The following is a 144,179-nucleotide window of genomic DNA, read 5'->3' as shown; positions in this document are numbered from 1 at the left end:
TATATGTTCTTCATAGTCATTGCTTGTCAGATTTTAACATCTGTCTTCTTGCCTACATTGTGCTATTTAATATCCTTATTTGTCACAATCATCAAATCGATTTTGGGGAGTGTTTTCACAGTTGAAATGAAACTCTGCTCTGCTACTAGTCTTTCAGGTATGGTCACTATGGCAACAATGCTTCTTGGGTATAATTTGTACTGCTCAGTCGTTGATATTATAAAATCAAACATGCAGATTGCTCTTGCAGTCGATATTCAACTATCCTCCGTTATTTGTATGATAATTTTGCCAGCTATGTTCACCATAGCAACAACGTCCGAGCTCTTCGGGTATTGTCTACTCTGTTCATGGTTTAATAATGTAAAACCATGCCTGGAAATTAATTCCGGAGTTGATGTTCAACTCTTTTATGTTACATCAAAGATTGTAACTGGTGTGTCAACTATCACCGTAGCAGCAATGTTTGTACTCTGTGGCAATTTTTTACATTGCTCATTGCTTAATACTATATACACAGTTTTTGGTTTCACAGCTGACTTTCAACTATTCTATGTTACACCTGAGTGTGTAACGAGTGTACAAGCTATTGTCACCATGACAGCAACGTCGTTATCTGGGCTGTGTCTATATCACGCATCGTTTAATATTTTAAAATCAAAATTGAAACTGGTTCTCATAGTTGAATTTCAACTCTCCTATGTTACACCCGAGTGTGTAACAAGTGTACAAACCATGTTCACCATGGCAACAACGTCGTTATCTGGGCTGTGTCTATCTCACGCATCTTTTAATATTTTAAAATCAAAATTGAAACTGGTTCTCATAGTTGGGTTTCAACTATTCTATGTTACACCTGAGTGTGTAACAAGTGTACAAACCATGTTCACCATGGCAACAACGTCGTTATCTGGGCTGTGTCTATATAACGTATTTTTTAATATTTTAAAATCAAACTTGAAACTGGTTCTCATAGTTGGGTTTCAACTATTCCATGTTACACCTGAATGTGTAACAAGTGTACAAGCTATTGTCACCATGACAACAACGTCGTTATCTGTGTTTTTCCTATATCAGGCACTGTTTAATATTTTAAAATCAAACTTGAAACTGGTTCTCATAGTTGGGTTTCAACTATTCCATGTTACACCTGAATGTGTAACAAGTGTACAAACCATGTTCACCATGGCAACAACGTCGTTATCTGGGCTATGTCTATATAACGTATCTTTTAATATTTTAAAATCAAACTTGAAACTGGTTCTCATAGTTGGGTTTCAACCACTCCATGTTACACCTGAATGTGTAACAAGTGTACAAGCTATTGTCACCATGACAACAACGTCGTTATCTGTGTTTTTCCTATATCAGGCATTGTTTAATATTTTAAAATCAAACTTGAAACTGGTTCTCATAGTTGGGTTTCAACTATTCTATGTTATGCCTGAGTGTGTAACAAGTGTACAAGATATTGAATTGGTTTTTCCTGGTCTTGTTCTCTGTTTCGTACATGGCTGATGTATCTGCGCTGACATGGAACGTCCATGGATGTCGTGACGCATTTAAACGATACCAACTTTTCGAGTTTCTCAAAATTAATCATCCTAGTTCATTTTATTTTCTACAAGAAACACACACCATCCAATCCGATGAATCTACTTGGCAAGTTGTCTGGAGAGGACCGATTATTTTTAGTCACGAAAACACACACTCAGCTGGGGTGGCAATATTATTAAACCCAAACAGAAATTTCACTATTTTAAATGTTGACAATGTGATCACAGGACGACTATTGCATGTTCATGTTGATATCAACGGTCTCCCGGTTCATTTAATAAATGTTTATGCACCCACCAATGGCCCAGAACGTGTAGAATTTTTTCAACACGTAAAAAGTCTCATTAATAGATTGAATAATGACCCCATTATAATGGGAGGGGACTTTAACTGTACTCTCAATGCTAATGTAGACAGAGCTGACAGCTCTGAACCACATGCTCACTCTTCAACATCTTTGCAACACATTATCCGTCGTTTCAAGCTCGCAGACGCATGGCGTACTCTTCATGCTACCGCTAAACAATTCACGTGGTCAAGGCATGAGAGTAAATCGCGGATTGATACATTTTATATCTCGAAATCTATTGTATCAAGAGTCAAATCATCATCAATTCAACCACACTGTAATATGTCTGATCACTGTCCTGTTAAAATACTTGTATCTTTTAATCACACGAGTACTCGGAATCCTGTATGGCATCTCAATCTCAGCCTCCTCCAGGATCAAGAATACTGTAATATAATAAATGAGTACTGGTTAAAATGGCGTCGAGAAAAAGCTCGCTTTGAGTCTCTATCTGTATGGTGGGACATTGGTAAACTTAAAATTCAACAGCTGACTAAACAATACTCTGCTAGACTTGCAAATACATACAAACAGAATAAAATCAAATTAAATGATGAAATTAAATCTATTGAACAGGAAATAGCTAACAATCCTGCACTTAGCAACAAGCTGGACGAAACAAAGTCACTTCTTGAAAAATTAATGATGACAGAATCTAAAGGAGCCGCTATTAGATCACGCTATAAAATGTTAAATGAAAACGACGCCCCAACATCGTTTTTCTTTGATCTTGAGAAATACAAAGGAAATAGGAAAATGATGTCGCAGCTAAAACAACCGAACGGCGAAGTTACTGAACTACAAAGTGGAATGCGAAAACTAGCATGGGACTTCTACAGCGATCTTTTCTCTCCAGACAATGTCTCACCAGAGTGCCAAAATGTAATCTTGGCGGATCTACCCCAACTGAACAGTATCAAGCGTGAAAATTGTGACGCACCTATCACTCAGGAGGAACTGACAAATGCAATGAAATTAATCTCTAGCAACAAAACTCCGGGAATAGATGGTCTGCCCGTTGAATATTACAAACACTTTTGGCCCATTTTGGGCACTGATCTTCACCAGGTATTTGAAGCTTCGATCGAGGTTAATCAGCTTCCTATTTCTTGTAGGCGAGCGGTCATAACGCTTCTACCAAAGAAAGGGAACACCAATCTTTTAAAAAATTGGCGACCAGTGAGCTTGATGTGCGCTGATTATAAGATCTTAACAAAGGCACTATCCCTCCGTTTAAAAACCGTCTTAGGTGATATTATTCATTCTGACCAAAGTTATTCCATTCCTGGTCGACAGATATACGACAATATACACCTCGTCAGAGACGTCGTTACATATGGTAATGAACTAAATATAACATTGGGTATTGTATCCCTCGATCAAGAAAAAGCTTTTGATCGGGTGCACCACGGATACCTTTTAGAAACCTTAAAAGCATTTGGGTTTGGCCCAGAGCTGATTAAGTATATACGACTTTTATACACCGACACACAAAGTCTTGTTCGCATAAATGACTCTTTGACCAGTCCCGTGCAGTTTATGCGTGGTATCCGACAGGGATGTTCACTGTCAGGACAATTGTACAGTATTGCTATCGAGCCGCTCCTGCACAAAATTCGTACCCAAAGCGGCATTCGCGGTATCATAATTGATAACATGCCTGAACAAAAAGTAAACCAAACTGCATATGCTGATGATATCAGTTTTTTCATCACCGAAAACTCCGATTTTGCCAAACTGCAGGAGTGGCTTTCAATTTACGAGAAAGCTAGCAACTCGCGCATCAACTATGGTAAATCGCAGGGCTTATGGGTTGGTGCATGGAAAACTAGAACTGACAAACCACTTAATATAGGTTGGAACAATAACGGGTTGAAAATCCTTGGTATCTATATCGGAAATAATCCCACGTTCGTGGATAAAAACTGGTCCGGTATCTTAGAAAAAGTTGAGGTAAAGCTAGGTCAGTGGAGCAAATATGCACCTGTCATGTCCTATAGAGGGCGTGCTATTGTAATTAATAACCTTGTAGTATCCAAATTGCTTCATGGGTTGATATGTCTGTGCCCGCCCACACATATTGTTGAGTCTGTCCAACGAAAGCTCCTTGACTTTTTTTGGCAAGGTAAACACTGGGTAAATGCAGAAGTTGTCTACTTACCAATAAATGAGGGTGGACAAGGACTGACGCATCTACCAACGCGCATTACTTCATACCGTCTGCAATTTATACAGCGATATCTTTACTTCAGTCCAGGTCACCCTTGTTTCATGTTTACTGACTTCTTTCTTAGAAAGTTCCAACACCTGAAATATGACAAACAATTGTTTATTACTGAATTCCCACAACATTCGTATAATATGCCTGATTTCTATCGTAACTTACTAAAAACCTGGCGGTCAGTCACATATATTCGTAAAGATACGCCATCTAATATGCATAATCTATGTCAAGAACCGTTGTTTCACAATAAACTAATCCTACACCATCTACATAAAACGCCATTGAATCTCACACACTTTATCGAGGCCGGCTTCACAAAAATTGGTGATCTCATCGATGGTAATGAATGGCGCTCAGCTGAACTGCTCCATCCTCATATTAATATGTACTCCAAACGTGTTCTTAATATCGCATTGAATGTAATACACAAAGCAATCCCAGCTCAATTTAAAGAAATATTACAAAAAACTAACAATGCGCCAAATACGAATGTCACGACTACCACATATTCTCTTGAATTAATCTATAGAGATGACGATAATGACATATTAATAAACTGTCCACTGTATAAATTAGAAAAGGGCACAATTTATAAATTTCTAATCTATACCCGAAAACTGATAAAAGATCCCACCCACCCAGGCACACTTTGGTGTGATCTGTTATCTCTTGATCCCGACAAACCAATATTTCAAGATTGCTACATTGCACCGCTAACGAAAAAAGATGGAGATTTACAGTGGCGACTTCTTCATGGGGCATACCCTACTGGAGGTTTTCTGGTTAAGTCTGGTTTACAACAAACAGATAACTGTCCATTTTGCCAGGATAAAGACGATCTCGTCCATATTTTTGTAGAGTGTACAAGACTTGAACCACTCTTCAAATTGTTCAACAGCATCATACAAAATCTATTTGACGGAGAAAGAATACCACTATCACAGTATCTACTAGGCGCCACTAGAGGCAAGAGCATAACACAGAACCATAGATTACTATGCTACATACTCGTCTCATTGAAAGCAGCTATCCACGTGACACGGGTAAAGAAAATGAAAGGACTACCGAAAACGGACGTCACTCAAGCCTTTAAGGCGAGACTAAAATGGAGAATTAACACAGAGTACAACTACCACTATCTCAACCATACCGTTGACCAGTTCAAGTATCGGTGGTGTAACAACAATGCGCTGGCATCCATTGCAGAAGATATACTCGTCTACGCGGATTATTTGAAATAACACCCTTATGAACATTATCATCATCGTATTTGTTAATAACAATGAGAGCTGTATTATTTATAACGATTAATACTTAAATAGTATCTTTACTACCTACCTGAACAATACTTACTCGTCGTATTTATTCGAATTTGATATCTTGGTTTTCATGTAAACCTATATTTTTATCTTTTTTAGTTATGTAATAACAGAAATGTAAATATCTTTTTTATACCTGCGAATAAAAATTAGAAATGTATGTATGTACATGTATGTCACTTTTTTTGTTCCACCGTTATCTCAAGAACCACTAATCAAATTTTGGTGAAACTTGCTACATAGATGCTCTGGGATAATGCGCAGAGTTGATTAGGTTTTGGTAAAAACCATGAATATTAATTACCTAATTTGCATGACAATTGACTGATTTTTAGCTGTTCAATGACTGTTCCACTGATATCTGAAGAACCACTCATTGCATTTTGATGAAACTTGGCGCATGGATGCTCTGAACTAGTGCGCAGATTTGATTAGTTTTTGGTAAAAATCTATGAATATTAATTACCCAATTTGCATAATAATTAACTGATTTTAAGCTGTTCCATGACTGTTCCACTGATATTTGAAGAACCACTCATTTGATTTTGATGAAACTTGGCACATGATACTCTGAACTAATGCGCAGATTTGATTAGTTTTGGGTAAAAACCTGTTTATATTAATAACCTAATTTGCATAATGATTAATCAATTTCCAGCTTTGAATTCCACTGATATCTTAAGTACTAATCATCACATTTCAATTAAACTTACATAGATGTCATATGACACTGCACGAACCTGATAGTTTTTAGGGTAATATCAGTACATATTAATTACCTAATTTGCATAATTAATTAATTTTCAGCTTGTGATATTTCAAGTAGTAATGATCACGTTTCAATGAAACTTGGTACATAGTTACTTGAGGACTGTACAGAGACCTAATCAGTTTTTGGGTAAATATTTGTGCATATTAATTACCTTATTAGCATAATTAGTTAATTTTCAGCTTTTCACCTGATACAAATGTATCTCAAGTACTAATCATCACATTTCAATGAGACTTGCGACATAGATCTTCTAGGACTATGCAGAGACCTGATTAATTTTGGGATAAATAATTGTGCATATTAATTACCTAATTTGCATAATTATTTAATTTTTTGCTGTTCTATGGCTGTTGCACTGATGTCTAAAAAAACACTCATTGGATTTTAATGAAACTTTTAAAGAGTACCCATCACATTTCAATGAACCTAGGACTATACACCATATTAGTTATTGGTAAATATTTATGCTTCTTAATCACCTAATTAACATAATTAATTAATACTGATATTAGTAGTATTGATCATCACATTTGAATAAAACTTGGTACATAAATGCTCTAGGACAATAGACAGCCTGATTAATTTTAGGTTAATATGTTTATATTAATTCTCTAATTAGCATAATAATTAATATTTTTTTGGTTCCAATCACATTCAATGAAACTTGTGCAGACCTTATTAGTTTTACACTTAAATCTGTTCATATTGGTTACCTTATTTGCATAATTAGTTTTCTGCGTTTCCATCTATATTTCAAGTACAAGTAATTTTGAATTAATCTTTAATGTGTCTCCAATGCTCTCAGCACACGGGAGTTCTTTCTAAGCTTTCTTTGATTTTTTTAAATGCTGAATTGCTTGTCATTTTCTTTAGAACCAATCAGCATTCATATTTAGCTTTGCTCATTAAAGGCTACTACATGTACATGAATACATGTACACAGTGCATGAATACATGTACATAGTGTATGAATACATGTACACAGTACATGAATACATGTACATAGTGTATGAATACATGTACATAGTGCATGAATACATGTACATAGTGCATGAATACATGTACATAGTGCATGAATACATGTACATAGTGCATGAATACATGTACATAGTGCATGAATACATGTACATAGTGCATGAATACATGTACATAGTGCATGAATACATGTACATAGTGCATGAATACATGTACATAGTGCATGAATACATGTACATAGTGCATGAATACATGTACATAGTGCATGAATACATGTACATAGTGCATGAATACATGTACATAGTGCATGAATACATGTACATAGTGTATGAATACATGTACATAGTGCATGAATACATGTACATAGTGTATGAATACATGTACATAGTGCATGAATACATGTACATAGTGCATGAATACATGTACATTGTGCATGAATACATGTACACAGTGCATGAATACATGTACATAGTGCATGAATACATGTACATAGTGCATGAATACATGTACATAGTGCATGAATACATGTACATAGTGCATGAATACATGTACATAGTGTATGAATACATGTACATAGTGCATGAATACATGTACATAGTGTATGAATACATGTACATAGTGCATGAATACATGTACATTGTGCATGAATACATGTACACAGTGCATGAATACATGTACATAGTGCATGAATACATGTACATAGTGCATGAATACATGTACATAGTGCATGAATACATGTACATAGTGCATGAATACATGTACATAGTGTATGAATACATGTACATAGTGCATGAATACATGTACATAGTGCATGAATACATGTACATAGTGCATGAATACATGTACATAGTGCATGAATACATGTACATAGTGCATGAATACATGTACATAGTGCATGAATACATGTACATAGTGCATGAATACATGTACATAGTGCATGAATACATGTACATAGTGCATGAATACATGTACATAGTGCATGACTACATGTACATAGTGCATGACTACATGTACATAGTGCATGAATACATGTACATAGTGTATGAATACATGTACATAGTGTATGAATACATGTACATAGTGCATGAATACATGTACACAGTGCATGACTACATGTACATAGTGCATGACTACATGTACATAGTGCATGACTACATGTACATGGGGTATGACTACATGTACATAGTGCATGACTACATGTACATAGTGCATGAATACATGTACATAGTGCATGAATACATGTACATAGTGCATGAATACATGTACATAGTGCATGACTACATGTACATGGGGTATGAATACATGTACACAGTGCATGAATACATGTACATAGTGCATGAATACATGTACATAGTGTATGAATACATGTACATAGTGCATGAATACATGTACACAGTGCATGAATACATGTACACAGTGCATGACTACATGTACATAGTGCATGACTACATGTACATGGGGTATGAATACATGTACACAGTGCATGACTACATGTACATAGTGCATGACTACATGTACATAGTGCATGAATACATGTACATAGTGCATGAATACATGTACATAGTGCATGAATACATGTACATAGTGTATGAATACATGTACATAGTGCATGAATACATGTACATAGTGCATGAATACATGTACATAGTGCATGAATACATGTACATAGTGCATGAATACATGTACATTGTGCATGAATACATGTACATAGTGAATGAATACATGTACATAGTGCATGAATACATGTACATAGTGCATGAATACATGTACATAGTGCACGAATACATGTACATAGTGCACGAGTACATGTACATAGTGCACGAGTACATGTACATAGTGCACGAATACATGTACATAGTGCACGAGTACATGTACATAGTGCACGAATACATGTACATAGTGCACGAATACATGTACATAGTGCACGAATACATGTACATAGTGCACGAATACATGTACACAGTGCATGAATACATGTACACAGTGCATGAATACATGTACATAGTGCATGAATACATGTACATAGTGCATGAATACATGTACATAGTGCATGAATACATGTACATAGTGCATGAATACATGTACACAGTGCATGAATACATGTACACAGTGCATGAATACATGTACATAGTGCATGAATACATGTACATAGTACATGAATACATGTACACAGTGCATGAATACATGTACACAGTGCATGAATACATGTACACAGCACATGACTACATGTACACAGTGCATGAATACATGTACATAGTGCATACATTTTAGAATAATTGTTTTAATGTTCTCATTCCAAGGGTATTTCACCAAAACTTGAATTCTCTTGTTCAACTGTTGTGAGAGACAGTTCAACACCTACTCTGGATGAACTCAGAGATCTGAGTGTTGAAAATTCTGATGATGACATTGTTGCTATCTCTAGAAGATCAAGACCTAGGAGAAGGAGGTATGCAATAATTTGTGTGGTAAAATGCAAACTGTGTTCAGTTATGTAATATGCCTTCCACCGTGGCATGCCATACTTACAGAACCAGGACCTCATCACTCCTTTCATCATGACATGTCATACTTACAGAACCAGGACCTCATCACTCCTTCCATCATGACATGTCATACTTACAGGACTGGAACCTGATCACTCCTTCCATCATGACATGTCATACTTACAGGACTGGAACCTGATCACTCCTTCCATCATGACATGCCATACTTACAGAACCAGGACCTCATCACTCCTTCCATCATGACATGCCATACTTACAGAACCAGGACCTCATCACTCCTTTCATCATGACATGTCATATTTACAGAACCAGGACCTCATCAATTCTTCCATCATGATATGCCATACTTACAGAATCAGGACCTCGTCACTCCTTTCATCATGACATGCTATACTTACAGAACTAGGACCTCATCACTCCTTCCATCATGACATGTCATACTTACAGGACTGGAACCTGATCACTCCTTCCATCATGACATGCCATATTTACAGAACCAGGACCTCATCACTCCTTCCATCATGACATGCCATACTTACAGAACTAGGACCTCATCACTCCTTCCATCATGACATGTCATACTTACAGAATCAGGACCTTGTCACTCCTTCCATCATGACATGCCATACTTACAGGAATGGAACCTGATCACTCCTTCCATCATGACATGCCATATTTACAGAACCAGGACCTCATCAATCCTTCCATCATGACATGCCATACTTACAGAATCAGGACCTTGTCACTCCTTCCATCATGACATGCCATACTTACAGGAATGGAACCTGATCACTCCTTCCATCATGACATGCCATATTTACAGAACCAGGACCTCATCAATCCTTCCATCATGACATGCTATACTTACAGAACCAGGACCTCATCACTCCTTTCATCATGACATGTCATACTTACAGAACCAGGACCTCATCACTCCTTCCATCATGACATGTCATACTTACAGGACTGGAACCTGATCACTCCTTCCATCATGACATGCCATACTTACAGAATCAGGACCTCGTCACTCCTTTCATCATGACATGCTATACTTACAGAACTAGGACCTCATCACTCCTTCCATTATGACATATACTTACAGGACTGGAACCTGATCACTCCTTCCATCATGACATGCCATATTTACAGAACCAGGACCTCATCACTCCTTCCATCATGACATGTCATACTTACTGAACTGGAACCTGATCACTCCTTCCATCATGACATATCATATTTACAGAACCAGGACCTGATCACTCTTTCCATCATGACATGTCATATTAACAGGACTGGAACCTGATCACTCCTTCCATCATGACATGTCATATTTACAGAACCAGGACCTCATCAATCCTTTCATCATGACATGTCATATTTACAGGACTGGAACCTGATCACTCCTTCCATCATGACATGTCATATTTACAGAACCAGGACCTGGTCACTCCTTTCATCATGACATGTCATATTTACAGGACTGGAACCTGATCACTCCTTCCATCATGTCATGTCATATTTACAGAACCAGGACCTGATCACTACTTCCATCATGACATGTCATATTAACAGGACTGGAACCTGATCACTCCTTCCATCATGACATGCCATATTTACAGAACCAGGACCTCATCACTCCTTCCATCATGACATGCCATACTTACAGAACTAGGACCTCATCACTCCTTCCATCATGACATGTCATACTTACAGAATCAGGACCTCATCAGTCCTTTCATCATGACATGCTATACTTACAGAACGAGGACCTAATCACTCCTTCCATCATGACATGTCATATTTACAGGACTGGAATCTAATCACTCCTTCCATCATGACATGTCATATTTACAGAACCAGGACCTCATCAATCCTTCCATCATGACATGCCATACTTACAGAATCAGGACCTCGTCACTCCTTCCATCATGACATGCCATACTTACAGGAATGGAACCTGATCACTCCTTCCATCATGACATGCCATATTTACAGAACCAGGACCTCATCAATCCTTCTATCATGACATGCTATACTTACAGAACCAGGACCTCATCACTCCTTTCATCATGACATGTCATACTTACAGAACCAGGACCTCATCACTCCTTCCATCATGACATGTCATACTTACAGGACTGGAACCTGATCACTCCTTCCATCATGCATGCCATACTTACAGAATCAGGACCTCGTCACTCCTTTCATCATGACATGCTATACTTACAGAACTAGGGCCTCATCACTCCTTCCATCATGACATATACTTACAGGACTGGAACCTGATCACTCTTTCCATCATGACATGTCATACTTACTGAACTGGAACCTGATCACTCCTTCCATCATGACATATCATATTTACATAACCAGGACCTGATCACTCCTTCCATCATGACCTGTCATATTAACAGGACTGGAACCTGATCACTCCTTCCATCATGACATGTCATATTTACAGAACCAGGACCTCATCAATCCTTTCATCATGACATGTCATATTTACAGGACTGGAACCTGATCACTCTTTCCATCATGACATGTCATATTTACAGGACTGGAACCTGACCACTCCTTCCATCATGTCATGTCATATTTACAGAACCAGGACCTGATCACTCCTTCCATCATGACATGTCATATTAACAGGACTGAAACCTGATCACTCCTTCCATCATGACATGTCATACTTACAGGACTGGAACCTGATCACTCCTTCCATCATGACATGTCATACTTACAGGACTGGAACCTGATCACTCCTTCCATCATGACATGTCATATTAACAGGACTTGAACCTGATCACTCCTTTCATCATGACACGTCATATTAACAGGACTGAAATCTGATCACTCCTTCCATCATGGCATGTCATACTTACAGGACTGGAACCTGATCACTCCTTCCATCATAACATGTCATATTTACAGAACCCGGACCTGATCACTCCTTTCATCATGACATGTCATATTAACAGGACTGAAACCTGATCACTCCTTCCATCATGACATGTCATATTTACAGGACTGGAACCTCATCACTCCTTCCATCATGACATGTCATACTTACAGGATCAGAACCTGGTCACTTATTCTTAACTAGTAATCCCTATCAGATTAGTTCACCTGTAATGAAAAGGCAATAAATTTCATCATGTCTGCCATTTCAGAACCTGATGTTAACCTTGCATAAATGAAGACTTTTAAATTAGTAAAATTTTGGTCACTTATATCAAATAATCAAAGGACCACAAATATCATTTTGGCGTAGTATTACATGGATTAATAATTAATTTACAGTTATTTCTTGAAATCATGTGTGAATTGAAAAATAGTCATAACAACAAAACATTTTACTGGTATGTATTGTCACCTTTATCAGAGTGAAGAGTTATGAAGATCATACTATCAGCTCCAGAGTCAAATCACCATCTCTAAAACGTCGTCAATTGTTTGATGAATGTACTCGACACCAAGCTATTGAAGACAGGCCACCATTTGTGGTAAGACGGGTAGGTTATCTATATAATGCACAAATGCTTATAATTGCTTTGTAATCTTTCTATATTCTTTCCATAATATTGTCATTGGTCAATTATAGAGCCAATAATCACTGTCTAAACCAAACACCCTTTCCAGCCATTTCCTGTGCAAAGTACCATGGGCCTGTACTCTCAACCCTTTCCAGCCTATTCCTGTACAAAATACCATGGGTCTGAACTCTCAACTCTTTCCAGCCATTTCCTGTGCTAAGTATCATGGGCCTGAACTTTCAACCCTTTCCAGCCATTTCCTGTACAAAATACCATGGGTCTGAACTCTCAACTCTTTCTAGCCATTTCCTGTGCAAAGTACCATGGGCCTGTACTCTCAACCCTTTCCAGCCATTTCCTGTACAAAATACCATGGGTCTAAACTCTCAACTTTTTCCAGCCATTTCCTGTGCTAAGTACCGGTATTATGGGCCTGAACTTTCAACCCTTTCCAGCCATTTCCTGTCCAAAGTACCATGAGCCTGAAGTCTCAACCCTTTCCAGCCATTTCCTGTCCAAAGTACCATGAGCCTGAAGTCTCAACCCTTTCCAGCCATTTCCTGTACAAAATACCATGAGTCTGAAGTCTCAACCCTTTCCAGCCATTTCCTGTACAAAATACCATGGGTCTGAACTCTCAACTCTTTCCAGCCATTTCCTGTACAAAATACCATGGGTCTGAACTCTCAACTCTTTCCAGCCATTTCCTGTACAAAATACCATGGGTCTGAAGTCTCAACCCTTTCCAGCCATTTCCTGTACAAAATACCATGGGTCTGAACTCTCAACTCTTTCCAGCCATTTCCTGTACAAAATACCATGGGTCTGAACTCTCAACTCTTTCCAGCCATTTCCTGTGCTAAGTATTATGGGCCTGAACTTTCAACCCTTTCCAGCCATTTCCTGTCCAAAGTACCATGAGCCTGAAGTCTCAACCCTTTCCAGCCATTTCCTGTCCAAAGTACCATGAGCCTGAAGTCTCAACCCTTTCCAGCCATTTCCTGTCCAAAGTACCATGAGCCTGAAGTCTCAACCCTTTCCAGCCATTTCCTGTACAAAATACCATGGGTCTGAACTTTCAACCCTTTCCAGCCATTTCCTGCGCAAATTACCATGGGCCTGTAATCTCAACCCTTTCCAACCATTTCAGAGTACAAAGTACCAGGGGCCTGAACTCCCAACCCTTTCCAGCCATTTCAGAGTACAAAGTACCAGGGTCCTGAACTCCCAACCCTTTCCAGTCATTTCAGAGTACAAAGTACCAGGGGCCTGAACTCCCAACCCTTTCCAGCCATTTAATGAGCATGAACTTTCAGTTCTTTCTAGCTATTTCTGAGTACAAAGTACCATAGACAGGCACTTTTAGTATTATGCACATTTAATGATGATCAATTTTGTTGAAGCATGGGTTTCTCAATTCCATATTCTATTTAACTACAGAAAAATTTTAAGTTCAAAATCAAATCATTTGATTTTTGCTGCAGAAGCACAGTCTGCACCTTTCACACATTATGCGAGATCCTATTATAGTGAATGAAATATCACCTACTATATGTGAGAGTTTTTCTGACATGATGTGAATGAGACTTCTTTGCTTCTCACTTAATATATACGTCTTAATGTAATTCACCATTTTAGGATATATTATCATTCTGAACTAACAAATAAGTTGAATGTGGATGTGAAATATCTGCCTGATTCTATCGCATCTAATGAACTCTCACAATTGCTGTCAGTGCTCTTTAGATTAGCTTGCGTTGCCATGACACTGATAATGTGTACCTATTCAGAACACACACAAGCATTTTTAACGGATATTGCAATGTTGTTATATTATGATACCCTATTGTGTAAAAATATCGAACAATATTATTTGCAATTTGCACATACCGCTACAAAAAATGTCAGGAGAGACAACAGTAACATTTAATGTCCGGAACTGTCGCCTGGCACAAAAAACAATTAAAAAAGCAAAAAAAAAAACACTTACAATATTGGCTCTGTGCAATATTAGGCCAGCCTCTACAAACTTCCATTTTTAGCTGTATGCAATATTAGGCCAGCCTCTGAAAACTTACAATATTGTCTGTATGCATTAATTGACCAGCCTCTGAACCTTATATGGATTTGAGATAAAGAAGAATACACACATGAATGAATGCATAGAAATGAAAAATTACAGAGAAAAGTATTACTTTAATGATAATACAATCTGTGGCTAACGTTATGTATTTGCAGCAAGACACATTCAACCATCCTGTGTCTCCCAGTAAAAGTACCTGTACATCACCATTAAGACCTCTGTCTGCTCCATTGATACGCAGCCGTTCGGCATCACCAAGACGAAGGACTGAACCACGTAAGTCAAAAAACATTCTCTTTCACTCTCTGTGTTTTTCTTTCCTCTTTTTTTTTGCTCTAATTGCTGAAGGTTGAATATGATAAATATTTAGGAGTGACACATATGGTCTGTGTGAAGACTTCTAAGTGTACACATATGGTCTGTCTGAAGACTTCCAAGTGTACACATATGGGCTGAAGACTTCTGAGTGTACACATATGGTCTGTGTGAAGACTTCTAAGTGTACACATACAGTACAGTTCTCGCGGAAGCTTTGGCTTCACTTCAGCGTCAGCTTCGCTTCAGCATCGCATCGTTATGGCATTGTTATGGCTTCAGCATCGCTTCAATGTCGCAACATTAAAAAGTTAGGCGATTATCGCTTCGCTTCATTGTGGCCTCATTATGGCGACAATGTGGCATCAGCATCGCTTCATCAAACAAAGAAGTACTGTGCTCATTTCCCCCAAACCTCTTGACCGCTTCCGCTTTTGACCGGTCAATTTCCGTTTTATTTTCGACCGTGCAAAAATTCGGACTACTAAAAATTTTCTGGTTTCCATAGATCACGGTTACTAGTTTGGTAACCGTGCATATATGTTGAATAACCGTCAAAAGTTGAAATACTTTTTGTTTTAACTATCTATAATTATATGCACGCAATCTGACCCTTTGACCTAGATTTGGCTGGGATTGAATATTTTAATTGAATTGGGGCATTTCACCCAATTACCACTTCGCCCGAACGGTTTCGCCTGATTCCTCGTATGTTTGGTATTTACGTGTAGTCAAAACAAGATAACGTAGAAGTCAAAATTTGTTTTTATAAGGTGACGAACGTGAAGTTTACAACGGGGTTGTAACGTAATTTTAATGCCGTTGCATTGCGTTTTATGCCATTTGTGTATCGGGAGGAAACAATGATTTGAGGGACAGTCACATCAGTTGCAGTGTTTGCATCGGCAAGAAAACCCCGACTAAAATGCGATCATATGGTAGATTTTATGCATTTTACCAGATGTACATTTCGAATCGAAACCCCCAGTAGGCCAACTGTGTAACATCGGTAAATCGGGCGAAAAGGAAAACTGGCGAACCGGTAATTGGGCGAAGGAGTTCGGGTGAAGTGGATTTCAGGCGAAGTGACTGTACCCCTTTTAATTTCGACAATATTTCGACGTGATGCACTGCTACAAAATGTATTTAACAGAAGTACAACATGGTTGTCTGGGTTTCTTTTCCTGATTGTGTTGAGTTTACGATTTGTATAATTATTGTTGTTTCCCCCCAAGCAGAAGGCAAGCCGAAGGACCATGAAGCTAAATAGAATTCCCACACATGGACGTGGTAGGGACGTGGTATCAGTAGGGTAAAACTAACCTGTCTCACGACGGTCTAATCCCAGCTCACGTTCCCTGTTGGTGGGTGAACAATCCAACGCTTGGCGAATTCTGTGAAAGAAAATATTTCTAAGGCTAAAATAAAAATGACCTACTATTACACCTCTTTGTGTATTTGTCAATTTTGTATATATTTGGTATGATCGTAAATACCTAGAAAAATCTCGTCTTTCGTTAATAATTTCATTTGTTTGAAATGTCTACCGACCGTAGTTTGTTTCTCGAAACGGTCCCGACGTCCGTCATTCAACACAATCAGCATTTATTTATCGCAATTCATGGGGATCATGTCCCGTAATTTGCGGGCTGTACAACCAAATAATTAAACAAGACTAGTACTATTTATTGTATTTTTGTTTTACCTCGCGAAACTACAACAGAGCGTAGAGTTGTCGCGGTTAAATAGTAGCCTTGAAATCGATGGAACTTCACTACTAGTATCCATTTCTCACCTTTAAATAAAAAAATCGAAGAGCATCGGGGGATATATTATTAACCAGTCTTACAAATCGCTAGCTTTATTTTATTCGAATTCATAAAATTCACGTGTTTTCGACATTTGTTGGCAACTTCCGCGCTAAAATGGTTGAAAATGTGGGTGTGGTTTTCTCGCAAAGTCCTGTTGATAATACGGACAAATATGGTTCTGTGACCCAGGTCGTGCTCCGATCAGGTGACTCTCAGCCAATCAATGATGTTGTAACAAAACATATTTAACGCAAATTGAAGGGTCGTCGTACCATCCAATCTCCATCGTCGTTTCACAAAGTTTTTTTTGTGCTGTGACAGGCTTTGCAATTATTCACTGAAAAACATCAGTATATTTTGACAAACAGATGGGATTTTACCTCAGTTCAAAAAAAGAAAAAAAACAGGGCTGAGATACAAATCAGTTTTGCATGTTGGGAAATAAGGTAAACCAGACTAGGGTCGATGATTTTCAGTATCGAAGGACTTATGTGTGAATCATGATTTTCAAATTGTTCATCGGCTGGTCACCAAATATTTACGGCCACTCTAAATAGACACCTTTTTTTTTCTGAAGCCCAATAAATTATTCCTGCATGTCAAGCGCTATTCGATTTTTTACAGCATGTGGCTCGTTTTCATTCGAAAATATGTTTGTTAGAATACTTTTAAAGTATGTATAGATCGAGCTCAGATCACTGATCTTGACTTAATTTTGAGTATTGGTTGTCAAATTTTACCAGACCGACGCCACCACAACCATCCAATCATATGTTGGAAATGTACGCACTTGTCTTGAAACTTTGTATTAAGATGACTGGCGACGGCGCAGATGCACCAGGCGGCGTACGTGTGTATTGCATGTTTTAGTAGTCCGGGCATGGGGTCGGACTCGGCTAAAACTAAACGAAACACAGAAAAATACCACCGAAATGAGGAATCTGAATCTGCTCTTCTAGCAGCAAATAAAATGAGCGAAAAAAGGTAAATTTTATAACAAGAACAGTTTCACTTCGTATACAGCAAATTGTGTTGTATCAGAACGACGATTGCATCGTGTGATTTGAATTTATTACGATTTTCCTTCCAGTCAATATGAAACTCGTCACCTTGCCAATTGTAATGTACTTCGCAAAGTTTTTGGTGCCCAATACTCGCAACACTAAAATAATTAAACAAGATATCTTTTTAAAATGTAATTTTACTCTTGATCATATTATTTTATTCGCCTTGAATTTCAAATCGATTACATATCGAACTTCTGTACATGTTTTTATCTACTGCCCTTCTGCATGCAAATAATGAGATCATACTCATGTCACAATAAGTTGAAGCTGATGCCATGTTGATGCCATGAGACTGCGAAGCTGAGGCCACGATGATGCCACAAAATAGCGAGGCGAACACAGCTTCAATTTTCAATGACGCGAAGCTGATGCCACAATGATGCGATGCTGAGGCGACAATGAAGCCATGCGTAGGCGACAATGATGCCACAAAAGCCAAAGCTTCCGCGAGAACTGTACTGTATGGTCTGTCTGAAGACTTCCAAGTGTACACATATGGTCTGTCTGAAGACTTCCAAGTGTACACATATGGTCTGAAGACTTCTGAGTGTACACATATGGTCTGTGTGAAGACATCTAAGTGTACACATATGGTCTGTCTGAAGACTTCCAAGTGTACACATATGGTCTGTAGATTTCTAAGTGTACACATATGGTCTGTGTGAAGACTTCTAAGTGTACACATATGGTCTGTGTGAAGACTTCTAAGTGTACACATATGGCCTGCCTGTAGACTTCGAAGTGTACACATATGGGCTGCCTGTAGACTTCGAAGTGTACACAGATGGTCTGTCTGTAGACTTCTAAGTGTACACATATGGCCTGTGTGAAGACTTCTAAGTGTACACATATGGTCTGTGTGAAGACTTCTAAGTGTACACATATGGGCTGCCTGTAGACTTTGAAGTGTACACATATGGCCTGCCTGTAGACTTCGAAGTGTACACATATGGTCTGTGTGAAGACTTTGAAGTGTACACATATGGTCTGTGTGAAGACTTCTAAGTGTACACATATGGTCTGTCTGTAGACTTCGAAGTGTACACATATGGTCTGTGTGAAGACATCTAAGTGTACACATATGGGCTGCCTGTAGACTTCTAAGTGTACACATATGGCCTGCCTGTAGACTTCGAAGTGTACACATATGGTCTGTGTGAAGACTTTGAAGTGTACACATATGGTCTGTGTGAAGACATCTAAGTGTACACATATGGGCTGCCTGTAGACTTCTAAGTGTACACATATAGTCTGTGTGAAGACTTTGAAGTGTACACATATGGTCTGTGTGAAGACATCTAAGTGTACACATATGGGTTGGCTATAGACTTTGAAGTGTACACATATGGTCTGTCTGTAGACTTCTAAGTGTACACATATGGTCTGTCTGTAGACTTCTAAGTGTACACATATGGTCTGTGTGAAGATTTTGAAGTGTACACATATGGTCTGTCTGTAGACTTCTAAGTGTACACATATGGTCTGTGTGAAGATTTTGAAGTGTACACATATGGTCTGTGTGAAGACATCTAAGTGTACACATATGGGCTGCCTGTAGATTTTGAAGTGTACACATATGGTCTGTGTGAAGACTTTGAAGTGTACACATATGGTCTGTGTGAAGACATCTAAGTGTACACATATGGACTGCCTGTAGACTTTGAAGTGTACACATATGGTCTGTCTGTAGACTTCTAAGTGTACACATATGGTCTGTCTGTAGACTTCTAAGTGTACACATATGGTCTGTGTGAAGACTTCTAAGTGTACACATATGGCCTGTCTGTAGACATCTAAGTGTACACATATGGTCTGTGTGAAGACATCTAAGTGTACACATATGGGCTGCCTGTAGACATCTAAGTGTACACATATGGTCTGTCTGTAGACTTCTAAGTGTACACATATGGCCTGCCTGTAGACATCTAAGTGTACACATATGGTCTGTGTGAAGACTTCTAAGTGTACACATATGGGCTGCCTGTAGACTTTGAAGTGTACACATATGGCCTGTCTGTAGACATCTAAGTGTACACATATGGTCTGTCTGTAGACTTCTAAGTGTACACATATGGTCTGTCTGTAGACTTCTAAGTGTACACATATGGTCTGTCTGTAGACTTCGAAGTGTACACATATGGTCTGTGTGAAGACATCTAAGTGTACACATATGGCCTGTCTGTAGACTTCGAAGTGTACACATATGGTCTGTCTGTAGACTTCTAAGTGTACACATATGGTCTGTCTGTAGACTTCTAAGTGTACACATATGGTCTGTGTGAAGACTTCTAAGTGTACACATATGGCCTGCCTGTAGACTTCGAAGTGTACACATATGGTCTGTGTGAAGACATCTAAGTGTACACATATGGCCTGTCTGTAGACATCTAAGTGTACACATATGGTCTGTCTGAAGACTTCTAAGTGTACACATATGGGCTGCCTGTAGACTTTGAAGTGTACACATATGGTCTGTCTGTAGACTTCTAAGTGTACACATATGGGCTGCCTATAGACTTCGAAGTGTACACATATGGGCTATTGGAAGGCTTATAGATATGATATGAATGCCTTTATGTGCTATGTATTTAATGCTATCACATCACAATGATTATTACTCAAGCACTTTATCTGCTGCCGTTGTATGTGTGACTTTCAGCTAGCATGATTAATCTTCAGGAAAATTGACTTTTGATTTTAGCTTGAGAATTCAAAGAGCCCCTCAGTTCTAGACCGTTTATCCATTGTTGTCTGGTTATTGCCTGCTTCATTGAGATAAAATGTAGAATGTCATGTGCTAGTGTACTGTTGACATCAGTTGCAAATATGTTCATCAAGCAGTATTATTATAACTGTACAGCATCTATTTAGTTTACACTCCTTGCTTTCTCTATCTATTAAGTCTGTCTCTTTTAACTTATGTTTATATTTTTTTTATTTCCCTGCTGACTGTATGTGTTAGGATATATTTCTGGTAAAGATTGTACAATTTGTTCATTGTATAGACGTTATGTGGGTGGCAAGTACTGGGGACATCGCTATAATTTCCACCCACACCATGGCATTACAGTCAAACCTGTCAAGGTACTCACTAGTCTAGTCAACTACACATTATCAGTCATGTCATGTATTTACAAGTCTGCATCATACATGTTTAGAGTCTATTCCCTCCTTAATGCTGCTAAATTTCCAATTGTTTTCTATTATGTTCATATTTGTCAGTGTTATCTGTTATCTGATTTAGTTATACAAAAGACACATTTTCATGCAAGTTTGTACAAATTAAGGATATCCTACCGTACCCTTAAAGTGCCTGTGCAATGCCCACCCTCACGTTTCCCATTTCAGATCTGTGTCCCACTGAAATGGGCAGTTATTGGTTTTTTTGCTGAAAATGATTACTCGTATCCAAGTAAATTTGGGATATTTCTCGTGTTGTAGCCACGCCCACCTATCCTGAAACGGCCGACTGTTTCCGGATTTCCGACTCTCGCCGTAAGTGTGCCACCAAATGACAAAAATGTGAGAGGAAATCATACCCCGAGCCGTAATAACACTGGTCATTCAGTATAGTTTTAAACGATATACATTTTTCGGTCAGCGTTTTTTTCTTTTTTTTCTGTCTATTTTTTTGTTGAGAGAGTTTTTAGATGTTGTGTTGTGGGCAGTTGCAGTGAAATGTATAGTCATAGTGTATGTATTCACACGTTTCTAATCGATCCGAAAGTGCGACATCAGTGGGCGAAAGCCACTTAACCTCAGATTCTTTTTTTGTGTGGAAAAACTGTCCTCGTCCATGAAAAAAAACAACTAGGTTTAAAGAGAAACGCAGACAACGTAAACCTGGTGCAACACTTTTGAAAGAAATAGATTTCGGACCAGCCCATGATCACCGAGGCGGATTTTAGAAGAGAGAGAGACGTCCAGCAAGTGTTTTTTTGGCGATTGTGATTATCGTTTTATAGAGACCATTTAGTCCCTGTAAAAGGTAGCAATAATTTTGACAGTGACACGAAAACGAAGCGTCGGACAAACAGGAAATTACACAGTCCTGACACACTGCTAATTGTTTTCATTTTCGAAGGCTAAAAGTTTCTGAATTGTTTGGTGATTGGTGTTGAATGTCGAATTCACACCTCTGTTCTTTTTTTACCACCATGCTTGCAGCTTGATCTGCATAATAATTTATGAAATAAGAATCCGGGCTTGGTCAATGTGTTTCCACCTAAGTTTTAATTAATATGATGTTATAATAATGACAATCACGCCATGGATCACGCTAACTCGAATCCACTCTGAATTTATCTGTATGTGTGTCGATCTCGATTATTTTTGTTATCTAATTAAACGCCGCTTTTAACGCACTTGCCCTCGTCGTGACCCGATGTGTTGACCTATTTCTGAATCAACAAAATGTCAATTTATTTCCACGCAACTGTCATTTATTTAGTAACTGTGATTTGTCGTTTTTTTAATTATTTTATAGTGATCACTATAGTCTAATGTTTAGAATGTCAAAATATGTTCTCTTTTATTTTTATTTTAAAAGTTTTACTCAGACGATCGATGAAATAAAACAGTGTAGTGACGTGCCTAGTAACCTGCTAAATAACGAGATAATTCCGACGTCAAATTCTATTTTGTTTAGCGACAGTGTACAAACGTGCGCCGGTGTCGGTGACGGTCACGGTGACCAGCTACACCAGAACGAACATATTTCGCATCTAACTCAACCCCATGCAATAAAAATTGATACTATGGTCCATTCTTCCTCGACGAACAAGTACATAAGTGACAATTTAGTCAAAGACGAGAAAACTGCACAAGAAATTTGGCTTATTTACACGTATTGGCAATGCAAGCTGGCATGCGACTTCCCCTTCTGACGTCACAAGGGGAATTTCTGTATGCAAATGAGAAGCTAATGAGGGGCCTCGTTTTAAAACACACAAAAATAAAGTTGCACATTTTTTCACTTAAAAAAATAATTCATGCTTAGAAACATAAAAATTAATAATAGTAATATGTATCAATGGATAATTTTAGGCGTGAAAATAGCAGCCATTTCACAGGCACTTTAAATTATGGAAATGTCTGGCATAGCAAATTTATCAGCATTGCATTAATTATGTAGTTCATAAAAACAATGAGACTGATTAGTATGTATGTGATACAAACACTCCATTAAAGCATAGAAGGACTTCCAGGGTTTTCAAGACATGCCCATTATTAATGTGAATTTCACTAAAAAGTTTCTTGATTTAATGGCAAAAGAAATATTCTGATCTTTTTTTTTCATAATGCTATCACATGTTTTATGATGCAGTACTGTGAATACTTGATCATATTCCAACAGACTGATAATGTTATCACAGCTCATGGAATCCATCCTGTGTCACTTGCAGTATATTACGACATCAGTTTTTTGAAATTTCTTTAAATATTTTGCTTAAAAAAGTATACTTAAAATGTTAAACATTGACTGATGTCTTTCTAACTGTATGCTTGCAAATTCAATTTAGCTAGAAGTTGAATTTGCGAAAACACAGCTTAAAAACACAAAAGTACAAATGCCATATGCAGCTGCTCTCTGTATTCAGTGCACTTTCTGATACTTGACTAACACCGATATATTACTGTGACATCAAATGAATGGACTCCATGTATATGTAGTGCATGCTATGTGTTATGTTATATATTTTATTTCACTACATAGGAAGAAGTTATTGGAGCAGTAGTACCAGACCCCATAGACACTACTTCAGTCAGGTGACTTATTTAAACTACTGAAAACACATAACCCTCTAGAAGACGCCATCTATGACCTTCTTTTTTGGGCAAAGGTCAAAGGTGATGTCTTGAGGGGAGCTGAACACATTATTCACCAAAACTCACCAGTTAATGCACAATTACCAAATCTAGGAAATCCTAATCACAACTCTATAACTGGTTTATTTGGTGTTTTTGACAAAATGAAATAAAATGGGTGACACCCATTGGTAGAGAAAATTTCTATATTTTGCACCATATATTAGTCAGTACAGATATAAAGTCATAATACAAGAATCTGAAAGTATCAACTGATGCAAATTCAAAACTTTCTGAATAATTAGAGTTTACCCAGATCTACACACAACCCAGAGATACAACACTGTACCTGTTTTCCATTCATCACATGAGTATGTGACTGCTTAAGACATGACCTAGCTCCACAGGTAGCCAAAATGAATAGAAGAAAAAAAGCGTCAGCAGGCACTGTGTAAAGACCAGCAGTATTGTTCATAATTTTATCCACAAACTAAACAACTTACCTGGGATTTAGAATTACATTTTTTTTAGTATGCATGTTTATACCATCATTTCAGGGAACTGTAATTTGTACATGTGTACCAGCATTTGCATTTATTGTGTGCAAATATTTTTTTTTATCAAGTTACTACAATACTACAATTGAACTACCCATAGATGACAATATACAGATCTCATGCTACAATTAAACTACCCATAGCTGATAATATACGGGTTTCATACTACAATCAAACTACCCATAGATGACAGTGTACAGGTCTCATATTACAATCAAACTACCCATAGATGACAGTGTACAGGTCATATACTACAATCAAGCTACTTATAGATGACAATATACAGGTTTCATACTACAATCAAACTACACATAGATGACAATATACAGGTTTCATACTACAATCCAACTACCCATAGATGACAGTGTATAGATCACATATTACAATTAAATTACCCATAGATGACAGTGTACAGGTCTCATACTACAATCAAACTACACATAGATGACAATATACAGGTTTCATACTACAATCAAACTACCAGTACCCATAGATGACAGTGTACAGGTCACATACTACAATTAAATTACCCATAGATGACGAGTGTACAGGTCATATGCTACAATCAAATTACCCATAGATGACAGTGTACAGGTCCCATACTACAATCAAACTACACATAGATGACAATATACAGGTTTCATACTACAATCAAACTACCCATAGATGACAGTGTACAGATCACATATTACAATTAAATTACCCATAGATGACAGTGTACAGGTCACATACTACAATCAAACTACACATAGATGACAATATACAGGTTTCATACTACAATCAAACTACCAGTACCCATAGATGACAGTGTACAGGTCACATACTACAATTAAATTACCCATAGATGACAGTGTACAGGTCATATGCTACAATCAAATTACCCATAGATGACAGTGTACAGGTCCCATACTACAATCAAACTACACATAGATGACAATATATAGGTTTCATACTACAATCAAACTACCCATAGATGACAGTGTACAGATCACATATTACAATTAAATTACCCATGGATGACAGTGTACAGGTCACATACTACAATCAAACTACACATAGATGACAATATACAGGTTTCATACTACAATCAAACTACCGGTACCCATAGATGACAATGTACAGATCACATATTACAATTAAATTACCCATAGATGACAGTGTACAGGTCACATACTACAATCAAACTACACATAGATGACAATATACAGGTTTCATACTACAATCCAACTACCCATAGATAACAGTGTATAGATCACATATTACAATTAAATTACCCATAGATGACAGTGTGCAGGTCTCATACTACAATCAAACTACACATAGATGACAATATACAGGTTTCATACTACAATCAAACTACCAGTACCCATAGATGACAGTGTACAGGTCACATACTACAATTAAATTACCCATAGATGACAGTGTACAGGTCATATGCTACAATCAAATTACCCATAGATGATAGTGTACAGGTCCCATACTACAATCAAACTACACATAGATGACAATATACAGGTGTCATACTACAATCAAACTACCCTTAGATGACAGTGTACAGATCACATGTTACAATTAAATTACCCATAGATGACAGTGTACAGGTCACATACTACAATCAAACTACACATAGATGACAATATACAGGTTTCATACTACAATCAAACTACCCATAGATGACAGTGTACAGATCACATATTACAATTAAATTACCCGTAGATGACAGTGTACATGTCACATACTACAATCAAACTACACATAGATGACAATATACAGGTTTCATACTACAATCAAACTACCCATAGATGACAGTGTATAGATCACATACTACAATTAAATTACCCATAGATGACAGTGTACAGGTCTCATACTACAATTAAATTACCCATAGATGACAGTGTACAGGTCTCATACTACAATCAAACTACACATAGATGACAATATACAGGTTTCATACTACAATCAAACCCATAGATGACAGTGTACAGGTCACATACTACAATTAAATTACCCATAGATGACAGTGTACAGGTCTCATACTACAATCAAACTACACATAGATGACAATATACAGGTTTCATACTACAATCAAACTACCAGTACCCATAGATGACAGTGTACAGGCCACATACTACAATTAAATTACCCATAGATGACAGTGTACAGGTCATATGCTACAATCAAATTACCCATAGATGACAGTGTACAGGTCACATACTACAATTAAATTACCCATAGATGAAAGTGTACAGGTCACATACTACAATCAAACTACACATAGATGACAATATACAGGTTTCATACTACAATCAAACCCATAGATGACAGTGTACAGGTCACATACTACAATTAAATTACCCATAGATGACAATATACAGGTCTCATACTACAATCAAACTACACATAGATGACAATATACAGGTCTCATACTACAATCAAACTACCAGTACCCATAGATGACAGTGTACAGGTCACATACTACAATTAAATTACCCATAGATGACAGTGTACAGGTCATATGCTACAATCAAATTACCCATAGATGACAGTGTACAGGTCCCATACTACAATCAAACTACACATAGATGACAATATACAGGTTTCATACTACAATCAAACTACCCATAGATGACAGTGTACAGATCACATATTACAATTAAATTACCCATCGATGACAGTGTACAGGTCACATACTACAATCAAACTACACATAGATGACAATATACAGGTTTCATACTACAATCCAACTACCCATAGATGACAGTGTATAGATCACATATTTCAATTAAATTACCCATAGATGACAGTGTACAGGTCTCATACTACAGTCAAACTACACATAGATGACAATATACAGGTTTCATACTACAATCAAACTACCAGTACCTATAGATGACAGTGTACAGGTCACATACTACAATTAAATTACCCATAGATGACAGTGTACAGGTCATATGCTACAATCAAATTACCCATAGATGACAGTGTACAGGTCCCATACTACAATCAAACTACACATAGATGACAATATACAGGTTTCATACTACAATCAAACTACCCTTAGATGACAGTGTACAGATCACATATTACAATTAAATTACCCATAGATGACAGTGTACAGGTCACATACTACAATCAAACTACACTTAGATGACAATATACAGGTTTCATACTACAATCAAACTACCCATAGATGACAGTGTACAGATCACATATTACAATTAAATTACCCGTAGATGACAGTGTACAGGTCACATACTACAATCAAACTACACATAGATGACAATATACAGATTTCATACTACAATCAAACTACCCATAGATGACAGTGTATAGATCACATATTACAATTAAATTACCCATAGATGACAGTGTACAGGTCACATACTGCAATCAAACTATACATAGATGACAATATACAGGTTTCATACTACAATCAAACTACCCATAGATGACAGTGTATAGATCACATATTACAATTAAATTACCCATAGATGACAGTGTGCAGGTCACATACTACAATCAAACTACACATAGATGACAATATACAGGTTTCATACTACAATCAAACGACCGGTACCCATAGATGACAGTGTACAGGTCACATACTACAATTAAATTACCCATAGATGACAGTGTACAGGTCACATACTACAATCAAACTACACATAGATGACAATATACAGGTTTCATACTACAATCAAACTACCGGTACCCATAGATGACAGTGTACAGATCACATATTACAATTAAATTACCCATAGATGGCAGTGTACAGGTCACATACTACAATCAATCTACCCATAGATGGCAGTTTACAGGTCACATACTACAATCAATCTACACATAGATGACAGTGTACAGGTTTCATACTACAATCAAACTACACATAGATGACAATATACAGGTTTCATACTGCAATCAAACTACCCATAGATGACAATTTTCATGTTTCATATTACAATTAAACTACCCATAGATGACTGTATACAGGTCACATACTACAATCAAACTATGCATAGATGACAGTGTACAGATCACATATTACAATTAAATTACCCATAGATGACAGTGTACAGGTCACATACTACAATCAAACTACACATAGATGACAATATACAGGTTTCATACTACAATCAAACTGCCGGTACCCATAGATGACAGTGTACAGATCACATATTACAATTAAATTACCCATAGATGGCAGTGTACAGGTCACATACTACAATCAATCTACCCATAGATGGCAGTGTACAGATCACATACTACAATCAATCTACACATAGATGACAGTGTACAGGTCACATACTACAATCAAACTACACATAGATGACAATATACTGGTCACATACTACAATCAAACTACACATAGATGACAATATACAGGTTTCATACTGCAATCAAACTACCCATAGATGACAATTTTCATGTTTCATATTACAATTAAACTACCCATAGATGACAGTGTACAGGTCACATACTGCAATCAAACTACACATAGATGACAATATACAGGTCACATACTGCAATCAAACTACACATAGATGACAATATACAGGTTTCATACTGCAATCAAACTACCCATAGATGACAATTTTCATGTTTCATATTACAATTAAACTACCCATAGATGACAGTGTACAGGTCACATACTACAATCAAACTACACATAGATGACAATATACAGGTCACATACTACAATCAAATTACACATAGATGACAATATACAGGTTTCATACTACAATCAAACTACCCATAGATGACAGTGTACAGATCACATATTACAATTAAACTACCCATAGATGACAGTGTACAGGTCACATACTACAATCAACCTATGCATAGATGACAGTGTACAGGTCACATACTCCCAGGTAAAATGTATCAACACTGACACCCAGGTAAAATGTACAAACACTGACTCCCAGGTAAAATGTACAAACACTGACTCCCAGGTAAAATGTACAAACACTGACTCCCAGGTAAAATGTACAAACACTGACTCCCAGGTAAAATGTACAAACACTGACACCCAGGTAAAATGTACAAACACTGACACCCAGGTAAAATGTACAAACACTGACTCCCAGGTAAAATGTACAAACACTGACACCCAGGTAAAATGTACAAACACTGACACCCAGGTAAAATGTACAAACACTGACTCCCAGGTAAAATGTACAAACACTGACACCCAGGTAAAATGTACAAACACTGACTCCCAGGTAAAATGTACAAACACTGACTCCCAGGTAAAATGTACAAACACTGACACCCAGGTAAAATGTACAAACACTGACACCCAGGTAAAATGTACAAACACTGACACCCAGGTAAAATGTACAAACACTGACTCCCAGGTAAAATGTACAAACACTGACTCCCAGGTAAAATGTACAAACACTGACACCCAGGTAAAATGTACAAACACTGACACCCAGGTAAAATGTACAAACACTGACACCCAGGTAAAATGTACAAACACTGACACCCAGGTAAAATGTACAAACACTGACACCCAGGTAAAATGTACAAACACTGACTCCCAGGTAAAATGTACAAACACTGACTCCCAGGTAAAATGTACAAACACTGACACCCAGGTAAAATGTACAAACACTGACTCCCAGGTAAAATGTACAAACACTGACACCCAGGTAAAATGTACAAACACTGACACCCAGGTAAAATGTACAAACACTGACACACAGGTAAAATGTACAAACACTGACACCCAGGTAAAATGTACAAACACTGACACCCAGGTAAAATGTACAAACACTGACACCCAGGTAAAATGTACAAACACTGACACACAGGTAAAATGTACAAACACTGACACCCAGGTAAAATGTACAAACACTGACACCCAGGTAAAATGTACAAACACTGACTCCCAGGTAAAATGTACAAACACTGACTCCCAGGTAAAATGTACAAACACTGACTCCCAGGTAAAATGTACAAACACTGACACCCAGGTAAAATGTACAAACACTGACACCCAGGTAAAATTTACAAACACTGACACCCAGGTAAAATGTACAAACACTGACTCCCAGGTAAAATGTACAAACACTGACTCCCAGGTAAAATGTACAAACACTGACACCCAGGTAAAATTTACAAACACTGACACCCAGGTAAAATGTACAAACACTGACTCCCAGGTAAAATGTACAAACACTGACACCCAGGTAAAATGTACAAACACTGACACCCAGGTAAAATGTACAAACACTGACTCCCAGGTAAAATGTACAAACACTGACTCCCAGGTAAAATGTACAAACACTGACATGCACCCAGGTAAAATGTACAAACACTGACACCCAGGTAAAATGTACAAACACTGACACCCTGGTAAAATGTACAAACACTGACTCCCAGGTAAAATGTACAAACACTGATTCTCAGGTAAAATGTACAAACACTGACACCCAGGTAAAATGTACAAACACTGACACCCAGGTAAAATTTACAAACACTGACACCCAGGTAAAATGTACAAACACTGACTCCCAGGTAAAATGTACAAACACTGACTCCCAGGTAAAATGTACAAACACTGACACCCAGGTAAAATGTACAAACACTGACACCCAGGTAAAATGTACAAACACTGACACCCAGGTAAAATGTACAAACACTGACTCCCAGGTAAAATGTACAAACACTGACTCCCAGGTAAAATGTACAAACACTGACACCCAGGTAAAATGTACAAACACTGACACCCAGGTAAAATGTACAAACACTGACACCCAGGTAAAATGTACAAACACTGACACCCAGGTAAAATGTACAAACACTGACACCCAGGTAAAATGTACAAACACTGACACCCAGGTAAAATGTACAAACACTGACACCCAGGTAAAATGTACAAACACTGACTCCCAGGTAAAATGTACAAACACTGACACCCAGGTAAAATGTACAAACACTGACACCCAGGTAAAATGTACAAACACTGACACCCAGGTAAAATGTACAAACACTGACTCCCAGGTAAAATGTACAAACACTGACTCCCAGGTAAAATGAACAAACACTGACACCCAGGTAAAATGTACAAACACTGACTCCCAGGTAAAATGTACAAACACTGACACCCAGGTAAAATGTACAAACACTGACTCCCAGGTAAAATTTGCAAACACTGACACCCAGGTAAAATGTACAAACACTGACTCCCAGGTAAAATGTACAAACACTGACTCCCAGGTAAAATGTACAAACACTGACTCCCAGGTAAAATGTACAAACACTGACTCCCAGGTAAAATGTACAAACACTGACTCCCAGGTAAAATGTACAAACACTGACTCCCAGGTAAAATGTACAAACACTGACTCCCAGGTAAAATGTATAAACACTGACACCCAGGTAAAATGTACAAACACTGACTCCCAGGTAAAATTTACAAACACTGACACCCAGGTAAAATGTACAAACACTGACACCCAGGTAAAATGTACAAACACTGACTCCCAGGTAAAATGTACAAACACTGACTCCCAGGTAAAATGTACAAACACTGACTCCCAGGTAAAATGTACAAACACTGACTCCCAGGTAAAATGTACAAACACTGACACCCAGGTAAAATGTACAAACACTGACTCCCAGGTAAAATGTACAAACACTGACTCCCAGGTAAAATGTACAAACACTGACTCCCAGGTAAAATGTACAAACACTGACTCCCAGGTAAAATGTACAAACACTGACTCCCAGGTAAAATGTACAAACACTGACACCCAGGTAAAATGTACAAACACTGACTCCCAGGTAAAATGTACAAACACTGACTCCCAGGTAAAATGTACAAACACTGACTCCCAGGTAAAATGAACAAACACTGACACCCAGGTAAAATGTACAAACACTGACTCCCAGGTAAAATGTACAAACACTGACACCCAGGTAAAATGTACAAACACTGACTCCCAGGTAAAATGTGCAAACACTGACACCCAGGTAAAATGTACAAACACTGACACCCAGGTAAAATGTACAAACACTGACACCCAGGTAAAATGTACAAACACTGACTCCCAGGTAAAATGTACAAACACTGACTCCCAGGTAAAATGTACAAACACTGACTCCCAGGTAAAATGAACAAACACTGACACCCAGGTAAAATGTACAAACACTGACTCCCAGGTAAAATGTACAAACACTGACACCCAGGTAAAATGTACAAACACTGACTCCCAGGTAAAATGTGCAAACACTGACACCCAGGTAAAATGTACAAACACTGACACCCAGGTAAAATGTACAAACACTGACACCCAGGTAAAATGTACAAACACTGACTTCCAGGTAAAATGTACAAACACTGACACCCAGGTAAAATTTACAAACACTGACTCCCAGGTAAAATGTACAAACACTGACTCCCAGGTAAAATGTACAAACACTGACACCCAGGTAAAATGTACAAACACTGACTCCCAGGTAAAATGTACAAACACTGACACCCAGGTAAAATGTACAAACACTGACTCCCAGGTAAAATGTACAAACACTGACACCCAGGTAAAATGTACAAACACTGACACCCAGGTAAAATGTACAAACACTGACTCCTAGGTAAAATGTACAAACACTGACACCCAGGTAAAATGTACAAACACTGACTCCCAGGTAAAATGTACAAACACTGACACCCAGGTAAAATGTACAAACACTGACACCCAGGTAAAATGTACAAACACTGACTCCCAGGTAAAATGTACAAACACTGACACCCAGGTAAAATGTACAAACACTGACACCCAGGTAAAATGTACAAACACTGACTCCCAGGTAAAATGTACAAACACTGACTCCCAGGTAAAATGTACAAACACTGACACCCAGGTAAAATGTACAAACACTGACTCCCAGGTAAAATGTACAAACACTGACACCCAGGTAAAATGTACAAACACTGACTCCCAGGTAAAATGTACAAACACTGACACCCAGGTAAAATGTACAAACACTGACACCCAGGTAAAATGTACAAACACTGACTCCTAGGTAAAATGTACAAACACTGACACCCAGGTAAAATGTACAAACACTGACTCCCAGGTAAAATGTACAAACACTGACACCCAGGTAAAATGTACAAACACTGACACCCAGGTAAAATGTACAAACACTGACTCCCAGGTAAAATGTACAAACACTGACACCCAGGTAAAATGTACAAACACTGACTCCCAGGTAAAATGTACAAACACTGACACCCAGGTAAAATGTACAAACACTGACACCCAGGTAAAATGTACAAACACTGACACCCAGGTAAAATGTACAAACACTGACACCCAGGTAAAATGTACAAACACTGACTCCCAGGTAAAATGTACAAACACTGACACCCAGGTAAAATGTACAAACACTGACTCCCAGGTAAAATGTACAAACACTGACACCCAGGTAAAATGAACAAACACTGACACCCAGGTAAAATGTACAAACACTGACTCCCAGGTAAAATGTACAAACACTGACACCCAGTTAAAATGTACAAACACTGACTCCCAGGTAAAATGTACAAACACTGACTCCCAGGTAAAATGTACAAACACTGACACCCAGGTAAAATGTACAAACACTGACACCCAGGTAAAATGTACAAACACTGACACCCAGGTAAAATGTACAAACACTGACTCCCAGGTAAAATGTACAAACACTGACTCCCAGGTAAAATGTACAAACACTGACTCTCAGGTAAAATGTACAAACACTGACTCCCAGGTAAAATGTACAAACACTGACTCCCAGGTAAAATGTACAAACACTGACACCCAGGTAAAATGTACAAACACTGACACCCAGGTAAAATGTACAAACACTGACACCCAGGTAAAATGTACAAACACTGACTCCCAGGTAAAATGTACAAACACTGACTTAATTAAATAGTTAATAAAATAAATGTGCTGCATTGACTTGCATAATCAAAATACTTATGTCAAATTATTATCTTTCAGGTTACAAGAGAACCAGAAGTGCTCAGCAATAGCGATCTGAGTGATGAAACAGAAGGTATAAATTTACTGCAATCAGCCATAGTACATTGTATCAATAACATGTCATGTGACTGCAGTATATACTGCTACCTGTACATCAGCCATAGTGTCAATAACATGTCATGTGACTGCAGTATATACTGCTACCTGTACATCAGCCATAGTGTCAATAACATGTCATGTGACTGCAGTATATACTGCTACCTGTACATCAGCCATAGTGTCAATAACATGTCATGTGACTGCAGTATATACTGCTACCTGTACATCAGCCATAGTGTCAATAACATGTCATGTGACTGCAGTATATACTGCTACCTGTACATCAGCCATAGTGTCAATAACATGTCATGTGACTGCAGTATATACTGCTACCTGTACATCAGCCATAGTGTCAATAACATGTCATGTGACTGCAGTATATACTGCTACCTGTACATCAGCCATAGTGTCAATAACATGTCATGTGACTGCAGTATATACTGCTACCTGTACATCAGCCATAGTGTCAATAACATGTCATGTGACTGCAGTATATACTGCTACCTGTACATCAGCCATAGTGTCAATAACATGTCATGTGACTGCAGTATATACTGCTACCTGTACATCAGCCATAGTGTCAATAACATGTCATGTGACTGCAGTATATACTGCTACCTGTACATCAGCCATAGTGTCAATAACATGTCATGTGACTGCAGTATATACTGCTACCTGTACATCAGCCATAGTGTCAATAACATGTCATGTGACTGTAGTATATACTGCTACCTGTACATCAGCCATAGTGTCAATAACATGTCATGTGACTGCAGTATATACTGCTACCTGTACATCAGCCATAGTGTCAATAACATGTCATGTGACTGCAGTATATACTGCTACCTGTACATCAGCCATAGTGTCAATAACATGTCATGTGACTGTAGTATATACTGCTACCTGTACATCAGCCATAGTGTCAATAACATGTCATGTGACTGCAGTATATACTGCTACCTGTACATCAGCCATAGTGTCAATAGCATGTCATGTGACTGCAGTATATACTGCTACCTGTACATCAGCCATAGTGTCAATAACATGTCATGTGACTGCAGTATATACTGCTACCTGTACATCAGCCATAGTGTCAATAACATGTCATGTGACTGCAGTATATACTGCTACCTGTACATCAGCCATAGTGTCAATAGCATGTCATGTGACTGCAGTATATACTGCTACCTGTACATCAGCCATAGTGTCAATAACATGTCATGTGACTGCAGTATATACTGCTACCTGTACATCAGCCATAGTGTCAATAACATGTCATGTGACTGCAGTATATACTGCTACCTGTACATCAGCCATAGTGTCAATAGCATGTCATGTGACTGCAGTATATACTGCTACCTGTACATCAGCCATAGTGTCAATAACATGTCATGTGACTGCAGTATATACTGCTACCTGTACATCAGCCATAGTGTCAATAACATGTCATGTGACTGCAGTATATACTGCTACCTGTACATCAGCCATAGTGTCAATAACATGTCATGTGACTGTAGTATATACTGCTACCTGTACATCAGCCATAGTGTCAATAACATGTCATGTGACTGTAGTATATACTGCTACCTGTACATTAGCCATAGTGTCAATAACATGTCATGTGACTGCAGTATATACTGCTACCTGTACATCAGCCATAGTGCCAATAACATGTCATGTGACTGCAGTATATGCTGCTACCTGTACATCAGCCATAGTGTCAATAACATGTCATGTGACTGCAGTATATACTGCTACCTGTACATCAGCCATAGTGTCAATAACATGTCATGTGACTGCAGTATATACTGCTACCTGTACATCAGCCATAGTGTCAATAACATGTCATGTGACTGCAGTATATACTGCTACCTGTACATCAGCCATAGTGTCAATAACATGTCATGTGACTGCAGTATATACTGCTACCTGTACATTAGCCATAGTGTCAATAACATGTCATGTGACTGCAGTATATACTGCTACCTGTACATCAGCCATAGTGCCAATAACATGTCATGTGACTGCAGTATATGCTGCTACCTGTACATCAGCCATAGTGTCAATAGCATGTCATGTGACTGCAGTATATACTGCTACCTGTACATCAGCCATAGTGTCAATAACATGTCATGTGACTGCAGTATATACTGCTACCTGTACATCAGCCATAGTGTCAATAACATGTCATGTGACTGCAGTATATACTGCTACCTGTACATCAGCCATAGTGTCAATAACATGTCATGTGACTGTAGTATATACTGCTACCTGTACATCAGCCATAGTGTCAATAACATGTCATGTGACTGCAGTATATACTGCTACCTGTACATCAGCCATAGTGTCAATAACATGTCATGTGACTGCAGTATATACTGCTACCTGTACATCAGCCATAGTGTCAATAACATGTCATGTGACTGCAGTATATACTGCTACCTGTACATCAGCCATAGTGTCAATAACATGTCATGTGACTGCAGTATATACTGCTACCTGTACATCAGCCATAGTGTCAATAACATGTCATGTGACTGCAGTATATACTGCTACCTGTACATCAGCCATAGTGTCAATAACATGTCATGTGACTGCAGTATATACTGCTACCTGTACATCAGCCATAGTGTCAATAACATGTCATGTGACTGCAGTATATACTGCTACCTGTACATCAGCCATAGTGTCAATAACATGTCATGTGACTGCAGTATATACTGCTACCTGTACATCAGCCATAGTGTCAATAACATGTCATGTGACTGCAGTATATACTGCTACCTGTACATCAGCCATAGTGTCAATAACATGTCATGTGACTGCAGTATATGCTGCTACCTGTACATCAGCCATAGTGTCAATAACATGTCATGTGACTGCAGTATATACTGCTACCTGTACATCAGCCATAGTGTCAATAGCATGTCATGTGACTGCAGTATATACTGCTACCTGTACATCAGCCATAGTGTCAATAACATGTCATGTGACTGCAGTATATACTGCTACCTGTACATCAGCCATAGTGTCAATAACATGTCATGTGACTGCAGTATATACTGCTACCTGTACATCAGCCATAGTGTCAATAACATGTCATGTGACTGTAGTATATACTGCTACCTGTACATCAGCCATAGTGTCAATAACATGTCATGTGACTGTAGTATATACTGCTACCTGTACATTAGCCATAGTGTCAATAACATGTCATGTGACTGCAGTATATGCTGCTACCTGTACATCAGCCATAGTGTCAATAACATGTCATGTGACTGTAGTATATACTGCTACCTGTACATCAGCCATAGTGTCAATAACATGTCATGTGACTGCAGTATATACTGCTACCTGTACATCAGCCATAGTGTCAATAACATGTCATGTGACTGCAGTATATACTGCTACCTGTACATCAGCCATAGTGTCAATAACATGTCATGTGACTGCAGTATATACTGCTACCTGTACATCAGTCATAGTGTCAATAACATGTCATGTGACTGCAGTATATACTGCTACCTGTACATCAGCCATAGTGTCAATAGCATGTCATGTGACTGCAGTATATACTGCTACCTGTACATCAGCCATAGTGTCAATAACATGTCATGTGACTGCAGTATATACTGCTACCTGTACATCAGCCATAGTGTCAATAACATGTCATGTGACTGCAGTATATACTGCTACCTGTACATCAGCCATAGTGTCAATAGCATGTCATGTGACTGCAGTATATACTGCTACCTGTACATCAGCCATAGTGTCAATAACATGTCATGTGACTGCAGTATATACTGCTACCTGTACATCAGCCATAGTGTCAATAACATGTCATGTGACTGCAGTATATACTGCTACCTGTACATCAGCCATAGTGTCAATAACATGTCATGTGACTGCAGTATTGATCTTGTTACATATGCAGAAATGCAAGTTGTAGAATAGTTGTAAGAGTTTATGCTTTTATCAATGATTTCAAGTGAAAATTGTATTTAGCAACTTCATATAATAAAATACGTCTGATTCAAATAGTTTGAACCACCAAACATATCTGGCCATGTGAATGATTTCGCTTTCTTCAGCTGAGAACAAGTAATACTGTGACCTGAAATATGTATTACAAGTGTAGTGTTTAATAGCAAAAAATAAATGTGTATCATATTTGCACATATGTACCAAGAATTGCATTTATTGTATGTAAATTTTACTTATTTTAACCATAGACACGTCTCTTATTTACACTACCACTGCTAACAGAATAAATACTGTACTTTACTACTTATAACTGACATGACTTCTTTTTCATTCAAATATTTATAGAATTGATCTCAGGGTTGAATCACTTGGATATCTCTGATCACTCAGGGAGCGATATACTGACCACGGCAGACTTAATTACTGACCCTTATCCTGGAACAATCTCCTATGGTCGGTTACCGTCCTATCGGTCCAGCTACACTCCACGTACTGATTACTACAGCTCTCTGTCTACACCACGTTATTATTACACACCTCGATCTCTAAGCCCTGTGCTGTCCAGGTCTTCTATCATGGATAGATATGGTGATCCATATGTCTCTCCTACTAGGTATGATCGTATACATGATAGGATTGAGAAAGTACTACGAAAGGCCAGAGTAAGTAATTGCATATAACACAAATGATTGTATGCATATGTATGACATGAAGACAAACTATGATGCTACTTGAAAGATGGTGTTATGTATTATTTGGTGGTGTTATGTATTTTATCTATTTTGGGGAGACCATTTGAAAAGAGGATGTGGTGTATTTTGTCAACTGTTTAGGGTAGACCATTTGAAAAGGGGAAGTAGTGTATTTTGTGAACTGTTTAGGGTAGACCATTTGAAAAGGGATGTGGTGTATTTTGTGAACTGTTTAGAGTAGACCATTTGAAAAGGTTATGTGGTGTAATTAATGAACTGTTTAAGGTAGACCATTTGAAAAGGGGATGTGGTGTATTTTGTGAACTGTTTAGGGTAGACCATTTGAAAAGGGGTTGGTGTATTTTGTGAACTGTTTAGAGTAGACCATTTGAAAGGGATGTGGTGTATTTTGTGAACTGTTTAGGGTAGACCATTTGAAAGGGATGTGGTGTATTTTGTGAATTGTGTAGGGTAGACCATTTGAAAGGGATGTGGTGTATTTTGTGAACTGTTTAGGGTAGACCATTTGAAAGGGATGTGGTGTATTTTGTGAACTGTTTAGGGTAGAGCATTTGAAAGGGGATGTGGTGTATTTTGTGAACTGTTTAGGGTAGACCATTTGAAAAGGGGGTTGGTGTATTTTGTGAACTGTTTAGGGTAGACCATTTGAAAGGTTATGTGGTGTATTTTGTGAACTGTTTAGGGTAGACCATTTGAAAAGGGGGTTGGTGTATTTTGTGAACTGTTTAGAGTAGACCATTTGAAAGGGATGTGGTGTATTTTGTGAACTGTTTAGGGTAGACCATTTGAAAGGGATGTGGTGTATTTTGTGAACTGTTTAGGGTAGAGCATTTGAAAGGGGATGTGGTGTATTTTGTGAACTGTTTAGGGTAGACCATTTGAAAAGGGGGTTGGTGTATTTTGTGAACTGTTTAGGGTAGACCATTTGAAAGGTTATGTGGTGTATTTTGTGAACTGTTTAGGGTAGACCATTTGAAAAGGGGGTTGGTGTATTTTGTGAACTGTTTAGAGTAGACCATTTGAAAGGGATGTGGTGTATTTTGTGAATTGTGTAGGGTAGACCATTTGAAAGGGATGTGGTGTATTTTGTGAACTGTTTAGGGTAGACCATTTGAAAGGGGATGTGGTGTAGTGTGTGAATTGTGTAGGGTAGACCATTTGAAAGGGATGTGGTGTATTTTGTGAACTGTTTAGGGTAGACCATTTGAATGGGGATGTGGTGTTGTTTGTGAACTGTTTAGGGTAGACCATTTGAAAAGGGGGTTGGTGTATTTTGTGAACTGTTTAGAGTAGACCATTTGAAAGGGATGTGGTGTATTTTGTGAACTGTTTAGGGTAGACTATTTGAAAGGGGGTTGGTGTATTTTGTGAACTGTGTAGGGTAGACCATTTGAAAGGGATGTGGTGTATTTTGTGAACTGTTTAGGGTAGACCATTTGAAAGGGGATGTGGTGTATTTTGTGAACTGTTTAGAGTAGAGCATTTGAAAGGGGATGTGGTGTATTTTGTGAACTGTTTAGGGTAGACCATTTGAAAAGGGGGTTGGTGTATTTTGTGAACTGTTTAGAGTAGACCATTTGAAAGGGATGTGGTGTATTTTGTGAACTGTTTAGGGTAGACCATTTGAAAGGGATGGTGGTGTATTTTGTGAATTGTGTAGGGTAGACCATTTGAAAGGGATGTGGTGTATTTTGTGAACTGTTTAGGGTAGACCATTTGAAAGGGGATGTGGTGTATTTTGTGAACTGTTTAGGGTAGAGCATTTGAAAGGGGATGTGGTGTATTTTGTGAACTGTTTAGGGTAGACCATTTGAAAAGGGGGTTGGTGTATTTTGTGAACTGTTTAGGGTAGACCATTTGAAAGGTTATGTGGTGTATTTTGTGAACTGTTTAGGGTAGACCATTTGAAAAGGGGGTTGGTGTATTTTGTGAACTGTTTAGGGTAGACCATTTGAAAGGGATGGTGGTGTATTTTGTGAATTGTGTAGGGTAGACCATTTGAAAGGGATGTGGTGTATTTTGTGAACTGTTTAGGGTAGACCATTTGAAAGTGGATGTGGTGTATTTTGTGAACTGTTTAGGGTAGAGCATTTGAAAGGGGATGTGGTGTATTTTGTGAACTGTTTAGGGTAGACCATTTGAAAAGGGGGTTGGTGTATTTTGTGAACTGTTTAGGGTAGACCATTTGAAAGGTTATGTGGTGTATTTTGTGAACTGTTTAGGTTAGACCATTTGAAAAGGGGGTTGGTGTATTTTGTGAACTGTTTAGAGTAGACTATTTGAAAGGGGATGTGGTGTATTTTGTGAACTGTTTAGGGTAGACCATTTGAAAGGGGATGTGGTGTATTGTGTGAATTGGGTAGGGTAGACCATTTGAAAGGGATGTGGTGTATTTTGTGAACTGTTTAGAGTAGACCATTTGAAAAGGGGATGTGGTGTATTTAATGAACTGTTTAGGGTAGACCATTTGAAAAGGGGGTTGGTGTATTTTGTGAACTGTTTAGGGTAGACCATTTGAAAAGGGGGTTGGTGTTTTTGTGAACTGTTTAGGGTAGACCATTTGAAAGGGGATGTGGTGTATTTTGTGAACTGTTTAGGGTAGACCATTTGAAAGGGGATGTGGTGTATTTTGTGAACTGTTTAGAGTAGATCATTTGAAAAGGTTATGTGGTGTGTTTAGTGAACTGTTTAGGGTAGACTATTATAAATTGGGTGCAATATAATACCTGTTTTCACGATATTTTATGTAACACATTGTGACTATTTTAGTTTGAAATTTTGCAATCTCCTTCTGTTAAGAGGTTTTTATTCTGTCCCACCCTGTATATATTACAACATTTAAGCTTCATATAAATCGTTTTTCCTGCCTGATAGTAACTCTATGCTACAACAAACAACTGCAGTCTATGGTACATTGTCTTTCTTTCTCTCGCCCATGTGGAAGGTACATGTTTTACACTGGCTGTATAAGTTACTTTTCATTTATAGTTCATAGGCTCAACTTTAGTCATGTACAGCTTTGGTTTATCACCACAGTGTGACGTAAGACAGGACAGATCAAAAACCCATATCACTACAGTGTGACGTAAGACTGGACAGATCAAAAACCCATATCACTACAGTGTGACGTAAGACTGGACAGATCAAAAACCCATATCACCACAGTGTGACGTAAGACTGGACAGATCAAAAACCCATATCACCACAGTGTGACGTAAGACTGGACAGATCAAAAACCCATATCACTACAGTGTGACGTAAGACTGGACAGATCAAAAACCCATATCACTACAGTGTGACGTAAGACTGGACAGATCAAAAACCCATATCACTACAGTGTGACGTAAGACTGGACGGATCAAAAACCCATATCACTACAGTGTGACGTATAACTGGACGGATCAAAAACCCATATCACTACAGTGTGACGTAAGACAGGACTGGTAATATACTATGCAGTGATTTGATGGTAAACAATAAAAACAGACAGAGGAGTGATTTATGTTTTTAAGCTTGAATAAAGCACTACTTTATTTTTAGGATATACTTCATGTTTGTGATTTCATATTTAGAGTGAATAAATTTGATTTCATAATTAAAGGGACTAAATTTGATTTTATAATAAGTGTGACTAAATTTGATTTTATAATAAGCTTGACTAAATTTGATTTCATAATAAGAGGGACTAAATTTGATTCCATAAATAAGAGGGACTAAATGTGATTTCATAAATAAGAGGGACTAAATTTGATTCCATAATAAGACGGACTAAATTTGATTTCATAAATAAGAGGGACTAAATTTGATTCCATAATAAGTGTGACTAAATTTGATTCCATAAATAAGTGTGACTAAATTTGATTTCATAATAAGTGTGACTAAATTTGATTTCATAAATAAGTGTGACTAAATTTGATTTCATAAACAAGTGTGACTAAATTTGATTTCATTATAAGTGTGACTAAATTTGATTCCATAATAAGAGGGACTAAATTTGATTTCATAATGAGTGTGACTAAAGTTGATTTCATAAATAAGTGTGACTAAATTTGATTTCATAAATAAGTGTGACTAAATTTGATTTCATAATTAAAGGGACTAAATTTGATTTCATAATAAGTGTGACCAAATTTGATTTCAAAATAAGTGTGACTAAATTTGATTTCATAAATAAGAGGGACTAAATTTGATTTCATAAATAAGAGGGACTAAATTTGATTCCATAAATAAGAGGGACTAAATTTGATTTCATAATAAGTGTGACTAAATTTGGTTTCATAATAAGTGTGACTAAATTTGATTTCATAATAAGTGTGACTAAATTTGATTTCATAATAAGTGTGACTAAATTTGATTTCATAATAAGTGTGACTAAATTTGATTTCATAATAATTGTGACTAAATTTTTTTCGTAATAAGAGTGAATGAATTTGAGTTCATAATAAGAGGGACCTAATTTAATATGATAAAAATGAATAAATTTTATTTCATATTAAGAGTGACTGAATTGATACAAAATTTGTATTGATTAATTCAAATGAATATTTATTTTAGGTGATTCATATGGTATATAAAGAAAAAATAGTTTGTTTATATTTAATATTTTCCCACATAGGTATCTGATGATGAATCTTGTACACAGGAGTCAGTAGACTCAATAGAGGCCTTAAGAACATCCCTGACTAGCAAACAACTCTTACAACAGTCCCGATTTGAGCCTGATAGGAGGTATTTGGATACTCTTCCAAATAATGTTCACTACTAACACAGGTTTTCATAGTGATTTATGCATGCTATATAAGTTATATTGTAGAATGTTAACAGTTAAATTAGAATTGTATGTCAGTCATTAGGTCAAAGTTATGTTCTATAGAGCTACTGTTTTGTCAATTTGTTAAAATTTTGTAAACTATGAGGCCAAGCCAAACTGACAAACACCACATAAAATGAACACACAGAATAGATAATTACACACACAATAATATGAACATATACAAGGTAAAGTGAACACATACAGGATAATATGAAAACACAGGGTAAAATGAACACATACAGGGTAATACAAACACACAGGGTAAAATGAACACATACAGGATAATATGAAAATATACAAGGTAAAATGAACACATACAGGATAATATGAACATATACAAGGTAAAGTGAACACATACAGGATAAAATGAAAACACACAGAGTAAAATGAACACATACAGGGTAATATGAAAATATACAAGATAAAGTGAACACATACAGGATAATATGAACATATACAAGGTAAAGTGAACACATACAGGATAATATGAAAATATACAAGGTAAAATGAACACATACAGGGTAATACAAACACACAGGGTAAAATGAACAAATACAGGGTAATACAAACACACAGGGTAAAATGAACACATACAGGGTAATACAAACACACAGGGTAAAATGAACACATACAGGATAATATGAAAATATACAAGGTAAAGTGAACACATACAGGATAATATGAACATATACAAGGTAAAATGAACACATACAGGGTAATACAAACACACAGGGTAAAATGAACACATACAGGGTAATACAAACACACAGGGTAAAATGAACACATACAGGATAATATGAAAATATACAAGGTAAAATGAACACACGGGGTAATACAAACACACAGGGTAAAATGAACACATACAAAGTAAAATGAACACATACAGGGTAATACAAACACACACAAGGTAAAATGAACACATACAAGGTAAAATGAACACATACAGGGTAATACAAACACACACAAGGTAAAATGAACACATACAAGGTAAAATGAACACACGGGGTAATACAAACACACAGGGTAAAATGAACACATACAATGTAAAATGAACACATACAGGGTAATACAAACACACACAAGGTAAAATGAACACATACAATGTAAAATGAATACATACAGGGTAGTACAAACACACACAAGGTAAAATGAACACATACAATGTAAAATGAACACATACAGGGTAATACAAACACACACAAGCTAAAATGAACACATACAAGGTAAAATGAATACACGCGGTATAAAAATTAACACACAGGGTAAAATGAACATATACACAGTAAAATGAACACATATATGGTAAAATGAATACACAGAGGGTAATGTGAACACACACAATAATATAAACACACAAGGTGAAATGAACACACACAGGATGATATGAAAATATACAAAGTAGAATAAACACATACAGGGTAATAATATGAGTACACACAATAATATGAACACATGCATGGTGAAATGAATACACAGTACAATATGAACACACAGAGGATAATATGAACACACATGGGATAATATGAAACACAATTATAACACATACATGTACATGGTAAAATGAACACACACAGGATAAAAATGACACAAGGTTATATGAACACACAGAGGATAATATGAACACACACAAGGTAATATGAACACACATAGGGTAATATGAACACATACAAAGTAACATGAACACACACGGGATAATATGAACACATGGGGTAATGTGAACACACACAGGATAATATGAACACGTACAAGATAACATGAACACACAGAGTAAAAATGAACACATACAAGGTTATATGAACTCACAGGATAATATGAACACACATGGGGTAATATGAAACACATACATGTACTTGGTAATATGAACACATACTTAGTAAAATGAACACACATGGGGTAAAACTGTTGGCCTTGATTTGATTCCATCACATATTCATCTTTGTGCTCATACAATATTTGTTCTATTGATCTTTGTGTCATCTTTCTTAATGTCTTCTAGTTTCTATATATTTTTGCCTGGTTACCTTATCTTGTTATCCTATAGTGTACATGACGTGTCACTTTCCTCTGATGTAAATACTTTCATACACATGCTGCTTAGTTCTATTTAAATGTAAGCTTCCTGTATTGCCCTGTGTGTTGAATGGACTAATTTTTGTGTAATCATAATGCATTTTGCCATGTTCTATGACAATGTGAAGCAAGATATTTTTCACAGTAATAAATTTGTGGCATTCATCTGGCATTTACTTGTCATTTATGTTCCTACTGATAATATGGATAAAAGGTAATAATAAACATCTGTCACATTATTACAAATTTTCATTATTTACCCAGCCACCTAGCGATTTGTTTGGTAAGGTGTCACATGTATGAGAATGGTGCAAAATATGCATTACGCTGTCACATCAACTATATATTGGTCATTACTCCATGAATATGTCAAAATGCCATTCTCACTGGTAGTTCTAGATAACAGCCCCCTCATACACAGATATAACTCAGACTGACATACTGTCTTTTGTAAAAACAAATATGTGTTCAATGTTTTTACTTATTTTCATTTAGCTCATGATAGATCAGTTTGTTTTGTCATTTGATTCAAAGTAGGTAAAAAGGCAAGGTATAGATATATACATGTTGATTTGTTTTTCATTTCACTGATCTCTGACTGACTGACTGACTGACTGGTGGCCATTTCAGTTTCAACAAACAGCATTTGAATATGTTATCAAGCATTTATTAGGGTGTGCATTAGCAAATTTTGTTTATTACTGGAGGCTATTTTTGAACAACAAGACATGCCTTGGCTAATTTTGTGTGAATTATGCAATTTTGTGTGTACGATATGAGAATGATCTTGTTGCTCGGAGGTGCCACTGATCAAAACCTAAATATAACACTACATCATTTGTAGTGACCATGCTGGATATACTTCCCCAACATTTAATTATTATCTGTCTACATCATTCAGTCTTTATAATCGACATAGTGACTAAAAACTGGAAGGGGACTTATTATTAGTGACAATGACTTGTTTTAAACAATTTATTTTTAAAAGCCAACTGTATACAAGTCTACATATGATCCATCATGTCCACCAATTACCATTCATTCTGTCTGTCTGTGGAAGACACTACCAGGGATCTTTTGTTTTTTTACCCCAATCCGCACTCTTGCATTTACTTTTTTTTCAATTGGACCAACAACTCAGAAAAAAGAAAATAGAAAAAGATTGTATGCAAGCCTTGTCTTATACTGTGTTTAAGTTTTATTCTTAATGATTATTTTTTTTTCGTTCTCTTTTTTTTAGTCTCTCCATCCATATTAATAACGCTGAACACTGGACCAATTGGAAGTCAGACTGGACTGGAAAATCACATCGACGAGTCTTTGATGAAACTATGAATAAAATTTATGATAAAATGTACAAATCATCATAGTCTAAATTTATATAGGTATTCACCCAAATTTGTTTCAAAATTAATTAATTAATTAAGCATATGAAATAAAAATGATTTTGATACCATGATTGTTTTATGTTAATTTATAGGTCAATATTAATTGTTATAAGACCAACACTGTTTGTATATTTCAAATTGTCCTTATTAGTATAGGTTTAATACAATTTGTAATAATTGTATGTATATTTCTTTTTTGGACATTAAATTTTATTTTTAATTTGTGATTCTGACCCTGTGACAGGTCATTGACTTTTGTCATTAGTGTATATTAATACATGCCATAGATTTTCACTGTGTCCTGAGGCTGTGAACCATAAAATACTAGTAATAGACTAATCTTTATTCACCAATTAATTCATTGATCAATTATGAAACCGCATTTATTATTGTAGATAAAATACATTACTGTGTTTTTTAATGAGATTTATAATATAGTTTTTTTTTAAATAAATTTTTTATGTAAAAATATATCATTCCAGTATTATGAACTTGAACCACTCTTGCAACAGATGAATGCTTTGTAATTTCTGTTAATTTTGAAAAAAAAATTATTATGTTTTGCTTGTATATTGGTAATCATACGTTATTTGAAAAATGTAAAAGGATCAGGGTAGATTGATTATATTGGTTGGAATAACAACTGTAATGACGTTGTTTAGTGCAGTTCTTAAAGGTACTGTCTATACAAGGGTTTGATTTGTATACTAATTGAATACTGGGTGTGTCTTAATTCATTATTCAGGATGTCTTATATTTGATATGGTCTAGCTTGTACCACCTATTGCATCTGTGTTACCCAAGTTAACATCATTTCTAGTGCCACAGTCATCACACAGTAAACTGAAATAAGTTATTTGTTAAAATGTTTTTTTTAATATAAATATTCTTTTTTTAGGAATTTGAATAGACCACATGCATTCTACCTATGTCTAACTTGTCTCAGGGATATCTAGGGGTTGCTATTCTTTTCTTATCTTCAGTCCATCCATGCTATGCGTGTGTTGTGTGCCATGCACAACTACTGATCTATGATTGTGTTACAAACATGGTCTTCCATGTCTTCATTTGGGTCATCTCAGTCATATAGCACATACAATACTGGGCAAATGATGTTAAAATTAAGTGTGAATATTTGGAATATTGCAAACAATTTTTTTGTCACAGTCAATGTCATGACAATGCTGTATTCAGGTTTTAATATGACAAGTGAATAATGCTGAGCCTTCAGCTGTACATCAAACAAAGCTGCATGAGTTTTATTTTATTTATTTGTCTACAATTTGAATCTGATAGGCGTATATAGTCTGTTTGTTTCTACTTAACATTGTAACCACTTCTGACCCAAAATACATAAAAATCACTTTGAAATTTTTTTGCAAAATGCTATAAACTGTTCAATATGAGCAGATAGGAATGTAATTTGAGAACAGTCATGTGACTTCCCGTCGTGTCCAATTGAATGTGTATGCATACAAAATGTTGTGAATTTGGTAACACTTGTCTTTAGAAATGAAAGCAATTGACAGTGTTTAAACCACTAATTTGTTTTAGTAAGCTGCTGTCAGATTGGCTGACATATCCTGACAGATGGTGCTTTCCTATATACCGGGTAATGTGTCACATATGGTTGAAGGCAATCAAGTTATGGCATATGCCTAATTCAGATTGGCTGACATATCCTGCCAGATGGTGCTTTCCTATATACCGGGTAATGTGTCACATATGGTTGAAGGCAATCAAGTTATGGCATATGCCTAATTCAGATTTAACCAGATTGACAATGCTAGCACTGTTTACTGTAAGTGTGGTTGTAAAATTTAATTACATCACTGTAAAGGCAATCTGTAAACATTCATGTAATTATTAAATTCTAATCTATAATTTGTACAATAATATGTCTGCATCTTTGTCATCTTACTGAGAATCAAAAAAAGATTTGTTTATATTCATGGTCACTATTACCAGTAATTATGAAAATAAAAGTAAAATTTTCACTTCATGGCAATTTAGAAAAGAAAATGTTTGCATTCATTCTGATAATTCGACTTTCAATAAAAATAAGTGTTAATGGCGAGGAAGTGATGCTTGTGTCAAGTCAAGATAATGGAAGTGATAATAATATAAACAGAAACTTTAATGTTCCTGTTGGAAAAATAATTGCATTCAAAATTTTATAAAAATAATTTCCCACAGCTTGATGGAAGGCAGATTTGTACTGCTTGATCATCTCCAAACTTGTATAATACATTGAATGTGTGGATTGAATAGCCCTGGAACCTGTATGATACAGTATGCATCTATAAGTAGCCCAGAAACCTGTATGAACAGTGTAAATCGATAAGTAACCCATGGACATGTATGATACAGTGTGGATTGATAAGTAGCCCAAGAACCTGTATGTATGATACAGTGTGGATTGATAAGTAGCCCAAGAACCTGTGTGATACAGTGTGGATTGACAAGTAGCCCAAGAACCTGTATGTATGATACAGTGTGGATTGATAAGTAGACATTGAACCTGTATGATACAGTGTGAATTGATAAGTAGCCCATAAACCTGTATGTATGATACAGTGTGGATTGATAAGTAGCCCATAAACCTGTATGTATGATACAGTATGGATTGATAAGTAGCCCATAAACCTGTATGTATGATACAGTGTAGACTGATAAGTAGACATTGAACCTGTATGATACAGTGTGGATTGATAAGTAGCCCATAAACCTGTATGTATGATACAGTGTGGATTGATAAGTAGCCCATAAACCTGTATGTATGATGCAGTGTGGATTGATAAGTAGCTCATGAACCTGTATGTATGATACAGTGTGGATTGATAAGTAGCCCATAAACCTGTATGTATGATGCAGTGTGAATTGCACAATGATACAGTGTGGATTGATAAGTAGACATTGAACCTGTATGTATGATACAGTGTGGATTGATAAGTAGCCCATAAACCTGTATGATAAAGTGTGGATTGATAAGTAGCCCATAAACCTGTATGTATGATACAGTGTGGATTGATAATTAGACATTGAACCTGTATGTATGATACAGTGTGGATTGATAAGTAGCCCATGAACCTGTATGATAAAGTGTGGATTGATAAGTAGCCCATAAACCTGTATGTATGATGCAGTGTGGATTGATAAGTAGCTCATGAACCTGTATGTATGATACAGTGTAGACTGATAAGTAGACATTGAACCTGTATGATACAGTGTGGATTGATAAGTAGACATTGAACCTGTATGTATGATACAGTGTGGATTGATAAGTAGCCCAAGAACCTGTATGATACAGTGTGGATTGATAAGTAGCCCATAAACCTGTATGTATGATGCAGTGTGGATTGATAAGTAGCCCATAAACCTGTATGTATGATGCAGTGTGGATTGATAAGTAGCCCATAAACCTGTATGTATGATACAGTGTGGATTGATAAGTAGCCCATAAACCTGTATGTATGATGCAGTGTGGATTGATAAGTAGCTCATGAACCTGTATGTATGATACAGTGTGGATTGATAAGTAGCCCATAAACCTGTATGTATGATACAGTGTGGATTGATAAGTAGCCCATAAACCTGTATGTATGATGCAGTGTGGATTGATAAGTAGCCCATAAACCTGTATGTATGATTAGGTGTGGATTGATAAGTAGCCCATAAACCTGTATGTATGATACAGTATTTTTTATTAGACACATAAAATCCTTAGGAAAGGATAAAAAGGGTCTTACAGAAAGAAATTAAAAAACTACAATCTAAAAAGGAAAACAAAAAATAAAAACTTTTCTAAAAATATAAAACAAATCAAAAACAATAAAGACAATTTGCAGCCAATGGTGAATACAGAATATAGAATGAACACATAATGTAGCCTAATACACTGATAGTTGTTGCTGTTTTGTTCCATAGCCGTTTTTAAGGAGGCTGGTGCTAGAGTATGATTTCCCATAATCAAAATGAATTTATTCTGACTATTTTCTTTATCAAAATTTGGAACTTTATTTTGTGCAGTCAGGAATAATTTGTCCCTATGATGACTGTAAGCTGGACATTTCATTACAAAATGTTGCTCATCCTCAATTATATTTTGGCTGCACATATCACATGTTCTTTTATCCAGTGGCATATTATTATATCTGCCTTTCTCAATTTTAAGGTCTTGGTTGCTTGTCCTGAATTTTGCAATTAACCTTCTAAGACCATGGTTCTGCATATTAATTAGGTAATTTATCAATTTTTAAATCTTGTTTGAAAAGTCTGTATGTTCTTAGTTTGTTTTTAGCCAAGGTTTGTTTTCTATTATCATTATGCATGTCTAAGATCCATTGGTTCTCAAATGATTTTTTTATTTTTTTATGAATAAAGTCTAAATTTTTCTTATTTATTATTTTACTTGAGTTTACAATGGTGACAACATCAATATCTTGCATGAGGGTTTCTACACTTGTAAACCATTTACTTTTTACATTCTTATTTACTAAGTAGGCTTCTCTTAATAATGTGTTATCAGAGTTTGTTACCCGAAATACTTAAGTCGTTGTTTCTTGATAAAACAGTCAATGGGGTACCTTCCTAGCTCACCATAAACAGCCATTTTTGGTGTGAATTTGGAGAGACCAAGAATGAACCGACAAAATGAAAGATGGACATCCTCAATTGCAGACTTAGTTGTGCTTTCATCACCCCAAACATCACTACCATATACAATAATGGGTCTTATCCGTTTTGTCAAATAAAGATATGTTGGAGGGGTATGTTTAGTGAGTTGTCATAACCGAGTTTTCATTTCAAAGCAAAGAGAGCTTTCATCCCTTTATTTTTTAAATTATTCATACCCTCTTCATGTTTGCAATTAGCACTTATAGTTATACCCAGGTAATTAATTTGCTTAACAATGGCAATTTCTTTTTCAGCGAAGAAGAATATATTTTTGCTCGGGGTTCTGTTTGATTGCGCCATTTTGACGTACTGGTATATATTTTTAAGTTGTCTAAACAGTTTTGTAGCCCCCTAGCAGATTTAGATAAAATGACAACATCATCTGCATATAGGAGACAACTTACTTTTAAATTATCAAGAACGGGGGAGTCACAGTATGAATCTATTAGTAGCCCAGAAACCTGTATGATACAGTGTGGATTGATAAGTAGCCCATGAACCTGTATGATACAGTGTGGATTGATAAGTAGACATTGAACTTGTATGTATGATACAGTGTGGATTGATAAGTAGCCCAGAAACCTGTTTGATACAGTGTGAATCAAGATGTATCTGTGTGATAGTGTGAGTTGATAAGCAGTTGTAGACAGTGTGGATAAATCTATAATCTAGCATGGGAACTGTTTGATAGTGTGAATCTATGTGTGATACAGTGTACATTATTGATTGATAAGTAGCCCTGGAACCCATATGAGGGTGTGAATCAATAAGTAGCCCTGGAACCTGTATGAGAGTGTGAATCGATAAGTAGCCCTGGAACCTGTATAGGAGTGTTAATTGATAAGTAGCCCTGGAACCTGTATGGGAGTGAGACTTGATAAGTAGCCCTGGAACCTGTATGAGAGTGTGAATCGATAAGTATCTTGGAACCAGTATGAGAGTGTTAATTGATAAGTAGCCCTGGAACCTGTATGGGAGTGAGACTTGATAAGTGGCCCTGGAACCTGTATGAGAGTGTGAATCGATAAATATCTTGGAACCAGTATGAGAGTGTTAATTGATAAGTAGCCCTGGAACCTGTATGGGAGTGAGACTTGATAAGTGGCCCTGGAACCTGTATGAGAGTGTGAATCAATAAGTATCTTGGAACCAGTATGAGAGTGTTAATTGATAAGTAGCCCTGGAACTGGTATGAGAGTGTGAATCGATAAGTAGCCCTTGAACCTGTATGAGAGTGTGAATAGATAAGTAGCCCTTGAACCTGTATGAGAGTGTGAATAGATAAGTATCCCTGGAACCATAGACCATCTTTTAGAGGGTCTATGCTGGAACCTGTATGAGAATGTGAATCGATAAGTAGTCCTGGAGCAGTGGGTATCCCATATAGATCAAAACACAGAAAACTTGTTATGCACCAATAGAATAATTTATTCCGAATAAATTACAATTGTAAACAATCACCAGTAAGCATTTAACAAAAAATGTCTTGTTGAAATTTTTTCAGGATTTTAAAAGTTATTGTAGAAGAAGCTGGTTTTAAATTGATTCAGTATCAATGCAAATTTGTATGTGATATATATACTGAGTAGTTTAACATGTTTGGCAGTCTGAATGTATAAACTGTCCTTAAAAAACAACACTAAAATATAGTTATAAATAATGACTGGTTGGAAAAATAAGTAAAAATTGATGACATTTCTAATTGTATACACCAGATTGCAGTTTAGTTTGTTTATGTAACTGATACAGCAAAGGCTTTCTGTAAAAATATTGCTCATATTTCATATAATAATCTTACAAATTCATTTACAAAGAAAAATGACATATTTACATTTAAATATAAATACAACAACAGTGAAAGTGTCCATAAACAATATACATACAAATCACATGAGATGAATTCCATGTGATGTGATGATGAATGGTGTTTTATACAGTTACATCCCTTCACAGGTAAGTAATACAATTGATATTTGTAAACATCATGTGATTTCTATCTTTACAATGCAGAACTTACTGAACTATTTTGACCTTAAAAGTTTCTAAAAAACTGAAGTCGTGAGAATGACTTTATAAAAATTATATTTCTGTCTGGAAAATGTCTTATTGCTTGTCCTCATCATCATCTTCTTCTTCAACAGCAAGTTTATATACAAGCTTTAAAATAAAACAAAAACAAAAGCAGTGAGTCCCCATAGTATTGTACACTGTAAACGTCTTTGAATCTATGGGGTAAAATAAGCAGTGAGTCCCCAATATTATTGTACACTGTAAACATCTTTGAATCTACGGGGTAAAAGCAGTGAGTCCCCAATAGTAATGTACACTGTAAATGTCTTTGAATCTATGGGGTAAAAGCAGTGAGTCCCCAATAGTATTGTACACTGTAAACATCTTTGAATCTACGGGGTAAAAGCAGTGAGTCCCCAATAGTAATGTACACTGTAAATGTCTTTGAATCTATGGGGTAAAAGCAGTGAGTCCCCAATAGTATTGTACACTGTAAACATCTTTGAATCTATGGGGTAAAAGCAGTGAGTCCCCAATAGTATTGTACACTGTAAACATCTTTGAATCTATGGGGTAAAATCAGTGAGTCCCCAATATTATCGTACACTGTAAACATCTTTGAATCTATGGGGTAAAAGCAGTGAGTCCCCAATAGTATTGTACACTGTAAACATCTTTGAATCTATGGGGTAAAAGCAGTGAGTCCCCAATAGTATTGTACACTGTAAACATCCTTGAATCTATGGGGTAAAAGCAGTGAGTCCCCAATAGTATTGTACACTGTAAACATCTTTGAATCTATGGGGGTAAAAGCAGTGAGTCCCCAATAGTATTGTACACTGTAAACATCTTTGAATCTATGGGGGTAAAAGCAGTGAGTCCCCAATAGTATTGTACACTGCAAACATCGTTGAATCTATGGAGTAAAAGCAGTGAGTCCCAATAGTTTTGTACACTGTAAACATCTTTGAATCTATGGGGTAAAAGCAGTGAGTCCCCAATAGTATTGTACACTGTAAACATCTTTGAATCTATGGGGTAAAAGCAGTGAGTCCCCAATAGTATTGTACACTGTAAATATCTTTGAATCTATGGGGTAAAAGCATTGAGTCCCCAATAGTATTGTACACTGTAAACATCTTTGAATCTATGGGGTAAAAGCAGTGAGTCCCCAATAGTATTGTACACTGCAAACATCGTTGAATCTATGGGGTAAAACCAGTGAGTCCCAATAGTTTTGTACACTGTAAACATCTTTGAATCTATGGGGTAAAAGCAGTGAGTCCCCAATAGTATTGTACACTGTAAACATCTTTGAATCTATGGGGTAAAAGCAGTGAGTCCCCAATAGTTTTGTACACTGTAAACGTCTTTGAATCTATGGGGGTAAAAGCAGTGAGTCCCCAATAGTTTTGTACACTGTAAACATCTTTGAATCTATGGGGTAAAAGCAGTGAGTCCCAATAGTTTTGTACACTGTAAACATCTTTGAATCTATGGGGTAAAAGCAGTGAGTCCCCAATAGTTTTGTACACTGTAAACGTCTTTGAATCTATGGGGGTAAAAGCAGTGAGTCCCCAATAGTTTTGTACACTGTAAACATCTTTGAATCTATGGGGTAAAAGCAGTGAGTCCCCAATAGTTTTGTACACTGTAAACGTCTTTGATCCTATGGGGTAAAATTTGCCAGACATTGACCTTTAGGCTAAGGTTTGATATACATATATATTTCATTTTCTTAAAATTTAATAAACCTATTCATCCCCTCTAAAAAATATTTCTGATTTACAAGAAATTATAACATTATTTTTCTTCAAAAGTTATGTGAGAGTAAAATAATATTAAGTTATTCAAGCTATGGTGAAGATGCATATGGTACCGTTAAATTTCTATTTGAAGCTCTAATTGAATTATTGAATTAGCTACAATTAAGTAATAACCAATTGTATGCAAATTGAGTCATTTGTAAAAAAAAAAAAAAAAGTGCATACAATTCAACTCATCAACACATGCAAAATTTATAACAAAAAATTATGCATGTTTGGGGCCATCTTAACAATGCCATCATGGGAAGACTAAATATGGACCACAGTGTTAATATAATTATTGTACTTACATTTCGAAACTTTGTAGCCAGACTAATTCCAAATTCTCTGACTTCCCTGCCTTGAGGTACCAATGATCTTAATGGCTTAGATGGTATTTCTTTTGTGAAATCAGCAAGTTTATGTGGTAGAATGTATTCAGTATTTGCATTGACCAGTGGTGTGGGAATGTCTTCATATCTTCTAGCATCAGCAATTCTCACAAATACAGACCCATTCTCAGCTGGTTTGGCCTGTCATCAATAAACACAAACAACTATTCAGGATGGATGTTTTCTATATACAGTTAATTCAATTTTAGAATTCTTCATCGAAAGATTGTGTCAGTTTTAAAATGTAAATAAAATAATCGTCTCACATCTTCATGAATAAGACACTTATGAAATGTGAAATGTTCACTGCTAGAAAATCTGTGAAATTAAAGCAAGTTTGGCAGCTAAAACTTACGTTAGCACGGAGTACCTCTTTACATGTTTGTCTGCTTAGTATATTTAATATCTCAGGATTGGGACTACCTTGATATAAAGGTAACTGAAATGTATCAGTGATGGCATACTGCTCTGTGAAGATCTGAACTGCTGTCCAGGCCTGAAATCACAATATCCATGATATCAATTTATTACATTGTATAAGGGTGAAGATTTATTACACTGAAATTCGTGACAAGAATACAGTGATTTTTACTATTCTGACAAGTGTCATTCTCCCAACAAAGAATGGCAAAAGCTGGCAAGTGGGCTGCCAAATACAGGAATCAAATCAACAATCTCCCTGATCAGGTTCAAAAAATGAAAATATAAGTAAATTCTGTGATGTTAAATTCATGGAAACTATCAGCAGTAAAAATAATGTCATAGTAGGCAGTCATATCTACAGTCACCTTTCTACAATACCCCTATCCTATTATTCAATCTTGCTATTGAGGGCAGTATGATGACAAACTGACCTGTTCCATGAGTCCATACTTATATCTATCTGTATGTACAGTCACACCAATCTCTTGTAGATGAATAATTAGAGTCAGATATTTATTGAGATGTCTGTTTGGATATAAATGCCAGCTATCATGCCATACAGGTGCTTTAAAACTACTGTCCAAATCTAATTCTTCAGTAAATATGAGCCTGTCATAAGCTGCTTGGTCGCTTCCCTGTCAATAAAAATAAAAATCTACAGTTATAGTTTTTGAAAAAATGCAACTTACAGCATAATAGTTATATATGGCTGTACTTTTTCTGTTAATTCATTTGACATGCAATTGATGCCACTAATTCATTAAGACATTTGTTATTTTAACCCAAAGTTAATGTATACGGCAAATAAATAAAACTTACGAAATAAAAGCTGCCAGGTGGGTTAAAGCATAGTGTTGCATGTGTAAATTTAGTCCATGGTAAATTCATAGCACCATCAATTGATATGCGTAAACCATGGTGAGGTTGATATCGACATATGAAGTTCATATCTAAATCAAGCGGTGGTACATCAGTAAGTCTTGTTAACTGAGTCTGCAGGTAGAAAGAAATAGCATTATAATACTAAGATAAACAAAATTAGAAGATAAACAAGAGAATGAGTCAATGAATCTGTCATCAGATTATGACATCTGATTGTATACTCGCTCAGATTGTGAGATATTATCAGTTGTTACTCACTGATACCTATTGTGAGATATTCTCAGTAGTTACTCACTGATACCCATTGTGAGATATTCTTAATTTTTACTCACTGATATTCATTGTGAGATATTCTTAATTTTTACTCACTGATATCCATTGAGATATTCTGAGTTTTCACTCACTGATATCCATTGTGAGATATCCTTAATTACTCACTGATATTCATTGTGAGATATTATTAGTTGTTACTCACAGCTAGATATCTATGTTGAGATATTTTCAGTTGTTACTCACTGATTTCCATTGTAAGATATTCTCAGTTGTTACTCATTGATATTCATTGTGAGATATTCCTAGTTTTCACTCACTGATATCCATTGTGAGATATCCTTAATTACTCACTGATATTCATTGTGAGATACTCTTAGTTGTTACTCACAGATATCTATTATGAGATATTCTCAGTAGTTACTCACTGATACCCATTGTGAGATATTCTTAATTTTTACTCACTGATATTCATTGTGAGATATTCTCAGTGATTACTCACTGATATCCATTGTGCGATATTCTTAGTTGTTACTTGCTGATATCCATTGTGAGATATTCCCAGTGGTTACTCACTGATATCCATTGTGAGATATTCTTAATTACTCACTGATATCCAATGTGAGATATTCTTAATTTCTCACTGATATTCATTGTGAGATATTCTTAATTACTCACTGATTTCCATTGTGAGATATTCTTAGTTGTTACTCACAGATATCCATTGTGAGATATTCTTAGTTGTTACTCACAGATATTCATTGTGAGATATTCTTAGTTGTTACTTGCTGATATCCATTGTGAGATATTCCCAGTGGTTACTCACTGATATCCATTGTGAGATATTTTCAGTTGTTACTCACTGATGCCCATTGAGAGATATTTTCAGTTGTTACTCACATATATCCATTATGAGATATTCTTAGTTGTTAATCACTGATGCCCATTGTGAGATATTTTCAGTTGTTACTCACTGATTTCCATTGTGAGATATTCTTAGTTGTTAATCACTGATACCCATTGTGAGATTTTTTCAGTTGTTACTCACTGATGCCCATTGTGAGATATTTTCAGTTGTTACTCACTGATATCCATTGTGAGATATTCTTAGTTGTTAATTACTGATACCCATTGTGAGATATTTTCAGTTGTTACTCACTGATATCCATTGTGAGATATTTTCAGTTGTTACTCACTGATGCCCATTGTGAGATATTTTCAGTTGTTACTCACTGATATCCATTGTGAGATATTTTCAGTTGTTACTCACTGATGGCCATTGTGAGATATTCTTAGTTGTTAATCACTGATACCCATTGTGAGATTTTTTCAGTTGTTACTCACTGATACCCATTGTGAGATATTCTTAGTTGTTAATCGCTGATACCCATTGTGAGATTTTTTCAGTTGTTACTCACTGATATCCATTGTGAGATATTCTTAGTTGTTAATCACTGATACCCATTGTGAGATATTATCAGTTGTTACTCACTGATACCCATTGTGAGATATTTTCAGTTGTTACTCACTGATGCCCATTGTGAGATATTTTCAGTTGTTACTCACTGATGGCCATTGTGAGATATTTTCAGTTGTTACTCACTGATATCCATTGTGAGATATTTTCAGTTGTTACTCACTGATGCCCATTGTGAGATATTCTTAGTTGTTACTCACTGATATCCATTGTGAGATATTCTTGTCCGTTTTCAGTTTCTTTTCTCGTCCATCCCCTATAAGAGAAATAATATGTCGTTGTCGAACCATCTTTCTTCTGATCTGAGTATGGAACATTTGCTTCTCTCCTCTGATTGGTTCACATTCCATAGAACTGTACACACCATCAGCATACAGTGGTCTGGGAACCATCAATCCAAAGCGCCCCCAGTCTGATTCGGGTACTCTGTCTGCTTCCATTGGTTTGCCGTGTGGCCCTATTGTGGCTTTTTTCAGGCGGACCAGAACACTGGCACAGTGCACCTGTCTGTTAAAAAAACAAGAATACATGATATATATGGCTTATACAAGTTTCCTTCAATGTATCTAAGAAGTGTATTGGTGATGAATGGTAATGTAATATGTACACACATGATTGGTAATGTGATATGTACACACATGATTGGTAATGTAATATGTACACACATGATTGGTAATGTAATATGTACACACATGATTAGTAATGTAATATGTACACACATGATTAGTAATGTAATATGTACACACATGATTAGTAATGTAATATGTACACACATGATTAGTAATGTGATATGTACACACATGATTGGTAATGTAATATGTACACACAGGATTGGTAATGTAATATGTACACACATGATTAGTAATGTGATATGTACACACATGATTGGTAATGTGATATGTACACACATGATTAGTAATGTAATATGTACACACATGATTGGTAATGTAATATGTACACACAGGATTAGTAATGTGATATGTACACACATGATTGGTAATGTAATATGTACACACAGGATTGGTAATGTAATATGTACACACATGATTAGTAATGTAATATGTACACACATGATTGGTAATGTAATATGTACACACAGGATTAGTAATGTGATATGTACACACAGGATTGGTAATGTAATATGTACACACATGATTAGTAATGTGATATGTGATATGTACACACATGATTGGTAATGTAATATGTACACACAGGATTGGTAATGTAATATGTACACACATGATTAGAAATGTGATATGTACACACATGATTGGTAATGTGATATGTACACACATGATTAGTAATGTAATATGTACACACATGATTGGTAATGTGATATGTACACACAGGATTGGTAATGTAATATGTACACACATGATTAGTAATGTAATATGTACACACATGATTGGTAATGTAATATGTACACACATGATTGGTAATGTAATATGTACACACAGGATTGGTAATGTAATATGTACACACAGGATTAGTAATGTGATATGTACACACATGATTGGTAATGTAATATGTACACACAGGATTGGTAATGTAATATGTACACACATGATTAGTAATGTGATATGTACACACATGATTAGTAATGTGATATGTACACACATGATTGGTAATGTGATATGTACACACATGATTAGTAATGTAAAATGTACACACATGATTGGTAATGTGATATGTACACACAGGATTGGTAATGTAATATTACACACATGATTAGTAATGTAATATGTACACACATGATTGGTAATGTAATATGTACACACATGATTGGTAATGTAATATGTACACACAGGATTGGTAATGTAATATGTACACACATGATTAGTAATGTGATATGTACACACATGATTGGTAATGTGATATGTACACACATGATTAGTAATGTGATATGTACACACATGATTGGTAATGGGATATGTACACACATGATTGGTAATGTGATATGTACACACATGATTAGTAATGTGATATGTACACACATGATTAGTAATGTGATATGTACACACATGATTGGTAATGTGATATGTACACACATGATTGGTAATGTAATATGTACACACATGATTAGTAATGTGATATGTACACACATGATTGGTAATGTAATATGTACAGACATGATTAGTAATGTAATATGTACACACATGATTAGTAATGTAATATGTACACACATGATTAGTAATGTAATATGTACACACATGATTGGTAATGTAATATGTACACACATGATTATTAATGTAATATGTACACACATGATTGGTAATGTAATATGTACACACAGGATTAGTAATGTGATATGTACACACATGATTGGTAATGTAATATGTACACACATGATTGGTAATGTGATATGTACACACATGATTGGTAATGTGATATGTACACACAGGATTGGTAATGTGATATGTACACACAGGATTGGTAATGTAATATGTACACACATGATTAGTAACGTAATATGTACACACATGATTGGTAATGTAATATGTACACACATGATTGGTAATGTAATATGTACACACATGATTGGTAATGTGATATGTACACACAGGATTGGTAATGTAATATGTACACACATGATTAGTAATGTAATATGTACACACATGATTGGTAATGTAATATGTACACACATGATTGGTAATGTAATATGTACACACAGGATTGGTAATGTAATATGTACACACAGGATTAGTAATGTGATATGTACACACATGATTGGTAATGTAATATGTACACACAGGATTGGTAATGTAATATGTACACACATGATTAGTAATGTGATATGTACACACATGATTGGTAATGTGATATGTACACACATGATTAGTAATGTGATATGTACACACATGATTGGTAATGTGATATGTACACACATGATTGGTAATGTGATATGTACACACATGATTAGTAATGTGATATGTACACACATGATTAGTAATGTGATATGTACACACATGATTGGTAATGTGACATGTACACACATGATTGGTAATGTGATATGTACACACATGATTGGTAATGTAATATGTACACACATGATTAGTAATGTAATATGTACACACATGATTAGTAATGTAATATGTACACACATGATTAGTAATGTAATATGTAAACACATGATTGGTAATGTAATATGTACACACATGATTAGTAATGTAATATGTACACACATGATTGGTAATGTAATATGTACACACAGGATTAGTAATGTGATATGTACACACATGATTGGTAATGTAATATGTACACACATGATTGGTAATGTGATATGTACACACATGATTGGTAATGTGATATGTACACACAGGATTGGTAATGTGATATGTACACACAGGATTGGTAATGTAATATGTACACACATGATTAGTAATGTAATATGTACACACATGATTGGTAATGTAATATGTACACACATGATTGGTAATGTAATATGTACACACATGATTGGTAATGTGATATGTACACACAGGATTAGTAATGTGATATGTACACACATGATTAGTAATGTAATATGTACACACATGATTAGTAATGTAATATGTACACACATGATTAGTAATGTAATATGTACACACATGATTAGTAATGTGATATGTACACACAGGATTGGTAATGTAATATGTACACACATGATTAGTAATGTAATATGTACACACATGATTGGTAATGTAATATGTACACACATGATTGGTAATGTGATATGTACACACATGATTGGTAATGTGATATGTACACACAGGATTAGTAATGTGATATGTACACACAGGATTAGTAATGTGATATGTACACACATGATTAGTAATGTAATATGTACACACATGATTAGTAATGTAATATGTACACACATGATTAGTAATGTAATATGTACACACATGATTGGTAATGTGATATGTACACACAGGATTGGTAATGTGATATGTACACACAGGATTGGTAATGTAATATGTACACACATGATTAGTAATGTAATATGTACACACATGATTAGTAATGTAATATGTACACACATGATTGGTAATGTAATATGTACACACATGATTGGTAATGTAATATGTACACACATGATTGGTAATGTGATATGTACACACAGGATTAGTAATGTGATATGTACACACATGATTAGTAATGTAATATGTACACACATGATTGGTAATGTAATATGTACACACATGATTGGTAATGTGATATGTACACACAGGATTAGTAATGTGATATGTACACACATGATTGGTAATGTGATATGTACACACATGATTGGTAATGTAATATGTACATACATGATTGGTAATGTAATATGTACACACATGATTGGTAATGTGATATGTACACACAGGATTAGTAATGTGATATGTACACACATGATTGGTAATGTAATATGTACATACATGATTGGTAATGTAATATGTACACACATGATTGGTAATGTGATATGTACACACAGGATTAGTAATGTGATATGTACACACATGATTGGTAATGTAATATGTACACACATGATTGGTAATGTAATATGTACACACATGATTGGTAATGTGATATGTACACACAGGATTAGTAATGTGATATGTACACACATGATTAGTAATGTAATATGTACACACATGATTGGTAATGTAATATGTACACACATGATTGGTAATGTGATATGTACACACAGGATTAGTAATGTGATATGTACACACATGATTGGTAATGTGATATGTACGCACAGGATTGGTAATGTAATATGTACATGCAATATTTTTACAAATGAATCATATTGTAATAATAAATAACAGCTTGTTTCCATACACATAAGATTATTTTGTAAGGTCAGTGTTACTTGATAGTTGATGTACAAAACAGATTTGCCATATTTTATTTACTATTTTAAAAATTCCTAAAAAGTAAGGAAATTTGACAACTGTGTTTATGTTTCACTTACTTCTTTGTATCTTTCAATGTCTGATTAGTCAAGGGTTTATTAGCATCTGGACCTAGCTGGAATAGTCTAAGCTGATGAGCGCCCTCATTCAGTGATATTTGTACAGCTCCTGTATCTGCAGGTGGTTGTTTTTTGGTGCCAGACACCACAAAGATATTCAGTGAAGCGAAACCAACCACAGTCAGTCTTTTAGTATATCGGTCTATTGTATACACCTACAGCAAATAAAATTGTGGTGAAACAATTTCTATAATTTATTTCTTGATTTTGATTATGAACATAATTTCTAGTGATCTAAAGTTTTAGAAAATATAGGTAAAAATTATGATAATTTATTTTGTAAAACCTGACCCCTTTCCAATGGGAATTTAAAATCCTTGATTCAATCATTGTTCAAATAGTATTTGTTGTTATGCTGAAAATGTGAAAGTATGCTGAATATTTGTTATCATAATTCAAAACATTGATCTTGTAAATTAATTTTGAAAATATCTCACAAAGTCAACTTTTGTTTCACAAATAACCAAACCAATTAATCTGGAAATATAACCAATGGAAAATAATGTCTTTTTTAGAAATATGGGAAATTACATTGAAATTTTCTACCCAAATTTTGGTGGAAAAATTAAGACATGAAAGAAGTTCTGTTTCTAAAATGGCTAAAAATCACTGGTTGTGAGCTAATAACCTGATTGTCGTCACATTTTTCATATTGATTGAATAAAAGTAGTGAACATGTCTACTTTTAAATTTGACCCATATTTATTGATTTTTTTGTAATAATTAGGATGGATAAAATGAGACTTTAAGCTAGGGGTACCATACCTTGATAAGTAACGTAGCTGTTGGTGGAATCGCTAAATCTCGATATTCTTGACGAAAGTTATAAACTGGATTGAATATATCGCTGTCTAAGAAAACATTGGTGTTGATGTCTTTACCAATCCTGAAACATAAATATTTGGCTACATTATTCTGAGTTTATATTTGATATGTGTCAATACAATTCATATCTATTTGTATATACAAATTTGATTTTTAATTGCTTGTGTATGAATGTCTTGGATCTATATAGTATTTTGGTATTTAATGTGTTTAGACCCTACTGGAAATAACTGCTCTTTGTGACTTTGTAAACTATCCTAGATATGGACTTTGATGTGTGGTTCTTGAGGAGCTTAATTCATACTGAATAAACTAAACTAAATAAATTTGCAAACCAGGGTACATGATCAAAGTACCAGGATGTGTTAGTACCTTAGTATTATAACAACATAATTCTTACTTGTCATATTTTTTATCAAAGACTCTGCCAGCAACCCTAGTGATAGTAACACAATCTGGTAAATGTCTAGCACCATCTATATATAGATCAAAACCATCACCAGATGTGAATGGCTCAGATGGAGGAAATTCTTTCTCAAATGCAATCCAGGCATCCTGAAAAATAAAAGCAGTTACTACATATACATCCACCACTGTCCATTCCATAACAATTTATTCCTACTCATATGAAAATGTCTGCTTACAATTCTTTGAATTAAAACACTATCTAAATCCTACTTGAATTCAATCACAGAGAATGAGGACCAGCATGACTAAATCCTACTTTATTAGGTTTTGATATGACGTCAAAAAAAGTACACCAAATGAACCAAAATACAAACATACACCTGTTCCTATGCAAATTTGATTTAACAGTACTTATCTATTTTTAAGACATTGGCTACTCTATTGAGACTTATCTATTTTTAAGACATTGGCTACTCTATTGAGACTTATCTATTTTTAAGACATTGGCTACTCTATTGAGACTTATCTATTTTTAAGACATTGGCTACTCTATTGAGACTTATCTATTTTTAAGACATTGGCTACTCTGTTGAGACTTATCTATTTTTAAGACATTGGCTACTCTATTGAGACTTATCTATTTTTAAGACATTGGCTACTCTATTGAGACTTATCTATTTTTAAGACATTGGCTACTCTATTGAGACTTATCTATTTTTAAGATATTGGCTACTCTATTGAGACTTATCTATTTTTAAGATATTGGCTACTCTATTGAGACTTATCTATTTTTAAGACATTGGCTACTCTATTGAGACTTATCTATTTTTAAGACATTGGCTACTCTATTGAGACTTATCTATTTTTAAGACATTGGCTACTCTGTTGAGACTTATCTATTTTTAAGACATTGGCTACTCTATTGAGACTTATCTATTTTTAAGACATTGGCTACTCTATTGAGACTTATCTATTTTTAAGATATTGGCTACTCTATTGAGACTGGCTGTATATCCTATAGCTTTAGTTCTTAGGCTGACTGCATGATAACAGACATTCAAAATGTGTGCAGAATGGCCAAAATAAAAATGAAAAAACTGTAAGTTGAATTCAATCACAGAGAATGAGGACCAATATGACTATTACCACATTAGGTTTGTTTACATGTATACTGCATTAAGAACATTTAATCATCACACATTAAACATGACTATTACCACATTAGGTTTGTTTACATGTATACTGCATTAAGAACATTTAATCATCACACATTAAACATGACTATTACCACATTAGGTTTGTTTACATGTATACTGCATTAAGAACATTTAATCATCACACATTAAACATGACTATTACCACATTAGGTTTGTTTACATGTATACTGCATTAAGAACATTTAATCATCACACATTAAACATGACTATTACCACATTAGGTTTGATTACATGTATACTGCATTAAGAACATTTAATCATCACACATTAAACATGACTATTACCACATTAGGTTTGTTTACATGTATACTGCATTAAGAACATTTAATCATCACACATTAAACATGACTATTACCACATTAGGTTTGTTTACATGTATACTGCATTAAGAACATTTAATCATCACACATTAAACATGACTATTACCACATTAGGTTTGTTTACATGTATACTGCATTAAGAACATTTAATCATCACACATTAAACATGACTATTACCACATTAGGTTTGTTTACATGTATACTGCATTAAGAACATTTAATCATCACACATTAAACATGACTATTACCACATTAGGTTTGTTTACATGTATACTGCATTAAGAACATTTAATCATCACACATTAAACATGACTATTACCACATTAGGTTTGATTACATGTATACTGCATTAAGAACATTTAATCATCACACATTAAACAGTGAAAGTTTGTTTACATGTATACTGCATTAAGAACATTTAATCATCACACATTAAACATGACTATTACCACATTAGGTTTGTTTACATGTATACTGCATTAAGAACATTTAATCATCACACATTAAACATGACTATTACCACATTAGGTTTGTTTACATGTATACTGCATTAAGAACATTTAATCATCACACATTAAACATGACTATTACCACATTAGGTTTGTTTACATGTATACTGCATTAAGAACATTTAATCATCACACATTAAACATGACTATTACCACATTAGGTTTGTTTACATGTATACTGCATTAAGAACATTTAATCATCACATTAAACAGTGAAAGTTTGTTTACATGTATACTGCATTAAGAACATTTAATCATCACACATTAAACATGACTATTACCACATTAGGTTTGTTTACATGTATACTGCATTAAGAACATTTAATCATCACACATTAAACATGACTATTACCACATTAGGTTTGTTTACATGTATACTGCATTAAGAACATTTAATCATCACATTAAACAGTGAAAGTTTGTTTACATGTATACTGCATTAAGAACATTTAATCATCACACATTAAACATGACTATTACCACATTAGGTTTGTTTACATGTATACTGCATTAAGAACATTTAATCATCACACATTAAATATGACTATTACCACATTAGGTTTGATTACATGTATACTGCATTAAGAACATTTAATCATCACACATTAAACATGACTATTACCACATTAGGTTTGTTTACATGTATACTGCATTAAGAACATTTAATCATCACACATTAAACATGACTATTACCACATTAGGTTTGTTTACATGTATACTGCATTAAGAACATTTAATCATCACACATTAAACATGGCTATTACCACATTAGGTTTGTTTACATGTATACTGCATTAAGAACATTTAATCATCACACATTAAACATGACTATTACCACATTAGGTTTGTTTACATGTATACTGCATTAAGAACATTTAATCATCACACATTAAACATGACTATTACCACATTAGGTTTGTTTACATGTATACTGCATTAAGAACATTTAATCATCACACATTAAACATGACTATTACCACATTAGGTTTGTTTACATGTATACTGCATTAAGAACATTTAATCATCACACATTAAACATGACTATTACCACATTAGGTTTGTTTACATGTATACTGCATTAAGAACATTTAATCATCACACATTAAACATGACTATTACCACATTAGGTTTGTTTACATGTATACTGCATTAAGAACATTTAATCATCACACATTAAACATGACTATTACCACATTAGGTTTGTTTACATGTATACTGCATTAAGAACATTTAATCATCACACATTAAACATGACTATTACCACATTAGGTTTGATTACATGTATACTGCATTAAGAACATTTAATCATCACACATTAAACATGAATATTACCACATTAGGTTTGTTTACATGTATACTGCATTAAGAACATTTAATCATCACACATTAAACATGACTATTACCACATTAGGTTTGATTACATGTATACTGCATTAAGAACATTTAATCATCACACATTAAACATGACTATTACCACATTAGGTTTGATTACATGTATACTGCATTAAGAACATTTAATCATCACACATTAAACATGACTATTACCACATTAGGTTTGTTTACATGTATACTGCATTAAGAACATTTAATCATCACACATTAAACATGACTATTACCACATTAGGTTTGTTTACATGTATACTGCATTAAGAACATTTAATCATCACACATTAAACATGACTATTACCACATTAGGTTTGTTTACATGTATACTGCATTAAGAACATTTAATCATCACACATTAAACATGACTATTACCACATTAGGTTTGATTACATGTATACTGCATTAAGAACATTTAATCATCACACATTAAACATGAATATTACCACATTAGGTTTGTTTACATGTATACTGCATTAAGAACATTTAATCATCACACATTAAACATGACTATTACCACATTAGGTTTGATTACATGTATACTGCATTAAGAACATTTAATCATCACACATTAAACATGACTATTACCACATTAGGTTTGATTACATGTATACTGCATTAAGAACATTTAATCATCACACATTAAACATGACTATTACCACATTAGGTTTGTTTACATGTATACTGCATTAAGAACATTTAATCATCACACATTAAACATGACTATTACCACATTAGGTTTGTTTACATGTATACTGCATTAAGAACATTTAATCATCACACATTAAACAGTGAAAGTTTGTTTACATGTATACTGCATTAAGAACATTTAATCATCACACATTAAACAGTGAAAGTTTGTTTACATGTATACTGCATTAAGAACATTTAATCATCACACATTAAACAGTGAAAGTTTGTTTACATGTATACTGCATTAAGAACATTTAATCATCACACGTTAAACAGTGAAAGTTTATCTATCTTGAGTGAATGTGAGTGAGTGAGCACATTTCAATTTGGTATTGATAATGAATCAAATAAAGAAATAATTTTGATATTGCCCCAAAGCATTGTACGAAATTTCAATGAAATTTAATCAATAGCAATAACAATTATAAATTGGTTAAGTTATTCAAATTAGGTAATTAGTATGCAACCTTAAAAACTAATTAGTTATGTTCAATGACCCAACCGTCTATATAAAAAGTTTAATTGAAACATGTGATAATTGGTACTTGAGGTATTGGTGGAAAAAAATTGAAAATTGGCTAATTATTATGCAAATTAGGTGATTAATATGTATAGAATTCAACCCAAAACTAATCAGTTCTGTGCAATGACCCAGAAAATCTAAGTTCCATTGAAATGCAATGATTAGTTCTTGGAATATAAGTGGAACAGACTTATATATATATATATATATATGTATATACACAAACATTGCATACACACAGACAGGGTAACCACAAACACTCCCATTGTTATAATCACTATATCAGTGCTGTAATTTTGCCAAAAGCAATGTCATGCTTACCTCAGGGACATCATCTTCAAGGTCACTGGCAATAGTGGATGGTGTTAGTGTACCTGGTGGTCTCCCTGTAAATATATGTATCCTAACAGTGGCTTTTCCAAATTTGGCCCACTCTTTAGGATATTGATGAGGCTGCAACATAATAGGAAGATATGCTAATGAAGATTCATCAAAATAATGTCCATGGAAACATTTAGGTTACAATAACATGACAAACTACAATAACATAAATTGCAATAAAATAGTTTCTAAAAAGAAATATTGATATTGTGCCCTTACCATTAATGGTATGTCTCTCACATCGGGGACTGGTGGATAATACATTTTAATTTTGTGAGTTCCTGTATGTACTCTGTTGAATCCACCTGAAAAAAACAATAGATAAATTCACTACAGAAGTGAAGAAAAATTATATACCAGTACATGACGTTAAAACTGCATCCGGTTGTGGAGTTTTTGTACTTGGAAGAATGGGGTTACCCTTTGCCACAACTACCTCCAGGTCACCCTTGCGCAAGGTGTAGTACCTGTCAGCCTTGGCTACCAACTTCCCACATAAAATGTTTGGTTGACGTCAGTAAAGGCATACAGTCGTAAAAACAGATCCGCATAGATCTGCACAAACAGATCCGCATAGGTGGACAATATTTTATGTAAATATGTATATATACGTTTCAGTTTTCCTTAGCATTTGGCAGGGGGGATCGTAACCTCTTGTAGTGAGAACCAGTGTGACTGGCCTGCCAACGGGATGCTAAGGTTTTTATAGTAAAAGTTATCAGTCACATTCATTAACGTAATTTCATTATTTACCCGTAAATCAAAAATCACTATATACCACTACAGGACTATTTATATGGAATCCCAGAATTCTATATCAGTACTATATACCAGTACATGACTATTTATATGGAGTCCCAGAATTCTATATCAGTACTATATACGACTACATGACTATTTATATGGAATCCCAGAATTCTGTATCAGTACTATATACCACTACATGACTATTTATATGGAATCCCAGAATTCTATATCAGTACTATATACCACTACATGACTATTTATATGGAATCCCAGAATTCTATATCAGTACTATATACCACTATATGACTATTTATATGGAATCCCAGAATTCTATATCAGTACTATATACCACTACAGGACTATTTATATGGAATCCCAGAATTCTATATCAGTACTATATACCAGTACGGGACTATTTATATGGAATCCCAGAATTCTATATCAGTACTATATACCACTACATGACTATTTATATGGAATCCCAGAATTCTATATCAGTACTATATACCACTACATGACTATTTATATGGAATCCCAGAATTCTATATCAGTACTATATACCACTACATGACTATTTATATGGAATCCCAGAATTCTGTATCAGTACTATATACCACTACATGACTATTTATATGGAATCCCAGAATTCTATATCAGTACTATATACCACTACATGACTATTTATATGGAATCCCAGAATTCTATATCAGTACTATATACCACTATATGACTATTTATATGGAATCCCAGAATTCTATATCAGTACTATATACCACTACAGGACTATTTATATGGAATCCCAGAATTCTATATCAGTACTATATACCAGTACGGGACTATTTATATGGAATCCCAGAATTCTATATCAGTACTATATACCACTACATGACTATTTATATGGAATCCCAGAATTCTATATCAGTACTATATACCACTACATGACTATTTATATGGAATCCCAGAATTCTATATCAGTACTATATACCACTACATGACTATTTATATGGAATCCCAGAATTCTATATCAGTACTATATACCACTACATGACTATTTATATGGAATCCCAGAATTCTATATCAGTACTATATACCACTACATGACTATTTATATGGAATCCCAGAATTCTATATCAGTACTATATACCACTACATGACTATTTATACAAAGTCTGTTTAATGACAAAACATACTTTGAACAACTCCACATTAAACTTTGCAAACAGATTTTAGGTGTTAATAATAAGGCCAGCAATGCAGCAACTAGAGCTGAACTTGGTAGCTATCCTCTCATTATTGACATTAGTTCACAAACATTGAAGTATTATGAAAGGCTAAAATCAATTAAACATAATCATCTTCTGGACTGTGCTTTTAATACTGACAATAAAATGAACGGTAATTCATGGACAGCATTTGTTAAAAGATTATTCACATTAACTAAAATTAGCGATGAATCTAACACTATAGAATTCAAAACCAAATTCAAACAAGTTTACTATAATAAAGTCTGGTAGCCAACGGTATTTAAACCAGAAAAGAATAAGCTACGTACTTTTAACAAGTTTAAACAAAATTTTGAATTTGAACCATATTTAGAACAAATCAAAAATGTGCAACACAGGGTCAGCTTCACTAAGTTTCGCATTTCTTCTCACGCGTTGCCAATTGAAAAACTTAGATATAATAAAACACCTCCAGAGCAAAGGTTTTGTTTTCTATGTAATGAACAGGCTATTGGGGATGAATTTCATGTATTACTCACATGTAAATATAGTCAGATTGTACAAGCTCGTACTAAATTTGAAGCTGAATTAGCAATTTATGATGATAACATTTGCAAGTTATCAACTCATGAGAAATTCAAGTGCTTGCTAGGCACTAAAGATAGCTTCATTGTCAATTGCTTGGGAAAATTTATTGATTTTATTTCTAAGCTTTAGTTTAGTCTATTGTTTTATTTGTGTTTTTCATGACCATTGATTTATTGTATGTTTTTTTCATTCATGCTAAATTTTGTGTCAAATAAAATATCTATCTATCTATCTATCTATCTATGGAATCCCAGAATTCTATATCAGTACTATATACCACTACAGGACTATTTATATGGAATCCCAGAATTCTATATCAGTACTATATACCACTACAGGACTATTTATATGGAATCCCAGAATTCTATATCAGTACTATATACCACTACATGACTATTTATATGGAATCCCAGAATTCTATATCAGTACTATATACCAATACAGGACTATTTATATGGAATCCCAGAATTCTGTATCAGTACTATATACCACTACAGGACAATTTATATGGAATCCCAGAATTCTATATTCAGTACTATATACCACTACATGACTATTTATATGGAATCCCAGAATTCTATATTCAGTACTATATACCACTACATGACTATTTATATGGAATCCCAGAATTCTATATTCAGTACTATATACCACAACATGACTATTTATATGGAATCCCAGAATTCTATATCAGTACTATATACCAGTACGGGACTATTTATATGGAATCCCAGAATTCTATATCAGTACTATATACCACTACATGACTATTTATATGGAATCCCAGAATTCTATATCAGTACTATATACCACTACAGGACTATTTATATGGAATCCCAGAATTCTATATCAGTACTATATACCACTACATGACTATTTATATGGAATCCCAGAATTCTATATCAGTACTATATACCATTACATGACTATTTATATGGAATCCCAGAATTCTGTATCAGTACTATATACCAGTACGAGACTATTTATATGGAATCCCAGAATTCTATATCAGTACTATATACCACTACATGACTATTTATATGGAATCCCAGAATTCTATATCAGTACTATATACCACTACAGGACTATTTATATGGAATCCCAGAATTCTATATCAGTACTATATACCACTACATGACTATTTATATGGAATCCCAGAATACTATATCAGTACTATATACCACTACATGACTATTTATATGGAATCCCAGAATTCTATATCAGTACTATATACCACTACATGACTATTTATATGGAATCCCAGAATTCTGTATCAGTACTATATACCAGTACGGGACTATTTATATGGAATCCCAGAATTCTATATCAGTACTATATACCACTACATGACTATTTATATGGAATCCCAGAATTCTATATCAGTACTATATACCACTACATGACTATTTATATGGAATCCCAGAATTCTATATCAGTACTATATACCACTACATGACTATTTATATGGAATCCCAGAATTCTATATCAGTACTATATACCACTACATGACTATTTATATGGAATCCCAAAATTCTATTTCAGTACTATATACCACTACATGACTATTTATATGGAATCCCAGAATTCTATATCAGGACTATATACCACTACATGACTATTTATATGGAATCCCAGAATTCTATATCAGTACTATATACCACTACATGACTATTTATATGGAATCCCAGAATTCTATATCAGTACTATATACTACTACATGACTATTTATATGGAATCCCAGAATTCTATATCAGTACTATATACCACTACATGACTATTTATATGGAATCCCAGAATTCTATATCAGTACTATATACCACTACAGGACTATTTATATGGAATCCCAGAATTCTATATCAGTACTATATACCACTACATGACTATTTATATGGAATCCCAGAATTCTATATCAGTACTATATACCACTACATGACTATTTATATGGAATCCCAGAATTCTATATCAGTACTATATACCACTACAGGACTATTTATATGGAATCCCAGAATTCTGTATCAGTACTATATACCACTACAGGACAATTTATATGGAATCCCAGAATTCTATATTCAGTACTATATACCACTACATGACTATTTATATGGAATCCCAGAATTCTATATTCAGTACTATATACCACTACATGACTATTTATATGGAATCCCAGAATTCTATATTCAGTACTATATACCACAACATGACTATTTATATGGAATCCCAGAATTCTATATCAGTACTATATACCAGTACGGGACTATTTATATGGAATCCCAGAATTCTATATCAGTACTATATACCACTACATGACTATTTATATGGAATCCCAGAATTCTATATCAGTACTATATACCACTACAGGACTATTTATATGGAATCCCAGAATTCTATATCAGTACTATATACCACTACATGACTATTTATATGGAATCCCAGAATTCTATATCAGTACTACATACCATTACATGACTATTTATATGGAATCCCAGAATTCTGTATCAGTACTATATACCAGTACGGGACTATTTATATGGAATCCCAGAATTCTATATCAGTACTATATACCACTACATGACTATTTATATGGAATCCCAGAATTCTATATCAGTACTATATACCACTACAGGACTATTTATATGGAATCCCAGAATTCTATATCAGTACTATATACCACTACATGACTATTTATATGGAATCCCAGAATACTATATCAGTACTATATACCACTACATGACTATTTATATGGAATCCCAGAATTCTATATCAGTACTATATACCACTACATGACTATTTATATGGAATCCCAGAATTCTGTATCAGTACTATATACCAGTACAGGACTATTTATATGGAATCCCAGAATTCTATATCAGTACTATATACCACTACATGACTATTTATATGGAATCCCAGAATTCTATATCAGTACTATATACCACTACATGACTATTTATATGGAATCCCAGAATTCTATATCAGTACTATATACCACTACAGGACTATTTATATGGAATCCCAGAATTCTATATCAGTACTATATACCACTACAGGACTATTTATATGGAATCCCAGAATTCTATATCAGTACTATATACCAGTACGGGACTATTTATATGGAATCCCAGAATTCTATATTCAGTACTATATACCACTACATGACTATTTATATGGAATCCCAGAATTCTATATCAGTACTATATACCACTACATGACTATTTATATGGAATCCCAGAATTCTATATCAGTACTATATACCACTACATGACTATTTATATGGAATCCCAGAATTCTATATCAGTACTATATACCACTACATGACTATTTATATGGAATCCCAGAATTCTATATCAGTACTATATACCACTACAGGACTATTTATATGGAATCCCAGAATTCTATATCAGTACTATATACCAGTACGGGACTATTTATATGGAATCCCAGAATTCTATATCAGTACTATATACCACTACATGACTATTTATATGGAATCCCAGAATTCTATATCAGTACTATATACCACTACATGACTATTTATATGGAATCCCAGAATTCTATATCAGTACTATATACCAGTACGGGACTATTTATATGGAATCCCAGAATTCTATATCAGTACTATATACCACTACATGACTATTTATATGGAATCCCAGAATTCTATATTCAGTACTATATACCAGTACATGACTATTTATATGGAATCCCAGAATTCTATATCAGTACTATATACCACTACAGGACTATTTATATGGAATCCCAGAATTCTATATTCAGTACTATATACCACTACATGACTATTTATATGGAATCCCAGAATTCTATATCAGTACTATATACCACTACAGGACTATTTATATGGAATCCCAGAATTCTATATCAGTACTATATACCACTACATGACTATTTATATGGAATCCCAGAATTCTATATCAGTACTATATACCAGTACGGGACTATTTATATGGAATCCCAGAATTCTATATTCAGTACTATATACTACTACATGACTATTTATATGGAATCCCAGAATTCTATAACAGTACTATATACCACTACATGACTATTTATATGGAATCCCAGAATTATATATCAGTACTATATACCAGTACGGGACTATTTATATGGAATCCCAGAATTCTATATCAGTACTATATACCACTACATGACTATTTATATGGAATCCCAGAATTCTACATCAGTACTATATACCACTACATGACTATTTATATGGAATCCCAGAATTCTATATTCAGTACTATATACCACTACATGACTATTTATATGGAATCCCAGAATTCTATATCAGTACTATATACCACTACAGGACTATTTATATGGAATCCCAGAATTCTATATCAGTACTATATACCACTACATGACTATTTATATGGAATCCCAGAATTCTATATCAGTACTATATACCAGTACGGGACTATTTATATGGAATCCCAGAATTCTATATCAGTACTATATACCACTACATGACTATTTATATGGAATCCCAGAATTCTATATCAGTACTATATACCACTACATGACTATTTATATGGAATCCCAGAATTCTATATCAGTACTATATACGACTACATGACTATTTATATGGAATCCCAGAATTCTATATCAGTACTATATACCACTACAGGACTATTTATATGGAATCCCAGAATTCTATATCAGTACTATATACGACTACATGACTATTTATATGGAATCCCAGAATTCTATATCAGTACTATATACTACTACAGGACTATTTATATGGAATCCCAGAATTCTATATCAGTACTATATACCACTACAGGACTATTTATATGGAATCCCAGAATTCTATATCAGTACTATATACCACTACATGACTATTTATATGGAATCCCAGAATTCTATATCAGTACTATATACCAGTACGGGACTATTTATATGGAATCCCAGAATTCTATATCAGTACTATATACCACTACATGACTATTTATATGGAATCCCAGAATTCTATATCAGTACTATATACCACTACATGACTATTTATATGGAATCCCAGAATTCTATATCAGTACTATATACCACTACATGACTATTTATATGGAATCCCAGAATTCTATATCAGTACTATATACCAGTACGGGACTATTTATATGGAATCCCAGAATTCTATATCAGTACTATATACCACTACATGACTATTTATATGGAATCCCAGAATTCTATATTCAGTACTATATACCAGTACGGGACTATTTATATGGAATCCCAGAATTCTATATCAGTACTATATACCACTACATGACTATTTATATGGAATCCCAGAATTCTATATCAGTACTATATACCAGTACGAGACTATTTATATGGAATCCCAGAATTCTATATCAGTACTATATACCACTACATGACTATTTATATGGAATCCCAGAATTCTATATCAGTACTATATAGGACTACATGACTATTTATATGGAATCCCAGAATTCTATATCAGTACTATATACCAGTACGGGACTATTTATATGGAATCCCAGAATTCTATATCAGTACTATATACCAGTACATGACTATTTATATGGAATCCCAGAATTCTATATTCAGTACTATATACCACTACAGGACTATTTATATGGAATCCCAGAATTCTATATCAGTACTATATACCACTACATGACTATTTATATGGAATCCCAGAATTCTATATCAGTACTATATACCACTACATGACTATTTATATGGAATCCCAGAATTCTATATCAGTACTATATACCAATACAGGACTATTTATATGGAATCCCAGAATTCTGTATCAGTACTATATACCACTACAGGACAATTTATATGGAATCCCAGAATTCTATATTCAGTACTATATACCACTACATGACTATTTATATGGAATCCCAGAATTCTATATTCAGTACTATATACCACTACATGACTATTTATATGGAATCCCAGAATTCTATATTCAGTACTATATACCACAACATGACTATTTATATGGAATCCCAGAATTCTATATCAGTACTATATACCAGTACGGGACTATTTATATGGAATCCCAGAATTCTATATCAGTACTATATACCACTACATGACTATTTATATGGAATCCCAGAATTCTATATCAGTACTATATACCACTACAGGACTATTTATATGGAATCCCAGAATTCTATATCAGTACTATATACCACTACATGACTATTTATATGGAATCCCAGAATTCTATATCAGTACTATATACCATTACATGACTATTTATATGGAATCCCAGAATTCTGTATCAGTACTATATACCAGTACGAGACTATTTATATGGAATCCCAGAATTCTATATCAGTACTATATACCACTACATGACTATTTATATGGAATCCCAGAATTCTATATCAGTACTATATACCACTACAGGACTATTTATATGGAATCCCAGAATTCTATATCAGTACTATATACCACTACATGACTATTTATATGGAATCCCAGAATACTATATCAGTACTATATACCACTACATGACTATTTATATGGAATCCCAGAATTCTATATCAGTACTATATACCACTACATGACTATTTATATGGAATCCCAGAATTCTGTATCAGTACTATATACCAGTACGGGACTATTTATATGGAATCCCAGAATTCTATATCAGTACTATATACCACTACATGACTATTTATATGGAATCCCAGAATTCTATATCAGTACTATATACCACTACATGACTATTTATATGGAATCCCAGAATTCTATATCAGTACTATATACCACTACATGACTATTTATATGGAATCCCAGAATTCTATATCAGTACTATATACCACTACATGACTATTTATATGGAATCCCAAAATTCTATTTCAGTACTATATACCACTACATGACTATTTATATGGAATCCCAGAATTCTATATCAGGACTATATACCACTACATGACTATTTATATGGAATCCCAGAATTCTATATCAGTACTATATACCACTACATGACTATTTATATGGAATCCCAGAATTCTATATCAGTACTATATACTACTACATGACTATTTATATGGAATCCCAGAATTCTATATCAGTACTATATACCACTACATGACTATTTATATGGAATCCCAGAATTCTATATCAGTACTATATACCACTACAGGACTATTTATATGGAATCCCAGAATTCTATATCAGTACTATATACCACTACATGACTATTTATATGGAATCCCAGAATTCTATATCAGTACTATATACCACTACATGACTATTTATATGGAATCCCAGAATTCTATATCAGTACTATATACCACTACAGGACTATTTATATGGAATCCCAGAATTCTGTATCAGTACTATATACCACTACAGGACAATTTATATGGAATCCCAGAATTCTATATTCAGTACTATATACCACTACATGACTATTTATATGGAATCCCAGAATTCTATATTCAGTACTATATACCACTACATGACTATTTATATGGAATCCCAGAATTCTATATTCAGTACTATATACCACAACATGACTATTTATATGGAATCCCAGAATTCTATATCAGTACTATATACCAGTACGGGACTATTTATATGGAATCCCAGAATTCTATATCAGTACTATATACCACTACATGACTATTTATATGGAATCCCAGAATTCTATATCAGTACTATATACCACTACAGGACTATTTATATGGAATCCCAGAATTCTATATCAGTACTATATACCACTACATGACTATTTATATGGAATCCCAGAATTCTATATCAGTACTACATACCATTACATGACTATTTATATGGAATCCCAGAATTCTGTATCAGTACTATATACCAGTACGGGACTATTTATATGGAATCCCAGAATTCTATATCAGTACTATATACCACTACATGACTATTTATATGGAATCCCAGAATTCTATATCAGTACTATATACCACTACAGGACTATTTATATGGAATCCCAGAATTCTATATCAGTACTATATACCACTACATGACTATTTATATGGAATCCCAGAATACTATATCAGTACTATATACCACTACATGACTATTTATATGGAATCCCAGAATTCTATATCAGTACTATATACCACTACATGACTATTTATATGGAATCCCAGAATTCTGTATCAGTACTATATACCAGTACAGGACTATTTATATGGAATCCCAGAATTCTATATCAGTACTATATACCACTACATGACTATTTATATGGAATCCCAGAATTCTATATCAGTACTATATACCACTACATGACTATTTATATGGAATCCCAGAATTCTATATCAGTACTATATACCACTACATGACTATTTATATGGAATCCCAGAATTCTATATCAGTACTATATACCACTACAGGACTATTTATATGGAATCCCAGAATTCTATATCAGTACTATATACCAGTACGGGACTATTTATATGGAATCCCAGAATTCTATATCAGTACTATATACCACTACATGACTATTTATATGGAATCCCAGAATTCTATATCAGTACTATATACCACTACATGACTATTTATATGGAATCCCAGAATTCTATATCAGTACTATATACCACTACAGGACTATTTATATGGAATCCCAGAATTCTATATTCAGTACTATATACCACTACATGACTATTTATATGGAATCCCAGAATTCTATATCAGTACTATATACCACTACAGGACTATTTATATGGAATCCCAGAATTCTATATCAGTACTATATACCACTACATGACTATTTATATGGAATCCCAGAATTCTATATCAGTACTATATACCAGTACGGGACTATTTATATGGAATCCCAGAATTCTATATTCAGTACTATATACTACTACATGACTATTTATATGGAATCCCAGAATTCTATAACAGTACTATATACCACTACATGACTATTTATATGGAATCCCAGAATTATATATCAGTACTATATACCAGTACGGGACTATTTATATGGAATCCCAGAATTCTATATCAGTACTATATACCACTACATGACTATTTATATGGAATCCCAGAATTCTACATCAGTACTATATACCACTACATGACTATTTATATGGAATCCCAGAATTCTATATTCAGTACTATATACCACTACATGACTATTTATATGGAATCCCAGAATTCTATATCAGTACTATATACCACTACAGGACTATTTATATGGAATCCCAGAATTCTATATCAGTACTATATACCACTACATGACTATTTATATGGAATCCCAGAATTCTATATCAGTACTATATACCAGTACGGGACTATTTATATGGAATCCCAGAATTCTATATCAGTACTATATACCACTACATGACTATTTATATGGAATCCCAGAATTCTATATCAGTACTATATACCACTACATGACTATTTATATGGAATCCCAGAATTCTATATCAGTACTATATACGACTACATGACTATTTATATGGAATCCCAGAATTCTATATCAGTACTATATACCACTACAGGACTATTTATATGGAATCCCAGAATTCTATATCAGTACTATATACGACTACATGACTATTTATATGGAATCCCAGAATTCTATATCAGTACTATATACTACTACAGGACTATTTATATGGAATCCCAGAATTCTATATCAGTACTATATGCCACTACAGGACTATTTATATGGAATCCCAGAATTCTATATCAGTACTATATACCACTACATGACTATTTATATGGAATCCCAGAATTCTATATCAGTACTATATACCAGTACGGGACTATTTATATGGAATCCCAGAATTCTATATCAGTACTATATACCACTACATGACTATTTATATGGAATCCCAGAATTCTATATCAGTACTATATACCACTACATGACTATTTATATGGAATCCCAGAATTCTATATCAGTACTATATACCACTACATGACTATTTATATGGAATCCCAGAATTCTATATCAGTACTATATACCAGTACGGGACTATTTATATGGAATCCCAGAATTCTATATCAGTACTATATACCACTACATGACTATTTATATGGAATCCCAGAATTCTATATTCAGTACTATATACCAGTACGGGACTATTTATATGGAATCCCAGAATTCTATATCAGTACTATATACCACTACATGACTATTTATATGGAATCCCAGAATTCTATATCAGTACTATATACCAGTACGAGACTATTTATATGGAATCCCAGAATTCTATATCAGTACTATATACCACTACATGACTATTTATATGGAATCCCAGAATTCTATATCAGTACTATATAGGACTACATGACTATTTATATGGAATCCCAGAATTCTATATCAGTACTATATACCAGTACGGGACTATTTATATGGAATCCCAGAATTCTATATCAGTACTATATACCAGTACATGACTATTTATATGGAATCCCAGAATTCTATATTCAGTACTATATACCACTACAGGACTATTTATATGGAATCCCAGAATTCTATATCAGTACTATATACCACTACAGGACTATTTATATGGAATCCCAGAATTCTATATCAGTATTATATACCACTACATGACTATTTATATGGAATCCCAGAATTCTATATCAGTACTATATACCAGTACAGGACTATTTATATGGAATCCCAGAATTCTATATCAATATTATATACCAGTACAGGACTATTTATATGGAATCCCAGAATTCTATATCAGTACTATATACCAGTATAGGACTATTTATATGGAATCCCAGAATTCTATATCAGTACTATATACCACTGCATGACTATTTATATGGAATCCCAGAATTCTATATCAGTACTATATACCAGTACATGACTATTTATATGGAATCCCAGAATTCTATATCAGTACTATATACCACTACATGACTATTTATATGGAATCCCAGAATTCTATATCAGTACTATATACCACTACATGACTATTTATATGGAATCCCAGAATTCTATATCAGTACTATATACCACTACATGACTATTTATATGGAATCCCAGAATTCTATATCAGTACAATATACCACTACATGACTATTTATATGGAATCCCAGAATTCTATATCAGTACTATATACTACTACAGGACTATTTATATGGAATCCCAGAATTCTATATCAGTACTATATACCACTACATGACTATTTATATAGAATCCCAGAATTCTATATCAGTACTATATACCACTACAGGACTATTTATATGGAATCCCAGAATTCTATATCAGTACTATATACCAGTACATGACTATTTATATGGAATCCCAGAATTCTATATTCAGTACTATATACCACTACAGGACTATTTATATGGAATCCCAGAATTCTATATCAGTACTATATACCACTACAGGACTATTTATATGGAATCCCAGAATTCTATATCAGTACTATATACCAGTACGGGACTATTTATATGGAATCCCAGAATTCTATATCAGTACTATATACCAGTACATGACTATTTATATGGAATCCCAGAATTCTATATTCAGTACTATATACCACTACAGGACTATTTATATGGAATCCCAGAATTCTATATCAGTACTATATACCACTACATGACTATTTATATGGAATCCCAGAATTCTATATCAGTACTATATACCACTACATGACTATTTATATGGAATCCCAGAATTCTATATCAGTACTATATACCAATACAGGACTATTTATATGGAATCCCAGAATTCTGTATCAGTACTATATACCACTACAGGACAATTTATATGGAATCCCAGAATTCTATATTCAGTACTATATACCACTACATGACTATTTATATGGAATCCCAGAATTCTATATTCAGTACTATATACCACTACATGACTATTTATATGGAATCCCAGAATTCTATATTCAGTACTATATACCACAACATGACTATTTATATGGAATCCCAGAATTCTATATCAGTACTATATACCAGTACGGGACTATTTATATGGAATCCCAGAATTCTATATCAGTACTATATACCACTACATGACTATTTATATGGAATCCCAGAATTCTATATCAGTACTATATACCACTACAGGACTATTTATATGGAATCCCAGAATTCTATATCAGTACTATATACCACTACATGACTATTTATATGGAATCCCAGAATTCTATATCAGTACTATATACCATTACATGACTATTTATATGGAATCCCAGAATTCTGTATCAGTACTATATACCAGTACGAGACTATTTATATGGAATCCCAGAATTCTATATCAGTACTATATACCACTACATGACTATTTATATGGAATCCCAGAATTCTATATCAGTACTATATACCACTACAGGACTATTTATATGGAATCCCAGAATTCTATATCAGTACTATATACCACTACATGACTATTTATATGGAATCCCAGAATACTATATCAGTACTATATACCACTACATGACTATTTATATGGAATCCCAGAATTCTATATCAGTACTATATACCACTACATGACTATTTATATGGAATCCCAGAATTCTGTATCAGTACTATATACCAGTACGGGACTATTTATATGGAATCCCAGAATTCTATATCAGTACTATATACCACTACATGACTATTTATATGGAATCCCAGAATTCTATATCAGTACTATATACCACTACATGACTATTTATATGGAATCCCAGAATTCTATATCAGTACTATATACCACTACATGACTATTTATATGGAATCCCAGAATTCTATATCAGTACTATATACCACTACATGACTATTTATATGGAATCCCAAAATTCTATTTCAGTACTATATACCACTACATGACTATTTATATGGAATCCCAGAATTCTATATCAGGACTATATACCACTACATGACTATTTATATGGAATCCCAGAATTCTATATCAGTACTATATACCACTACATGACTATTTATATGGAATCCCAGAATTCTATATCAGTACTATATACTACTACATGACTATTTATATGGAATCCCAGAATTCTATATCAGTACTATATACCACTACATGACTATTTATATGGAATCCCAGAATTCTATATCAGTACTATATACCACTACAGGACTATTTATATGGAATCCCAGAATTCTATATCAGTACTATATACCACTACATGACTATTTATATGGAATCCCAGAATTCTATATCAGTACTATATACCACTACATGACTATTTATATGGAATCCCAGAATTCTATATCAGTACTATATACCACTACAGGACTATTTATATGGAATCCCAGAATTCTGTATCAGTACTATATACCACTACAGGACAATTTATATGGAATCCCAGAATTCTATATTCAGTACTATATACCACTACATGACTATTTATATGGAATCCCAGAATTCTATATTCAGTACTATATACCACTACATGACTATTTATATGGAATCCCAGAATTCTATATTCAGTACTATATACCACAACATGACTATTTATATGGAATCCCAGAATTCTATATCAGTACTATATACCAGTACGGGACTATTTATATGGAATCCCAGAATTCTATATCAGTACTATATACCACTACATGACTATTTATATGGAATCCCAGAATTCTATATCAGTACTATATACCACTACAGGACTATTTATATGGAATCCCAGAATTCTATATCAGTACTATATACCACTACATGACTATTTATATGGAATCCCAGAATTCTATATCAGTACTACATACCATTACATGACTATTTATATGGAATCCCAGAATTCTGTATCAGTACTATATACCAGTACGGGACTATTTATATGGAATCCCAGAATTCTATATCAGTACTATATACCACTACATGACTATTTATATGGAATCCCAGAATTCTATATCAGTACTATATACCACTACAGGACTATTTATATGGAATCCCAGAATTCTATATCAGTACTATATACCACTACATGACTATTTATATGGAATCCCAGAATACTATATCAGTACTATATACCACTACATGACTATTTATATGGAATCCCAGAATTCTATATTCAGTACTATATACCACTACATGACTATTTATATGGAATCCCAGAATTCTATATTCAGTACTATATACCACAACATGACTATTTATATGGAATCCCAGAATTCTATATCAGTACTATATACCAGTACGGGACTATTTATATGGAATCCCAGAATTCTATATCAGTACTATATACCACTACATGACTATTTATATGGAATCCCAGAATTCTATATCAGTACTATATACCACTACAGGACTATTTATATGGAATCCCAGAATTCTATATCAGTACTATATACCACTACATGACTATTTATATGGAATCCCAGAATTCTATATCAGTACTACATACCATTACATGACTATTTATATGGAATCCCAGAATTCTGTATCAGTACTATATACCAGTACGGGACTATTTATATGGAATCCCAGAATTCTATATCAGTACTATATACCACTACATGACTATTTATATGGAATCCCAGAATTCTATATCAGTACTATATACCACTACAGGACTATTTATATGGAATCCCAGAATTCTATATCAGTACTATATACCACTACATGACTATTTATATGGAATCCCAGAATACTATATCAGTACTATATACCACTACATGACTATTTATATGGAATCCCAGAATTCTATATCAGTACTATATACCACTACATGACTATTTATATGGAATCCCAGAATTCTGTATCAGTACTATATACCAGTACAGGACTATTTATATGGAATCCCAGAATTCTATATCAGTACTATATACCACTACATGACTATTTATATGGAATCCCAGAATTCTATATCAGTACTATATACCACTACATGACTATTTATATGGAATCCCAGAATTCTATATCAGTACTATATACCACTACATGACTATTTATATGGAATCCCAGAATTCTATATCAGTACTATATACCACTACAGGACTATTTATATGGAATCCCAGAATTCTATATCAGTACTATATACCAGTACGGGACTATTTATATGGAATCCCAGAATTCTATATCAGTACTATATACCACTACATGACTATTTATATGGAATCCCAGAATTCTATATCAGTACTATATACCACTACATGACTATTTATATGGAATCCCAGAATTCTATATCAGTACTATATACCAGTACGGGACTATTTATATGGAATCCCAGAATTCTATATCAGTACTATATACCACTACATGACTATTTATATGGAATCCCAGAATTCTATATTCAGTACTATATACCAGTACATGACTATTTATATGGAATCCCAGAATTCTATATCAGTACTATATACCACTACAGGACTATTTATATGGAATCCCAGAATTCTATATTCAGTACTATATACCACTACATGACTATTTATATGGAATCCCAGAATTCTATATCAGTACTATATACCACTACAGGACTATTTATATGGAATCCCAGAATTCTATATCAGTACTATATACCACTACATGACTATTTATATGGAATCCCAGAATTCTATATCAGTACTATATACCAGTACGGGACTATTTATATGGAATCCCAGAATTCTATATTCAGTACTATATACTACTACATGACTATTTATATGGAATCCCAGAATTCTATAACAGTACTATATACCACTACATGACTATTTATATGGAATCCCAGAATTATATATCAGTACTATATACCAGTACGGGACTATTTATATGGAATCCCAGAATTCTATATCAGTACTATATACCACTACATGACTATTTATATGGAATCCCAGAATTCTACATCAGTACTATATACCACTACATGACTATTTATATGGAATCCCAGAATTCTATATTCAGTACTATATACCACTACATGACTATTTATATGGAATCCCAGAATTCTATATCAGTACTATATACCACTACAGGACTATTTATATGGAATCCCAGAATTCTATATCAGTACTATATACCACTACATGACTATTTATATGGAATCCCAGAATTCTATATCAGTACTATATACCAGTACGGGACTATTTATATGGAATCCCAGAATTCTATATCAGTACTATATACCACTACATGACTATTTATATGGAATCCCAGAATTCTATATCAGTACTATATACCACTACATGACTATTTATATGGAATCCCAGAATTCTATATCAGTACTATATACGACTACATGACTATTTATATGGAATCCCAGAATTCTATATCAGTACTATATACCACTACAGGACTATTTATATGGAATCCCAGAATTCTATATCAGTACTATATACGACTACATGACTATTTATATGGAATCCCAGAATTCTATATCAGTACTATATACTACTACAGGACTATTTATATGGAATCCCAGAATTCTATATCAGTACTATATGCCACTACAGGACTATTTATATGGAATCCCAGAATTCTATATCAGTACTATATACCACTACATGACTATTTATATGGAATCCCAGAATTCTATATCAGTACTATATACCAGTACGGGACTATTTATATGGAATCCCAGAATTCTATATCAGTACTATATACCACTACATGACTATTTATATGGAATCCCAGAATTCTATATCAGTACTATATACCACTACATGACTATTTATATGGAATCCCAGAATTCTATATCAGTACTATATACCACTACATGACTATTTATATGGAATCCCAGAATTCTATATCAGTACTATATACCAGTACGGGACTATTTATATGGAATCCCAGAATTCTATATCAGTACTATATACCACTACATGACTATTTATATGGAATCCCAGAATTCTATATTCAGTACTATATACCAGTACGGGACTATTTATATGGAATCCCAGAATTCTATATCAGTACTATATACCACTACATGACTATTTATATGGAATCCCAGAATTCTATATCAGTACTATATACCAGTACGAGACTATTTATATGGAATCCCAGAATTCTATATCAGTACTATATACCACTACATGACTATTTATATGGAATCCCAGAATTCTATATCAGTACTATATAGGACTACATGACTATTTATATGGAATCCCAGAATTCTATATCAGTACTATATACCAGTACGGGACTATTTATATGGAATCCCAGAATTCTATATCAGTACTATATACCAGTACATGACTATTTATATGGAATCCCAGAATTCTATATTCAGTACTATATACCACTACAGGACTATTTATATGGAATCCCAGAATTCTATATCAGTACTATATACCACTACAGGACTATTTATATGGAATCCCAGAATTCTATATCAGTATTATATACCACTACATGACTATTTATATGGAATCCCAGAATTCTATATCAGTACTATATACCAGTACAGGACTATTTATATGGAATCCCAGAATTCTATATCAATATTATATACCAGTACAGGACTATTTATATGGAATCCCAGAATTCTATATCAGTACTATATACCAGTATAGGACTATTTATATGGAATCCCAGAATTCTATATCAGTACTATATACCACTGCATGACTATTTATATGGAATCCCAGAATTCTATATCAGTACTATATACCAGTACATGACTATTTATATGGAATCCCAGAATTCTATATCAGTACTATATACCACTACATGACTATTTATATGGAATCCCAGAATTCTATATCAGTACTATATACCACTACATGACTATTTATATGGAATCCCAGAATTCTATATCAGTACTATATACCACTACATGACTATTTATATGGAATCCCAGAATTCTATATCAGTACAATATACCACTACATGACTATTTATATGGAATCCCAGAATTCTATATCAGTACTATATACTACTACAGGACTATTTATATGGAATCCCAGAATTCTATATCAGTACTATATACCACTACATGACTATTTATATAGAATCCCAGAATTCTATATCAGTACTATATACCACTACAGGACTATTTATATGGAATCCCAGAATTCTATATCAGTACTATATACCAGTACATGACTATTTATATGGAATCCCAGAATTCTATATTCAGTACTATATACCACTACAGGACTATTTATATGGAATCCCAGAATTCTATATCAGTACTATATACCACTACAGGACTATTTATATGGAATCCCAGAATTCTATATCAGTATTATATACCACTACATGACTATTTATATGGAATCCCAGAATTCTATATCAGTACTATATACCAGTACAGGACTATTTATATGGAATCCCAGAATTCTATATCAATACTATATACCAGTACAGGACTATTTATATGGAATCCCAGAATTCTATATCAGTACTATATACCAGTACAGGACTATTTATATGGAATCCCAGAATTCTATATCAGTACTATATACCACTGCATGACTATTTATATGGAATCCCAGAATTCTATATCAGTACTATATACCAGTACATGACTATTTATATGGAATCCCAGAATTCTATATCAGTACTATATACCACTACATGACTATTTATATGGAATCCCAGAATTCTATATCAGTACTATATACCACTACATGACTATTTATATGGAATCCCAGAATTCTATATCAGTACTATATACCACTACATGACTATTTATATGGAATCCCAGAATACTATATCAGTACTATATACCACTACATGACTATTTATATGGAATCCCAGAATTCTATATCAGTACTATATACTACTACAGGACTATTTATATGGAATCCCAGAATTCTATATCAGTACTATATACCACTACATGACTATTTATATAGAATCCCAGAATTCTATATCAGTACTATATACCACTACATGACTATTTATATGGAATCCCAGAATTCTATATCAGTACTATATACCACTACAGGACTATTTATATGGAATCCCAGAATTCTATATCAGTACTATATACTACTACAGGACTATTTATATGCAATCCCAGAAATCTATATGAGTACTATATACCAGTACAGGACTATTTATATGGAATCCCAGAATTCTATATCATTACTATATACCACTACATGACTATTTATATAGAATCCCAGAATTCTATATCAGTACAATATACCACTACATGACTATTTATATAGAATCCCAGAATTCTATATCAGTACTATATACCACTACATGACTATTTATATGGAATCCCAGAATTCTATATCAGTATTATATACCACTACATGACTATTTATATGGAATCCCAGAATTCTATATCAGTACTATATACCAGTACAGGACTATTTATATGGAATCCCAGAATTCTATATCAATACTATATACCAGTACAGGACTATTTATATGGAATCCCAGAATTCTATATCAGTACTATATACCAGTACAGGACTATTTATATGGAATCCCAGAATTCTATATCAGTACTATAAACCACTACATGACTATTTATATAGAATCCCAGAATTCTATATCAGTACTATATACCACTACATGACTATTTATATGGAATCCCAGAATTCTATATCAGTACTATATACCACTACAGGACTATTTATATGGAATCCCAGAATTCTATATCAGTACTATATACTACTACAGGACTATTTATATGCAATCCCAGAATTCTATATGAGTACTATATACCAGTACAGGACTATTTATATGGAATCCCAGAATTCTATATCAGTACTATATACCACTACATGACTATTTATATGGAATCCCAGAATTCTATATCAGTACTATATACCAGTACGAGACTATTTATATAGAATCCCAGAATTCTATATCAGTACTATATACCACTACATGACTATTTATATGGAATCCCAGAATTCTATATCAGTACTATATACCAGTACATGACTATTTATATGGAATCCCAGAATTCTATATCAGTACTATATACCACTACATGACTATTTATATGGAATCCCAGAATTCTATATCAGTACTATATACCACTACATGACTATTTATATGGAATCCCAGAATTCTATATCAGTACTATATACCACTACATGACTATTTATATGGAATCCCAGAATTCTATATCAGTACAATATACCACTACATGACTATTTATATGGAATCCCAGAATTCTATATCAGTACTATATACTACTACAGGACTATTTATATGGAATCCCAGAATTCTATATCAGTACTATATACCACTACATGACTATTTATATAGAATCCCAGAATTCTATATCAGTACTATATACCACTACAGGACTATTTATATGGAATCCCAGAATTCTATATCAGTACTATATACCAGTACATGACTATTTATATGGAATCCCAGAATTCTATATTCAGTACTATATACCACTACAGGACTATTTATATGGAATCCCAGAATTCTATATCAGTACTATATACCACTACAGGACTATTTATATGGAATCCCAGAATTCTATATCAGTATTATATACCACTACATGACTATTTATATGGAATCCCAGAATTCTATATCAGTACTATATACCAGTACAGGACTATTTATATGGAATCCCAGAATTCTATATCAATACTATATACCAGTACAGGACTATTTATATGGAATCCCAGAATTCTATATCAGTACTATATACCAGTACAGGACTATTTATATGGAATCCCAGAATTCTATATCAGTACTATATACCACTGCATGACTATTTATATGGAATCCCAGAATTCTATATCAGTACTATATACCAGTACATGACTATTTATATGGAATCCCAGAATTCTATATCAGTACTATATACCACTACATGACTATTTATATGGAATCCCAGAATTCTATATCAGTACTATATACCACTACATGACTATTTATATGGAATCCCAGAATTCTATATCAGTACTATATACCACTACATGACTATTTATATGGAATCCCAGAATTCTATATCAGTACTATATACCACTACATGACTATTTATATGGAATCCCAGAATTCTATATCAGTACTATATACTACTACAGGACTATTTATATGGAATCCCAGAATTCTATATCAGTACTATATACCACTACATGACTATTTATATAGAATCCCAGAATTCTATATCAGTACTATATACCACTACATGACTATTTATATGGAATCCCAGAATTCTATATCAGTACTATATACCACTACAGGACTATTTATATGGAATCCCAGAATTCTATATCAGTACTATATACTACTACAGGACTATTTATATGCAATCCCAGAATTCTATATGAGTACTATATACCAGTACAGGACTATTTATATGGAATCCCAGAATTCTATATCATTACTATATACCACTACATGACTATTTATATAGAATCCCAGAATTCTATATCAGTACAATATACCACTACATGACTATTTATATAGAATCCCAGAATTCTATATCAGTACTATATACCACTACATGACTATTTATATGGAATCCCAGAATTCTATATCAGTATTATATACCACTACATGACTATTTATATGGAATCCCAGAATTCTATATCAGTACTATATACCAGTACAGGACTATTTATATGGAATCCCAGAATTCTATATCAATACTATATACCAGTGCAGGACTATTTATATGGAATCCCAGAATTCTATATCAGTACTATATACCAGTACAGGACTATTTATATGGAATCCCAGAATTCTATATCAGTACTATATACCACTGCATGACTATTTATATGGAATCCCAGAATTCTATATCAGTACTATATACCAGTACATGACTATTTATATGGAATCCCAGAATTCTATATCAGTACTATATACCACTACATGACTATTTATATGGAATCCCAGAATTCTATATCAGTACTATATACCACTACATGACTATTTATATGGAATCCCAGAATTCTATATCAGTACTATATACCACTACATGACTATTTATATGGAATCCCAGAATTCTATATCAGTACTATATACCACTACATGACTATTTATATGGAATCCCAGAATTCTATATCAGTACTATATACTACTACAGGACTATTTATATGGAATCCCAGAATTCTATATCAGTACTATATACCACTACATGACTATTTATATAGAATCCCAGAATTCTATATCAGTACTATATACCACTACATGACTATTTATATGGAATCCCAGAATTCTATATCAGTACTATATACCACTACAGGACTATTTATATGGAATCCCAGAATTCTATATCAGTACTATATACTACTACAGGACTATTTATATGCAATCCCAGAATTCTATATGAGTACTATATACCAGTACAGGACTATTTATATGGAATCCCAGAATTCTATATCAGTACTATATACTACTACAGGACTATTTATATGGAATCCCAGAATTCTATATCAGTACTATATACCACTACATGACTATTTATATAGAATCCCAGAATTCTATATCAGTACTATATACCACTACATGACTATTTATATGGAATCCCAGAATTCTATATCAGTATTATATACCACTACATGACTATTTATATGGAATCCCAGAATTCTATATCAGTACTATATACCAGTACAGGACTATTTATATGGAATCCCAGAATTCTATATCAGTACTATATACCAGTACAGGACTATTTATATGGAATCCCAGAATTCTATATCAGTACTATATACCACTGCATGACTATTTATATGGAATCCCAGAATTCTATATCAGTACTATATACCAGTACATGACTATTTATATGGAATCCCAGAATTCTATATCAGTACTATATACCACTACATGACTATTTATATGGAATCCCAGAATTCTATATCAGTACTATATACCACTACATGACTATTTATATGGAATCCCAGAATTCTATATCAGTACTATATACCAGTACAGGACTATTTATATGGAATCCCAGAATTCTATATCAGTACTATATACCACTACATGACTATTTATATGGAATCCCAGAATTCTATATCAGTACTATATACCACTACATGACTATTTATATAGAATCCCAGAATTCTATATCAGTACTATATACCACTACATGACTATTTATATGGAATCCCGGAATTCTATATCAGTACTATATACCACTACATGACTATTTATATGGAATCCCAGAATTCTATATCAGTACTATATACCACTACATGACTATTTATATGGAATCCCAGAATTCTATATCAGTACTATATACCACTACAGGACTATTTATATGGAATCCCAGAATTCTATATCAGTACTATATACTACTACAGGACTATTTATATGGAATCCCAGAATTCTATATCAGTACTATATACCACTACATGACTATTTATATAGAATCCCAGAATTCTATATCAGTACTATATACCACTACATGACTATTTATATGGAATCCCAGAATTCTATATCAGTACTATATACCACTACAGGACTATTTATATGGAATCCCAGAATTCTATATCAGTACTATATACTACTACAGGACTATTTATATGCAATCCCAGAATTCTATATGAGTACTATATACCAGTACAGGACTATTTATATGGAATCCCAGAATTCTATATCATTACTATATACCACTACATGACTATTTATATAGAATCCCAGAATTCTATATCAGTACAATATACCACTACATGACTATTTATATGGAATCCCAGAATTCTGTATCAGTACTATATACCACTACATGACTATTTATATGGAATCCCAGAATTCTATATCAGTACTATATACTACTACATGACTATTTATATGGAATCCCAGAATTCTATATCAGTACTATATACCACTACATGACTATATTTATGGAATCCCAGAATTCTATATCAGTACTATATACCACTACATGACTATTTATATGGAGTCCCAGAATTCTATATCAGTACTATATACGACTACATGACTATTTATATGGAATCCCAGAATTCTGTATCAGTACTATATACCAGTACGGGACTATTTATATGGAATCCCAGAATTCTATATCAGTACTATATACCACTACAGGACTATTTATATGGAATCCCAGAATTCTATATCAGTACTATATACCACTACATGACTATTTATATGGAATCCCAGAATTCTATATCAGTACTATATACCACTACATGACTATTGATATGGAATCCCAGAATTCTATATCAGTACTATATACCACTACAGGACTATTTATATGGAATCCCAGAATTCTATATCAGTACTATATACCACTACATGACTATTTATATGGAATCCCAGAATTCTGTATCAGTACTATATACCACTACATGACTATTTATATGGAATCCCAGAATTCTATATCAGTACTATATACTACTACATGACTATTTATATGGAATCCCAGAATTCTATATCAGTACTATATACCACTACATGACTATTTATATGGAGTCCCAGAATTCTATATCAGTACTATATACGACTACATGACTATTTATATGGAATCCCAGAATTCTGTATCAGTACTATATACCAGTACGGGACTATTTATATGGAATCCCAGAATTCTATATCAGTACTATATACCACTACAGGACTATTTATATGGAATCCCAGAATTCTATATCAGTACTATATACCACTACATGACTATTTATATGGAATCCCAGAATTCTATATCAGTACTATATACCACTACATGACTATTGATATGGAATCCCAGAATTCTATATCAGTACTATATACCACTACAGGACTATTTATATGGAATCCCAGAATTCTATATCAGTACTATATACCACTACATGACTATTTATATGGAATCCCAGAATTCTATATCAGTACTATATACCACTACAGGACTATTTATATGGAATCCCAGAATTCTATATCAGTACTATATACCACTACATGACTATTTATATGGAATCCCAGAATTCTATATCAGTACTATATACCACTACATGACTATTTATATGGAATCCCAGAATTCTATATCAGTACTATATACCACTACAGGACTATTTATATGGAATCCCAGAATTCTATATCAGTACTATATACCACTACAGGACTATTTATATGGAATCCCAGAATTCTATATCAGTACTATATACCACTACATGACTATTTATATGGAGTCCCAGAATTCTATATCAGTACTATATACGACTACATGACTATTTATATGGAATCCCAGAATTCTGTATCAGTACTATATACCAGTACGGGACTATTTATATGGAATCCCAGAATTCTATATCAGTACTATATACCACTACAGGACTATTTATATGGAATCCCAGAATTCTATATCAGTACTATATACCACTACATGACTATTTATATGGAATCCCAGAATTCTATATCAGTACTATATACCACTACATGACTATTGATATGGAATCCCAGAATTCTATATCAGTACTATATACCACTACAGGACTATTTATATGGAATCCCAGAATTCTATATCAGTACTATATACCACTACATGACTATTTATATGGAATCCCAGAATTCTATATCAGTACTATATACCACTACAGGACTATTTATATGGAATCCCAGAATTCTATATCAGTACTATATACCACTACATGACTATTTATATGGAATCCCAGAATTCTATATCAGTACTATATACCACTACATGACTATTTATATGGAATCCCAGAATTCTATATCAGTACTATATACCACTACAGGACTATTTATATGGAATCCCAGAATTCTATATCAGTACTATATACCACTACAGGACTATTTATATGGAATCCCAGAATTCTATATCAGTACTATATACCACTACATGACTATTTATATGGAATCCCAGAATTCTATATCAGTACTATATATACGACTACATGACTATTTATATGGAATCCCAGAATTCTATATCAGTACTATATACGACTACATGACTATTTATATGGAATCCCAGAATTCTATATCAGTACTATGTACCACTACAGGACTATTTATATGGAATCCCAGAATTCTATATCAGTACTATATACCACTACATGACTATTTATATGGAATCCCAGAATTCTATATCAGTACTATATACCACTGCATGACTATTTATATGGAATCCCAGAATTCTATATCAGTACTATATACCAGTACATGACTATTTATATAGAATCCCAGAATTTTGTATCAGTACTATATACCACTACAGGACTATTTATATGGAATCCCAGAATTCTGACCACTGTATCTATTGATGTTTTTGCAAGATTACAGAAATAAATATAATTACCATAAACTTGTACTAATGGCATGACAGTCCATGCAATCAGTTTCTCTTCATCTAGTAGTGGTACTTGCAATGCCAAATCATCTGTCATATTATCAGTTTTCATACGCTTGCGTAAATAGAATCTTGCCACTAAAATCATATCACTCTGGAAACTGACATCTGTGAAGATTGCCTGCAAATTCAATCATGGAACTGAATATGGTTTCTGTATAAACTCAGATATGTTAAATATAGAGGTATAATCACAAAAAATGTATAAAGCACACATTTCTGTGAAACTGCATTTCATGATCCAATGTTTGAATTCCAAGACTCGTCAGTCATGTGATTATAACAATAAACTATATGATCAGTCACAGTGTCACATGTTATTTTGTAAGTCATCAAGTCTACCATTTTTTCAAGCTAGTTCATAGCTAGTATTTGTAATCACTAAAATATTTTATAAGTATCTTTATCATACTATATGACTTGCATCATAACTAGTAGTAGTTATCACAACTAATTTATATTTCTATTAACTGATAGAAACATTGTATTTCTAAGGATGCAATAAAGTTATTATTATTATTATTATTATAACTTTACTAATAGTCATGTTTTGTGATCAACAAGTGGTGAATTATGTGATCGCGTAATTATTGATGCTGTTGAAGAGAATTATATTTCATTTGTAAATAAGATTATACATTTCTAGATAAATTACCTCTTGTTGTCCAAAGACATGATATCCATATTTGAAATTACTCTGTACCGGTGTAGTTGTACATGTGATGGGTGTGTCCCCAGAGTTAGCTGGCTGACCAGTGTATTGATGATAGACTGTTAAACGCACCTAAAATGGTACAATTAATATAATGAAGTAAATAGGAAGAATTAGAAAATAAAATTGCTACAAAAATCAATGTACAGTCTAATACTCTGTACCTTCATCTGAACCAAAAGAAAAAAACATTATACATAATGTACCATCCAGGAAAAAAATAGCTTAAAAGTCAGTGAAGAATAAATAAAATTTGTAAAATGTTTCTAGCCAATAGCCCCCCCCCCCCTCCCTCCTCCCAACTCCCAACATATGAATGCACATAAAGTAAGTTGTGGATGATGACATAGATCACTTTAATATCAATAGATTGTACATAAAGTTTTGTGGTGTTTTTGGTCATCTAAGCCAAATAAAAACTGATTGGAAATCAAAATAAGGCAGGTTGAATTAGAAATATGATGAAAATGTTAATGAGAACAACAATGAATGCTGAAAATCTATCTTTATTATCTGTATAAGGATATATGAGGTACATGTCATTGTTGTTATTGTTTCTTATATAAATAATTTCTTGTTGTTAACTCATACAGTTTTTATTCAAGCTTTTTCAAACTTGGATATTTTGTTACCCAGTTTGGAATCATGGTCATGTTCACATGGTTACACAAATTATCATCTTCAATCTTATAATATCTATCACTAAAAGTGTCAATGTCAAAAGTTTGTTATGTACTCACCTTACCTTCACCATCCAGTGCATTGCGCACTCTATCTACTTGCAATCCAAGAATAGTTCCAACATCGACTGGTACAGGCTTAGGAGGTAGAGCAATGATGGGTTCTGTAGGATGCACTCTAGATGAGATTTGTTTTGATCTCAGTGGAGTGTGGTACCTTTTTGTACTTTTTATTGGCAGCAATAACTCTTCTCTTAAAGTTTAAAAAAAAAACATTGAGCGATGAACTTAAACAAATGAAAAACTCCTTTGTCAATTGTAATGGGATTATCCTTGCAATCTTCACATCACTATTACATACCTTTGCAAGGAACTGTTTGGGTTACTCCCACTATGTCTATTTTTTATGACATGAAAAGACATGACATTATTATGACTTGGGAAACACAGGCCATTATGGTGACATCAGAAATGTAGGATGTTATTGTGACATCAGAAAAGCAGGCCATTATTCTGACATCAGAAATGCAGGTCATTATTTTGACATCAGAAACATGGGACATTATTGTGACATCAGAAATGCAGGCCATTATTCTGACATCAGAAATGCAGGTCATTATTTTGACATCAGAAACATGGGACATTATTGTTGTGACATCAGAAATGCAGGCCATTATTGTAACATCAGAAATTCAGGCCATTATTTTGACATCAGAAACATGGGACATTATTGTGACATCAAAAATGCAGGTCATTATTGTGACATCAGAAATGCAGATCATTATTGTGACATCAAAAACACAGGACATTATTGTGACATCAGAAATGCAGGCCATTATTGTGACATAAAAAATGCAGGCCATTATTGTGAAATCAGAAATGCAGGTCATTATTGTGACATCAAAAACACAGGACATTATTGTGACATCAGAAATGCAGGCCATTATTGTGACATAAAAAATGCAGGCCATTATTGTGACATCATAAATGCAGGCCATTATTCTGACATCAGAAATGAAGGCCATTATTTTGACATCAGAAATGCAGGTCATTATTTTGACATCAGAAACATGGGACATTATTGTGACATCAGAAATGCAGGCCATTATTGTAACATCAGAAATTCAGGCCATTATTTTGACATCAGAAACATGGGACATTATTGTGACATAAAAAATACAGGATGTTATTGTGACATAAAAAATGCAGGACATTATTGTGACATCAAAAATGCAGGACATTATTGTGACATCTGATACACAGACCATTATTTTGACATCACACTATTGTGACATTGGGAACATGGGTCATTATTGTGACATCAGAAATGCAGGACATTATTGTGACATCAGTAATGCAGGCCATTATGGTGACATCAAAAATGCAGGCCATTATTGTGACATCTAAAACACAGCCCATTTTTTTCACCTCAAAAATGCAGGCCATTATTGTGACATCTGAAACACATGCTATTATTGCAATATCAGAAACACAGGTCATTATAGTAATATCAGAAATAAAGGCCACTATTGTGACATAAGAAATGCAGGCCATTATTACAATATCAGAAATTCAGGTTATTATTTTGGAATCAGAAGTACAAGTTTATTATTCCTTTTTTCTTCAAAATATATGAAACTAAACAGAAATGAAGATTGGGCCAAATAAAAATACTCCCGTCAAAAGGGGTCCTCATTGATAATGTCAAAATTCAGTTCCAATATTATTTTGGGATGACAAACAAACACTATTATTTTATTGGCCTTTGACCAACAGAATACAGAACAATAGTTTGATGTTGTCTATTTTTATTTCATTTTTGTACAAAAGGCAATCTTCTAATTCCATATTATAAATTGGCCAAACAAATTTAGCATTTTGTTTCTCATCCCTTATAAAAATTGAAAACACAATAATGAAATAAATAATTTGTAATAACTTGTTAATGTCCAACTGAATCTGTTGCATAAATTACAATTATACCAGTTTTCACATAAAAATATTTTAGGCCTGATGGGAAACAAAATGTTTTATTTACTTGGCCTAACAATGAGTCAGTCACTATAAAACTAAAATTCTGATAAAACTTAATGTTTCAAGTATCCAGTGTTTTAAATCAGGATTTCAAATGAATGCCATATATACAAGACTTAGAAAGTACTCTGTTTTATCCATTTAGGCATTAATAAGATCATATAATAAATGACCAATAAAATAAATCTAGTTTTTATACAGAATGCTATGGATCAAGGTACATTCTGGAATATGTAAATTAGAATTACATTGAAGGAAGGCTATATATATATTTAGCTGTATACATATCTTAGGCACACATGTTTGAATTCTGAGATTAAAACATTAGATACTTGTCATACTAAATAGTCATTTAAACTCAAAGGTATTGTTTTGCCAAGCCATGCTGGCCACAATAAGACAGCATAACAATTTTTAAATGTGCTAGGTGGATAAAATGGATTGTAACAACACTTTTGACATGCATGTTAACAAGTTACCATAGCAACAGCCCCCCAGGACATCATTTTTTCATAGACCTGATGAATAATTTTGATTATATCTCTCTAAGGCAGTGGTATAAGCTATTTATTGTATTGTCTCCTATTATGCACTGAATTTTCCAAAAATAATACAACAGTAAGCAATTATTACTAACTTTAATGTTTTCAAAATAAATTTAAAATATCTAGCTTTTTTCATAAATGTACAGACATACCCATCTTAGTTTAGGTGCATATCCTTCTCATTAAATTTACCTGTAATCATATACCTGGCTTTCTCAATGAATTTACATGCAAAAGTATATCTAGCTTTCTAAATAAATATACCTGCAAGAGCATACCTAGCTTTCTAAATAAATGTACATAGAAGGGTATACCTAGCTTTCTAAATAAATATACCTGCAAGAGCATACCTAGCTTTCTAAATAAATATACCTGCAAGAGCATACCTAGCTTTCTAAATAAATGTACATAGAAGGGTATACCTAGCTTTCTAAATAAATATACCTGCAAGAGCATACCTAGCTTTCTAAATAAATATACCTGCAAGAGCATACCTAGCTTTCTAAATAAATATACCTGCAAGAGCATACCTAGCTTTCTAAATAAATATACCTGCAAGAGCATACCTAGCTTTCTAAATAAATGTACATAGAAGAGTATACCTAGCTTTCTAAATAAATAAACCTGCAAGAGCATACCTAGCTTTCTAAATAAATGTACATGGAAGAGTATACCTAGCTTTCTAAATAAATATACCTGCAAGAGCATACCTAGCTTTCTAAATAAATGTACATGGAAGAGTATACCTAGCTTTTTAAATAAATAAACCTGCAAGAGCATACCTAGCTTTCTAAATAAATGTACATGGAAGAGTATACCTAGCTTTCTAAATAAATATACCTGCAAGAGCATACCTAGCTTTCTAAATAAATGTACATGGAAGAGTATACCTAGCTTTCTAAATAAATAAACCTGCAAGAGCATACCTAGCTTTCTAAATAAATGTACATGGAAGAGTATACCTAGCTTTCTAAATAAATATACCTGCAAGAGCATACCTAGCTTTCTAAATAAATGTACATGGAAGAGTATACCTAGCTTTCTAAATAAATATACCTGCAAGAGCATACCTAGCTTTCTAAATAAATGTACATAGAAGAGTATACCTAGCTTTCTAAATATATATACCTGCAAAGCAAACTTAGCTTTCTAAATAAATGTACATGGAAGGGTATACCTAGCTTTCTAAATATATATACCTGCAAGAGCATACCTAGCTTTCTAAATATATATACCTGCAAAGCAAACTTAGCTTTCTAAACAAATGTACATGGAAGGGTATACCTAGCTTTCTCAATAAATATACCTGCAAAGTAAACTTAGCTTTCTAAATAAATGTACATAGAAGAGTATGCCTAGCTTTCTAAATAAATATACCTGCAAGAGCATACCTAGCTTTCTAAATAAATGTACATGGAAGGGTATACCTAGCTTTCTAAATAAATATACCTGCAAAGCAAAATTAGCTTTCTAAATAAATGTACATGGAAGAGCATACCTAGCTTTCTCAATAAATATACCTGCAAAGCAAACTTAGCTTTCTAAACAAATGTACATGGAAGGGTATACCTAGCTTTCTCAATAAAGTTACCTATAAGAGCATACCTAGCTTTCTAAATAAATATACCTGCAAAGCAAAATTAGCTTTCTAAATAAATGTACATGGAAGAGCATACCTAGCTTTCTAAATAAATGTACATGGAAGGGTATACCTAGCTTTCTCAATAAATATACCTGCAAAGCAAACTTAGCTTTCTAAATAAATGTACATGGAAGAGCATACCTAGCTTTCTCAATAAATATAGCTGCAAAGCAAACTTAGCTTTCTAAATAAATATACATGGAAGAGCATACCTAGCTTTCTCAATAAATATACCTGCAAGAGCATACCTAGCTTTCTAAATAAATATACCTGCAAAGCAAACTTAGCTTTCTAAATAAATGTACATGGAAGAGCATACCTAGCTTTCTCAATAAATATAGCTGCAAAGCAAACTTAGCTTTCTAAATAAATGTACATGGAAGAGCATACCTAGCTTTCTCAATAAAGTTACCTTTAAGAGCATACAGCAGCTTCTCAATAAATGTTTCTGTACAGGTTTATCTTGTTTTAATTCTCATTAAATATACCTAGAACATACATTTGTAAATATACTGATACCTTTTCTCGTAACCATTTATCCATCAAGTATAGAAACTAGTGATGTCCTAGCGGATTGTTCCTGACACAAATTACAACACATTTTATTTGTCTCACCTTGGGGGTGGTGAGGGAGGTGGTGGGGGTACACCTCCTCCTCCACCATAGACTCCCCCTCCCCCTGCATAAGGAGATGCATAAGGCTGGGCACTGCCTCCATATGGTCCTCCTCCTCGACTTCCTCCCCCTCCCCCACCTGCATATACACCACCACCTCCTTGGTAAGCTCCTCCATAAGGTCCACCTCCATAGCTTGTCCCTGGCTATTGACAAAAAATACTTAAAATAAACAACCAATAATGGACATTCACCACGATGCAATGTGATATTATTGAAATAATGACATCATTGTAAAAAGAGGGAACCCCCACCCTCACTACCCACCTCATTAAACAAAAGTCTTACATTTATTCCCAACAATCTCCATTAATCTGAGGCAAAACAAGTGTAAACTGAGTAAAATGGCAAATATCTCAGTTTAGAATAAAACAGAATGAGAAATGAGACTTACCTGTGGTGCAAATGTGTAATGTTGTGCATATCCCATACTGACAGGAAGTCCTCCTTCTCTTGGTGCATCTCTCCAGTCTACTACCCTGTAATAAAGCTCAGCTCCTCCAAGCTGGAATAAAATATAACTATTATTTCACAAAATAAATGATGTCCATTTTGTCTAAAATTCTAATACTATGAGTTATTACGAGGATACTGCATAGTATGCACAAAGGCAGTGCAGTGGGAGTATTGACCGACACACAGCATACTGTCTTTTCCTCCCAGTGATACATCATGGGAATTCCGAAATCCAAAACCTTTATAACAGATTTAGCAAACTTCTTTGTGTGGGGCCCGGTCAGACCCTGGGGGTAGCCATGTTTGTTTTTATTATTAGAGGACGCTTACACACATAATCGCTCCCATATTTGGAATTCGCATTTCCTAATATAGTAGGATGAAAATACCTAGTGCAATACCGCAAAATTACGGCACACTGTAACTTACATGTATGGTGTTACGATGACAGATGTATAATAATAACACATACTTTCAGTTATAGTTAATATTTCCATTATACAATGAATTAAAATGCCCGTCAAAAATAACATTTTTATTAATTACTAGTAGAATAAAAATAATTAATTAATTTCTATACCTGTGGAATGGTTGCGAGTTCATTAAATGATATTTCTGGACGTACTGGTGTTATGCGTAGCGGTGCTTTCCATCTACCTGTTAGTAAACGCACTTGTTCATCAAACAACGGAAGCTTTGCCCAAGCCCTAGACACCAGACTTTTACTGTCATGAGGTTGGCTTGATAACTGTACTTCACACACAACTGCTGTAGTTGGCTCTGGTTTGGCACTATGTATTAAAGTCAACATTACTGTCAGTTTAATATATATACACATGTACCGGTACTATGATTTTCAAGAATTTGATATCTGGATCATAATAATTTACATACATTTTTTGTATTATAATTTTATTTAAATTCTCATGAAATGTTGCTGATTGACAATGCCCCTTAGCTGACCAATAAAATTCAATGAGATTTACTGCGATATATCGGAGATAGTGACATTCATGACAAACATGTTCAAAACTTATTTACATTTTTGTTTTTATTTAATAGACAATTAAAAACAGTGTATGATTAAAATCTAACCACATGAGGTGGTATGATCTAAATTTAGTCTAATGACATGGAATGGCATGATTCAAGTCAAATCTCATGACATGGAATGGCATGATTCAAATCTAATCTTATGATGTGGAATGGTATGATTCAGATCTAATCTCATGACATGGAATGGCATGATTCAAGTCAAATCTCGTGACATGGAATGGCATGATTCAAATCTAATCTTATGATGTGGAATGGTATGATTCAGATCCAATCTCATGATATGGAATGGTATGATTCAAATCATGTGGCATATGTGGTATGATTAAATCTAATCTGACAGCATGATTCAAACCTAATCTAGAATTTAAATCTAATGACATACTCTTTATTAATCAGAAACTCATTATTTGCCATTAGATTGATAAGATTACACAACTATTTTAGATCTTAGACTACTATGAGCCATGTTAACTAAGATTTTATATTTACAAAGTTCTTTCCACAAGTTTAAATCAATTTTATCTGTATTTTATGAAGGTTTGTTTTAATACTTTTGTATCTACACTGTTAATCTTGACTTTTGTTTCAACAAGTGAGAACCCACAGGATAATCATTCAAAGGTTTTTTTCAGTAAATAACCAAGCTAGACCACTAAACATAAAGAATCATAGATAATTTACATAATCACTGATAATATCTTTAAATGACGTGAACAATTACAGAGATTTTTTAGCTTTCCACATCTATCCCTGCATGCACCACTTCACATCAATACCAATTACAATAGTCATTATTTTGTTGACAAAAAAACATTACTCTATTTGCTCTATTAGACATACATAAAAACCCAACATGTTTGTTTTGGCACTAAACCATAGACCTTATGACTAAACCTACATTGTAATTTGTTTACCTTTTGAAAGTCAAACCTTTGGTGTGTTTGGTATGTTTGCGTTTGCACACAGCTCCTTAGCACAGGCTAAGAGGTCAAAAATCTTAGCCCATGCTAAGAAAACATGTAGTACAAGCAAGTACAAGCTAAATCTGACCCATTTTTTTAAATCTGGTCTAGACCCTTTACACAGGCTAACAAAGTGTGCATGAACGCTCAGCTCTGAATGTCCATTTGCAAGATTTACTATTAAATTCATAACTATTCATTTTGGTATGTCATTACTAACATGACAATCAATACATGCACATCCAGAGACATTGTTTTTGAGAAGAGACTCTGTACTGCCTCCTGTTTTTCTGCAATATAATCTGCCTTTTCTTAATTTGTTTTGGTATTCTTTTATAACTATAGAACTAACATGTATACCTTCTTAGTTACTGTACTGAGTAATCAAAGTTAAAAGGACTGAAGATTTCTATATTCTTAACAAGTTTGGTTATTGGTTAGCATGTGGATGGAATGTACTAACATGTACTTCCATGGCCTGTGCTATTAACTGCTGTTCCTTAAATTCTGTGCCTGAACACAATTGGGTCTAGCTGATATGCAAACATATGAGATTAGCTTAAATCTTAGTCCATATTTGGTATAGCTTTAACATTGCTTTTATGGTGAGCACTTCTAATAGAGCAAATATGGTAATCAAAGTACAGCTTATAAATAGATGTAAAAATCTAACCAATCACCGCTGTGCAATGCATACTTAGTGTGAAAAGCTGCTAATGGTTCTTTAGTCCAATCAAATTTCAGCTCTTCAGATCAGACTATGCCATTCCAGATTACTTACTTTGGTACTTGCTGCCTGGTTGCTATGGTAGCACCACCAAATCCACCGTATCCTCCAGGCTGTTGCTGTGCAGGATTACAGTAGGTGACTGGAAATGTAGTTGGATCACCAAGCTCATTCTCCTTCTCCCACTGAGCTGTAATCAATCTTAAAATCTTAGAGCTTGGATCCAATCCAGTGATGAAATCAAAGAAAACTAAAAACCCAGCACTGCAGAAAACAAATATGTTTTAGAATGAGCAAACATTATTATAAACTAAACTAAAATAAAACAAAATTATTTGTTTGCAATAAGTCTGATTTTTCTGGCAAAAATTTATTGTTTTATTTATACATGTACTCAAAACTATTGCACTTTAATTACGCTTACTTGAACTTAATATTTATTTGGATTTAAAAACTATTATATCAATATAAATTTTGTTTAAGTTATAGCTATTCTTAAAAATGTAATTTGACAGTCATTTGTCTACACCAATTTAAAAAAAAGAAAGATTTTTATTATTATCATTAGAGATTACATTTTTTTAAATTTCTAATTACTCCAAAAATATCTCAAACACATTACTTTATTGTCACTTTTATGGGAGTGCATTAAACCTATATAGTCATATGGGAGTGCATTAAACCTATATAGTCATATGGGAGTGCATTAAACCTATATAGTCATATGGGAGTGCATTAAACCTATATAGTCATATGGGAGTGCATTAAACCTATCTAATCATATGGGAGTGCATTAAACCTATATAGTCATATGGGAGTGCATTAAACCTATATAGTCATATGGGAGTGCATTAAACCTATATAGTCATATGGGAGTGCATTAAACCAATATACTGGTAGTCATATGGGAGTGCATTAAACCTATATAGTCATATGGGAATGCATTAAACCTATATAGTCATATGGGAATGCATTAAACATATATACTGGTAGTCATATGGGATTGCATTAAACCTATATAGTCATATGGGAGTGCATTAAACCTATATAGTCATATGGGAATGCATTAAACATATATACTGGTAGTCATATGGGAGTGCATTAAACCTATCTAATCATATGGGAGTGTATTAAACCTATATACCGGTAGTCATATGGGATTGCATTAAACCTATATAGTCATATGGGAGTGCATTAAACCTATATAGTCATATGGGAGTGCATTAAACCTATATAGTCATATGGGAGTGCATTAAACCTATATACTGGTAGTCATATGGGAGTGCATTAAACCTATATAGTCATATGGGAGTGCATTAAACCTATATAGTCATATGGGAATGCATTAAACCTATATAGTCATATGGGAATGCATTAAACATATATACTGGTAGTCATATGGGATTGTATTAAACCTATATAGTCATATGGGAGTGCATTAAACCTATATAGTCATATGGGAATGCATTAAACATATATACTGGTAGTCATATGGGAGTGCATTAAACCTATCTAATCATATGGGAGTGTATTAAACCTATATACCGGTAGTCATATGGGATTCCATTAAACCTATATAGTCATATGGGAGTGCATTAAACCTATCTAATCATATGGGAGTGCATTAAACCTATATAATCATATGGGAGTGCATTTAACATATATAGTCATATGGTTTGTTTGCATTAAATTAGTATTTTACCAATACCAGTAGTGAAAAAAAGTTCTGAATTGCCAAGCTTGAATAAATAAGGAAATAAAAATAAACACCATGCAATAATAAAATGTATGTGGTGGAACTACCATGCAACTATTTATCTGCAGTTGTATAGCAACTATAGTCAAAAACCGTTGAAGCAGGTTAATGCCCTTTATAAACAATCGTATGTTCACTACCTTCATACACACTTTGTTCACACCCAAATCTCAAGAATGTCACACGCCCCACCAACTAAAAAAGGCCCTTTTGATTTAAAAGCAATCAATGTGTATGTCAGCCTATTGCTTTCTTTATCTATTTGTCCAAATCTAATTTTCTATGTCTTGTACGTTTAAGACCATGAAGTGATGAGGTGAAAGCTCAGTCTATTTCAATCATCTTGCCATAATAGTGTGTGTGTATTCAATTGGGTGGAGACAAGTTCGTACATGTTTTTTGTGTCTACAATTCATGCTACAATGACCCAGTGATATTTATAAATAATATATTTTAAACATTTTTTTTTATTCTAGCCATTAAATGCAACTGTTGTCACTGCCAAAATTAGTGCAATCCTAATTTTTATGAAATGTCTATCTCATTAGAAAGTTATTCTTCATTATATAAATCTAATTAGAATGAAGGTGAATGAATTTTATACTGGACAAGAAACTGCTGGATACAAAAGATTAAAGCACCTGAAATAGAGAATGAACAGTTCTTTGGCAGCAGGTACACATAACAACACTACTAAACTGTGTTCTGATCAAAGACAGCGTTTCAGACTGTTGTAGTCATTGTTTTAACATACGGCAGATGGGCATGGCTATAGAAGATAACAGAACTAAGAAAAACAAGCCAGAAACACAAACATACATGGGTATATGTAAACTTTATTTTTTATTAAATATTTTACAAATGCTCAAAAGTGAGTTTAGAATGTAAATTTCTGACTACATAATTCAAAACTTTATAAACATTCAGAAATAACATTACATGTTCTTGTATAAAACAGCCTTAACCCTTTAACTGCACAAGTCTGTCTACAAAAGCTTCTTGCATTTTTTCCTAAATTTTCTTAATTTTTTATTATAATTCTTTGCTAATTTTTAAGCCAGTCAACAGAAAGCCTCACTCCTTTCTTACAGGCCAAATGTGATAGAAACAATAGACAGAAATATATAGTTAATTTTGTGATCAAAGGGTTGAAGCAAAGTGGACAGAAAATTTGACAATATATAGTACCCTGATTACCCCATGCATTACATAATGATGATACGTTACACATAGAATATAACATGAAAGAAAAGAGTTTACAATTTACATATACCCATCCATGCAGTGTAATAGTACTGAATATTTTGTACATAAGTGTTCTGTACATTTAGCTAATTAGATATGTACATATTATAAATAGTATGTTAATTTATGCACACATTAATTTACGTGTTGTTTTAATACTAATTTATGCATCAATGTTAATGCATGCATTTCATGTTCTGATTTTTGTTAAACATGGTTAATTTGTATTATGTTTTAAGTATGTTTTTCTATGTTCTGTTATGTTCTAGCCTACAGATTAACAATGCCATTTACTACACTCACTGTATTCGTCATTATGCCAACACTTTGATACTTGTAAAACAATTAGATAGTTTTCAGATCCAAAACAAATTTCAAGAGCACATGATCCAATTTTTGACATTCTAATGGTTTTTTGGTAGCTAAAAATGATCTGTCCACTTGTTGTACAAGCTTTCTGAGGTGCACCCCTGGCAAGAATGCCATTTACAGTGAAGATAAACTAGAGCTGGTCAAGACCACAGTGATTCAATGTATATTAATAGTTATATACAAGACCAGGTACGCCTGCAGGTAAATAACCACCATGAACACCTCTAGGGGAATTGACAATGATAATGTTTGGCTGACTTTCATACCCTGGTTGCCTTGGTGACAGTGGTGGGGGATATGCAACAGGCATTTGGGGAGGGGGATAAGGTTGAGGAGGAGGACTAGGAGGTCGCTGCCCATACCCAGCATAAGGCATTGGAAACATTGGTGCCATTTCAACTTGCGGTGCTTCTGGTTTCTTGTTCATCTCTCTCCGGAGACGCTCCAGTTCATCTTGTAAATCTCGCATTTTTCGCATACTATCTTCTGTGGATCAAAAACACAGAATAGGAAGTATATCAGACAAGATGTGATGCAGATACAAAGGGTAAGGTAGAAATGAGAAATTCAGATATGAAAAACAAAAGATTTTCTGAAGTTGACACTGTAGGGCATGTTTAAAACTAGATGAAAATAAAACAATGCTTAAGACAAACTTTTATGTGATTTTATTGATTAAAACTACAGAAAATATTACAATATCACACTCTTTTAAAAAAACACATTACATTACCAATCACCATAGCAACAAGTAGTTTGCAGTTCGCAGCAGAATTCATGGGCAGCAAAACAAAACAGACACATAAATTGTTTTGAGTTCCTGTCTTCTATTGTATCCACCAACTCTGACAAACACCACCTTCTATGGCCATATATTTCTGCCTCCAATATTCTGACAACCCCTACTCTCATTCACTAGGCAACTCCCACACCACCACTCCGATCCAGTAGGCAACACTCACACTATCACTCCCATCCAGTAGGCAACACCCATACCACCACTCTCATTCACTAGGCAACTCCCACACCACCACTCCGATCCAGTAGGCAACACTCACACTGCCATTCCCATCCAGTAGGCAACACCCATACCACCACTCTCATTCACTAGGCAACCCCCACACCACCACTCCGATCCAGTAGGCAACACTCACACTATCACTCCCATCCAGTAGGCAACACCCATACCACCACTCTCATTCACTAGGCAACCCCCACACCACCACTCCGATCCAGTAGGCAACACTCACACTATCACTCCCATCCAGGAGGCAACCCCCATACCACCACTCTCATCCAGTAGGCAACTTCCATACCACCACTCCCATCCAGTAGGCAACCCCACACAACCACTCCCATCCAGGAGGCAACCCCTACACTGCCACTCCCATCCAGGAGGCAACCCCTACACTGCCACTCCCATCCAGTAGGCAACCCCCATACCACCACTCTCATCCAGTAGGCAACTTCCATACCACCACTCCCATCCAGTAGGCAACCCCACACGACCACTCCCATCCAGGAGGCAACCCCTACACTGCCACTCCCATCCAGTAGGCAACCTCCATACCACCACTCCCATCCAGGAGGCAACCCCTACACTGCCACTCCCATCCAGTAGGCAACACCCTGACTGCCACTCCCATCCAGTAGGCAACACCCTAACTGCCACTCCCATCCAGTAGGCAACCCCACACCACCACTCCCATCCAGTAGGCAACCCCCACACTACCACTCCCATCCAGTAGGCAACCCCGACACTATCACTCCCATCCAGGAGGCAACCCCTACACTGTCACTCCCATCCAGTAGGCAACCCCCACACCACCACTCCCATCCAGTAGGCAACCCCCACACCACTACTCCCATCCAGTAGGCAACACCCTAACTGCCACTCCCATCCAGTAGGCAACCCCACACCACCACTTCCATCCAGGAGGCAACCCCTACACTGCCACTCCCATCCAGTAGGCAACCCCCACACCACCACTCCCATCCAGGAGGCAACACCCATACCACCACTCCCATCCAGTAGGCAACCCCCACACCACCACTCCCATCCAGGAGGCAACACCCATACTGCCACTCCCATCCAGGAGGCAACCCTACACTGCCACTTCCATCCAGGAGGCAACACCCATACCACCACTCCCATCCAGTAGGCAACACCCACACCACCATTGCCATCCAGTAGGCAACACCCACACTACCACTCCCATCCAGGAGGCAACCCTACACTGCCACTTCCATCCAGGAGGCAACACCCATACTGCCACTCCCATCCAGGAGGCAACCCTACACTGCCACTTCCATCCAGGAGGCAACACCCATACCACCACTCCCATCCAGTAGGCAACACCCACACCACCATTGCCATCCAGTAGGCAACACCCACACTACCACTCCCATCCAGGAGGCAACCCTACACTGCCACTTCCATCCAGGAGGCAACCCCACACCACCACTCCCATCCAGGAGGCAACACCCATACCACCACTCCCATCCAGGAGGCAACACCCATACCACCACTCCCATCCAGGAGGCAACCACCACACTGTCACTCCCATCCAGAAGGCAACCACCACACTGCCACTCCCATACCACCACTCCCATTCAGAAGGCAACCACCACACCACCACTATCATCCAGGAGGCAACCCCCACACCACCACTCCCATCCAGGAGGCAACACCCATACCACCACTCCCATCCAGGAGGCAACACCCACACCACCACCACTCCCATCTAGGAGGCAACCACCACACCACCACCACTCCCATCCAGGAGGCAACACCCATACCACCACTCCCATCCAGGAGGCAACACCCACACCACCACCACTCCCATCTAGAAGGCAACCACCACACTGTCACTCCCATCCAGAAGGCAACCCCCACCCAGGAGTCAACTCCCAAACCACCATTCCCATCCAGTAGGCAACTCCCACACCACCACTCCCATCCAGTAGGCAACCCCTACACTGCCACTCCCATCCAGTAGGCAACCCCCACACTGCCACTCCTATCCAATCTCATTCAGTAGGAAACCCCACACCACCACTCTCATCCACTAGGCAACTTCCACACCACCACTCCCATCCAGGAGGCAACACCCATACCACCACTCCCATCCAGGAGGCAACACCCACACCACCACCACTCCCATCCAGAAGGCAACCACCACACTGTCACTCCCATCCAGAAGGCAACCCCCACCCAGGAGTCAACTCCCAAACCACCATTCCCATCCAGTAGGCAACTCCCACACCACCACTCCCATCCAGTAGGCAACCCCTACACTGCCACTCCCATCCAGTAGGCAACCCCCACACTGCCACTCCTATCCAATCTCATTCAGTAGGAAACCCCACACCACCACTCTCATCCACTAGGCAACTTCCACACCACCACTCCCATCCAGTAAGCAACCCCCACACCACCACTTCTATCCAGAAGGCAAAACACACCACTTATTCCATCCAGGAGGCAACCCCCACAACACCACTCTCATCCACTAGGCAACTTCCACACTGCCACTCCCATCCAGTAGGCAACCTCCACACTACCACTCCCATCCAGTAAGCAACCCCCCCACACACACACACACCACTTATTCCATCCAGGAGGCAACCCCCACACTGCCACTCCCATCCAGTAGGCAACCCCCACACTGCCACTCCCATCCAGTAGACAACCCCCACACCACCACTTCCATCCAGGAGGCAACCCCTACACTGCCACTCCCATCCAGTAGACAACCCCCATACCACCACTCTCATCCAGTAAGCAAAGCCACACCACCAATCCCATCCAGTAGGCAACCCCCACACCACCAATCCCATGCAGTAGGCAACCCCCACACCACCAATCTTATCCAGTAGGCAACTCCCACACCACCAATCTTATCCAGTAGGCAACCCCCACACCACCAATCTTATCCAGTAGGCAACTCCCACACCGGCCTCCAATCCAGTAGGCAACCCCCACACCGGCCTCCAATCCAGTAGGCAACCCCCACACCGGCCTCCAATCCAGTATACAGTACGTATAAAGAAACCTCAAACTCATCTCATTTTATCAGAAAAATGAGAGAAAAATTAAATTTTCATGAGAAACCAAAATTAAGCACAATTTTAAATTTAAAAAATAAAAACTGTGTGTGTTAATCATTTTTTGAAAACAAATTGACCAGACACTGTTTTCTTTTTTTCTGGGTCTAAAACAACAATTTGATTTGCTACTCTCCACACAGAATAATGTCTTATTTGTTGTTTCAGTCAATATTTTCTGTGCTGGGTGCTAGATCTGACAGTCATTGACGGCTGCTATATGTGATTATGTAAACAATTAATTAAAAAGTTACCATAAATGGATCAAGAAATCCCAGCAAATATAGTAACTTATATGTTTACTTATTCACTGAATTTTAATTGACACATTTATAAGTGAACAAAATTCAGGAAATTATGATTAACATCAAAGAATGAAAAAGCTGTTGCAACTAGCAGAACTTCAATCAAACCATGCTATATACAGTGCCATGCAACTAATATAGAATCATTATAATTATTTTGTGGGTCTGTTATGCTAACCGATAATTGCAGTTTTCAAGCTCCAACTTATACATGAAAAATATTGGGCAACACAAAATATTCACTCAATTATTTGCTTTTTTATGAAAAATTAAAAACAAGCAAATGTATAATGTTCTACAGTATGCAAACATGCTATTATCTACTTCAAGACGCGTGCATTTTAAAAAATAAATAAATCCACTACTAACGCTGTAACCAAAAGGTAACTACAATTTTAAAATATTTTGTATCAAATAATGTTTGAAAGGATTAAATTGTAAAAGTTAAGTAGTTTTTTCATGCATACATATATAAAGGTAGTCAGCTGGTATAATGATGATGACAGTGGCAGTGATGACACCAAACATAAATCTTAAGTGAAAGATTGTGGTAAATAACTGATGTGGCTATGACACATTTCAATATTTAATTTAATTTTTTTTAAATACTATTCAAATCATAAAAACACAAATTTACGTTTGTTTCATTTTCAACTCAAATTACCAAAGTGCAATGAAAACAGCTATATAAGGTATAGTTTTTACAGTATTTAAAATATCAGACAACTTAATACTTAATATATGCATTAAAATTCCACAGCAAGCAATCCTATAAATTCTAAAGTTACAAATGAAAATAATGAATTTAGGAAAGCAGGTGCATATCAGATGATCAGCCTATCAAAAAGTGTTGAATTCGGCCAATCACAGTGCAGTGCTCTTAGTTATCCTCATGAATAATGTAGTGGTACACAGTAGTGCGAGGAACTACAGGGAGGGAAAAACCAAAGAAAAATGTGATTAAAACTTACGCTGGAGCTCACGCGAGCTTGAAAATGGTGAGGGTGAATCATCTGAGATGGCAGGTGGGGGTGTTACAGGCAGTGGTGTAATTGTGTGCAGGGTTACTGGAGAAGGCAGTTCAGCTGAAAGTGAAGTAGTGCTTCAAGTGCAGTTATTTTGTCTATTTCTATTCATGTAAGAATGTAATCAGCCAATCAGATTTAGTTGGGAAAGTAAAGCAGCCAAGTGGTGTGTACAAATCAGCCAATCAGATTTAGTTGGGATAGTAAAGCAGCCAATCAAAATATTCATGTGTTCAAATCAACCAATCAGATTTAGTTGGGAAAGTAAAGCAGCCAATTGGTGTGTACAAATCAGCCAATCAGATTTAGTTGGGAAAGTAAAGCAGCCAATCAAAATATTCATGTGGTCAAATCAACCAATCAGATTTAGTTGGGAAATCTGACTATGTCTACATATAAAAAATCAAAGCAATTGGAACAGCTATTTACAAGAAGAAGTCAAAAATAGCAAATATTCACTGAAATTAGAGAATTAAAGGTATCATCACAAAATGAACAAATCTGAGAAAGAACCAACCAAGATACATTTTAAATGAGTATGAAATTGACGCCAATGAACAATTATAATTGTAATTATAATACAGTTTGGCTATTTTCTAATACAGTTATTTGTTGTGCCAATTCAGCATAGGTATAATATAAGGGAATGAATGGAAGCATAGAGGTAATTTAACATTAGTTATCAGTAAATTTTTCATGTGCAAACACAGTATTTTTCAATCAAACTATTGAAAGTGATGTAGTCTAGACTCAGTACTATGTACCTTCAGGTGATCATGAATGACATCTTCACTTTATACTATATTGTTTCTTCACATCAATATACCAAAGTGGATTTGATTGCAATAAAAATATTAGTATTAATACTCAGATGTTTGCAGCATTTTAATATTAATACACCACTCCAGTAATGTCTAGATATGATGCTAGTAATATCTCATCACACTGAGCTACTGACCATAGTGTGTAATATTTGTATAATAGTAATGAACTACAATTATTGGATTGCCATATGCAGCAAGTGATTACACCTGTAATTAGCTGTAACATTCATAAAGAATTGTAAACACTTACCATAATCCATATCTTGTTGTCGTTTACGTTTATTTTGTAGATATAATAATTCCTCTTGTAATCGTTGGTTTTCCATTTCTAACATCCATTGCTGCTGGTCAAATCCATTATCTGACAAATTGATTATGCAAATGAAGTGACTGACTTGCATTAACTAAAACAGCATGTCATGTTGTACAATCGGTAGGATAGTATACTCATGCAAAAAATTCTAATTAATTAACAACATTATAAAATAAAAATCTGACATCAAAATGACAAGATTGATCCACAAAAAACAAAATGGACATAATAAAATTATCTATAAAGACCTTGATCAAAATCTTTGTAAAAACATGTTTATACAAAAATGAAGATTTATTTTGTGAAAGATTATTAAAGTTGACTTTTGACAAGGTAGTAGTATCTCATTCAATAGACACAAAGGATCCATTCATTGAGGCTGGCAGCAGTACATTGAGGAACACAATAAATCCTTTGTCTTTGTGTACAACATTCATCATACAGCAGTCACCAATTAAAAATTTAACAATCTTACAATAGTTACACAAGTATTATTCAACACAGAATAAATACCAGCTGATTTAAAGCTAATTTAGCTTGCATTCATATGCATCATATAACTGAACTGTGCAAAGTAGTCTGTCTAATTAGATCTCATAGTAGTATTTTTAGCTGATACTACCAAGTTAAGATAATTATGACACACATTTTAAAAATTGTCAGTTCTATATATAATATAATTCTAAGCCAATTAGTGGAGCAGAATTGTTTAATTTCAGTGAGTATTCAAGAATAACATTTATTCAATTATTCAATTATCAATATTACGAGGTATGTACGACCTCGAAATAGTGCAGTATGCGAGTACCAAGTTGCGAGTCGCAAGTAGCAAAATATGCCATATGCTAGTGGTAAAAACGGCATATGCGAGTGGTAAAATGTATCGTTTGCTAGTAGCAAAAAAGCCCTATGTGAGGAGTAATACAAAGGCTTGTAACGTTTGCTTATAATATAACAACGTACGTTCAATTGTGTTTTATCACAGTAAAATCAAATATTTACGATGGTTATGAAATGATGTGTACATGGTTGGTAAAGATTGGCATGATGCTGTATCAAAAATTTCGTTCAGTCGTTTGTATAGAATCGATGTTTGCTCTTCACGAAATTGCACAGGAAACGTGAAAGCACAATAATTTAATAAACTGCAATGACCAGCCAGCACACTCCGCATAACATGTGACATTTTTTTTCTTTTGGTGGAATTAGTATGAACCCGTGGTCAGCGATTAAAGAATCATAGAATTATAATTGTAGTTAGTAAAAACGGGTGCATGTTCACCAAAGGGTCACAGAATTCTTGTGTCACGCGCCGCCGTTTAAATGAAGACAATGGCAGGTTTCAAAAGTAGTCACACCTCGGAGAGGTGTTAAATTTGCCACAACCCAAGTGTTAACGAGCACACAATTCCATAATACATATATGTCCAAGGTCCAAGTAGTCTGGTTGAAACGTGCGTTCCCATTGGTCGACAGAATCAACAGTTTATAGGAGGATTTAGCTGAGGGCCTGTACTTCATTACAAAGCTGTTGAAATACCACGAAATTAACATCACGTTATTTCTAATCAGCAAAAGGAATAAAGTGCATGTTGAGTGATAAGTCCGTATGTTTACGAGACGTCCCTCACACATGGAATATATTTACACGCAACCCGGATCAAATTTGAATTGAAACAAATTGAAACAAAGAAGTGTCTGCCGTTGCTTGGTCAGGAAAGAGAGACAATTTTCATGGGTAAATGCTAGTAGAAGACTTAGCCTCAATGCCCCAAATACTTCGACCTAACCACTTTATTTGTACAAGTAGAAAAAGTGTTATGTTTCGTTAAAATAAGCATGGACATGTTAGCATTGAAATAATCATAGAAGTACAGTTATCATCAGTACAAGTAGACTCATCAAGATGGCGACAAGTGCGCACATAGTAAACATCGCTCTTTAAACTTTTGGTAAAATTGTTGGTAACTTGGTAATTCCACGATCGTTGGGTAGCTGTTCGTTGTGTTAAAGTATCACACTTATCACTGGTTAAACATGGAAGCTGAGAAACGAATTAGAAAAGAACTACGCGATCCGATGTATTCTTACGAAGATCTAGACAAAGAAATTGCTACAGTACAAAGGAGACAAAGAAAACGAGAAGGTAAAAAGAAGTTTTATGCCGTAGCAAGAGGCCGATCAGTTGGCATATTTAATACATGGGAGGAATGCAACAAGCAAGTTGATAAATATTCAAGTTCTCTTTTTGAGGGATTCTTCACTAGAGAAGAAGCGGAGAATTTTCTGCTTTCTTGTGATGTTGACCTCAAAACCGGCGTTAATTTGGTGTGCAGTTGCGATCACAGCGACGAGAACATTGATAGTACTATCTCCGAAAATGTTATCACTGAGACAACTGAGACAACTACTGCATCAGCACATGTACCCACCACTAAAAATGTATCGCCAGATGGAGTTAAAAACACTTTTGAACAGTCACTTATGGAGAAACTAAAATCAACACCTACGAATTCTAAACAAAGCTCACCACAATCAATCATGGCGGACTACCTCAGACGCGTCCAAAAGTCAACAGAAAAACAAGATAACAGTATTAAATTATTGGAAGAAAACTTTACAGCGATCGTGGATAATAATAATGAAGAGAAGCGTAAGACTTGGACTAAACTAGAAGAAATCCAAAAGAATATCGATTACTCATCGAAAGAACGAGAGAAACTCACACAGGAAATTGACCAGACTAACAAATCAGTTACGTCATTGCTTGACGCTGTTGATGCTAAATCGTTGGCCACTCAAACAGAAATCAACATACAAATTAAAGATAGTTTGGCTAATATGCAGCACCTCACTTTACAGACTGTACAGGACATGATCATGAAATTACAGTGTGACCTAGAAGAAAAGATCTCATCGGTTACAACCAATTACGAAACAGCCATTGAAAATTTAAAAACTGAACACAAGATGGAACTACAACAAGTACGCGACGAATTACAAGAAGTAACAGTCAAATACAAGGCTTGTTTGAAAAACGTAGATGATTGCTCAAACCAGGATACTGCCGTTACATCAATGTCTAATCCTGAACATCATTCTCACCCTCAACTGAAAACCACCCTGGATGTTGAAGCCGACTGTTTTGAACCACGTGGTTCTGAACCTCTTCAAACGAAAGCTGAAACAAATGACGAAAGTCCCCAACCAGAAAAATGTCTTGATGGAACTAACTGTAAATCCCAGCAGGGGAGTGACATTCATCATGAAACTATAAACGCAAACAAACTAATTGTAGGCGATTCTATTACACGTCATGTCAAAGCTAGTAAAATGTTCCCGCGTACCTCTGTTGACCATCGTAAAATATATACCATTGCACAGGCCATTGACGCAGCTAAAGTTTTCATATCACCGTCAGTGGACACTGTTGTATATCACATAGGAACCAATGATTTAATGAGTGGGAAATCGCCCGCTGAATGCATTGACCAAATGGTTGAACTAGTAGACACTACGACTAACAATATGCCAAATGCAAATATAGTAATCTCTGATGTATTGAAGCGTCATAATAACAAGAACGTGAATGATAATGTGCAAGAATTTAACCTACTTTTATTCAACAAGATGAAATTACGCAAGAAAGTGACAATCGTAAAACATAATGAATTGTCGGCAAATTCCGAATTGTTTGATGATGATGGTACACACTTAAACATCAGAGGCACCGCTCAGCTGGTCTATGACATCAAAAATAAAATCAGACAAAGATTGATACCAAATGAAAACAGAAGTGCAGGCAAGTATCAGTTCAGAGAGCAGTACAGAAACGGCCGCAGTGTGAACCAAAATAATCATCGTCGAACAGGAGGATATTCGTCCAAAACTGTCTACCAAACAGAGTGCCCTCAACAGCTCAGGAAGACGCTTACTTTGAACGCCGAGAAATCGCATAACGATGAGAACGCTATGTTTTCCAAATTCATGAAATTCATAAACCTTATGAACTCATTTTAAATAACTGTTATCATGGAGCCCATGGCTGGGGCAGAAGTACGATGGACGTACATTCTTTTGGATAAATTAGGTATTTTCTTTTTTGTTGTTGTTGCTTTGCTCTCTTCTCCCAAGTTTAATACCAAACAAATACCAATTGTTTTAAATTTGATTGTTGTTGTTTTTTCTCCCTCTCCTTTACTTGGAGGTGCCAAACAAACTTGTTTCGTTGATTTTATTTCTCTAATCTGATTATTTTTAACCAAACGAATACTTATTGTTTCAAATTTAATTAACTGTTTTACTAGTACATTATATTTTCCAGCCCTGTTACCCCCTTGCTAACTTTTATTTCCTTCAGTATACTAAGTGTGTAGTATTTTTGTGTAGTTCTTTTTTTTTTTTTTTTTTTTTTATATATATATATATTTTTATTATTGTATTTTTTCGCTTGCTGGAAAATGTCCAACTTCAAAATAGGTAGTTGGAATATCAATGGGTTGAATAGCAGTAAGCTGTCAAATGCTGATTTTATTAATTACACCTCTTCCCTAGACTTGGTTTGTTTCCAAGAAACGTGGCTTAGCAGTAACAGTAGTGTTAGATTAGAAAACAGCCTAGATTCATATGAGGTGATACGTCAAGACAGAAATCTTGGTCGCTCAAAAAAACAAAGAGGGGGTGTCGCTGTTCTATTTAAAAGTAAATACAAACAGTACATTACTCATATTTCTGGCAATACAGCACATTTTATTTGGTGTAAGATTGACAAAACAATCTGTGCTACTAATAATGATTTATACATTGGTTGTATTTACATCCCACCTGAGAACTCATTCCTTTATAAGAACAAGAATGTTGATCTGTTTAGTTATCTGGAAAAAGATATTTTACAATTTTCATCCAAAGGTGATGTTCTTCTCGTAGGGGATTTCAATGCTAGAATTGGTAGCCTTGATGATAGAATTGATGATAGCAGAAATATGCATCTACCCTTACCATCCTACTATATTAATGACAATTTTGGCAACAGAAATACTATGGATGTTAATTCATCATGCTGTATTAACAAATTTGGTAAAAAATTAATTCAGTTGTGTATTGATTGCAACCTCATCATTCTGAATGGTAGAACTATTGGTGACTCTGCAGGAAAATACACATGTCACACTCCCCGGGGTAGCAGTACAATCGATTACGGGATAACTTCAAAGAACTTATGTGACTCATTACAATATTTTAAAGTAGTCGATTTGTCTCATTTATCAGACCACTGTGCTTTAACTTTATCTATGAAGTTTAATGTTAACATGTGTCTAAATGAAAATAATAAAAGCAATGATAAATTAGATCCTTTACCATCAAAATATATGTGGAATGACCAGGCTAAGGACAATTATCAAACAAACCTTGAAAAGTTAAATAATAATGAAATTAAGAATTTTATGAGCAAACCTTATAGCATTTATGAGTCAGAAACTGCAGTCACAGATTTTGAAAATTTAATTACAAATATTGCAGACAAATGTCTAAAGAAAATTACTCCTAAACTTAAAAAAAATAAACGCAAAAGCAAACAAAAAAACTGGTTTGACCAGGATTGTTGGTCCCTTCGTAAGGAGTTAAGGAGCCTATCACGTTTATTACAAAAGTATCCTCAAGATCCATATATCCGAGGGAAATTCTTTCAAACCCGTAAACAGTATAAAAAACTAATCAAACATAAAAGTAATCAGAAAATGATTGCACAACTCAAAGAATTGGAAAATTCTAAATCAGACACATCTAAATTTTGGAAGATTCTTCGTGAAATGAATGGCGAGAACCCCAGTAATAATAACGGGAATGTTCAACCTGGTGATTGGTTGGTTTACTTTAAGACCCTACTTAATACTGATAGCAGTACATCAAACTCTGAGATTGCGAATGAACTGGAGAATAGTGAAAAGAGTGCAAGTAGCAACCCCTATTTAGACAGACCAATCTTAAAAAATGAAATAACTAAAGCCATTAGACTTCTTAAAAGTAACAAGGCTTCGGCAGAAGATAGAATTTGCAATGAATTGTTAAAATACGGTGAACATCACTTATTAGATGCAATACATAAACTCTTTAATATTGTTTATAGTTCAAATAACTATCCACATTCTTGGAGCACTGGCCTGTTGGTACCAATCCACAAATCTGGGTCGAAAAATAATCCGGCCAACTACAGGGGAATTGCCATCTCTAGCTGTCTTGGCAAGTTATTCAATAGTATTCTAAATATTAGGCTGACATCATTTTTAGACTCTAATAACATTCTTTCCAGTCGACAGTTCGGATTCAGGCATGATTGTCGAACTACAGACAATCTTTTCATACTAAAAACCCTGGTAAATAAATATCTCTACAGTGGTAAGTCAGAGTGCGCCAATAAACAAAATAACACAAATATTAAAAAATCAAAAAAATTATATGCCTGCTTTATTGACCTTAGAAAGGCCTTTGACAGTGTCTGGCATGATGGTCTATTCAAAAAATTAATCAAATATGGTATAACTGGAAAAATGTATAAAACTATCAAAAACATGTACAGTAAAGTAAAATATAAAGTTAAATGTAAAGAAGGCTTAACAAAACAATTTCAGTCCAATATTGGTGTTAAACAGGGATGTAATCTTAGTCCAACTCTCTTCAATCTTTTTTTAAATGACCTGCCCACTATTTTCAATCCTAATACCTGTGATCCTCCTTATTTAGAAAACTCGCATGTCAGCTGTCTACTCTATGCCGATGATATTGTGATACTTTCTAAAACTAAACAGGGATTACAGACATGTCTTGATAGTTTGGCATTGTATGCTAAAACGTGGAAGCTCTCTGTCAACACTGACAAAACCAAAATTTTAATTTTCAATAAATCAAACAGACGTTTGAATAATGATACATTTTTTCTTGGAGGTATCGAACTTGATACAGTTAAATCTTATAACTATCTGGGACTAGTCATTAGTGCCAATGGTAAATTTAAGGATGGCCTAAAAAACCTTAAACGTAAGGCTCAAAAAGCTCTGTTTTCAATGAAAGCAAAGCTTGGCTCAATACAAAACATAAGTATAAAAGTTTCAATTTCCCTTTTTGACAAACTCATCAGACCTATCCTCATTTATGGTTGTGATGTTTGGGGTGATGAGTTCTCCACTAAATCACCTATTGAAGACGTTCAATTAAGTTATTGTCGGTATCTACTGGGGGTGTCACAACACACACCAATTATGGCCATGTATAGCGAGTTAGGCAGATACCCCCTAGACGTATTTATAAAAAAACAAATAATTAAATATTACAGTCGGGCCATGAATTCTAATAATGCGTTACTCAAGGAAGCTTTTGTGGTTAACCAAAGCATTAAAAGTAAATGGTATCTAGAAGTGACATCATTATTAAACAATATCCAACTATATCATTCAGTTAACAACGGTGATAAACTAACCTCGGCACAAATGAAACAAATTGATTTAGGCATCAAGGATTTATTTCTAACAAGATGGAAAGGTGAGGTCTATAATGATAACCGCACCAAAGCAAATGAGAAAAACAAACTAAGAACATATCGGCTAATCAAATCAGATTTAAAACTTGAGCCATATTTAGTCAAGCTAAAAAACTTTGAACTGCGTAGTGTGCTTACCAAATTCCGTCTTAGTGACCATAGTCTCAAAATTGAAATGGGTCGTCATAAAAAAATCCCACTAAACAACAGGGTTTGTGACATGTGTAACAAAGGTCTAATTGAGGATGAAATGCATTTTCTGCTGGAATGCAACAAATATAATGAGTTGCGTGCCAAACTGTTCAATAAAGCTAAGGATATGATCCCAGCATTTGAAAATAAACCTGCAGAGAAAAAATTCATGGAATTGTTACAGAATGAAAACATTATTATACCAGTAGCACAGTTCATAAGTAAAAGCTTTGAAGTCAGGAAGCAGGGTCTTACTTGACATCTTAATGCCTGCTGTCAATTTTGTAATTTTATATTAGATTGTATTTTAGAGATTTTGTTTTATTTAGTAATTTAGTGATTGTATTTGTTATTTGTTTTTTAGTATATTGTGTTTTTGTTTTGTTTTTTATATATATATATTTCTCCTTGTACTTTGTGACCATTTTCTTTCCCTCCGGGGATTGTGTAAGAGTCAATAAGTAAATAAATAAATAAATAATATGAACAGGAACTCACACGCAAGCCAATGAAAACAGTGGCTGGTTTCAAAGCAATTTTGTTTCAGACAAGACATGGATTTTACTGTGATAAAACACAATTGAACGTACCGGTACGTTGTTATATTATAAGCAAACGTTACAAGCCTTTGTATTACCCCTGGCATAGGGCTTTTTTGCTACTAGCAAACGATACATTTTTCCACTCGCATATGCCGTTTTTACCACTAGCATATGGCATATTTTGCTACTTGCGACTCGCAACTTGGTACTCGCATACGGCACTATTTCTAGGTCGTACATACCTGATATTACGTGCCATTTAAGCCATTCAGTGTACCAGTTTGAGAACCAAGGTCATTTTGATTTTTTATTCCAGTGATGTTTTCAAGAATGGCAAATATTATGTCTCTGCATCATGTGACAGCATTTCAACCAATCAATGGATCTGACATGTATACAGCACCCAGGAGACAACAAATATGTCAATCAATTAATTACCTTTTGGCTTTTTTTTTGGTGGCTTTTTCTTTGACATGTCTTCCAACATTTGTGCCTCTGCTTGCATATCATGCATCTGAGCCAGTATGACAGGATCATTGCCACCACTCTGTAAGTATGCCAATCTCATGGCACTGGAAATAACATGACCATTATTAATAATAAATTTGGGTTTTTGATAAAATAAATCACTGATCAATATGCAGCACAAGAGTTAAACATGATTAAATTTCAAAGATAGTCTCTCATAAAATTAATGTTGTTTGTTTGCTTGTTGTTATTTACCTTATTTCTGATACCAATGATCCAGTGTGATAGGGAATACTAATAATCTTTTTCCGACTTGGTGGTCTAAAAAAACAAAAAGTATAAAATATATTAAACATTGCAGCTCTGTTGCAAACCACTAGATCAGTGTGCAGCTCTGTTGCAAACCACTAAATCAGTGTGCAGCTCTGTTGCAAACCACTAGATCAGTGTGCAGCTCTGTTGCAAACCACTTGATCAGTGTGCAGCTCTGTTGAAAACCACTAAATCAATGTGCAGCTCTGTTGCAAACCTCTCACCCTGTGTGCAGCTCTGTTTCAAACCACTAGATCAGTGTGCAGCTCTGTTGCAAACCACTAGATCAGTGTGCAGCTCTGTTTCAAACCACTTGATCAGTGTGCAGCTCTGTTTCAAACCACTAGATCAGTGTGCAGCTCTGTTGCAAACCACTAAATCAGAGTGCAACTCTGTTGCAAACCACTAAATCAGTGTGCAGCTCTGTTTCAAACCACTTGATCAGTGTGCAGCTCTGTTGCAAACCACTTGATCAGTGTGCAGCTCTGTTGCAAACCACTTGATCAGTGTGCAGCTCTGTTGCAAACCACTAAATCAGTGTGCAGCTCTGTTGTAAACCACTAGATCAGTGTGCAGCTCTGTTGCAAACCACTTGATCAGTGTGCAGCTCTGTTGCAAACCACTAGACCAGTGTGCAGCTCTGTTGCAAACCACTAAATCAGTGTGCAGCTCTGTTGCAAACCACTAGATCAATGTGCAGCTCTGTTGCAAACCACTAAATCAGTGTGCAGCTCTGTTGCAAACCACTAGATCAGTGTGCAGCTCTGTTGCAAACCACTAAATCAGTGTGCAGCTCTGTTGCAAACCACTAGATCAGTGTGCAGCTCTGTTGCAAACCACTTGATCAGTGTGCAGCTCTGTTGCAAACCACTTGATCAGTGTGCAGCTCTGTTGCAAACCACTAAATCAGTGTGCAGCTCTGTTGTAAACCACTAGATCAGTGTGCAGCTCTGTTGCAAACCACTTGATCAGTGTGCAGCTCTGTTGCAAACCACTTGATCAGTGTGCAGCTCTGTTGCAAACCACTAAATCAGTGTGCAGCTCTGTTGAAAACCACTAAATCAGTGTGCAGCTCTGTTGCAAACCACTTGATCAGTGTGCAGCTCTGTTGAAAACCACTTGATCAGTGTGCAGCTCTGTTGCAAACCACTAAATCAGTGTGCAGCTCTGTTGAAAACCACTAAATCAGTGTGCAGCTCTGTTGAAAACCACTAGATCAATGTGCAGCTCTGTTGCAAACCTCTCACCCTGTGTGCAGCTCTGTTGCAAACCACTAAATCAGTGTGCAGCTCTGTTGAAAACCACTAAATCAGTGTGCAGCTCTGTTGCAAACCACTAGATCAGTGTGCAGCTCTGTTGAAAACCATTTGATCAATGTGCAGCTCTGTTGCAAACCACTAAATCAGTGTGCAACTCTGTTGCAAACCTCTCACCCTGTGTGCAGCTCTGTTGCAAACCACTAAATCAGTGTGCAGCTCTGTTGCAAACCACTAGATCAGTGTGCAGCTCTGTTGCAAACCACTTGATCAGTGTGCAGCTCTGTTGCAAACGACTACCGTAGATCTGTGTGCAGCTCTGTTGCAAACCACTAGATCAGTGTGCAGCTCTGTTGCAAACCACTTGATCAGTGTGCAGCTCTGTTGCAAACCACTAAATCAGTGTGCAGCTCTGTTGCAAACCACTAGATCAATGTGCAGCTCTGTTGAAAACCATTTGATCAATGTGCAGCTCTGTTGCAAACCACTAAATCAGAGTGCAACTCTGTTGCAAACCTCTCACCCTGTGTGCAGCTCTGTTGCAAACCACTAAATCAGTGTGCAGCTCTGTTGAAAACCACTAAATCAGTGTGCAGCTCTGTTGCAAACCACTAGATCAGTGTGCAGCTCTGTTGCAAACCACTTGATCAGTGTGCAGCTCTGTTGCAAACGACTAGATCTGTGTGCAGCTCTGTTGCAAACCACTAGATCAGTGTGCAGCTCTGTTGCAAACCACTTGATCAGTGTGCAGCTCTGTTGCAAACCACTAAATCAGTGTGCAGCTCTGTTGCAAACCACTAGATCAATGTGCAGCTCTGTTGCAAACCTCTCACCCTGTGTGCAGCTCTGTTGCAAACCACTAAATCAGTGTGCAGGTCTGTTGCAAACCACTAAATCAGTGTGCAGCTCTGTTGCAAACCATTAGATCAGTGTGCAGCTCTGTTGCAAACCACTAGATCAGTGTGCAGCTCTGTTGCAAACCACTAAATCAGTATGTAGCTCTGTTGAAAACCACTAGATCAGTGTGCAGCTCTGTTGCAAACCACTAGATCAGTGTGCAGCTCTGTTGCAAACCACTTGATCAGTGTGCAGCTCTGTTGCAAACCACTAGATCAGTGTGCAGCTCTGTTGCAAACCACTAGATCAGTGTGCAGCTCTGTTGAAAACCACTTGATCAGTGTGCAGCAATAAACATGCTGGAACTGAAATGCAAGTTTTATTGAAAGCAAATGTTTTATGGTGATAACTGTATTGTCAACATGGAGCTTACCTATCCATGCTAGTCACAATAAGACATTGTATTCATAACCTAAATTATACCGATACTCTAATTTAGTAGGCATCAGGTAAGATTGAAATGTTCGAAAAAAGATGTCTTAATTAGAACATTTATGGTAAACACACTGGTACTAGCTAGGATTGATTGTGACATGTTTGTTGGTTAACATACTTATGTTGCATTGCAATCAATTGTCTTTTAAGTTCTTCTAATGTTTTTTGATTTCTTCTTTCTTGGTCCTTCAATGCACCAATCATCCGCTCCATAGTTGAATCACTGCTCTTTAATTCTTGACGCCCAAGTTCTTCTAATCTGCGTCTAATTTCTACAAATTAAAAGAATGTTTGTATATTAAGAACACAAAATTTATGCAGGTTTTTTTGTGAAAAGTGAAAAAAGTTGATCTATTTTGAAAACACTACATACCTTCTTTCTGCCGTTTCAGATCCATGTTTCTATCTTACAAAAGTTGATCCATTTTGAAAACACTACATACCTTCTTTCTGCCGTTCCAGATCCATGTTTCTATCTTGTAAATCTCGGAGTTGCACTCCATGTTGTTCTGCCAAGCTTCTCAAATGTGCTTGATGTTCTCTTTTCCATCTTGGACTAACATCCTACAAGAAGACCAAACAAGACACATATTATAAAGGACTAACATCCTACAAGAAGACCCAAACAAGACACATATTATAAAGGACTAACATCCTACAAGAAGACCAAACAAGACACATATTATAAAGGACTAACATCCTACAAGAAGACCCATACAAGACACATATTATAAAAATGTAATGCTTGTGCAATTAGTCAATTTACTATTTGCTGTTATGCATCTTGTTATGAATTGCACTTAAAGCCCAGTAGCAGTAACTGATACGGTTTTCAGCAAAATACATTTCATTCCACTCAGCAAAATTTAAAATCTTGCTAACTAAAATCTAAGCATACATTATAATATATTTCATCAGAAATAAATCAAAACCGTGCAGTCTGAAATACAATATTTTTCTTGATTCTCCCACTACTGAACTATACCTATAAGCACACATGTAGATCAGTTAAAAAGGTGTCTTGAAATTCTCTTACATTTCATTAATTATTCTATAAACGTATAAATATATTCTATAGAAATATTACATTTGTTTAGATTTGTATTAAATGCTTGAGAACCTTACAATGATCTTTAAAAATTAATTTCTACAATATTCTTTTAAAACTTATTATAGTTGTCTATTTAATTTTTAGAAGAATTATAATATTATTGTTAATACCGGGGGTATATAGTTTTCAAAGGTGCAATATTTTATACATTGAATTACACCAGAACACACTTCATTGGAGCAAACTCTGTTTGATAATGTGCAAATTAGGTTTCACTATCAAATTAAAAATGCTTCTACCATATACAGAATGCATAATTACATATAAAGTTTCTTAAAATCTGCTGTTACATTTGTATAATGTTTGGGCAGTTTATGGTTTACCCCTATTAACCTACATGTATAAACTCAAACCCACCCGAACACCAGTCAAACAGAAACCCAAATTAAATCCATCTTAACACATAGTTAACTCAAATTTCTCACAATCTAACCCCTCCATATTCCCAAATACCACTCATTCAGCTAACCAAATATTCTCTGCCCATCTAAGTCATTGGGAACAACCAATGAAAATGGTATTGAAAAATACAGCATTTCAAATACAAGTAAAGTACATGACAATTATTCCATAAAACTAATGAAGTACACATACAATAAACAAAAATAATAGTTCACTAACATATCACTAGCACACAGTACAACAAGCTACATAGAAACCAACATTTTGATAAAGATTTGATTCTAGATTAAAAACAAAGTAGTTAATTTCAATATTACAATCAAAGTCATTTAATCTGCATGTAAGGAATTCCAACAGCAGTGATTATATCATACATGCATTTAATAATATAGACATCAATAAAGGTAACACACAGGACTAAAATATTTCTCAAAAAAACATTATTTTAAAACAATATAGCAACATAACACAGTGCATATGCCTGGAACATGCCACATTGAATGTTTTATGCAAATTTGTATGTGATGTTTTATTTTAGTTTCAAGATAGTGAATATTATTCACAATTACAACAAGACTACTTCAAAAATATCAATAATGTAGTGAAACACTTTGCTATTAGTCTTAAACATTAACACTACCGGTAGTTGCTATTGACCAGAATAGTGAAACACTTTGATATTAGTCTTAAACAGTCAGAATAGTGAAACACTTTGTTATTAGTCTTAAACATTAACACTAGTTGCTATTTGTCAGAATAGTGAAACATTTTGCTATTAGTCTTAAACATTAACACTAGTTGCTATTTGTCAGAATAGTGAAACATTTTGCTATTAGTCTTAAACATTAACACTAGTTGCTATTTGTCAGAATAGTGAAACACTTTGATATTAGTCTTAAACATTAACACTAGTTTCTATTTGTCAGAATAGTCCAGATAAGATCAGTTACACAAATACTTATTGACTAACCAACCCTTCTTCAGCCAATCAGAAAAGTAGTTTACCTTTATAACTTCTATACTACATGCATTATGCAGAGGATAAAAAAAAAACTATAAAAGGGGTGCAAGAAAATTAGATTATGGTATTTGTAGAAGAGTGATCATGTGATCACTTACATCATCATCATCTGACATATATGGTAATGTCATGTCAGATAATCTGCTAATAGCTCCCTGTCTTATGGGGCTTCTTGCAATGATGTCCGTTACATCTCTCAACTGAGTTCTCAACTTTTCTTCTCTTCCTTTAACATCATCATACTGAAATAACAAACCAAGGAAGATCTGTTGGAATATGATTTAATGGAAACTCATTTTCAAATTGTTTTTTTTTTTCTTCAAATTTTAAATCTATAATAGTTGTGTTACATAGTGTACTAGATTCTTTGTCAGAGAACCAAAATGTATAGAAATAAAATGCCAGGAGGTAAGGAGTGGAAATGTCATGAAATATGACCAAGTTGGCAAAATAGCCACTGGTTTCTATGGTGACATTATTTTTATATCTCAAATTATTGTTTCCCTGACTTATAGGATCTAAAATTCATCTATTCTTATTAATAAGTATCCTAATTTTATTATTGACGTATAAGACAGTCTATTTCCAGGTTGATAACATTATATACGATGGGAAGTTAAGTTTTCTACCCATAATGCATTGTTGCATATATTTGCAGTAACATGCTCATGAAATTTGAATTAAGCTCAAACTGCCTTTGAATGATTTCTTGTCTTGTTTATTACTTCTGACTATATTATAAATAATATTCATATGATACTTATCAGATAGATATTTATCCCAAACCATGTCAAATTTCAATACATATTTTCTCTCACCTCTAAAATATATTCAGAAAATCTTCAACTGAATTGGAAATATTATTTGAAACTCACCAAATATTTTAGGAGAATCCCTTACATAAAAATATATTTATCAATTTATGGTGTTTTTAAAATCATCCTAAATAAATTCAGTCTTATTTGTTATCAATTTGAATATTTCTAAAATCATGCACAATCAGGCATGAATTTGTTTTGTGAAATATTTCAAAATAAAATAAAATTTATTTAAAAAAGGAAAATTCCAACAATGGATTATTTTGTTATATATTATAAAACTAACATAATTGATCTATCCTAGGATGAAATTATTTCATATTTTCTGGATAAAAATATTTTTCAAATAGTGGTTGGCTACCTCTGCATTAAGTTCCCATAAATCCTTACTGGGACTTTTGTTCATGGGACTGTTACGATGTAGAATTTTTTTCACTGATGCAGCTTTTCTTCGTTCGGCTCGTTCTTTTGCTTTCAAGTCTTCTAAAAATATTTTTTCCTTTGTGTCCATAAGGTTTCGCTGCTGCCTCTGCCACAGTTTCATCTTTTGGAGTTCACTGACCTTTTAGTGAGGAGAAGGTCAGGTGACAAGGTCAGGTGATTTGATTTCTCAATTAAAATAAGTACAGAAATATAAAGATAAAAGAACACAACAGACAAAATATCATGTGTCATGAGAAATTTGTTGAAAAATTGAAATTCATATAATTTTCATAAATCTGCTCTATAATACATACATGCCTAATATGAAATGCATTTACATCATATACCACAATGCATTGCAGGCATCACAATCACATGACTTTCAACCAATCAATACGGCTCAATCATGAATGAATACCATAACCATGAGATGCAGTTAGAAACCACCATATATATTAGTTATGCTATTAGGATTACTTTGTAAATATAAATAAGTTAGGAATTTGTTGTTTATTATATTTAGTAAAAATATATCCGCAAACCAAATGAAAAGATGGAGATGAAACGTTAACAGTTAACTTTATATGTTGACAGCCTACCTGCTCATAACCTGCTGGGTGCATGGATCGTTGCTATGGAGATGGGAAGAAAACACCACATCAAATACAAAATAGATATTTAATCACATGCATTATATTTATAAATAATATCAAGTGTAATTTTATGTTAACATAAAAGATGATACATATGACACTGTTTATTAGTAAAAAAAAATAAGCAGCCATTCAACTCCACTGTTTGTAATGCATGGTGTGAATGCAGTACCACTAGGGGCCACTGTAGTTAGTTGGTGTTCATTGTTGTTGCCCCCTGAGAATCTACATCCTTAAACACTGCAATCTTTGTTTTTGAAGTGTCTTTTTAAATTAGTATTATAAAAGCTCTATCAATCTGTTCTAATAGCTGAAACAAATTCCTGTGAATTTTCATTTGTCAAATGAACTGTTTGTCAAAAATAGAATACATATTTTTTAGTACAATTTTCTTTTCCAAAGTGGATGCAACGTTTTGCTTTTTATGTATTTTTTTTTATATTGTTTTTGATTTGATAACTTTAGACTAAACAGATTTTTTATTAGCTTCAGAACTTGATCAAAGTTTGGCACCCAATTCATAGGAGTGCTTATATATTGATTTTCTGACATCTTGTTTTCTGTAAAGATTTTATTGGTAGGTTTGCAAATGTGTATCAAACTGTGCAAAAACTAGCAATGCCGGACAGAAATTTTTCCCTTAATATATCTTTCCCTTCCATCTTTGTTTTTTAATGTGAAAAACATACTGAAAACCATTAAATTGTAAACACATTAAAATGGTTAATGATACTGAGTAATGTGATTGTACTTTGTTATCAGCCTTCCTGTTCAGTTCTAAATGTATTTTTCATATGTATACAATGGTCAGGAAAGACTATAAATTTCTGAAAGCAATAAATGAGTAAAAAGGTTACACAGGCACTTTAAAATTCCCATTCAGTATTCAATAGCAGGGATAAGTTAAAAAAAAAACCTCCAAATACAAACCATCTCTAACTGAAAATTGCCTGGATTACTTGATAATATACAGCATATACTTTGTCGTGAGTACACTTCAGTTAAATAGTATTTTGATGTTCATAGATGTCTGTCTTTTACCTCCATGTTTTAGGTGATTAAGTTGTAGTCAATAATTACTAAATGTTTATACATTAATAGGAAAGAGAAACAGATGTTTACACCTGTATATCCAGTCATGCAATGGTATAGATGCATATTAACAAATAATTTTGATTTACAAATAAATTGATTTGTGAATCCAATTATCATGTGTCAGCTTACTTAAATCATTAAGTTTACTAAGCCGAAAATAATTACTTTAAAATTAACCCAATTTCATCAAAATGAAATAAATGTGGAAACATTCATTTAGTGTTCTGCGAAATCAAATAGTTGTGCTAGTTACATATCATTTTCTCATATGTCTTTACTTGATATATATTTGTATTACAGAAACACTCATGAAATCATAACCATACGTGACTATGTATACATGTAACAGCAGATAATCCATCATGGTTGTGGTGTGGAGTGGTGAGCTGGTACATACCGTCAAAATGCAGCATGTGACCCTTTAACGTATGTGACTGCATATGTAGTGTGGTACAAACATAAGCTGGTGAGATGCTTTATGGGTATACAAACACTTATCTTGTTTGCCTACAGGCAGTATAACTCAAGTAGCTGGTGATCTAGAGATACTAATCTGACTTTCATGTCAATAATGACACAATCGTTTTTGTGCTTTAAGAATGAGACAGATTGCTAAAACAGCATAACTGATCAAACAGAGATTTCTGGTGCACTTTGCAGTTACAGCTTGGAACAGTCGATATGAAACTACAAAATAATATATTACATTCAGGTATTTTGAAATATAATAAAACTGAAGGCTTAAATTCACATTAGAGTAAACCGCCTTGTGAATTTCACTGCAGTCATTGAAACAGGGAGTCAAAAGGATTTTCGCGAATTTTAATAAATTGTAATTGAATATTAACCAAAAGTAGATGCATATAACTACAAAATGTATGCATGTACAAATATCCCCAGGTTAAATTATTACCAAAGGGTTCAAGAATATATTTCTTTAGTTTGTTAATAAATAAGAATGCATGCTTCATCATATTATCTTGTTTCACACATAAAAATGAACATGACTGAACATGAATAATAAAATGAATAAAGTCTGTGTCATTATTAGCATTGATTGTCTGTCTTTAATAGTAAGATCACCTTGGAAGTCCTTCGACTCCTTGCATTACATATTATCTATTATGGCATTTGTGTACTAGTAGTGACAACCAAACTGTGTTCAGCAAGATACATTACAACAAATCAATAATGCAGCACGAATACAACAATAGAATTACATTTTGAAAGAGGTGATCCGCAACCAGTAAACAGGTTTACAGCCAAGAGTTCATTTTATTTTAAATAAAAAAATCTGTGTTTATTACAATCAATGAGATTTTAAATTTTGAAATTATCCAAATTGATTTTTTTTTGGCCTGAACTGGGAATTACAAACAACATTGAATATTATATTAAACATATTGTTAACTGATCCCTTATGGAAAGCAGCTGTAGTTGAACTAAGGCTATGTATTTCAATAAATAGATGTAAAAACAAACAATGGAAGTTTAACGAATTCACTATTGTTGGTGAAACGCTCTTTTCTTGTCAATTGTTAAGACAATTTAAGGTTGATGAACCAACCAATTACTGAATGGTGTCATTGTGGCTTTTAAAACAGTTCGACCATTAATGAAAAGCCCTACACGGGTATAGTCTGTTTACTGTTGCTAACAGGGTTGCTAGGAGCATTGTTTGCAAGACATAAAAGATTTTGTTGGCAAGAATGAGGATTTTAGTGACCCTAAACAATGAAATGTAACCCGTGGATCAAAAGAGTGTCATGATTGAACACAGTTATATGAGAGTATGTTTGTAGCTAACAATCACAACTGTTATGGCAAAACATAAAACCTGAACAAATATTTCATGTCACATACATTTTAAAAATTGATTTTTCAATGCTTAACAATTTAGCAACTGTTAGCTGGAATTAATTACAATTTGTAAAATTTCAATTATAATTTTTCTAAAAATAACAATTGTTAATAAGATTAGATAGGCTCCACACCTCACCATAAATCCTATAAGATTGTCAAACCAGCAGTTGGTTTAAATTGCCATGGAAACGAGTAAATCAGCTTCAGTAACTGAGCAGCATATCAAGTACAACATAAAAGAGACTATATTCTGACAAATTAACCTTGAAAGTAAACAATCTGTTTACTCTGCATAAACAAGGCAAAATGGTTCTTTTAAAAACACAAACTACATTTAAAATATCTTTATTCTGTCATTGAAATACCAATCTGCTTTTAGTGAAATATTAATTTGTTCATCATTATCTTATTTTGAAAATGATTAGTATTATTTGCTTCTTATGTAATATACTGTGAGCTATCAATCAATGAATTTTATTAAAAAGTTTCTGGTAGGAACATATATAGCATTGCTGAGATTAAATTAAATGAAAATCACGGTGACTAAAGAACACTAGAGAAATGAAAATCACGGTGACCAAAGAACACCAGAGAAATGAAAATCATGGTGACTAAAGAACACCAGAGAAATGAAAATCACAGTGACTAAAGAACACCAGAGAAATGATATAATCACGGTGACTAAAGAACACCAGAGAAATGAAAATCACATTGAACAAAGAACACCAGAGAAATGAAAATCATGGTGACAAAAGAACACCAGAGAAATGAAAATCATGGTGACTAAAGAACACCAGAGAAATGAAAATCACATTGACCAAAGAACACCAGAGAAATGAAAATCATGGTGACTAAAGAACACCAGAGAAATGAAAATCACATTGACCAAAGAACACCAGAGAAATGAAAATCACATTGACCAAAGAACACCTGAGAAATGAAAATTACGGTGACTAAAGAACACCAGAGAAATGAAAATCACATTGACCAAAGAACACCAGAGAAATGAAAATCATGGTGACTAAAGAATACCAGAAAAATGAAAATCACGGTGACTAAAGAACACCAGAGAAATGAAAATCACATTGACCAAAGAACACCAGAGAAATGAAAATCACATTGACCAAAGTACACCAGAGAAATGAAAATCATGGTGACTAAAGAATACCAGAAACATGAAAATCATGGTGACTAAAGAACACCAGAGAAATGAAAATCACATTGACCAAAGAACACCAGAGAAATGAAAATCACGGTGACCAAAGAAAACCAGAGAAATGAAAATCACGATGACCAAACAACACTAGAGAAATGAAAATCATGGTGACTAAATAACACCAAAGAAATGATATAATCACGGTGACCAAAAAACACCAGAGAAATGAAAATCATGGTGACTAAAGAACACCAGAGAAATGAAAATTACGGTGACTAAAGAACACCAGGGAAATGATGTAATCACGGTGACCAAAGAACACCAGAGAAATGAAAATCACATTGACCAAAGAAAACCAGAGAAATGAAAATCACGGTGACTAAATAAAACTAGAGAACTAAAAATCACGGTGACTAAAGAACACCAGAGAAATGAAAATCACGGTGACCAAAGAACACCAGAGAAATGAAAATCACATTGACCAAAGAACACCAGAGAATTTAAAATCACATTGACCAAAGAACACCAGAGAAATGAAAATCACATTCACCAAAGAACGCCAGAGAAATGAAAATCACATTGACCAAAGAACACCAGAGAAATGAAAATCACGGTGACTAAAGAACACCAGAGAAATGAAAATCACATTGACCAAAGAACACCAGAGAAATGAAAAACATGGTGACTAAAGAATACCAGAAAAATGAAAATCACGGTGACTAAAGATCACCAGAGAAATGAAAATCACATTGACCAAAGAACACCAGAGAAATGAAAATCACATTGACCAAAGAACATCAGAGAAATGAAAATCACATTGACCAAAGAACACCAGAGAAATGAAAATCATGGTGACTAAAGAATACCAGAGAAATGAAAATTACGGTGACCAAAGAAAACCAGAGAAATGAAAATAACATTGACCAAAGAAAACCACAGAAATGAAAATCACGGTGACTAAATAAAACTAGAGAACTAAAAATCACGGTGACTAAAGAACACCAGAGAAATGAAAATCACGGCGACCAAAGAACACTAGAGAAATGAAAATCACATTGACCAAAGAACACCAGAGAAATGAAAATCACGGTGACTAAAGAATACCAGAGAAATGAAAATTATGGTGACCAAAGAACACCAGAGAAATGAAAATCACATTGACAAGAGAACACCAGAGAAATGAAAATCACGGTGACTAAAGAATACCAGAGAAATGAAAATCACAGTGACTAAAGAACACCAGAGAAATGATATAATCACGGTGACTAAAGAACGCCGGAGAAATGAAAATCATATTGACCAAAGAACACCAGAGAAATGAAAATCACATTGACCAAAGAACACCTGAGAAATGAAAATCACGGTGACTAAAGAACACCAGAGAAATGAAAATCAGATTGACCAAAGAACACCAGAGAAATGAAAATCATGGTGACTAAAGAATACCAGAAAAATGAAAATCACGGTGACTAAAGATCACCAGAGAAATGAAAATCACATTGACCAAAGAACACCTGAGAAATGAAAATCACGGTGATTAAAGAACACCAGAGAAATGAAAATCCCATTGACCAAAGAACACCAGAGAAATGAAAATCACGGTGACCAAAGAAAACCAGAGAAATGAAAATCACGGTGACCAAAGAACACCAGAGAAATGAAAATCACATTGACCAAAGAACACCAGAGAAATGAAAATCATGGTGACTAAAGAACACCAGGGAAATGAAAATTACAGTGACCAATGAACACTAGAGAAATGAAAATCACATTGACCAAAGAATGCCAGAGAAATGAAAATCACATTGACCAATGAACACCAGAGAAATGAAAATCACATTGACCAAAGAACGCCAGAGAAATGAAAGTCACAGTGACCAAAGAACACTAGAGAAATGAAAATCATGGTGACCGAAGAATACCAGAGAAATGAAAATCATGTTGACCAAAGAACACCAGAGAAATGAAAATCATGGTGACCAAAGAACACCAGAGAAATGAAAATCATGGTGACTGAAGTACACCTGAAAAATGAAACATTGACATATCGCTTAATGATCTTGTTTTATACCACAAAATAACTGTGATAATATTGCATATGTTCAACCAAATTTTAATAAAGCAACATTTTTAAGAATAGTTGAATGCTGTATTAATAAGACGCTAACCACTAAATATTATCATACTGACCTATTGTCTACTTACTCTGAAGAAATTAATTATTTCATGTTTTTGAAAACAGCTGATTGACATGTATATTTTTAAATTACTAAACAATTTGCAAAACCACCTGTTACTACAGTGCCAATAAATAAATACAATAAAAGGAAATAACATATGGACAGCAGTGTTAAAGTTTACTAACATTATGACACATTGCATATATTAATTATGATAATTTCATATATCACTTTGAACACATTAAGTACATGTTTTACATAAAATGATTAATCTGATAAGCAGAAGTAATGAGTTAATGTTTGAAATATGCTACTTTCTTTACTTGACAGAATTTGATATTTTTAACAAGTTTTTGATCAACTTGACATTAATGCAAAAAGATATAAAACAAAATGATGTGTTATAAGTGTCCCCGATTAATAGCTGCCACATATTTTTAACGGGCTTGGTAGGTTAGATTTTTTGATATGTGGTTTATATAAGTGGAATGTTACTATACCAAACAAACACTTCACAAATCTATTCATCAGATCATTTTAATAAATCAGGGTTTGATACGTCTAACATCTATTTATTGTAATATTCTTGCAAACCTGAGAAATGAAATACTAGAATGATAACTTTTTTCACATTATAGTCCACAATATAGTTAAAACTGAATTAGCTTATAATTTTGAATCTATATTTCATATACAATATATTTTTTGTTAATTTATAACTTATCTTTAATTTCACTAAATTTGCTACTAGTAACTTACAGACTGGAATTGGCAGCAAAGGAATCATTTGTGTACTACATGTAAAGTAAATTAAATTTGATTGATTGATGAGCAAAATAGAATTCATTGAGTTTGTCCACAATTTTTGAAATAACAACGATACAGAAAAGCATATCATGTCAAATAATTGACAACAAGTTGTGCTACCATAGGTAGATAGATACATGCAGTATTTAGTTGTTCCAAACAAAAGTGTTGTTTTTTCAACAGTACATAGATGAGTGGTAACACTAGAGGAAACAAAAATGATAAAACAATATACACAATATTGGAAGCCAGGCAGTAATTGAAGCCTATGAAACTTATAATAGTGTCATATATTACACTTAAATTGATTTGTGTTAGTGAAAAGTGTTTGATAAATTCAATCAAATACATTGCCAATACGCCAATCTTCATTTCATGCACAAGCTTGTTCTGACACGGTGCACATAAAATGGCAGGAATAGTGTGAATGGTTGTCATGACAACACACACTGGAATCTGTTCACTCAATTGCTAATTTTTGTGCAAAATTCCAAAAAGAAAACAATAAATACAACAGCTATAACACACATAGAAAATATTAGTTTTGTTCTGAGATACCGGGCTAAAATCCAAGTATTTATTTCTGATGTTTTCTCCTTGTTGACGTGACTCGTTAAACCCATAATGTACGTGCTCACTGGAAAGGGCCATTAATATTATTTTTTAATCTTACCGTTTCCACGTCAGAATCTGAATAATCATCACTTGCCAGTGTCATTCTGGTGGTGGTTCGTCCAACGCAGAATTTGTCACGATGTTTTGTCATCATATTGATAGTATTAAAGCTCATACCGCAGTCTGGGCATCGCAATGTTCTGTCGCTTGCCATCATTTTTACAAATCGATTCTTTCACAGGGCGAAGTCCCACGGTAGAGTAGCGGCCTTGTGTTGAAGTAAAACACTGAGTGCTCACAGAATGTCAATAAATAAGCTCCATTCGAGCGTTATATGGCCCTAGTATCACAGCAAAATTGCGCGGAAAAGAGCACGGATATATCCTAGGACGGCGTCCTTCAGAGCCCTGCCATGTTGCTTTAGGCCGACAGTGACTGCGGCCCCAATAACCTCGGACACCGTTTCCAATGCCTGAAAAAATAAAAGGCTATTAACATTAAAATAGGAAGCTTTCAAACTGTCATCTACTGCCTTTGAGCCAAATGAATACTATGACCTCAGCACGTTCTTTGTAATAAAGCAGAAAGCTGTGACGAACGTGAAACACTCATTCCATGCAGCCTTGAGAAGGGGCGGTGACAGCCAATATTATCGATCACGAACTACTGAATATTAAAGTGCACTGATTCCAGTTTCCGAAAAGCCAGTTATGGCATGGTCTATTTACTCACAGAAGTATTGTCACGCTGTTGTTATCACGTGGGCAACCGCCAAAATGACAAAAAGACTGTCAATTATTGTGACCTCTCTCCACTCATCTTTCCGTTTGGTCGACAGACCACCGGTGAGGGCGCTATAGCGTTCTTTTACAATGACTTAACATTTTAGATACAAATACTAAGGAGGTTGATACGTCAATACTGCCCAATATGTTATTTATCGATAATTAAATATCATCTTCATACCTCATATTGCTGCTGTGTCATTCGTGGATGCAAACACACTCGGTCCTGTATTGTTACTGCACTCATCATGGATGCAGACACACCCAGTACTGTATTATTACTGTATCCATCGTGGATGCAGACACACCCTGTACTGTACTGTACTCTGAGGCCTACAAACTTGGCACCAATTTGGACAAAGAAAACGTCAGTAATTGGACCACAGGCATAAAAAATTACTGAACCTTTTGGAAATTAGTGATGTTTGCGAAAAAACCAGTATTA

General features: G+C 34.6%; 2 protein-coding genes across 8 annotated transcripts in view; one reads left to right on the top strand and one right to left on the bottom strand.

The window, feature by feature from the left end:
* Positions 1-47,897, top strand: part of LOC100376196 (spermatogenesis-associated protein 6-like) — a 56,511-nt gene extending 8,614 nt beyond the window's left edge. Inside the window, exons 4-10 of the mRNA XM_085503520.1 lie at positions 9,497-9,645; positions 13,086-13,215; positions 15,475-15,595; positions 24,229-24,281; positions 34,876-34,930; positions 39,286-39,602; positions 47,777-47,897. Coding sequence (XP_085359646.1) covers positions 9,497-9,645; positions 13,086-13,215; positions 15,475-15,595; positions 24,229-24,281; positions 34,876-34,930; positions 39,286-39,602; positions 47,777-47,794 — 843 coding nt within the window. The 3' untranslated portion in view covers positions 47,795-47,897. The remainder of the gene's footprint in view (positions 1-9,496; positions 9,646-13,085; positions 13,216-15,474; positions 15,596-24,228; positions 24,282-34,875; positions 34,931-39,285; positions 39,603-47,776) is intronic.
* Positions 47,898-54,005: 6,108 nt separating this feature from the next.
* Positions 54,006-143,793, bottom strand: LOC100374809 (uncharacterized). Of its 7 annotated transcripts, none has more exons than XM_085503513.1 (30): positions 143,682-143,793; positions 143,008-143,421; positions 135,180-135,212; positions 134,519-134,719; positions 133,438-133,581; positions 131,249-131,369; positions 130,924-131,077; positions 128,161-128,226; positions 127,876-128,009; positions 119,107-119,217; positions 117,979-118,092; positions 112,958-113,081; positions 109,277-109,486; positions 107,058-107,268; positions 106,416-106,526; positions 105,962-106,167; positions 101,186-101,378; positions 100,389-100,517; positions 99,683-99,854; positions 71,335-71,420; positions 71,056-71,187; positions 66,082-66,236; positions 65,622-65,742; positions 64,797-65,011; positions 60,061-60,367; positions 58,051-58,224; positions 57,663-57,866; positions 57,164-57,304; positions 56,728-56,949; positions 54,006-54,758 (listed from the first exon to the last, which is right to left on the bottom strand). In XM_085503513.1, exons 2-30 carry the CDS (start codon positions 143,164-143,166, stop codon positions 54,705-54,707), a joined length of 4,404 nt encoding a protein of 1,467 aa, XP_085359639.1. In that variant the 5' UTR covers positions 143,167-143,421; positions 143,682-143,793; the 3' UTR covers positions 54,006-54,704. The 7 variants fall into 7 exon arrangements, with proteins under 7 accessions (XP_085359639.1, XP_085359641.1, XP_085359640.1 ...); XM_085503515.1 differs by lacking the exon at positions 143,682-143,793 and adding an exon at positions 143,507-143,655; XM_085503514.1 differs by lacking the exon at positions 143,682-143,793 and adding an exon at positions 143,549-143,655.
* Between the last annotated feature and the right edge of the window lie 386 nt (positions 143,794-144,179).

This window comes from Saccoglossus kowalevskii, chromosome 9 (assembly GCF_978046115.1).
Source record: "Saccoglossus kowalevskii chromosome 9, keSacKowa6.1, whole genome shotgun sequence".
Lineage (NCBI taxonomy): Eukaryota > Metazoa > Hemichordata > Enteropneusta > Harrimaniidae > Saccoglossus > Saccoglossus kowalevskii.
Note: the sequence above shows the minus strand (reverse complement) of the source record. Positions and strands in the feature narration are given on the sequence as shown.

Coding starts and splice junctions, on each gene's coding strand:
- LOC100374809 (XM_085503513.1), bottom strand. CDS start 143,166: ATGATGGCAAGCGACAGAACATTGCGATGCCCAGACTGCGGTATGAGC. Junction 66,237..71,055: donor TTGAAGATGATGTCCCTGAG/GTAAGCATGACA, acceptor TTTATTTTTCAG/GATGCCTGGATTGCATTTGA. Junction 57,305..57,662: donor AGTATGGACTCATGGAACAG/GTCAGTTTGTCA, acceptor TTGTGATTTCAG/GCCTGGACAGCAGTTCAGAT.